The 144,179-nt window shown below is 35.5% G+C and overlaps 2 protein-coding genes and 3 pseudogenes across 2 annotated transcripts; 4 read left to right on the forward strand and 1 right to left on the reverse strand.

Moving 5' to 3' along the window:
- The first annotated feature begins 2,255 nt into the window (after positions 1–2,255).
- On the forward strand, positions 2,256–3,209 carry LOC141511872 (protein regulator of cytokinesis 1 pseudogene; annotated as a pseudogene).
- Positions 3,210–8,146: 4,937 nt separating this feature from the next.
- On the forward strand, positions 8,147–25,198 carry LOC141511873 (perilipin-3-like; annotated as a pseudogene).
- Positions 25,199–32,066: 6,868 nt separating this feature from the next.
- LOC141511874 (flavin-containing monooxygenase 5-like) lies at positions 32,067–53,982 on the forward strand. The gene is made up of 9 exons (XM_074220876.1): positions 32,067–32,201; positions 36,458–36,649; positions 37,694–37,856; positions 40,425–40,567; positions 44,336–44,535; positions 46,596–46,942; positions 47,821–47,893; positions 49,456–49,754; positions 53,927–53,982. The coding sequence occupies exons 1-9, from the start codon at positions 32,067–32,069 to the stop codon at positions 53,980–53,982; spliced, it is 1,608 nt and encodes a 535-aa protein (XP_074076977.1).
- Positions 53,983–66,892: 12,910 nt separating this feature from the next.
- Positions 66,893–108,093, forward strand: LOC141511018 (flavin-containing monooxygenase 5-like). Its single transcript, XM_074220358.1, has 9 exons — positions 66,893–67,014; positions 80,454–80,602; positions 90,922–91,110; positions 96,353–96,515; positions 97,321–97,463; positions 101,822–102,021; positions 105,121–105,473; positions 105,618–105,690; positions 107,727–108,093. Exons 2-9 carry the CDS (start codon positions 80,468–80,470, stop codon positions 108,091–108,093), a joined length of 1,623 nt encoding a protein of 540 aa, XP_074076459.1. The 5' UTR covers positions 66,893–67,014; positions 80,454–80,467.
- A 33,389-nt stretch (positions 108,094–141,482) lies between these two features.
- Positions 141,483–142,797, reverse strand: LOC141511019 (NEDD8-activating enzyme E1 catalytic subunit pseudogene; annotated as a pseudogene).
- Positions 142,798–144,179: the final 1,382 nt, after the last annotated feature.

Below are 144,179 nucleotides of genomic sequence, written 5' to 3' on the forward strand. Positions count from 1 at the left end.
AATAAAATGAGTTTATTTTGACAGAGAGGTTGTAGGTACAAGACAGGATTAAAACAATAAAAACATAAAAAGAATAATTAAACCAGAAGGCCTGGCATTAGAGGATTAAATGACACCACATAAAAAGGCACAAAGACTTATTATATAGAGGGAAAGAAGGGAGAGTGTAAAAACACTGAGAAAATTCTACTCTCAATAGTTTGGCACCAAAAAAGGGAATAACCTACATTCCCAACTGGGTTTTAAAAATCTATACTACACTGCAGGGAAGTAGAAGGGGAAGGGGAAAGATAGGAGAAGAAGGGATTGATAAAAGGGAAGGAGAAAATAAAAGTACAAGTAAAACTAAAGTTAAAATTAAAAAGAAAAGTTAAAGGGGAAAGGGAGAAAATCATTGATGAGGAGGGATAAAGGGAAAAGGAAAGACAAAAGTATAAATGGGGAGAGATAGCATGGAGGAAAATACAGTTAGTAATCTTAACTGAAAATGTGAATGGGATGAACTCTAACATAAAATGGAAGATAGCAGAATGAATTAAAAACCAGTGTCCTATAATATGTTGTTTGCAAGAAACATCTTTGAAGCAGAGAGGTTCACAGGGTAAAGATAAAAGGCTGGAAAAAATATATTATGCTTCAGCAAAGGTTTAAAAAATCAGGGGTATTAATCCTGACCTCAGGCAAAGTGAAAGCAAAAATATATCTCGTTAAAAGGGATAAGGAAGAAAACTACATCTTCATTGCACCATAGGCAATGAAATAATATCATTATTAAACATATATGCACAAAGTGGTATTTTTAGAGAAGTTTAACTGAATTACAGGGTGACATAGACAGCAAGACTATGAAGAGGGGACCTCAACCTCCCTCTCTCAGAATTAGATAAAACTAACCACAAAATAAACAAGAAAGAAGTTAAGGAGGTGAATAACCACAAAATAAACAAGAAAGAAGTTAAGGAAGTGAACAGAATCTTAGAAAATGGATATATTAGATCTTTGGAGAAAATTTAATGGGGATAGAAAGGAATATATTTTTTCTCTGCAGTACATGGCACCTATACCAAAAACTGACCATGTACTAGGGCATAAAAACCTTACAATTAAATACAGGAAGGCAGAAATATTAAAAGCATGCTTCTCCAATCATAATGCATATAATAAAGATCCATGGAAATACAAGCCAAAATTAATTGGAAATTAACTAGCCCAATTTTAAAGAATGAGTGAATCAAACAATAAATCATAGAAATAATAAACAATTTCACTCAAAACAATGACAACAATCGTACCAAAGTTTATAGAATGTAGTCAAAGCAGTTTTTAGGGGGGAAATGCTTATAAAGTAGAGAAATAGAAGAGCAAAGAAAAGTTGGGAAAAGAACAAATTTAAAATCCCCAATTAAATACAAGATTAAAAATTCTGAATATCAAAGGAGAAATTAGTAAAATTGAAAGCAAGAAAACCATTGATTTAATAAATAAAGCTAAGAGTTGGTTTTATGGAAAAAATAAAATAGTTAAACTTTTAGTTAATCTGATTTTAAAGAAAGAAGAAAACCAAATTACTAGTATCAAAAATGAAAAGGGTGAACTCACCACCAATGAAGATGAAAGTAAAGTGATAATTCAGAGCTATTTTGACAATTGTATGCCAATAAATTTGATAACCTGAGTGAAATAAATACTTACAAAAATATAAACTACTCAGATTAACAGGAGGAAACACTTATAACACTATTCCAGAAAAGAAATTGATAAAACTATCAATAAACGACGTAAGAAAAAATCACCAGGTCCAGATGGATTTACAAGAGAATTCTACCAAATGTTTAAGGAACAATTCCAATTCTATGTAAATCATTCTTTAAAAAAATAGGAGTTATGCCAAATTCCTTTTATAACACCAATGTGGTAATGATACCTAAGCCAGGAAAAACCAAAACAGACAGAACATTATAGATCAATTTCCCTAATCAACATTGATATGAAAATCTTAAATAAAATTTGAGCAAACTTATTACTAGATAATACACCATGTTCAGGTAAAATTTATACCAGGCAGGCAGGTGTAGTTCAATAGAAAAACAATCAAGTCGGTTGTGCCCGGCCTCGGCGCCTGAGCTCCGTCTGCCAAAGCCGGTCGGAGTGGCCTCGGGAGGGTCTGAGCCGTGCCTAGGCCGTCGGGACTGAGGCGGAGCCGGGGCAGGCTGCGGCAGGAAGCGGCCGCCAAGAGCAGACGTGAAGGGCTGGCAGAGGAATCAGCAGCATGTCTTCAAAAAGCCCTAAACCATCTTAAAGAAATCTGGGAAATAATTGGAATTCCAGAGGACCAGAAGCTCCAGAGGACGGAGCTTGTCAAAGAAGCACATAAAGGCTCTATTGGACATGATGATTGCAGAAGAAGAGAGTCTAAAGCAGAGGCTCTTAAAAAGTATCAGCTTTTGTCGAAAAGAGCTTGATGCCCTGTGCGGGGAATTAAGCCTGGAAGCCTTTGAAGAGAAAGAGAGCACCATCTTACAGCTAGAAAAGGGTTTGCGCACTCAGGCTGAAGTCATGCTCAGGAATAAGGAGGAGAGAATGCAAGAATTGAAGCTGCTTCAAGAACAAGACCAAGACTTTTGTGAGATTCTTTGTATGACGCCCTATAGCATTGATGCTCCTTGTGTCCCCAGCTTGGAGCAGCTGGACCAGTTCAGGCAGCACCTGAAGGCTCTGGCTGAAACGAAGGCAAGCAGACAGGAGGAACTGATCAGCACACAGAGGCAAATCATACTCTGCATGGAAGAACTGGACCACACCCCCGACCCCAGCTTTGAGAGAGATGTGGTGTGTGAAGAGGAAGATGCATTCTGCCCGTCACTGGAGAACATAGCTGTGCTCCAAACGCTACTCCGACAGCTGGAAATGCTGGAAATGCAGAAAGGTCAGAATGAAGCCCGTGTGAGGGCCTGCGATCTGGAATCAGAGAACTCTGGGACCAGTTCCAGATACCCCCTGAGGAGAGAGAAGCGCTGGCCATGTTCATGACCGTGTCAAAGGCTAATATAAGGAAAGCGCTGCAATCAGAAGTGGATCGATTGGACGAGCTAAAGAGGCAGAACATGAAAAAAGTGGTTGAAGCAATCGGCGTGGAACTGGCTCTCTATTGGGAAAAGTGCTTCTATAGTGCTTCTATAGCCAGGAAAAGCCTTTACTCCCTATTTTGATGGTTGGTATGGGGCACATAATTTTGTAGATAAGTATGAGAAACTTGGGTGCTCAGTATTTTTACAGTATTTTTAAAAATACCCTTTAAAAAGCATTAATCTTTTTTTAATTGCTACTTTTTGAAACTGCCTCTTCCATCTCCCTCTTCCAAAGAGTCATCCCATATGACAACTTTTTTTACAAAAGAGGAAAAGAAAAAAATCTACAAAATTGTTCAATGCATTCTTTTGGGGGGGGTTGCAAGGCAAATGGAGTTAAGTGACTTGCCCAAGGCCACCCAGCTAGGTAATTGTTAAGTGTCTGAGGCCAGATTTGAACTCAGGTGCTCCTAACTCCAGGGCCAGTGCTCTATCCATTGTGCCACCCAGCCACCCCTGTTCAATGCATTCTAAAAAAATAATCTGACTCTATGCAGGGTTCCATACCTGTAAGACCAGTCCACCACCACTGCTACAGAAGAATGCAGAGAGGTGACAAAAGTATTTTAAAAAATGTTTTGTTGGGGCATTGGAGTCAGGAGGACCCAAATTGAAATCCAGCCTCAGACATTTATTGGCTGTGGCCTTGGACATAACACTTGACCTTGATTGCCTCCAAAAAAATTTCAGATTAATCAAAAATAAGTTTTTATTTGATGCAATTTTGGGGGTTTTTTGCAGTCTTTCCTTGTCAGAGAGCTAACCTCCATAACAAATAACATTTTTGAAAGGGTTTCAAAAATATTCTTAAAGACAAAAATAGATACAATTAGAGTTTAAGGTTTTCTTTTCTTTTTTCTAAATTTAAGGCAGTGGGGTTAGGTGACTTGCCCAAGGCCCCACAGCTAGGTAATTGTTAAGTGTCTGAGGCCAGCTTTGAACTCAGGTACTCCTGACTCCAGGGCAGATGCTCTATCCACTGTGCCACCTAGCTGCCCCTACAATTAGAGTTTAAGACACAAATAAATATGACATAAGTAAGGCATATCCTGCTCTTAGTTTAGTAGGGAAGATGTAACATATTTACAATTAATAAATATATACATTTGTGTGTGTTATGGTACAGAGTGCTTTGTGAGGTCTGAGATGTGATAATACTACTATACAATATTATGTCTCTATTAGAGAGATCAAGAAAGATTTTCTTTAAAAAAGTGACAATTAATTGGACTTTTTTTCACTATTACAGTGAGTTTCTGGGAAATTCTAAGCACAGGGAATGAGGCAGGATAGACACACAGGGAATGAGCTAGGATACTAGTCCACTTTGTCTGGAACATAAAGTAGAAAGATGAGACTGGAATAGAGTGGTTGGTACCACATTGTAGAGAGCCTTTAAACACAGACCAAAGAGAACAAGCTCCTAAGAGGATGACAGGAGAGAGTTAAAGTGAAGGGTTTGGAGCAGAGTATTGATGGAATAACCAAATCTGGGTTGAAGAAGTTTGAAATGTTAGCAGTGTGAAGACTTGGCCATCTATTTCTCATCCATCTTTGCAGTCACTTTAAGCAGCCACTTTTCCTTATATCCTACCTTCCATCATCTCTGCCTCTGCATATGTGTCTTCATCCTCTTTCCTGTAAAGCTCGGAGCAGGTTCCACCTCTTCCCTAACATCTTCACTGGCTTTTTGAAATAGCTTCATGGTTATTTCTTTGTTTATACTTCCCTTTTTCCCATCCCCAGAATAACTTCAAAAACAAGCAACTTGTTCCCAGAGTTCACACAGGACATTGGCACAGTTTGAGGGTTGGCAGAAGGGTGGAAAATCAGGCAGGTCCTGAGTTATTTCATTCATTTCGGGGAGCTTCATGAACTAGAAAATTTTCCTTCTCCCCCCTTGCAATATTTTAGCCACTTAGTCAGAATTGCCTGGATTATCATCCAGTTTATGTCTGAAGAAGGACTTGTGAATCCAGGTCTTGTTGCCTCTGAATCTCTATGCCTCTTATAGTAGGAGGTCATGTTTTTTGCACATAGTAGGTTCTTGACAAACATTTGTTGAATTGTTGAACCTGCTTGGAAGCTGTTGTAGTTCAGATATTTTAAGTGAGGATTTGTACTAAGGAGATAGCAAGAGTGATGAATAGCGAGAAGAGATGACAGAGATGTGACAGGGTGCTCTCCAATAGGTTTTGCTAATTAGATAGGTGAGAACCTGTTAACCCTAATTCCAACATGAGATGGGGCAAATGGTGGTATCATTAATAGAAAAGATGGACCCAAAGAAAGGAGCAGGTTTTGGAGGAGAAAGTAAGTTAAAGCTGAAGGTATACATGTCCTCTAAGCCACTGAAGAGAAGATAGAGCTGAAAATAGGGAGTTAAGGTATGGAAGAGATTCCTGAAACTATCCATGTGAAGGGCAAGACCATAAAGGAAGGTACTTCCCTTCAGAGATTGAGAAGCTGGCAGCAGAGAATGAATATTTAGAGAAGGGAAAAGAAGAACCATGAAAACAATTTAAAATGTCTGGTACAGTGAGTTTCTGGGAAATTCTAAGCATAGGGAAGCTGAAAAGAGAGACAATTCCAAAAGATTTGGTAAGCACTGAGATGTCAAGGAAGATAAGACCTTCATAAGAGGAGAGGTGGGAAGTGTACCCTGAGTGAGTAGATAAGGAAAGGCATAGAAGGCTCTTTTAGGGTTTGGGAGGCCTTGGTGCATTTGTAGTGCAATACCAAAGAAATAGTGAAGGAGTGATTAAAGATGAATGAGAGACAAGGAATGATAAGAGCAAGATCTTAAAGAAAGATGTAGGAGTCATTGGCATCAAGGCTAAAGTTGGAAGGATTACCCATAACAAGGAGCAAAGCTATTGTCCTTGAAATGGAGGAAAGATGATGCAAAAATGCTGTTGAAGATTGTCAGATGTTCTGAATCTCCTTGGTGAAATGACCAGGTCATCATCTGCAAAGGAAAGGGGTGTGATTAGAGGTATGAAATGAGCATAGTTTCTGAGGAATGAAAAAGGAAATTGCCCACATTTTCTAGTTTTTAAAAATATTTTGTATTGATTATTTTTCCTTTTTTTACATTAATACATAGTTATTAAATAAAACATTTCCATAACAGTACGATAAGAAAGATGATTGTGTATGTATCTTCAGATCTACCAACAATTCGCTATTTCTTTCAAACATGAACACAATTATGTAAATTTTTCTATCTTCTCCCCTATCCTAGAAATTGGCAAATATGTATGTATGCATATAAAATTCTTTTTCTGCAGTTAGAATCTTTCTTCATATGTTCTTTATAGTTAATTTGGGTTTATATAAGTAATTAAAATAACTTAGTCAAAGTTATTCTTAAAACAATATTGCTCTTACTATAAAAAAAGAAAAAGAAAAACAATCAAATCATTGATAAGGAACAGAAATAATATAATTATTTCAAGAGATGCTGAAAAAACTTTTGACAAAATACAACACACATTCCTATTAAAAAACACTAGAGAATGTAGGAATAAATGGTGTTTTCCTTAAAATAAAAAGCTGTATATATCTCAAACCAGCAACAGGCATTATATATAATGAGGATAAACTAGGAGCATTTTTAATAGATTTGGGGTGAAACAAGGATGCCCATTAATACCACTACTATTCAATATAGTATTAGAAATATTAGGTTTAGCAACAAGAGAAATAAAAGAAATTGAAGGAATTATAACTGACAATGAAGAAGCAAAACATTCACTCTTTGCAGATGATATGATGGTATACTTAGAGAAGCCTGGAAAATTAACTAAAAAACTACTTGAAGCAATTGACAACTTCAGCAAAGTAGAAGGCTATAAAATAAACTCACATACAACATCAACATTTCTATATATGAACAATAAAGTCCCAGGGTAAGAAAGATTCCATTTCACATAACTGTAAACAATATCAAATACTTGGGAATCTGAATCCTAAGACAAACCCAGAAACTATATGAACACAATGACAAAATATTTTTCATAAAAATAAAGTCAGATCTAAATAATTGGAAAAACACCAATTGCTCATGATTAGTCTGAGTTAATATAATAAAAAAGGCAATTCTAATCAAATTAAATTGCATATTCAGTGTCATACAAATCAAACTAGCAAAAAGCTATTTTTAGGAGCTAGAAAAATAGTAAAAAAATTCATCTGAAGCAAAAAAAGATCAAGACTATCAAGAGAATTGATGAAAAAATGCAAAGGCAAGTGATCTAGCTATATAAGATCTAAAACTATTTTATAAAGTGCCAGTCATCAAAACTGCCTGGTACTGGTTAAAAATAGAGTAATGGAACAGTGGGTTAGGTTATGTACAAGAGAAACAATAGCAAAAATAATAGAAATGTACTGTTTGATTAATCCAAATACATAAATTTCTGGGATGTGAACTCACTATTTGACAAACACTGCTGAAAAAACTTGAAAATAATATGGTAATAACTAGTCATAGACCCACATCTTATACCTTATACAAAAATAAGGTCAAAACAGGTACAGGATTTAGACATAAAGGGAAATACCAAAGACGAATTAAGAGATCAAGAAATGATCTGTCAGACTGTTGGAAAGAGGAGAAATTTATTACTAAACAAGAAATACAAAACATTATAAATTACAAAATGGATGATTTTCACTATATTAAATTAAAAGGCTTTCCACTAATAAAATCAATGCAAGCAAGATTATAAGGAAAACAGAAAACTGGGAAACAATTTTCACAGTTAATGGTTCTGATAAAGATCTCATTTAGAATGAAATAAGAATACAAGTCATTCCTGGAAACCAAGATGGTGGCATGAAGGCAGGAATTCCTGGAAACTCCTTCTTCCCAAAACTCCAAAAGCTGTTGAATTATTACTTTAACCCAAAATTTACAGGGGCAGAACCCACTAAAAATACTGAATGATATGATTTCCCAGTCCAAGACATCTTAGAAGTTCCACAGGAAAAGTCTGTTTCACCAGGACCGGGAGATGGAAAGAGCTGCAGTGCAGGTGCAGCATGGTCATACTGTAGTAAACCAGCTCAAGCAGTCCAGGAACAGCCTATGGGGCACCTGGGACCCTGGGGGTGCCTTATTCCAGAGAGGGCAGTTCTCAGACCTCCTGACCCAGGGATCACCAGGGATAGCTTGAAGGGGTGGTAGAGAACTCAGTTGCACCAGAGTGAGTTTAGAACATAGCACTGGCCTCAGAGCAGGCCTGCAGTGAGAATCTACAGTAGGAATCAGGTAAGCCACCCAGCACTTCCAGAGCTCCCAGCCCACAGACAGTAAGGAGGACCAGGGAGACTACAGAGGTCTTTCCTGCCCTCTGGGGCAGGATTCTGCTGTTTGCCTACACTCAGATCCAGCTTGCATTTGGGCCCCCATACTACCGTAACTGAGCAGGGATCCTCCTCACAGCTCCAGGGCAGAGGGGAGAGTGTCTATGATCATCCACATACCAGAGCACAGGCAAGAGAGTAGTCAGAGACTCTCATAAGACCTTGGAGGAATTAAAGTCCCTCTGGGGTATCCCAAAAACCCTCAAAGCCTTGGAAGTGCATTCAATTAGTCATAGGCTGAGGAAATGAGCAAACAGAAAAAATAGAATATGACCATAGAAAATTACTTTGGTCCCATGGAGGATCAAAATACACACTCAGAAGATGATAAAGTCGAAGCTTCTATATCTAAAACCTCCAAGAGAAATAGAAAAGAAGCTCATGCTATGGATGAGCTCAAAAAAGACTTTGAAAAACAATTAAGGGAAAACTGGAAGAAGAAATGAGAGCGATGCAGATAAATCATGGAAAACCAATTCAGCAGCTTGGTGAAAGAAATACAGAAAAAATGAAGAAAATAACTTGTTAAAAACAGTTTAGGCCAAATGGAAAAAACAACCCAGAAGGCAAATGAGAAGAATGCCTTTAAAAGGCAGAATTGGCCAGCTGGAAAAGGAGCCAAAAAAAGCTCTCTGAAGAAAATAACACCTTCAAATGTAGAATGGAACTAAAGGAAGCTAAGGACTTTGTGAGAAATCAAGAAACAATAAAGCAATACCAAAGGAACCAAAAATTAGAAGAAAATGTGAAATATCTCACTGGAAAAACAACTGACCTCAAAAATAGATCCAGGGGAGATAATTTAAAAATTATTGGGCTACCTGAAAGTCACAAGAAAAAGAACCTAGACTTCATTTTTCAAGAAATACAAGTCATTCCCTAATTGAAAAATGGTCAAAGGATATAAGCAGTAAGTTTTCAAATGAAGAAAGTAAACCTATAAATAGTCATATAAAAACATGTTTCAAATCATAATTGATCATAGAAATATGCATTAAAGCAACTATGAGGTACCACTTGACACCTATCAGATTGGCTAAGGTAACAAAAAAGGAAAATAATCAATGTTGGAGAGAATGTGGGAAAATTGGAATATTAATGCACTTTTGGTGGATTTGTGTACTGATCCAACCATACTGGAGAGCAATCTGAAACTATGCCTAAAAAGCAATAAAACTGAACATACCCTTTGACACAACAATACCAATACTATCCCTATATCCAAATGAAATCATAAAAAAATGGTAGAGGTTCAACATGTTCAAAAATATTGGCAGGAGTTCTTTTTTGTAGTATCAAAGAATTGGAAATTGAGAGAATTTCCATCAACTGGGGAATGGCTGAATAAGTAATGATACATGAAGATTATGGAGTACTATTTCTCTATAAGAAATCATGAGAGGCATGGAAAGAATTACATGAACCGATGCTAAGTGAAAGGAGAAGAATCAAGAGAACATTGTAGGGGTGGCTAGGTGGCTCAGTGGATAGAGCACTGGCCCTGGAGTCAGGAGTACCTGAGTTCAAATCTGACCTCAGACACTTAATAATTACCTAGCCATGTGGCCTTGGGCAAGCCACTTAACCCGATTGCCTTGCAAAAACTTAAAAAAAAAAGAGCACATTGTGCTCATTAACAAGACTGTGAGATGATCAACTTTACAGGATGCAGCTCCTCTCAGCAGTTCAGAGATCAAAGACTACCTTGAGAAGCCTGCTAAGGTTTGTCCTTCATTCTAAAAAAAGATCATGACCTCAGGGAGGTGATGCCATGACAAGTACCTAAACTGGATTTGAGTGAGGGGCTGTGCTAAATCACAGCCTCACTTTCTCCCCCAGAGTTAATTGAGTACAATGGTCAAATATAAATCAGGATGACTGGAGGTAGCCCTGCATGGAAGGGAAGCAAACAGGTCACACATCTAGTAAGTATCAAATGTCTGAGGCCAGATTTGACCTCCCGTCCCCCTGACTCCAATGATGTCACTAATATTCTAGGCATGCTCTTTGTCAACTTAGATTAACAATTTTCTCTTCATTTATTGAATCTAAGCATTGCCAAGTCATCTAATCCAATCTCTCACCTTCAACAACATCACTGACAGGTGTTCATTAAACTTATATTCAAACAGTTCTTTCTTGAGGAGCTATAAACCTTCTGAAGCTATTCATTCTATTTTAAGACAGTGGGCTGGATAAAGAGCTGGCCTTGGAGCTTGGAAGATCTGGTTTCACTTACATCTCTAATACTGAACATCTGTATGGACTTGTGCAAATCACTTAACTTTCCTAGATTTCATTTTATTCATTTACAAAATAAATGAAGGAATTGGTCAACCAATCAATCAGAAAACATTTATTAAATGCCCACTATGTATTAGGCACTTCACTAAGCTCTGCAAATACAGAAAGAAACAAAAATAACCCCTGCCCTCAAGCAGATTACAATCTAGTTGGGAAAAAAACAAGCAATCTATATGAAGGATAAAGAGGAAATAATTTGACAGAGGGAAGGCAATAGAAAGAGGGATTGGGAAAGACATCCTGTAGAAGATGGGAAGTTAGTTGCAATTTAAAGGAAGCTGGGGAAGCCAGTAAGTAGAGATGAGAAGGGTGAACATTCCAGGAATGAGGGACAGTCAGAGAAAATGTACCAAGACAAGAGATGAAGTACCTTGTTCCTGAACAGCAGAGAGGCCAGTATCACTGGATCACAGACTATGTTGTAAGGACTAAAGGAAGAAAGGGGCTAGGTTATGAAGGTCTTTGTACACCAGAGGGTTTGTATACAGTGCATCACTGGAGTATACTGAATGAGAGCTAACCATGTTGTGCTTGTACCTTAGGAAAATTGATTTAGTGACTGATTAGACATGGATTAGAGGGGAGAGACCTGAGACAGTAGCCTAGACATGAGATGAGTCTTCACAGTCTCTGATATATGTTCCAGTTCCAGAGTTATGATCCTATCGAGATACTGACTGTGAAATCTCAGGCAAACCATTTAACTTTTCAGTGCTCTAGGTTGCTCTCTAGGAATATTAATTTACAGAATTGGTAAAGGGAGTTTCCTCTTCCCAGCATTTCTCTATCAGTAAAATCAAAGGTCCATCACTAAACTTATCCAATTATTCACCATTATATTCCACTAATTTTTGTGACTTTCAATCAGTGGAAGGTTTCTAGAAAATAGTCCTTCTAACAGTCACTAAAAGCTATTATATCCTACCGACATTTGCTCTTTTTGAGGCTAAACAATCCCAGTTCCGGGTCACTAAACATTCTAGTCACCCTCATCTGTACATATAATTTATCAATAAAATGACAAGATTAAGGAGAAATATTTGGAATACTATCTTATAACTTTAGTAGGGGGGAATTAAGTAGCTCAGTGGATAGAGCACCAACTGAATGTCAAGAAGAATTTTCTCCAAGTTCAAATTTGGCCTCAGATACTTCTCAGCCATGTGAGCCTGGGTAAGTTACTTAACCCAATTTGCCTCAGTTCCCCCATTGGTAAAATGAATTATAAAAAGAAATAGCAAACCACTCAAGTATCTCTGTCAAGAAAACTCCAAATGGGGTAATGAAGACTTAGATACAATTGAAATAACTGAATAACAACTTTATCCTGCATATCTTTTGATAAGATTCCATGGATTGCAACTCTGGATTTTGCCAATTCAAATTTACATGAATAGATTGTTTTAATTGGACCTCAAGTTAAGAAGACCCAAGTTCATTGTGAATGTAACTTCAGACACTCGGTATATGTATGTAGGAACTTGGGCAAGTAACTCAATCTCTGCCTTGGGTTTGATGAAAATAGCACCATTCCCCTAGGGTTACAATGGAGATCAAATCCATAAATGCTTATTCCATTGCCCTCCCTCTTTCCTTCATTAAATAGCAGTAGATTATGGATGAAGAATTTACTAACAACGGAATAAGGTTCTGAAAAAAGAAGATAAAGTTTGGGGGAAATTTTTTAGAAGAGAAATAATTTTGGGAAGAGTGTGATTCTTTTAAGTATGGATACAGCCTGGACCTGTGATTTCATTGTTATAAGGAATCCCAGGGAAATAAATTTCCTCTGCCAATGAGAGATGCCCCAAGCACAGAGAAGTTATAACCTGTCCAAGGTCATGAATAAGGACATATTAGATTCGGCATTTGAATCCAAGGACAGCTTGGATACATACACCGTGACATACTTCTTCTCAGTAGTTTGATAGCCATCTTCAAATATTTGGAGGACTATAATGTGAAAGAAGGTTCCGATTTGTTCAGCTTGGCCCTGAGAGCATAACTAGAAGATCTAGTAAAAACTGCAAAGAGGTCAGCTTAGACTTGATGCAAAGAAACAAAGAAGCAAAGAGAGAGAGAGGGAGGGAGGGAAAAAGGAGGGAGGAAGGAAGAGGGGAGGGAAGAAGGGAGGAAGGGAGGAAGGGAGGAAGGGAGGAAGGAAGGAAGGAAGGAAGGAAGGAAGGAAGGAAGGAAGGAAGGAAGGAAGGAAGGAAGGAAGGAAGGAAGGAAGGAAGGAAGGAAGGAAGGAAGGAAGGAAGGAAGGAAAGGAGGGAGAGAAAAAGGACCAGTTATGAACAATGCTATCCACATTCAGAGGAAAATATTTTGGAGTCTGAATGCAGAGCAAAGCATACTGTATTCACTTTTTTAAAACTTCCTGTTTTTCCTTTCTTTCCCCTTAGTTCTAATTCCTCTTTCACAACATGACTTATATGTAAATATATTAAAAACAAACATACATATACAACTATTACAACTGTTCCATGGGAAGTGCAGAGGGAAGGGAGGATGGCAGAAAATATGGAACTCATAAATTTTCAAATGGATGAATGTGAAACACTATCATTGCAAGTAGTGTAAAAATAAAATAAAATTCCAATAAGAAGAAAAAAGAAGATTCATCTTCATGAGTTCAAATCCAGCCTCAGATGCTTAATAATTTTGACCCTGGGCAAGTCACTTAACCCTCTTTGCCTCAATTCCTCATCTGTAAAATGAGCTGAAGAAGATGGCCAGTATCTTTGCCTCATAACTACAGTGCTTTCCTTCTCTATCATCTCATTTCATAGAAATTGCATAATTTGTCCAAATCAAAACATTTGTGGCCTCTCCTCCACAAAGCCTTAGCCAAATTCCAGGTGATGATCTCTCATGGCACTTTCTGTTTATTATATTACACTCTCTGTTATATTTATTTGTCTTTATGTCATATCAGTCAACAAGCATTTATTAAGCTCCTACTGTATAATAGACACTGGGGATTCAAGAACAAAAATGAAACTGTCCCTGACTTCAAGAAACTTACATTCTATCATATGATAAAATATTCATATATATATATATAATATATGCATATATATAAACAAAAATATGTTCAAAATAAATACAAAATATGAAACCAGGGGGCCCTGCAAGAGGATTTTATGTAACTTTTTTGTCTATGAAGCTACAGTTATCTACCATTTTCTGTAAACTTCAACAACAGCAATTCTTACCTGAACTCTCTGAGCAACTCCGATGTCCCACCAGGCAATGACTTGCCTCCTGGTTTCCTGCCAAAGATATCCCGGCTTTTTCCATTGGCAATTCTTAGCGATGTCCTCTCAGGTAGACTTTCAGGGAAGATACCTCTGATCTAAGTGGGAAGGCACAAGGTAGAAGTTAAAATGCATCTGTTATGCACCTAATATATCCCAGACACTGCAAAACAGTAAAGACACAAAGATACAAAAATTGTGCTTGCTCTAAAAGAACTCAAGTAAAAAGGAAAAGGTCAATGAAGGCATCCCTTTTGTTAATACTAGATGTGCCAAGCATATAGAACTATTTGGGGCTGTAGCTTCACTTCAAAGAGCTTCTGCTATTTGTTTTATTCATTCACATGCTCTTGTGGGACAGAAGAGGAATATAGCAAAAGACAGTCTCATTAACCCTCTTTTCATTCATGGTGCCAACCTGCCTCAAACTCTGATGTTTTCCTAGAGGACCTTCCATCTTCTAAGAGACTACTCCTTCCAGATCTGAAAACAAAGAAAACAGCTAATTTCCACTAATTTATTATTCTGAAACACTTGCTGACCTTAATCATGGCACCCAAAGTAATGATTAACTTCACCTCTTCAGGTCAGGGTTTTGCCTCTCAGCAGAAACCCCAACTGACTGCAATCTTCTTCAGTCAGCTTATGGAACAAGAAAAGAACCCAATGCTGTTTGTAATAAATCTGTCATGAGAAAATGGTATAATGCTGAATGGCAAATTTGTGTCTGTAGCAGAAATGATTGAATCATGCTTTAATGATTTCTAGATGCTTGTTAAAAACATAAACAAAAATAAATAATTTCCTTTTCGGGGGCAGCTAGGTGGCGCAGTGGATAGAGCACTGAGCCTGGAGTCAGGAGTACCTGAGTTCAAATGCAGCCTCAGACACTTTAATAATTGCCTAGCTGTATGACCTTGGGAAAGCCACTTAACCCCATTGCCTTGTAAAAAAAAATAGTAATTATTATAATAATAATTCCCTTTTCAGGGTACTTTAATGCTCCTCATTAGAACCCTCTGGGATAGATAGCATAATTATAATTTTTCTCATTTTACAGTTAAGGAAACAGAGATTCTGGGAGGTCTTAAATATTTGCTTGTCTATACAGCCAGTCAGTATAAGACATGAGATTTGAGGTCAGGCCTTCTGATTAACTTCTTTATGAAACCCACTAGCTTTCTTTTGGTTTCCTAAGTTGGGCTTTTGTCCTGGCTAAAGGAATTCATTGATCATCTCTTTGACAATTATAGTATTCAAGGTATTTTTAATGAATTGAAATTTTAGTTTATCAGCTTCTTTTGAGTTTATCTAGGGTGAAATAACCTGATCATCCCTGATTGAGATGATGGAAAAGTGTTCTTGAAAATTCAGAGCTAAGGACTGGACCTGTGTTTGGTAAGTAGAACAAGGCGCAGACCTACTGTGGTTCTCAGTCTGAGTTGACACAAGTGAGCAAAGGAAAAACTGACATGGCAAATTTCTATATGAATAATCCACTTATTAAAGCCAGAAGAAGGAGAGGAGGAGTTTTTATAGTTTAAGTATCATAGTCATAAGACATTGGTAGGTCAATCAAGGAGAGAACAGTGGAGGTAGAACATCCTCAGGTGACAAACATCCAGAACCACTTTCCTTTGTTGTATAAAGTTCTTGGTGTTCTTGGACACACCATTGCTCCAGATTACTTGGGTTACCTCTATTTCCTAAAAATATAAGAAGAATTCAGGTTAAATATTATTGTATGTCTACATCATTGCATTATTGCAAAAGAAATCTCTTATACCACAATCAATATTATTTGATCCAGTATGCAAATTCTTAGATGAAAGGAGTTTGGGAACTGAAAGGGACAAAAGCTCACCAAACATCAATGTATTTCTTTTTCTGTGGAACTGAAGACCAAGAAGGAAAGTGTTTCATTTTTTATTGCTCTTGCCCTGCAAATTACTTTCTATTTCCTTTGCACATGTTTTTCTTTTATTTAACTGAATAGCTATTGCTTTTCTCTAGTGGATTGCAATCTCTTTGAGGACGGGGGTTACTTCTTTTTGGTCTCATATGAGATGAAATAATTTTTATAAAGTAGCTCCCACAATGTCTTACACATAACCTGTCCTTAAAAACGCTTATTAGATTGAACTGCAGAAATTATGGGGATGGAATTTGCTTCTCCTTTTCTTCTTTTGCTAGAGAAATTAAAAGTCCAGAAGAGATTAGGACATAGAAGGAACCAAAGAGGGGAAGGCAAAGATAATTACATAGATATGTCTTAGCACTTTTAATAAATTGAATTAGTTTAAGATCACCACTCCCAATTAATAGCACTGAACCTCAAATTTATAGAATAAAATCTTTAAACACTTGAACTTTTAAATGCTGATTTTAAAAATTAATTCATGAAGCTAGAAGAATGTGTATTTCTGTTGGTTATTCTCATAACATTCTTTAAAAAAATCTCATCCAATATAACTAGTAAATGACAATGTGACCTGGGGCCAGGAACTTCACCTTTGATTCCACAGGGAGAAAGAGTTCCTTTGCAGAGAGCTGTAACTTCTTTATCTATTTCCTTTAGGTGCTTGCATTTTGTGATTATTCTTCGCTTTTCCCATTAATATAATTTCATACTATCAACTACAACCATTAACCATTTTTTACCACTGTGTGAAGAGGCAGATGTGGATTCCATAGTGTGCAAAGTACTGAACCTGGAGTCAGAAAAGCCTGAGTTCAAATTCAACCTAAGTAACTTACTAGCTATGTGATCCTGGGCAAGTCATTTTACTGTCATCTGCCTTGTTTTCCTCAACTGTAAAAGTGAGAATCATCATGGCAATACCTTCCAGAGATACTGTCAGGATCAAATGAAATCATAAAGTCTGTCACCTAGGAGATACTATTAGTGACATTGTAGCTATCATCATCATCATCATTATTATATATTATTGATATATATCTGTAGAATTTATGAGATCACAGGTATTATATGAAAATATATTGAATCAGGGGATCATACAGTAAGGACTGAAGATGGTGATTTAGGTTCTTGACCAATTCTACAGGTATACTAGCCGTAGTAATTGCCTGTAGCCTCTGAGTCTATTTTCAGTTCACAAAAGTCAGTGTAGAAGTGGGACAATTAAAGTAATGATCCATTAATCCATGACTGAGGTAGAAGGAAGACATAATTCCAAGATATTCTCAGAGAATTTTAGAGCTGAAAAGGATTTTGAACATCTTCTAGTCCCAAGTTCTAATTTTATAGATGGAGAAACTGAGACTTGGTCACTAACAGAATTTCCTAACTAGAGGGAGAGTCTTGACCACAAGATCAGTTTGTATCCCTTCCTATAATAATCTTTAAGGCACTAACATTCTGCTAGGAAAATACAATATGTAAAAAGTCTCACGGGATTTATGCTTTACCCAGAAATGCTGAACATTTTAAAAAGTAATTTGGATATAAGAACAGGCAGCATACTCTTCTATGTCACAGACACAAACTTTCAAACTGATGTAGAACCATTATTCTTCTTGGAGTTCAGTCATCTACTAAGTTTGAATCCATCTAATTGTTTTATTTCCTGACCTAGAATTTTTTCTATAGGAATAATATAAGATACTTTCTACATCCTCCCCACTCTCCCCTTTGTCTACCAGTTTAGGAACTTAAAAAGGAAAAATGAAGAAATGAATTTAATTCATTCATTCAACAAATATTTTGTGTGTCTATTTTATACCCAGTATGCAGAGTTCCATCCTGCTTCCATCATACTGAAAGGTAACATATCCCCTTGGGCCTTATATACTCCACAAAAATCCTTCTCTTATGCCTTGACAAAATATCAATGTGACACTTAAGTCTCACAGACCATGCTGTTTCCACCAACCTGGAATGACTTTTGAGTATGATTCCATCAATATATGGAGAAGTTCATCCTCAGTTTATACAAGACTTCCCAAATTTCTCCAAAAATAGTCTTTTTTGTTATTTCTTAACCATATAACAGTCTTTCATTATATCCATATACCATAATTTGGCAAGCCATTTCCCCTATTGATGCATACCCCAGTTCTTTGCTAAAATAAGTGTTGCTATAAATATATTTGTACATATAAGTCCTTTACCACTTTCTCTGACTTATCTGGGTTCCAAGTCTAGTAATGTTATTGTTGAGTCTGAAAAATACATAGTTCAATGATTTGGAGGGCATAGTTTCAAAATTGCTTTCCAAAATGGCTGGACAATTAACAATTCCACCAATGTAATGGAATTAGTGTGTCCATTTTCCTAAAACCCTCCAATAATTGTCAATTTAATTTTTTTCTCTATCTTTGCCAATCTGATGGGTGAGAGGTAGAACCTCAAAGCTGCTTGAATTTACAGATAGGAAAAATTTGGGGGGGCTAAATAGAATTGTATCATGCTATTTTACTAAAATTAGTCATTTTCTTTGAATTTCTAGGATCTTACAAAACTGTGACATGACTTGACATCTATTATTAATCCATTCAGTTCTACAAAGTGTGCTGACAGAGTAAGAAGCTCATAAGGAAGCCCTCAGACCTATTATGGACATTACCTGGTACCTTTAAGCCATACTGATAGCCATAAGGTTAGTTCATAATGTCAACCCAACATCACCTCAACTTGTAAATACACAATTAAGGATGACTCACTTTAGTTACTACACTGGATCACTTACTACCACCAAAAACACAAAGCAGTATTCTGATTAATCACCTGGTTTGTGCCCAGAATCAACTGTATTATATGCAATTGAAATTGCTAGTTTATTCATTGTCTTGGTTAGCACTACCCAACACCATTTAGCACTACCCCACACTATTTAGATGTGAATCATGTGACCAGAAAAGATAGGGCAGTTAATTTCTGGAAACATTTCCAACCCCAAAACTTCAAATGAAATGGAATAAATGGAATAAAAAGACAAAAAATTCACATACTAGGTAAAAATCACATCAATTAATATGAAAGAGTTTTAAAACTTAGATTTTTCATAGAACATCACAACTCCAACTGACTGTTGGAGTGCACAATACTCAAAACAATTAAACAAGCTGGTAATTCAAACCCCAGCTGTAAGAATCCCCCATAGTAGTCTCAGACTCCTTCCATATTCTTTTTTTTCAAAGTAGTACAAAGACTGCATTGTTTTTTGACTATTATTGGTAAAGTTATGACTCTTTCTGATCACTCATTTATTTCCTAAATTTTCACAAGCATTCCTTTAATAAACATCCTAAAATTTTTCCAGGAATTAAAATTAATTTAATAATTCATGAGGCATAGTTTTCAAATTATATTTTCTTTCCTTTTCTGAAAGAATTTGTTACTCCAGTCCTGTAGCATTGTTTGTATGCTTTATGGTTTTTCAAATATTACTATCAGTGGTTCAATAAATACATCTTTCAATTTTTTTGATATCCTGGGCCTGATGACTTGAATGTCTCAAGGACAGCTGGATATATACTTTTTTTTATCTCCTTGCTTATTTTGAACTTCAACTCATTATTGTTTTTTCTATTCTTTTCAAATAAATACTATATACAATGTTGAGCCTGGAATCAGGAGAGCCTGGATTCAAATCCTGCCTCACAAAGCAAGTCACTTAATTCCTGTCTACTTGTAACCAGACAGACTATCTTGTAATACTTACTTCAATTCTCCAAGAAAATACTGAAATACCAGAGAAAAAGAGCTTCATACCAACTTGGTTATTAATTGGTTTTAATAGGATTATTTAGGATAATTGGAGGAATTTGTTTACAAGAGATCAGTCCTCCTGGGTAACAGCAGGATAAATTTGGGGTGGATGCCCCCATATCAACCCTAGGCCAGTTAAAGGACTTTAAAGAAATAGAACAAAGAAGGAATAGTGCTAGAGATTGCCCTGGGTCATGAGCAAGTTTTTCCATGAGATAAAATATTTGGAGTTTCTTTGGCTGTTCACATTTCCTCAAGGTAGTTTGCATTTTTCTGTGGAGACATTGATCACATTCCCACTGTGGTTTGTTCCAATATACTACTTCGGTTTTTTCGACTGTAAAATGGGAATAATAATAGTACTTACCTCCCAGGCTTGTGGTGAGGATAAACTGAGATATTTATAAAGTATTTAATACAGTATCTGGTATGTAATAGGAGCTTCATAGATACTTGTTTCATTCCTTTTCTATTGCTTGTTATCTTTATTCCATTCTCACTGAATAGTAGTTCTATTTCTATTTCAATCTTCTTTTCTTCAATATAATTTAAAATCCAATTTTATTCTTCCAAAAAAATCTTTCAAAGCTCACTTTTCATCTGCTCTAATTCTTTCCATTATTCCTCTTTTTTAAAAAATGTTCCAGGCAAAATTCAAAATTACAACTTCCCATTCTGTACTCATTTAGCATTGTCACGTACTAAGGGTTCATGATTTCTCTTAAAATTTTCTCATAGGGAACAAACAGCTAGGTAAATAAAGCAGTGAATAAAGCACCAACTCTGGAGTAAGGAGGACCTGAGATCAAATCTGACCTCAGACACTTAATAATTACCTAGTTGTGTGACCTTGGGCAAATCACTTAACCCCATTGCCTTGCAAAAACCTAAAAAGAAAAAATCTTCTGAAATATTTTGTTCTTGCAGATGAATTTTGTTATTATTTTCTATATATGTAAAAACAACTAACAAACAAAAACCTTACAAGTTTGATTAGGATATTGTATTGGCATGGCCCAGTCATGAACAATTAATCTCTCCAATGCATCCATTCAGATCTTCTTGGCTCTGCAGTCATCTCTCTATGCACTAAATCATGCTATACCTTATATATGTTCCATCTGTAAATATAGGATAATTAGGAGGATTGGCTGGATCACCTTGAGCAATTAGTTTAATTTCCCGATGTTCCAGGGAACTTTCTGAGATTCCAAGTTGCAAACAGTTTCCTATCCCTATTTATTTCAGAAAGGGGAAAATGTTTTGTAGTTTATCCATAGAAGTGTTAGTGTTTGATAGAATTCACTTGTAAATTTTTTGACTCAGGGTATTATTTCTTTGGAAGTTTATGACTAGCTCAATTGCTTTAGCTGAAATTTGGTTAAATTCCCTTTTTCATATTCTGTTAATCTGCATTTTTTGCAATTTTATAAGATTCATTTTTTAAGTTCTAACACTTTTTGGCATATAAGTGCGCAAAATTTTTCTAACACTTTTATTGACTCTTCATCTATTGATATTTTCCCTTTTATGTCAAATAATGGTAACTAATATTTTTCTTTTTTTAAAATAAAATAAGAAAATGATTTGTCTTGCTTTTGGTCCTATTTATTAATTTGGTATTTTTATTTCAATTTATCAGCTATTTAATTTTCAGGATTTCAATTTTTATGCTAATTTGATTTACTAGTTGATTTACTAGTTTTTTCATTCAAATGCTGGTTCATTCCACACTAGCTCCATCTTGAAAATTCGATTATATTGTCTCATTGTTATGATTTTCCTTTATAAAATTGTATCGATTTATCATTCGACTCATACATTCTTTAGAATTCTATTTGGTCACTCTTTAAATGTAAATTTGTTTTTGTCACATAATTCTTATTAGTTATGAATTGATTTAACCAGGATCAGCAAAGAATTTGCTTAATATCTTTGCTTTTCCATATTTATATGTAAGGATTTATTTGTGTTCTAGCTGGTGGTCAACTTTTTTTAAAGGTGAGATCAAATCTGAATGTAATATGAAACAAGTATGATACTGAGAATAAACCAAGAAGAATAAAAACAGAAAATTAAATGAATTTCATAAAAATTCTAAATAAAATGCTTTTTAAAATATTACAATAATATGTTATAAATAATATACATTTGTGATAAACTGGGATTTATGGAGTGGTTTAACCTAACATAAACTATATGAATAGTTTATTACATCAATAATAAAAGTTTTAAAAATTATATGATTGCTTAGTAGATGAAAAAAGCTTTTGATAAAGTTCAAAACTCATTTCTATTAAAAGTACTTAAAAGTACTGGTCTTTAATGGAATTTTTTTTAATTGATTTTTTTAAGAAACATTTATCTAAAACCATCAGCAAACATTATTTGTATGAGGATGAACTACAAACTTTTCCTGTAAGATCAGAGATAAAAAAGGATGCTGTCACCAATATTATTCAATATTGTAATAGAAATCCTAGTAATAACAATAAAAGAAAAGGAAATAGAAGGACTCAGAATAGGTAACAAGGTAATAAAACTATCTTTTGTGATGATGATATACTTGAAAAAATTTAGACTCACCTAAAAAGGGAGATGAAACAAATAATTTTAGCAAACTAGAAGAATATAAAGTAAATCCACATAAATCATCATCATTACTATATATGACAGACAAAAATATAAAAAGATCTAGTTAAAAAATACCCCATTTAAAATAACTCTAGACACTTTAAAACACCTGGGATAACACCTGCCAAAACATACCCATGAACTAAGAAAAACAAAATTACAAAAAACTTTTTATGCAAATAAAATCAGATTTAAGTAATTGGAGAAATATTAACTATTCATGGGTAGACAGGGCCAATATAACAAAAAATGATGATTTTTACCCAAACTAATTTGTAAATTAAACACAAATCCAATTAAATTATGAAAATACTATTTTGCTGAATTAGGAAAATAACAAAAATAATTTGGACGAATAAAAAGTCAAGAATGTCAAAGGAAATAATGAAAAATGTGAAGGAAGGAGGGTTAACAGAAGCAGATCTCAAACTATATTATAAGCAATAATTATCAGAATTATCAGATATTAGCTAAGAAATATAAAAGTAGATCAATGGAATAAAGTAGACCTAAAATTTACCGAAGTAAATGAATGTTTAAAACCTTGTATTTGACAAGTATAAAGACAAGTTTTGGGGATAAGAACTCTTTATTTGGTTAAAAAAAATACATGTTGGGACTCATCCCTGAAGTTAGATTTATCATATGTATATTAGCTACTTTAAAGGATTATGATAAAACCCAAATGGGATAGTATATGAAAACTACCTTGCAAACTTTAAAATGCTAATTATTTATTAGAATAGAATTTATTCAGTTCAATTCAGTACTACTTCTATATATCAAAGAACTATAATGCCTAAAGTCATAAGCTCAAGGCTTATGTCCCACAAGGTGTTGTCCCGAGCTCCAATTAAATTCTGCTTGACCGTGTTTGGTAAAAAGATATCGTGCCAATATCTAATCACCAGTGCTTTGTTTCTTGAGTGAAAGGCAAGAAGAAAGAGGCAAAGGGAGGAGTTTTTCCATACCTGCATATCATAAAGGCAAACTTAATTGACTGGCTCAGAAGGGAGAAAGCAGATGAAACAACAACACGGCCACTTCTCAGACAGCAGGAATTAATTCAGAGGTTCATATCTTTTCCTCATCACCTGACTACAGCACGACCAAATCTGAATTTTCCTTTTTGTCACAGGTTAGTTTTATGAGCTTGCATTTCTAAAATCATTTGCGACACTAAGGCTAAATTGTGGGGAGGAGTGTGTGTGTGTGTGTGTGTACATGGTGGGTAACATATGCACTTATCTGTATATACATATATATAGGGAAGCATTTTATATTTATATAATTAAACATTTAAAGAAACACACTTTTCTTATCTGTCTCTAGTTATCCATAACAAAGAAGTAGTTTATCTACATTGAATGGAAAATTCATAAATGAGAGCTTAAAAGACGGGAATTCACAATATTTCTAAATCTAGTTCATATTCGAATAGCTTAGGAATTCACTAAGGAAAAGATTCTTTTGGAGGGATTTTTTTGACAAGTCAATGGGGTTAAGTGATTTGCCAAGGTCACACAGGTAGTTATTAAGTGTCTGAGGCCATATTTGAACTCAGGACCTCCTGACTCCAGGGCCGGTGCTCTATCCACTGTGCCACCTAGCTGCCCCTAGGAAAACTATTCTTGTGGCAAGTCTGTGGGTGGCCTTCCCTAATAAGGTGTAAAGACTTTTGCCACAGTTGCTATCAGTGGGGCTCAGCCTCTATCTAAACTCAAGCCTCAGATTGTATCAGCCAGCAAGTGTGATCATAAAGGATTGCACAAATTGGAAGAGAAGCTGCCAATTCTTCAACAATCAAGTGAGAAGGCTATAGCTGGAACGAAGGAACTTATCTTCCAAAGTAGCCGGCAACAAGGATACAATATCCTCTAGAGTTTTTGGTGGCAAGGATGCAGTCTCCAGTTCCAGATTCCTGTCTCCAGTACAGTGTTGGGTGCCAAAGATGCTATAGCCAGCAGAGTGGTCGATCCAGAATGCGGTAGACATGACCAAATCAATGATGACCAGTAGTGTCAACAGCATTGTGGACTGCAAAATAGGACAAATTGTCCTCAGTAATGTTAAGAAAATCTGAAGAATGACTTGACAACTCTTTGCCCATGACAGATGAAGATCTATGACTATTACCTCCCCTAGAAGGATTTGACATAACAATGTTATTGTGTTCACCTGGGTTTCCTGTCCTCCAAGCTCCACCTGTGGGTCTACCAGTACGCCTTGATTAAAGCAATACAGACCAAGCAGAAAACTGAAGAGGCCCTCCTATAACTCTCTCAAGCCATCAGCTTGATTGAAAATTTAAAGCAGGGTGGTGTTCAGAAATTTCTTAATGGCCAAGATAAACTCCACTAAATGTGAATAAACTGGAACTAACAGGAATTTAAGGACTCTAGTGATGCTGCCCTAGTTTCTGCTGAACCTGAGCAGGTTGAATCTCATACCCTCACCATTTTCCAGGACTTCACTCAACAGCTTCAGGGTAACTGCTTATAGCTTCTGTCCAGTATCCAAGACTTCCTAGCAACATATAAGACAATATACACCAGTTCTCACCCAAGTTAGAGAGCTTTGGGCTGCCTTCTTAGGACATCTCCAGTAGCTTCCTGATCCAGAGAAAAGAGAGGGTCCAAGTGACCCTGAATGAGATGACTGAATACATAGATTATAACCTTAAAGAGAACCTTTTCCCATTTTATCAGACCTCTAGTGAGTCAAAGAAAACTCCAGAGAAGATGGAGACCAACTTGAAAACCCAGCTGTGACACAGACAGGAGTTGATTAATTCAATTTCTGAGATTTTTGGACAGAAAGCTAGACTTATCTTTAAAACCTAACTCTTGGCAAATGGGTTTATAATACTTCCTGTTGATTCTTAAAGAAACTAATTAGTCACAACTACCCGCAGCTAATTCCAGTCTTAGTTCTATTTAATGGTGATAGGGGAAATGGACCTTCCCCCTCACATCTCAGGATCAGGATTTAAACAGAAAGTAGGAATATAGTCTCTCTGTACCCTATCCCTGAGTAATCTGGATGTGTCTAAACTCAAACCAATAACTCATGCTTGTCTTTCCATAAACCTTTCCTTACTCCTTATAGAAATTATGCTTTGCTAATTGAACCAGGTGCTATAAAGGCTAGTAAAATAGAAATAACCCTTCCATAGTACTAGAAAATAAGCTCCCCACTTTTTGGTGGGGATGAAATGGGAGATGTAACATTTTTTTTTCTTTCTCAGCCAACTCCTCCAAGCAATGGTGTAGATAAACTGTTTTTTGTACTAAACTCTATTACTCCAAATAAATCTTACCTGCATTAAAAAAAAAAGTACCCACGGGGGGGATAGGGTGAGATTTGGTCCTTTTTTAAAGTAGGAGATAAAAAGAGAAACAGATCAGAAAACACAAGAATTTTCACAAAAGCAACAGATCAGAAATATTAGATGATTTCAGAAATCTAGATGGCAAGGATCAATATATTTTCGTACTCCATTAAAAGTTCCACTGCAATGAAGAAAAGCAACAGAGTAGACATACTCCACCTTACAATGATTTTCTAAAATTACTTTGTAAAACCAGAAGACAGATTTTTTTTATTAGATTATACATTTCAGTTTGTTTCTATTTATACTGAGCAGGTATAATTATTTGACTAATAGCCATATGATCTTCAGTAAGTTACTTAACTTTAGTCCTCATTTGTAAATGAGACGAATATACTACATTGTCTCTAAAAATCAGCCCAAATTCTGTATTTCTATATCTATGATGTAGGGCTATATTTTTTACCATGAATATAACTTCATTTTTCTGGTGGATGGTGAAGGGTTTGGTTGCCTGACAAAAATGTTTGCTCCATGTTTAAAGAACTTGTGAAATAATGTAAGTATAAAGGGAGAGGCAATGTTTCCTCTTGTTCTTGTTCTTCTGATTTTTGATATTGTGGCTAATTAGCATTAGGTAATTTTCCTGCCACATAAATCAATGTAGCAGTGATAATGTAGTTATAATAGTCAATCTTTCATCCATGGTTTTTTAAAACCAAGAAAGTGTCATGGAATTTTTTTAAGAAGTTGGCTATTATTTATTTGATCATCTATTCTTATATTATCGGATCTTTTCATCTTCTAGATGAATAAATTGAAAAACTACACAACTTTCTTGACTTTACATCACAAGTTACTGGAAGAACTAGAGGTTTATCTAAGGTCTTCTAAATCTCAGTGTAATATGTGTGTGTGCCTTTATCATATTGTCATTGATATACAGTTTCATTAATTCTTTTGTCTTTCTCTCTGTCTCTGTATCTTTGTCTCTGTCACTATCTCTGTCTCTCTCTGTCAGTCTCTATTTGTCTGTGTGTGTGTATGTGTATGTGTATGTCTCTGTCTCCACTGTTTTTAGGAAATTCTCTATGTTTTCTGATCTGTATGTATTCTTTTTTTTTATTTCTACTTTAAAAAGAACTAAATTCCACCCAATCCTTGTAGCTATTAGTGTGTCGCTCTCTTTGTCTCTCTTTCTCTCTCTCTCTCTTTCCTCACTTTCTCATGTCCTCCTCTTTCTGATTTTCATGAGTGATTTTTCCCAGTTCTTTTCTTCTGATATTAGTTTAAAGAAAGCACAATAGGATATTGTCTCTTTTCTCCATTTTAAAAGATACTGGGGGTCGCTAGGTGGCACAGTGAATAGAGCACCGGCCCTGGAGTCAGGAGTACCTGAGTTCAAATCCAGCCTCAGACATTTAATAATTGTCTATTTGTGTGGCTTTGAGCAAGTCACTTAACCCCATTGCCTTAAATCAATCAATTAATTAATTAATTACTTTTTTAAAAAAAGATGCCGACTGAGGTTTCATTCTACAACAGTTGATGGAAAGCACTATGCTAAAGTAATAACTTTGTTAAATATAAAATCCAGTACAGAATGCCTTTATCTTCTCCCTGTAATACAGATAAGAGCAGAGGGAAATAATGATTGAGGTAATGAATTAATGACATAAACTACTAGCAAATATGTATAGAATTTTCTAATGAATCAATGAGGGCAAATCATGGAAGAGAACCATATTAACCCCTGAGTATTGGAGCTCAGGGGAATATTTATAGTTTGTTGTTTTTTTTTTTATTTTAGTGCTAATAATAAAACTAAGACTCAACCTTCCAAGAAGAGGTAAATTCTTCATCTTTATTACTTTTCAACAGACATTTTCTTTTTTGGTTTCATTGAGAGTGGGTTTCTTTTCCCCCTCACACCATGTCTCAATCCAAAATTTAAAAGCTTTTTTCAGATATGCTAAACATTTAGAGATCCTTTATTGTGGATTTCATTAATTTAGGATGATTCACATATTAAGCTCAAAAATCAAAAGATCTAACTACTTAAAATAAATTTCCACAAAAAAAAAATATATCCTTAAACTTCTGAATACTAATCATCTGAGAATTGGATTTTTCTTTAGTATTACCAGTCTCTATTCCATGAAGATTAGGACTCCACTTTAAACTTTTCAAAGAGCTTTCATATGATTTAGTATATCACGTTCTGACTATAACTATACAATGTATTTTCATTTCCATTTTATAAATTTAGAAACTGAGTCAAACAGGGATCCAATGCCAAGAAAATTAATCATCTTATGTAAAGTTTTTATTAAAAGGGTTATGTTTATAGTATTGTTAATTATTTTGTTTATTGTCCAATTACATGCAGAGATATTTTCACCATTCATCCTTTTACAAGCTTTTGAGTTCCACCTTTTTCTGTCACCTTCCTTTTCCTCCCCATGCTCCCTGATAGCAAACAATTTGATATAGGTTGTTCATGTGCAATCATTTTTAACATATTTCCATATAGGTATGCTGTAAAAAGAATTAGAACTAAGGGGAAAAACATGAGAACAAAAGAAAAAAACATAAAAGAAGTTTTAAAAAAGTGAATATAGTATGCTTTGCTCTGCATTCAGAATCCATGGTTTCTTCTCTGGATATGGATGGCATTTTGCTTACATCTCTCAGGATTGTCCTTGATCATTGAACTACTGAGAGAAGTTTCTTCCATCATAATTTATCATCTCCTAATATTGCTTTTATCACATACAATGTTCTCCTGGTTCTGCTCATTTCATTCAGCATTGTTTCATGCAAGTCTTTCCAAGCTTTTCTGAAATCATGTCACTCATGTTTTCTTATAGAACAATAGTATTCCATAATATTCATATAGCATAGCTTGTTCAGCCATTCACCAATTGATGGGCATTTGAGGAGTATTTCACAAAATTTCACAAATAATTTTGTTAGTTAACCTTAGTTTTTATGTCTTTCTCCTTCCTTATCTCTTTTAATGACATCTATTTTTCCTTTTGCTTTGTCTGTGATCAGGATCGCTACTCCTTCGTAGTCTTAACTTCAGCTGAAGCATAAGGTATTCTGTGACAACCCTTTACCCTGCTTCAGATATGTTTCTTGTAAACAACATATTGTAGGATTCTGACTTTTAATCCATTCTAATATCTATTTCTGTTTTATGGGAGAGTTAATCCCATTCACAATTAAGACTAATTCTGTACTTTCTTCCATTCTATCTTCCCCTTCTTTGTAGTTGTTTCCTCTCCTTTCCCTTTATCCCACCTCACCAATGTTTTGCTTCTAACTGCTATATCTCTCAATATACTCTACTTTCTACACACCTTCTTCCCTTTTCTTCTCCCTTTCTCCTTTTGCTTTACTTTTTTTTACCTTAACTTTAACTTTACTTTTATTTCTCCCTTCTCTTGCATCAGTCTCACCTTCTCCTTTCTTTCCCCTTCCCCCCCCCCAATTCCCTGTAGGGCAGAATAAATTTCTAAACCCATTTGAGAATGTATATTATTTCCTCTTTAAGACAAATCTATTGAGAATAAGATTTACTCAGTGCTCATACTCTGCCTTCTTTTCCTTCCTATAATACATCCTTTGTGCCTCATTATGTGCCATAATCACCTAATGTCTTCTTCTCCCAGTATAATCTCCTTCTTCAGTCTTAATTGTTTTATACCTGTCTTGTACCCACAAAGTATATTCCTTTCAAATGTCATGATAGAAGTGCTATTCTTGAGAGCCACAAGCATTCTTACATCATAATCAATTTAAATTCATGTGGTCTTTTCAAGAATAATCCCTCCAACAGTGAGTTTGATCACACCATAGTAAATTTATACCTATGTCCTATGTCTAAATGTGCTCCTTTCAACTATTCTAATAGAAATAGAGTTCTCAAGAGTTACAAATATTGCCTTTCCACCAAAGACAGTTTAGTCTTATTAACCAACATTGTTTGCCCCCTCCCATTTACCTTTTTATGCATCTCTTGAGTCTTGTATTTGAGGATTAAATTTTCTGTTCAGTTCTGTTCTTTTTATCAGATTAAGTTTGAAAATCTTCTAATTTGTTGAAAGTTCCATCTTTTCCCCAAAAGACTATGCTGAATTTTGCAGTGTAGTTCATTCTTGGTCGAAATCCAAGGTCCTTTGCACTCCAAAATATCATATTTCAGCCCCTCTAATCCTTTAAAATGTTGAAGCTGATAAATCCTATATAATCCTTGTAGTTTTTATTTTGCTATTTCTTTCGGGGGGGGGGCTATTTGATAGATTCTTTCAAGGATTATTTTATCTTCTTATATTAGACTATTAGGACAGTTTATCATGGTAATTTTCTGCATAATATTGTCCAGGCTCTTTTTCTGATTATGGCTTTCAGGCAGTCCAATAATTTATAAATTATCTCTTCTGGATCTGTTTTCCAGGTCCTTCATTTTTCCTAATAGGTGCTTTATATTTTCTTCTATTTTTTCAGGCTTTTGGTTTTGTTTGATGAAATCTTGGCATGTCACAGAGTCATTTGTTTCTATTTATCCAATTCTATTTTTTAAGGTTTTATTTTCTTCAGTTAGTTTTTTTGTTTCCTTTTTCAGTTGGTTAATTTTATTTTCTAGCTGGTCAATTTTACTTCTCTGCTCTTTCTCCCTTACTGATTGTATATTCTGATCTTAATGAGAATCACACTCTAAAAAGTCATCTCTTTATCCTGAATTTATCACAATCTGACCCATATTAAGCACTTAATATATGCTTATTTACTGGGAGTTCTATGGCTTTCATTAGCCAATGAATGGTCATTAGCACATTAGCAAACCCAAGGTCAAAGAAGAATTCATAGTTTTCCTTTGTTTAACTGTCTGCTCCAATAATCTCCTTTTTTTCAGATTATTATTCATAGGTCATAATTTTATCCCTTTCCACAGAAAAGTTACATATTGAAATTTCCTACTAATATTTATAATAGAAAAATACCCTATACATACAGTAATTGTTAATACATATATATATATATATATATATATATATATATATACCCATAGCTGTACCCATACATGTAATTTAATAATAATAATAGCAAGGTCATAATTACTTGTGGTATTAAGAAAATTGACTAGGTAGTTTTGCTGTCTGGCTTTTGGTCACTTTGTCAACAACCATATACTAAATGTCTGTTATATTTCAAACACTGTGCTAGGCATTGTAGATACAAGGACATGCTAGATAATAAATACATAGATACATAAAGATATACAAATAGGCAACTTTCTGGATGGATAGATAGATGGATGGATGGGAAGGAATACAAACAAATGACAGGATAGATAGAAAAATGGATGGATAAATAGATAGTAGATAGAGACATGAATAAATGAATAGATAAAACAATGAATAAGTGGTTGAATGAATAAATAATAATCTTTCTCTCAAATTGTCTAATTTAGGGGCAATAGCATGAAAACAACTCTGGGCAAGCAAAATATATATGGAAGATTGAACATAATTTTAGAACAGAGGCAATAAAATTAGAGGAGTAAAAGAAATCAATGTCAAACTCATGGTAAAGATTTAAAAAGTGGATGAGATATATAAAGTTGTGGGACAACAGGAATACAGAAAGATAATGAAACAAAAGAAACGTGTAATTTGTCACTTAACAAAGACTTAGAAAATTTGACAAATTTTAGAAAATAAAGAGTCAAATTAAATTGACCCCTTGAATGGGTCAGATTAAAAAAGAGAAAAATTAAAACAAAACAACAGTAGTCATTTTAGTTGGACAGAATGTTTTTGACCAAAGGGCCAAAAAAATAGTATGTGTGTTCATAAAAATATATGTATCAATCAAAACAAGCATTCTCTAGCAGCCCTATCAATAATTACAAAGCCATTGGTTAGGCCTCTGAGGACAGTGGTTATTCAAAAAGTTACCAATCATTTGTTTGAAGCGGATTGTTCAAAAACCTCAATAATTTCAGCTTTTCATGCCTCAATCTCCTCCTTTTGAAAATTTCCTTTTCTGCTTTTACCTCCCTAAGGCAGAAGTTAAAAGACTCAGAAGTAGAATTTTCAAATTCTCATAACTTGATGCCAAAGAGTTCATAAAAGAGTGTTTTGCAAAAATTGAAACTGAAATTAAGGGTTATCATCATCACAGCCTAGAAATGCAGTTAACTCCAAAAGAAATATTATAGTACATAAGATTAAAATCCTGTTTATCCTCAAAGGCAGAACTAAAAGTCCTCACTGACATTCTTCCAGATTCGAGAAATCATGCCAGTGGAAAAAATTGCAGTGATTGGAGCTGGGGTCAGTGGACTAGGTGCCATTAAGGTCTGTTTAGAGGAAGGGCTGGAACCCACTTGCTTTGAAGGAAGTCATGACATTGGAGGACTCTGGAGATATGAGGTAAGTTCAAATTTTCTGCTGATCTTAGTATCTACTGGGATTTGTAATATGATTCTGGGCAGAAAATAGTCACAACAAAGACATCATGGATCCTCAAAAGTATTGAAATGGTGATAAAGTTGGCACCAATTCTTCATCAGCCAGGACAACAATCAGACAGTTCTAGGGACATTGACAGAATGAGAAGAGAACTTAGAAATCATTCAGCATACATGATTTTACAAATGAGGAATTTAAGACTCAAGGAGGGTAAGTAACTTGCTTACTAAAGTATCGAGTCAAATGATGTTAAATCCAGCATCCTTTCCATACTACTATGCTTTTGGTGCTATCTAATAAAATTAAGAAAAATAATTCTCTGGGGTGGCTAGGTGGTGCAGTGGATAGAGCACCAGCCCTGAAGTCAGGAATACCTGAGTTTAAATCCAGCCTCATACACTTTCTTTATTTTTTAGGTTTTTCCAAGGCAAATGGGGTTAAGTGGCTTGCCCAATGCCACACAGCTAGGTAATTATTAAGTGTCTGAGGCCGAATTTGAACTCAGGTACTCCTGACTCCAGGGCTGGTGCTCTATCCACTGTTCCACCTAACCACCCCTCTCAGACACTTTCTAATTACCTAGCTGTGTGGCTTTGGACAAGCCACTTAACCTCATTGTCTTGCAAAAACCTAAAAAAAGAATTCTTTAAATTTTTGTGCTGTTTTGAAAATACTTCTAAACCTAAATCTCTCCCTAGATTTTCAAAAGCAATTATATTCTAATTAATGAAGCAGTACAAACACATTTTCAAGATTAATATGAATATATTGGGAAGGCAATGTGGCATAGCCTTAAAGTCAGAAAGACCCCAATTCAAGTTCTTCCAATGACATATTCTAGGTGAGCAAATCATAACCTCTCAATGCCTTCAGGCCACTATTAAAAACTAACAGAAATGACATTCATGAAAAGAATTTCTACACTAAAATATTTACATATCTGAACCAAAAAAGAAAAAGAGATGTGCTTACTATAATGCACTCTATGATAATTTTGAAGTAGAAAGTGTTCAAATCACCACAGGTTATGACAGAACAGAAAAAATTCATTGAGGATTTGGATTATGACTAGGAGAATAGAGATGGGTTTAACAGGAATAATAAAAGAGACATTCCAGATGGGAAAAATAAAAACAAAGGTTCTGATTCAGAATCTTATTTACATGTTATATGTGGAAGAAAGAATAATTTTATTAACATGAAAGGAGCTGTTAAAGTGGATCTCAATGGCATGGCATTGCCAACATCCAGAGAGGTTAGCTTAATCTTCCTGGAGAAAGACAATCACCATAAAATCACTGTACTGACAAGTAATCCATTGAGAGTCGGATTTGTATATACTATGCTGTTGCCAATTTGCCAACAGAAAATCCTTTACTTCTGTTTTGCCTGGCATCACTGGGGCATTACAGTGCCTTGTTAATACAGGAAGGAAATCATATTCATAAGATCAAAAAATATCTACAGCATTCCAGATCTTACCAGAAGTCCTAGTCCTACTAAATCATAGGATGAAACAGTTTTGAAAAAGTCAGGGAAAAGGACAACATTCCTATCATTATAATAAATAAAATGTTTATTTTGTATATGATGTATATGCATAATATGTATATGATGACATGATAGCTTCAATTAGGAAAGATGACTGCTATTCTCTAATATACACATGGGTAGAAAATCTCTTCAACATTCATAGAAAAGAGAGAATCTAACCTTGACTTGAGAACCACTAGTAAGGAAAATCTACTATATCTTTTGTCCACTTGTTCTAGAATATTAAGGGCAGTTTTTCATGACAATTTCCTGAAAGATAGTGTCCAGGTTCTTTTTCTGATCATCATTCAGGTAGACCTTTAATTTGTAAATTATCTCTTCTGGATCTATTTTCCAAGTGGGTCATTGTCCCAAAGATGTACATTACATTTTCTTCTGTTTTTTTTAAGTCTTTTGGTTTTGTTTGAAGTAATCTTGGTGTCTCATAGAGTCATTGTTTTCCATTTGTCCAATCCTAATTTTTAGAATTTTATTTTCTTCAGTTGACTTTTTTTTTCCTTTTTGAGTTGATTAATCTTACTTTTGGATAAGTTGTTTTCCTTTTACAGTGGGTTAATTTTAATTTTTGATGAGTTATTTCCTTTTCCATTTGTCCAATTTTACTTTTAAAGCTGTTGTTTTCTTTAGTCATTTTTTCATAACTCTCCTGCATGATTCTCTTTTTTTCTCAATTTTTCTTCTTCCTCTCTACAATCCTTTTTGAACTCTTTCAAGATATCTTTTTAGATTTAAGACCAATTCATAAATCCCTTTGAGGGTTCACATGAAGGTAGTTTATCACTGCTTTCTTCTGATATGGCATTTTACTTAGACTTCTTGTCTCTTCCTTAAGGTTATGATTTCTCTCTCATCATACTCAATTTGGATCAATGTACAACATGGAAACAAAGTTAAAGACTGACAGAATGCTTTCCGGGGGGAGGGAGTAAGATGGGGGAAAATTATAAAACTCAAATAATATCTGATATGGCATTTTATCATCCCTCTTAGAATAGTAGCTATCTATGGTTAATGTTTTTTGGAGGGGGTTTTGCTCATTTCAATAGTTGAGCTCTGCTCCTAGTGCATAGGGGACTATGTAGTTTCAAGCATTTTGTGCTGGGGCCAAGGGTCTGGTCCCTAGCTTTCCTCTCTGGTGTCTCAAGTGTTCACAGTTTGTTCCCTGTATTATTGTTGCTCAATCCAGTCCTGCTTACTACACTACCATTCTTGAACTTGAACTTTGCCTTCTGAGCTGGGTTAAGAATTCTTACTACTGGTCTGCTGTGCCACTGTCCTGATTTGCTGTATTGTGACTAAAACCCTCTCATTAGTCTCTCAGCTCTCCTGCCTATGCTGTTCTATACTCCCCTATAATTGATATAAGATTGACCTTTTTGAGTTCCTCCACTATATCTTGAGTTGAGAACTTGTTTAACCTTATTTTTTGTGGATTCCATTGCTTTGGGTAGAGAGTTTATTGAAAGTTTTTATGGGAAAAAGTTCTGGGAGTCTCTTAGCTTTGCGCCACTACTTTTGCTCCTCCCAGGAAGTCACTCCATCAATTAACTTTGTATTGTTTATTAGTTTTATTTATTTAAGGGATTAAGCAACTTGCCCAAGGTCACATAGCTAGGCAATTATTAAATATCTGAGGCCAGATTTGAACTCAGGTTCTCCTGACTCCAGGGCCAGTGCTCTATCCACTGTTCTACTTAGCTGCTCCCATCAATTACATTTTAAAGAATAGTCGTTTTGCCCTTTTTCTAGAACTTGTATTGATCCATTGTTTCAATCATGCCTAACTTTTTAGCACCTCATTTGGTGTTTTCTTGGCAAAGACATTGGAATGGTTTTTCATTTTCTTCTCCAGTTCATTTCATAGAAGAGGAAATTGATACAAACAGGAATCACACAGCTAATAAACATATGAGGCCAGATTTGAACTCAAGTAGATGAGTCTTTCTGACTTCAGAACTGGCACTCTTATCTACTGTACCATCTATATATTATACCTTTGGGGAAAAATGATTAACGTAATCCCTGAATTCATAAACTATTGTCTTCCTACCATGTGAAATAGATTCACAGTTCTGATCCATGAGGAAAATAAAAACCCCTATTGTCTAGATAGATAGGTAAGTTCATGGTGATAAAGCATATAAATCTGTGCCAGGGAAATCAAAGATGCTTCTTGAAACAATCTCTTTGCAATTTACAGTCACACCCTTTAGCAGTTTCTAGCTATTGTGATTTTGTCAAAGTTGCAAGTTTATGTGGAAGAAGTTCATTCCACCAGTACAAATCTACAACTTCTGTTTTTACTCTTAGAGAGATGCCCAGACTACTGTGAAATTAAGTAGTATGATGAGAGTCACACAGCCAGAATAGATCAAAGATTCCAAGGCAGGTTAAACTTACTTCAAGATTAGGCTTCTATCTACTGGGTCTCCCAAACTCTCCTGTGTGGCATTATTCCTTAGGATACATTTCTAATTAAGAGAAAATAGAGCCAAAACCTCAAATAAGTTAAGTGGATTACTTGCATATATTTCAATTGCTTTCCCTAAGGCCTCTACTCTTTTAGTAATAAATTTGGAAGCCTCACTTTTCCCATATCTGGACACTATTAGGCATGACTGCATTTTCTTGATTGATACAATGAACTCCTTTGCTATCTGTAGGAAAACAATGAATCTGGAAGGCTCTATAGTGTCTACAAATCAGCAACCTGCAACACCTCCAAGGAGATGACAGCATATAGTGATTATCCTTTTCCTGATCATTATCCCAATTACTTGCATAATTCCAAAATTATGAAGTATCTCCAGATGTATGTCAAACATTTTGATCTTTTGAAGTACATTCACTTCCAGGTAAGTAAGTAAAGAATGTGCAGATTTCATGCAGATTGCTTATGGACAAAGTCTATGCAATTGAGAGGAAACAGTTCATCCTTAAAAAAGGTTCAGTTCATCCCTGAAAAACAGGTTATTTTCTTTTTTTAATTGAAATTTTATTTTATTTTTCTAATTACTTACTATGTGGTTTTCCAACATTCATTCATTTGCAAATTTATGAATTACACATTTTTTCTACCCTCCCAGTTAGTGGTGAACAGTGTGGTAAAAGTTGTACATGTACATTTGTATTTAGCATATTTACACATTAGTCATTTTGTATAAGAGGAATTGGAACTAAGGAGAAAGGAGAAAGAAAGAAAGAAAGAAAGAAAGAAAGAAAGAAAGAAAGAAAGAAAGAAAGAAAGAAAGAAAGGAAGGAAGGAAGGAAGGAAGGAAGGAAGGAAGGAAGGAAGGAAGGAAGGAAGGAAGGAAGGAAGGAAGGAAGGAAGAAAGAAAACCATGAGACAGAAAAGAAAAACATAAGAGAAGTTTTTAAAATATGAACATAGTATGCATTCAGATGTCATAAGATTTTTTCTTTAGATGTGGATGGCATTATTCATAGCAGGTCTCTCAGGGCTGTCCTTGATTTCTGAACTGCTAAAAGGAGCTATATCCATTATAGTTGATCCTCTCACAATGTTGTTATTAATGAAACTTCTGGTTTTCTATAGAGAGTTATAGTTGGGCCTCTCCCATTATCATCTCACAAAGCCTGCAACTTGTTTTTCTTCTGCCTTTCTTGGGGAAAAATAGATATGTAATTAGAATTTTAGAAAGAAAACCTGAATTCAAATTCAAATTCACCATTCTCTCAATAAGATCTCAGAGAAACCATGGTTAACAACAAGCTAAACCCTTTTTCTAGGGAAACTTCAGTTTCTAGTAGAGAGTACAGTTATAGGAGCCTCATGTAAGGATTCAAGAATTGTGATCTACCAGATTGAGAACTAGCATTCTGCAAAAGTATAGAAAATGTTAGGGCAAAATGACCTCTATTTGTCCATTTCTTGCCAGACAAAGGTATGCAGTGTGAAGAAGCGCTCTGATTTCTCTTCCACTGGCCAATGGGATGTTGTGGTAGATGCCAATGGGAAGCAGGAATCCTATGTCTTTGATGCCATCATGGTTTGCAGTGGCTATTATAATGATCCCTATTTTCCAATAGAGAACTTTCCAGGTAAGTAACCCAGGACAGGAAAAGTTATATTTAAAGAGAAATATACTATATTGTCAAAAGATTGTTCAATAAATTAATTGGTTTTTCTTATTGATGATTTAAAATAATGAAATAATACATGGTATTTAAACATGTTTCTTTCAAAATTATTTTCTAGGGGAGGCTAGGTGGCATAGTGGATAAAGCACCAGCCCTGGAGTCAGGAGTACCTGGGTTCAAATCCAGTCTCAGACACTTAATAATTACCTAGCTGTGTGGCCTTGGGCAAGCCACTTAACCCCGTTTGCCTTGCAAAAACCTAAAAAAAAATATTTTCTAATTAAGAATGTACATATTTATATAGACATTTATAATCATTTGTAATCATTTCTTTAAATATTGTTAATCTTACATCTTAGACTCTCTTGTAGAGTTAGTGCTCATGAAGTCATATTTCTCAACCCCTCTAAAGTCAGCATATAATCTGATCGATTGATTTAGTGATTGATAAATGTTTGAGGTCTTCTTGTTTAGCTCTGAAGCTAGAGAATATCAGAAGGGCATTGGATTTTAGAACTGACCATCATAACTGATTCTGAATACTGCGTTCTTCTGACTATGCCACTTAACTGCACATTAGGTGGGTCCTCTGGGGTGATCTTATGGGAAAACATAGTCAAAAGAAAGTAAGGATGAATAAGCATAGATAAATTGTGATTATTAGGGGGAACACTCCCCCGATGAGATTATAGATCCCCCAAGTAGGTTTCTGAAATATAGTAGATACCTAACTTCTCCCCATCCCCTTAGTTTTTAAGGACACAAATAATTGAAAAGGAAAACAAAGTTTCCAATATGTCTGGACTTAATACCTAAGGAGTGATAATGATTCCAAACCTCCTACATAGGATTCTGAAAGGCAATCCACCCTTATGGGTTGATACCTAGAAATGTCATACCTAGAGATGCAATTCTCATCTCTCTATTGCAAAGAAAAAATCAGAGTTGAGTTTTTAGAACTGTTGAATTATAATTGATTTTGCCTTCAAATAAGTATTTTCTCTTCTAAGATCCTCCTGTGTTGGCAGAACTCATGTTTCATTATTATCCAAAATTCCAGGAAAAGCTATTTCTCCAATGTTACTTTATTAGTAAGAAAATGTACTCCGAAGACAACTGAAACACAACATAGCAACTCATTTGTCAATTGCCTTCTTAGGTATTTTAATGGAAATTCCTGATACTAGAACCTTCATGTTGAAATTTCCCTAAATATTAAATGATTTGTGAGTTGAAAACGAGAGAATTTTTAAGATTTTTTAAAAGAAATATTTATATTTTGTTTGGATGAAAGTTCTGTGATTGGGCTTTGACTGTGATAGGCTATTTTCTTGCTTTTTTCTGAATGAATTAACATTTATAAGCCTATTCTATGTGGCAATCACTATCATAAGCACTGGGGATACATATGCAAAAAAGTGAGAAAGCCCTAGTCATAAAGGAAATTACATTCTAATAAGGATAGATTGGACAATATAGAACAATGCTGACTAGGAGATGGTGAATTAATACATAGAACAGTCAGTTGGTACTCCCTTTCCAGAAGAAATATTATGGATTTGATTACTGAGGTCATAGCAAAAGTAAAACTAGTGGGGCGGCTAGGTGGCACAGTGGAGAGAGCACCAGCCCTGGAGTCAGGAGTACCTGAGTTCAAATCTGACCTCAGACACTTAATAATTACCTAGCTGTGTGGCCCTGGGCAAGCAACTTAACCCCATTTGCCTCACAAAAACCTAAAAAAAAAGTAAAACTAGATATATGGATGTATGTTGGCAGTTGTGGAGTTGGCAATTACAGTGGCAGGACAGAAAGCAAGATGTCCTGTTGGAGATTCTATGGGAGATAAAGCATGGTCTGATCTTGGACCAGCAAAATACAATGGAATGGTAAATTTATACTCAGTAACCAATCAAGACAACTCAGTTACAGAGCAGGACTCCAAAAGTCAAGAGTATTAATTTCCTCAAGAACTGGGAACCTGTTTCTGAATGTCTGGCCCAAAGATGACTAGTGAGAAAAGTGGAGCAATAATGGCAGGAAAGATGATGAAATTATTTGAGTGGAATCTAGTTGGAATATGAAACTAAAAGTGGGTATAAACTTGCATTAGTAATCAAAAATCAACAAGTTCTATTTAAATTTTTAGCTAAGAAATACATTTTGGAAAGTACACTGAAACACTTAGGTGGCACAATTCATAAAGATGGACTTGGAGACAGGCAGTATTGAGTTCAAATCTTGCTTCAGAGACTTAATAACTGTATGATTCTGCACAAATTGCTTAACTTCTCTGTGAATCCATTTTATCATTTGTAAATGAGAACATGGTTTCCAGAGTTTCAGTGAGGACAAAATTAGCAATATTTATTTATAAAACAAACCTTTGCAAATCATAAGATTTGCAGTATCTAAATCCCAACTATGAAAAGAAGAGAAAATATATACCAGGAGATTACAAAAAATAAAACCCTTCTGATTCTACTATTGAAGTTGGGTGCTAAGCAACTGGGTGTTCTTTCCTCACAGGCATCACGAGATTCAAAGGCCCTTATTTTCACAGTTGGGAGTATAAAAGTCCTGAGAAATTTTTAGGGAAGAGAATTCTTGTGGTCGGCATTGGAAATACTGGAGCAGATGTGGCCAGCGAACTTAGTCATGTGGCTAAAAAGGTTTGACTTTAAAAAATTACTCTTTCCTTCAGTACAACCCATCCATTACCATCCCTGGGATGCAAAATGTATGAAACGTTAGGAGAACTGAACTTCATTACTAAGTAATGAATGCCACTCAAGTTTGGGCTGCTAGAACATTCTCAACGATTTCCCTTATTTCCTTATATAAGATTTGGTCAACATGAGATGGGATTCCCAATGTCTTAAAGTAATAGCCATCTATATCATTTTCTTCCTTAATTTATTTGGAGAAGAGAAAAACATTAAATAAAATGTGAAGTGTAAGGTTTTTTTGAGATTTACTATAGTGGAATAACATCAGACATGTGTATAACTTTTGTGAATTCAACCATGTGTGTTTGAGGGGACAGGAGAGATACAGACAGAGACAAGAACAGAGATACAGAGAATTTAACAGTTTATCAAATATGTTAGAGTAATCATAAAAATCTGCCCTCCAACTCCTCAAACTCATGCGCATCACTCCTTCACTATCTAGCTCTCAACTCTAACCCAGGAACCATGAGGAACCCTGGGTTAGATGGAGGGCAGATGAAGGGGGAAGATGAAAGAAGGTTGGGAAAGGAATAAGGAGAGTACCCCATGCTCAACCCTGACAAGTACCTCATTCCGACTATTCAAACTTAAAGCAAATCTTTATCCCAAATATAGATATACCATGCCAATTTCCCTTCCCTATAATTAAAGTTTTATGAATGAAAAAGCGCCATCTTGACTTATCATTTTCGCTCTCCATTCTGGCTTTAGAACCTAGCTTCTGTGTAAGATGTGACTCTATATCCTGTCAGTCAGGAACCAACTGGCTAATTGAATCCAATCTCATTCCCTGCTCACTGGAAGAAAGATTTATCAAAAAGAATACTGAATTAGAGGAATAGTGAGAAAACATTGTTTGTAATTTTAGCAACTCCAATGACCTATTTGAATAAGTTATTAAGGGAAAATCATTCATTAAGCCCTTACTATATGCCAGACTGTTCTAGTGCCTTATAAATATTAGTATTGAAAATTTTAAAAGAGGGAGGAAAAATACATATTTTCAATATTTCCCATAGAAATTGCACAATATGAAGCAATAACCAACGAATGGACCAAAGAATTCCAACCAATAGACATGATCTTCCTGCCAAATACAGAAACCTGTTAGGCAAGGGAAACAATAAGTTTACAAAATGATAGGGAGGAGTTTGGTGGAAGATGATGAGCCATATTGTGTTACAAAATAATGGAAGAATGGGATAAAGGAAAAGGAGTTTAAGAGGCATGAGACACATCTCAAGAAACTGTGTAGATGAAACCAGAAAAAGAAAAACAGATGAGCAAAATAGAACAGATTTGGCAGTGCTTGTGCAAGCTCATCATCACAGATCATCAGTGAGAGGAGACTCAATACATTTGGATTCAGACAAGCTTTCCCAGTTTTGACTGTAGATCATTTGTCAGAAACATGTGAAGTAGTTATTTTTGTTGATTATTTTAAAAGCGTTATACTCAGTAGAAAGACAAAATAAAGAGGTGGCTAGGTGGCACAGTGGATAGAGCACCAGCCCTGGAGTCAGGAGTACCTGAGTTCAAATTCAGCCTCAGACACTTAATAATTGTGCAAGCCATTTAACCCCATTGCCTTGCAAAAAAAACTAAAAAAAAAAAGAATGACAAAATAACATTAAATTTTTTTCTTGTAAAGTATCTCCCAGGAATATAATTTTATATAATATTCCTTGATAGGTATAAACATACAATTTACCACCTTTTAATGAACTTCTATTTATCAATATCATTTAAAGCCTTAAAAAACAAACATCAAATAAAATACATGCAACCAGAAGAATAACCAGAAGAAAAGTAAAAGTTTAAAAAAAACTATAGACCTACATTATGTACTGTTTGTCTTTTTTTAATTATCTAAAATAAATTGTAGCTTTCAAAACTGCCTTTCTTATATGTTTCCTTCTGCTTTCTCATGTGCATTTTTAAAAGATATGTCCAAGACTCTCATTTTCTTTTTTTTCTTTCTCAATAAAATTCATTGATGCCCATCACAGAATGACCTCATAATACTTATAGTAAAAACAAATTGTCAAAGAACATCCATTGTCCAAGCTATATGTCTTTGGCTAGGTATCCCTTTGAGATAGTCCATCAGCAAATGCATCTTGGACAGGCAACAGCAAGGGATGATGAACTGGATCCAAAACTGAAAAGAGGAGATTGGATTGGATCCCATTGGAGAATTACAAATAATCCCAAATCACCTCTTTGAACCCCAAATCCATCTTTTTAAACACCAATATTCTCCAGGTGGTACTAAACTGTGAATCATAAAATGTCTATGTCTGAAGAGTCAAAACTTCATGTACCAAAAGGCACAGGATGAATGGTAGATATGAGTGGACTGTCACATATTTGATAAATATCTGCTACTAAATATGCATGTATGGATGTATAAGCATATGTGTGTGTCTAAGTACATATAAAATCACATAAAATCAATATGCTTATACAATTTAACATATAATTATGTTACATAGAGATAAATATAGCACCATATAATCACATATTTTATTTAAAAACACATTATTCAGCAATAATTATTTATACATAGAAAGTAACATAAAAGATATGATTCATGAAATGTATATTCAAAAAAAAAAAGGAAGTAGACTCCTTATTTAAGGAGGGCAAATGCTAATGAATGGAAATTCTGAGCTTGCATGAAAGGTCAAAGACCTGAAGGAAGGCATCCAGGGGAGGACAAGCACAAGGATCACATGGTTTAAAAATATATATATGGGTTACAATTTACACACACACACACACACACACACACACACACACACACACACACAGAGAGAGAGAGAGAGAGAAAATTCCCACACCATTAAATCAAAACCTATTAAAGTACCTTCAAATCTTTTAACTAGAGAGACTTCTTGGGAAGCATATAACCTAAGAGGGATACTAACTGAGTAATGATTCATTATGATTTTTCTTAAACTAAATGAATAAAGTTTTCCAATAATCTCTTACTCTTGTTGGAGCTACCCCTGATGAAACTAGATGACCCAACATATAGAGTGCTGAATCTGAACTCAGGAAATTTTTGACATATTTCAGTAATGTTTGTACCTCCATTTGGGGTTTTATGGCAGAGATACTGGAATGGTTTGCCATTTCCATATCCAGCTCATTTTACAGATGAAAATACTAAGACAAACAGTTAAGTGATTTGTTCAGGATCACTTAACTAATAAATATCTGAGGCCAAATTCAAACTCAGGTCTTCCTGACTCCAAGCCCAGGGCTAAACCCCCTTTGCCACTTAGTTGATCCTAGGAGTTAGGAATACTGGAGTTCAGATCTAGCCCTAAACACTTACTGGTTATATGACCCCAGGCAAGTCACTCAATCTTAATTTCTTCATCTATAAAATGGAAGTAATAATAGCATTTACCTGCCAAGGTTGTTATAAGACTAAAATAAGATAATATTTGTAAATGTTAGCTAACATCACTATTATTATTATTATTATTATTTTCTTATTTTTATTATTAAATTGGGAGATGGGGCAAACTAAGGAAATGTATGAAGTTTAAATAAATTTTTCTGAAAGAAGCTAGTGGAAAATTTGAGAATGAGGTAGTGAAATAAGAGCTATTTCTCTCCATCAACTGAATAAAATGTCTGAAATGGTGATATAACATTGAAACTAAAATATTTTATAATCCTATCTCTGTCTTCCAGGTTTACCTCAGTACAAGGAGAGGTGCATGGATATGGAATCGTGTTTGGGATAATGGAAATCCCATGGACACTGTACTCTTCACTCGATTTAACAGTTTCATCAATAGGCTACTAACAACTTCCATGATCAACAAGTGGGCAGAGAATAAATTGAATGCAAAGTTTAACCATGAAATTTATGGTCTAAAATCTGAACACAGGTATGATTACAAAGTTGTCTGCTTTGGATTTGTTTTTTTTTTAAAGATATCCCTTTGGTTACTGGAATCAGAATGTCCAATAACAACCTTAAAGTTGGATTAAAGCTAGACAATCTACCAGAGATCATGGTAAGAATATTTTATTAATTTTACAATCTTTAATGACAAAGGAAACCCATACTGTTTGGGAATGCCCACAACATGTTCTTCCCTCATTTTCTTCCTAGGCCATTACACTTAATTGCTACCAAAGAAGAAGAAGAAATTAATTTTTTAAAAGATGACACCTATTGCCCATGTCACATATGCTTTCTTATTGTTAAATAACTTAGAAGCATGTGTAGCAGAAATAAAAATAACCTCCTATTTTTACACTTAGGAATGTTGCTTTTCAGAAAAAAAATAGTGCAGACTAAAAAGAGACATTTGATTAATTAAAGACTCACAGTATCTCAAAGTTAGAGGGAAGATATATTAGACATATCTGTTATTGATTGATATAGAAACTATTCATAGATATAATAAATACACCCAGAATCTAGTAACCCATATTTGAACCAAAATGCTTTATAAAATATAGCTATGTAGACAGTCTCTAAAGCACTCTAGTGAGAGAGAAGTCAATACTTCCCTGGTCAAGTCATTCCAATTTTGGGTAGCTTTAACTATTAATTTTTTCCTTTTACCAAGTCTAAATTTGTCTCTACAACAGCCAAACATGGCTTCCAGTTTTTCTCTTTGACATCTGCTTTTTTTAATTAAAAAAAAAGCTTTGTCAAATCCATAGATATTACAATCCTATTACTCCTATATCTCAATTAGTATAAATAAAGAAGATATACAGGAGTGGGGAGAAACTTGAGGCTGAAAGATCAATCAGCAGGCTATTTGAAATAGTGCAAGCATGAAATAATGAGGAGCTAAATCAATGTGATGGCAGTGCCAGAGGAGAAAAAGGAGTTTGGATGAGAGACAGATAGGATACTGGAGCTGTGAGAGGGAGGAATTGAAGATGTTTTAGTTACCAACTTGAGTGACTGAGAAGATGGTTGTGCCCTCAACAGTAAAAGATAAATTAGAAAAAGGGAAGGTTGAGGGAGGGTAATATAAATTTAGTTTGGACATATCTATGAAAAACATCTTATTTAAGATATCCAAAAAGCAGATGAAAATGTGATACTGGAAGCCAGAAGAGAGTAAGACTGGATTTTTTTTCTTTTGTGCTATAATTCATATAGTGTTTTAAGGTTTGCAAATCACTGTACAAATATTATCTCATCTAATCTCCATATTAACTCTGGGAAGTAGGTGCTCTTATTATCCTCATCTTACAGATTAGGAAACTGAAGTTGAGGGAGGTTGAGTGTCCAACAAATTTCTGAGACTGGACTTAATTCAGTTCTCCTTGACTCCACTCAACACTCTATCCATGCCCTCCCCATCCCCGCTCCCTACTTCCTCTAGTTAAGCAGATCTCCATCAGAATGGAGATGATAAAAGAAGTCGATGAGATCACCAAGCACAACAGTACAGGAGCCAAATAAAGTCTTGGGGGACACCCATAGTAAGTGGATGTAACCTGGATAAAGATTCAGCAAAATAACTGAGAAGGGATAGTCAGGTTGGAGGAGATGTTCTGGTTTAGCCCAGTTTCAAGATTATAAAATTCTTCTGACTGAAACATTGTCAAAATGAAACAAGTATAGAATGTAGAGTATTCTTCTTGATTCCCATTAGAAACAATCACTCCAAATTTTTTCATGTCTACTCAAATGTTATCATATCTGTACAAATAATCCTAGGACATTAGGTACACACCTTTGTGTTATATAATTCAAACTAATGGAATCTATTTTCTTTGCACAATATTACCTGAGGAAATGGATTGACAAGTCTGTACATAGTATTACATGTATGTGGTTATTCTAAGAGTGAAGACCTACCTCTGTTCCCTATGTAAGGGCTGACAACTGCTAAACAGTATCCAACAATATTTTTTCTTTTAATATGTAATTATCCCAACCTGCTTGGATTTTCTTCTTCATCTCTTTATCTCCTAGGTTTCTAAGTCATCAAGCTACCCTGAGTGATGAACTGCCCCATCAAATCATTTCTGGAAGGTTACAGGTCAAATCAAATGTGAAGGAATTCACTGAAAATGCTGTTATCTTTGAGGATGGTTCTCAAGTGCATGTTGATATTGTTATCTTTGCCACGGGATATACTTTCAATTTCCATTTCTTGGAAGACAACTCAGTTCTTGATAGCCAGTGTTCCATGTATAAATTTGTATTTTCTCCTCAACTTGAGAAACCAACTCTAGCTTTCATTGGTATTGTCCAACCAATGGGAGCTATCCTTCCTGTATCAGAACTCCAGAGCCGGTGGGCTACACGCGTATTCAAGGGTATGTAAAGGGTTGGTTTTTATTTATAGAAAAAAGAGTCAAATATATAATGTGATATGAGGGGAGGACAGCCATGCCAAAAAATATCTTTGCTATCAGTTCATCAAAATGCCCCAAGTTAAACTGTTAGAAAAAAATATTATAAAGATTTTTACTTCCCAATATCCCTTAATGAAAAATGAGTATCTGTTGGAGAGGTAACATTATCAGATTACTCAGTAGCATCACTGTCTTGGAGACAAAGTGAACACTGAATTGCCCTAAGAACTATGGAAAGTTGTTTATATTTGGAGTTTGTTTGGTTGGTTGGTTATTTGCATAAAGAAGGTTGATGTTTTTTCAAAGTGAAGCCAATGGTGGGTCTCTTGACATCACAGGATCCCTTAGAAGTAGACTACTCAATTTCATAAGAACTGCTACTCTTAAAATTTCAGGGGAAGGAGGAATGACCTTCAGGAATAAAAGGAAATGCCAGAGTGAAGATTTTACATTCCAAAGATATCCTGTCAAAATAATGGAGAGATATTTAGGAGCCAAAGACTCTTCAAGTCAAAGAACTATATACCTTGAGCAAACTTCACTTTCATTTTCAATTGAATAAGATATATCAAACTAGCTGAAATGCAAAGACACTTCCAATTCACAGATTCATTTTCTGGGGGAAAAAAAACAATCCGAATGACCTGCCAGATAATATGAAGCAAGAAGGCTCTCTTTCTGATAACTAGGGGAAAATAGAACTCACAGTTCATCAAGAATTCCCATCTTAGAGTTTTAGCTTCAAATTTTAGGAAGTAACTGAGGACCCAACATTATCTTCTTAAAAATCAGTGTTTTTTTCAGGCAGTCCTGCTCAAATTCTGGATTTTCTTTCCTAGGACTGAACAAATTACCTTCAGCAAGTGATATGATGATTGAAATCAAACAGATACAAGACAAAATGGAAAATCAGTAAGAAACTTGACTGTCGGCGAAAGATAATTTAGCTTGTTTAGGTTGAACTATTAGCCCATAAAGTATCATTTATAGTTTTCTCAGCGTGGAATCTAGGCCTAGATAATAGTGCCTTGCTCTTCATAACACATGTTTAATGAATTAAATTGAATTAAATTTGACCTTACTTTCTGCATTATCACCAGTCTTTCTCTATTAAACAATGGTGGGGGAGGGGGCCTTCTGGTGATCTGGATGTTATTTGCCCTTTTTAAAGACAAGGCTATGCTCCTATTCCCTGGGTATACTGGGCATTATGGATGAAAAGGCAATGAAATGATAGCAGGTCTACCCCAATCATTCATCCTATAAAAGACAAAAGAATCAGAGAAATAATTAACAAAATTCTTGGAGTGAGGTCAAAAGGTAGCAACTGGATTCATTCTCAATGAAGAACAATTCTCAAAAATCAGAATAAGGAATGATTCAGAATTATACTGAATGAGATGGGTCATAGACTATCATTGTCAACAAAGGACTTTGACCTTAAGGATAGAGATTAATAATAATGAATATGATGATGATAAGAGTGATATTGAAGATTATACTAATAAATATAATGATACTGGGATATTCTATAATATATTCCTATATTTTCTATAGTGATCATTCCTATAATACTTTAAAGTTTACAATGCACTATACAAAAATCTCACATTAATGCTTACAACTCCATGAGATAAATGCTTTAATTATCTCTGCTTTATAGATGAGGAAAATGTGGCAGTGGTTGAGTGATTCACCCTAGTTCACATGATTCTTAAGTATCTGAGGCAGGCCCAACATTTTCTTCTTTGCAAGACTTTAATGCCTTTTTTTGCTACTGTTTTCCTACTACTTATATTGTACATTCAATACAGATGTATTGAAATTTATTATTTCAATACATTGATGGAAGTATAATCTCCTCAAACTATTAATTTCCTCTAATAATGCAAATCACAAATTATCTATGCTTGTGCATTCTGTGTGACTATTGTGTGACTTTATCAATTTTCTCTTTTAAATCTGCCATGGATGGTCCATGGGGGCAGGTCTTCCTCAAAATCTCTTGACCTTGCATGAAACAAATGCAACATCAAATAAATTACATGCATACACTGAGTTGGGTATAAGAAAATGCATTTATGTTAACTTTTCTTGATAATACTTTCATTATTACGCTTAACACCTAGATTTCCAAGCAACTTTTGTAGTGACCACCAATTATAAGACACAATAAAACTTTCTATAAAATAAGACAAAAAATATGTTGAAAATAATTTGCCTAAACCTGCCTACAATTTTGATCTAGCTCTAGCAAAGAAATAAAGGAGGAAATGGTCACTGGGAAGAGATGGCACACTCTAAATGGAAGGAAAGCCTTAAAATCATGCAGCCTAGAATCTATCATGAATTTGATTTATATTAGTTCTTATTTGAAACCTTCCCAAATAACCAACATTATGTGCTAAGAAATTATCCTTGAATAGAGCATAAATTCTGACTTAGATTATCTGCTTTTTCCCTTTTGGCTTCAGGTTTCTGAAAAACCGACGGGATGCACGGCGAGTGCCATTTGTTGATTACATGGATGAAATTGCCTCTGAAATAAAAGTGAAACCCAACCTCCTGTCACTCTTTCTCCGGGATCCCAAGCTGGCCTTTGAAGTTTTCTTTGGTCCTTGCACTCCATATCAGTACCGATTACAGGGACCTGGGAAATGGAATGGGGCCAGGAGAGCCATTTTGAGCCAAAGAGAACGCATCATCAAACCCTTGAGAACTCGAGTGCTCAAGAATGGCCATCCTCTATCCTATAGATCTTTTTGGTGTATAGGTATCTGTGTTGGTATTCTCTTCTTTCTTATTTTTATGACAAGATATAATTATTTTGTCATCTAAATCAGGGGTTCTTAACTATTTTTGTGCTATTACCCCCTTTGACAATCTGGTGAAGCCTATAGACCATTTCTCAGGAGACAGTTATTAAATATAGAAAATACAAATAAATAAAATTACCAAGGAAAGGAATTATATTAAAATTTGTTTCAATTTTTTAAATTCATGGACCTGAGGTTATAATGTCTTGATCTAGACCAATAATGCTCTCCCTTAGGATTTCCTTTTTCCAGACTAAGTATCTTCAGTTCATTTAATCAACCCTCAGGTGGAATAAAATTAATCAGAAGGAATATCATCTGCTAGCTCTGCTCTTTCTAAAATGTGTCACCCACAATTGAACATAACACATTACATATAATCTGACCAGGTCAGAGTATAGTGAGATTCTTAAATTCCCTTGTCCTGGATGCTCTTTCTTAATAAAGCATAATATCACATTTGATTTTTTTACAGGAAGCTCATCTGTCTATTTCTATATATCCTTGAGAATATGGCCACAAGGGATAAGAAATTCTTAAGAAGGTACATGGTTGGGTAGCTAGGTGGTACAGTGGATAGAGCACCAGCCCTGGAGTCAGGAGTACCTGAGTTCAAATCCAGCCTCAGTCACTTAATAATTACCTAGCTGTGTGGCCTTGGGCAAGCCACTCAACCTCATTGCCTTGCAAAAGAAAAAAAGGTATATAGCTAATGGAAAAAGAAATAAATGAAACTATTTTATGAGGCCCCCTCATTGGTCTTGCCTTTTAAAAGCAAAATTTAAATTTAGTGTGCTACAAACAAACAATTGGTGATTTGGGTTTTTAGTGAAAAGTTCAGCCCAATAAAGCTGAACACCTTTTAGCATACAGATTTTATCTGAAATATATATGCTTCCTCTTGTTGGGGAGAGAGCAAAGAAAAGGTCTACTTTTCTATTGAATGTCACAAACACTAACAAACAATATTCACTTGTGTTGGACATTTTCACTCAGTTTTTGTTGTTATGATGAAGGGTATTTTGGGGGGTATATCAGAAATTAGTCAAATGTAAACAACAAAAGGCATCAGCAAAATCAAAATACATTATTTTCAAGACCTACCCACCAAATAATTCTGTTTTTAAAAAAATATGATGAGATTAATTGGACATGGTCTAATCTCATTTAAGCTATGCTGACTCTCTGTGAACACTACTTACTATTTGAGATTATAGGATTATTCATAGATTTAGCCATGGAGAGAACTGAGGCTAGTTTTGTCCATTTAGTACAATTCCTTTCTTTTCTTTTCTGTTGAAGACCAGAAATATTCTGAAAAGTTAGAACTAATTACAATGAATGTTAAGTAGAAGACAACATCACATGCTGTTATTAAGCTGGTGGGTTGTTATCATATTACAGTTATAAAATTTAAAATATTTGAATCACAAATATGACTTTCTATATTTCTCCCCAAAGACCTGAGACAGTAAAAATACCTTTAATGAATAAAGTTATATATTTTGTAAATCTATTCAAAGTTCAAGAGAAAGTAGATTATTTTCATTGATTCCATTTCTTGGCATTCACTCCTCGATTCTGTAATTTGGTTTCCATTCCCACTAATCTACTATCACCATAGAATCTCAGAGTTATTCATCCACACTTAAATAACAATCATCTCTACAATATTCATTAGAAGACATACGGTCTTCCCTGGAAGATATTCTTCATTCTGAAAAAAACCAATTCTATTTTTGATTATCTCTCATGGATTCCTCTGCAACTTCTACACACTGCTTCTAGAATGAATATCTTCTAGATCCCAACGGAACAAGTCTAATCCTTTCATACAAAAAGGAAACAATCAAATTCCTTTTATGGTTTCTCTTCTCTGCCAAATATCCTATATTTCAATGGAACTTTATAAGTCATACTTCCAAGGCCTTTCACCATCTTGGATGCTCTCTCTTGGATGTGCTATGTCTTATCCATATGCTACCAAAAAGATGTCTCACAAAACCAAACAAAATGTACTAGATATGATCTGACTAGGGCAGACTATAACAGGGATACCACCTCTATTTTTTTTTCAATTAACAAGTATTTATTTGTTTTTCCTTGCCATCACCTCCACTGGAAAAATAAAAGAATTAAAAACCTTTGTAACACATGCATGGGAAGTAAAACAAATTCCCATATTGATCATGTTCAAAAATGTGTGCCTTATTCTGCATCTTGAGTCCTTTATCTCTCTCTCTCTCTCTCTCTCTCTCTCTCTCTCTCAGGACTATCACTTCATGTGCTCATAAGAGACATTGACTCTCTTAAGAAATCCTTAAATTTTTTTGACTGCCATGTCACAAAAAGAGATTTACTCTCTCAAATACGGTAAAAGCAGGTAACAGAAATATGAGCAAGCACTGGTCCCAAATATATCTTCTTTTTATTTTGTTTATATGTCATTAACTATATGTATTTATGCAAAAGCTATTTAAACACCCTGAGAGCAAGAACTATTTCATTTGTATCTTCCTATCATGGTTTAATCCAGTGTCTGGCACATAGTAGATTTTGAATAAATGCTTGCTGATTGATTGATGACAGAACCTGAAAAACTATATTATCCAAAATGTAGTAAGGAATATGGGAAATAAAGTTGAAAAGCAGGCTAGGGAGAAACTATGGATGATGTTTAATAGTAGTCTAACAAGTTTTTTGAAACCACAATTGCATTTGTACAACAAACTAGGAATATCAATTAATTATGCTGTTTAATCTTCCTTTGATTTCAGGAAGTATTAATAACCCTTCATCTTAGAGAAACAGGTATTAGTCAGAAAGACCTGAGTTACTTTGAAATAAATTCCTTGGCACATCCAGGGAACCTGAAAGCCAAAAAGCAATGCCCCACTCCAAAAGCAATGAATCTTCAATAACACTCAAGTCATACCCAATGGGCATTAAGTAGCTATATTTCTTGTGCTCTAAGAATTACCTAGGGCAACTATTTCATTAAGCTACCCACATATCTAGAATGATTACTAACTTTTATGATGCTACTATACATATTACAAAAGGTCCCAAGGAGCAGAGACCTCTTCAAGAAGCAGTAGAACTGATAAATAAACCTTACCTTTGTTGTTCTTGAATAGAGGTTGATAATTTCACCAACAAACCTTGGATTCCAGAGTCTTTGGGAATTCCTCTATTATATGGTTGATAGGAAATCAGGATATAGAAATGTCCACACAGAGATACCTTGACCTATAGTCTAGAAGTTTTCTTTCTACAAAGCATAAAAGCTATTATGGCAAAAGTATATTTGGAACTATATTCTTTACACACATTCTTGAAGAAACAAACTGCAGTATATTTTAATGGTGGTCTTATGTAAGTGCAGATATCCTCAATTTGCTAAGATAGCTTCTTCCAAGTAGAAGAATCTGAGGATCTATTTCTAGGAGACTGGAGGACTGCAGCATACATTCAGCATTGGCCTATGATTGTAGTTGGGAACAACCACATTTTCACTGACTGCACAGTTGTATTACCATTTTTAATTAATAGATTCAGTACCTGCAGAACTTTTGCCACATTAATTCTCAAGGTGAAGGATTTCTTCATGAACACCATCAAGAAGAGAGAAAATTTGAGTACTACCTCCTTTCTCCCACATCCTCACCCTACCTCTTGCCATATCTTAGGCCATATAACCTGAGATATGGGTCTGGGTCTTGGGCTTTTTTATTTACTCTTTTACATTTCAGATATAGGATATGGATCTCCAATCTGACCCAGGAATACAACTCATGGGAATATGAAAGGTCAGATATACTCACTAAATGTGGCAACAGCAGCATCCTGAGGAACATAGGACTAGGGGGGGTCAGTCCAGTAAAAACTATCCCTGCTAGCTTCAAAATTTAACTTGGTAGGACAAATGGTCTCTAAGAACTAAGCTAAACCATGTCTAGTTGACCTTCATCTCCCAATCACAATACCCTACATCCACGGGCTCAAATAATTTCCATAAGCTATGTATAATATATTGGATATAAGGAAAATGAAAGGCAAAACTTCACATTCAATGTGGAGCCATTACCCTTATGATATCTCCTAAAACTCTTCCTATTTTCTCTCCCAGATCTTCAGGATGGCAAATCCCAAGATATCTACACCTTCAGATCTAGGAAAGACTAAGAGCAGAGAGCTTAATGAGTGTCTGGAAACTGATCTCAAAATAACTAGTATAACAGATTAAAACAAAGAAAAAGCAGTGAGAGAAAAAATAGTCTTCCTGTTCTAAGACACAAAATCAATGGGAGTCATGAAAGCTTCTCTATGTATTTGGCCTCCATCTCTCAAATATCTAGGCAACTTCCATAGCATGACTTAGTCTTTGTCAAATGCATGAGATTTAGGTTACAACAGTAAATGGTTACAGTGGCTCTAGTTTACATCCTGAAAATCTAAAAGTTCAAACACAAAGGCACTGACCATCCCTACCATGTTGTCAACATAATAAAGAGTTCTAAAAGGGGAGAAGCAAGAAGAGGCAATGAGAATATGTCCCTCCATCCTATAATGTAACTCTGACCCAAAGCATGCTTAAGGTGATAAGGATTGCCTATTCTCTCTCTAATCTAAAGAAAATCTGGTCATGATTTACCAGTGCCTTACAAATTGTACTGTGCTCTATAGAAATTCCTAGTACTCTCAGAGCTTCCAGAGAGAGGAAGAGATGATTCACAACATTAACCTCAGTGAGAACTCTTGCTCAAAATACAACTGTGGCACTGATAATGGAGTAGCTGAAAGTTGTAAGGGATGAACCCATATTTTGTATGGGCATTGATATTGTCATATCAAATTAAAATTAAAATAATAGCTATTACCTTTATAATGCTCTAACATTTATAAAGAGCGTTATATGTTATCTCATTTGATTTTTGCAATAAACGTGAGGATTGGATACAATTATGAACCCTATTTTACAGATGTAAAAACTGAGATTGAGAGAGTCTATGCGACATGTCCAGGGTCACCTAGTTAATAAATATCCAAGGCAGGATTTGAACTCAGGTCTTCCTGACTAATACTACTCCTACTCTATAACTTAGCTCTAGTTTGAATTTTAAAAAACCTGTGTATTAAAATTATTTGATTAAATATTTCAAAATTTGTTGAATTGAGTTCTCTTAAAATGAATGCTGTTTATAACTAAAAAAAAATAACACATAATTTAAAAAATCCTAGTTTCTAAAGGAGTAAAAATCCAAGAACTTGGAAATTAAGTTGAATTTTTTTCAAGTTGTAAACTATATTGCATGCTATTTATACAAATTCAATAAAGTATTTAAAATACATCAAAGATAAAAACAAATTGTATAAGTTGCTATAATCTTTTAAACTCAAAAGTCATGTGATGCTACAAATGTCAAAGTAATCACTTCTAATTAGATACAAACATGGAATATGGTCAGTTTCATCCTTATGGGGGGAAAATTTCAATTTATAATAAATCATAATAATAATAATAATCTCCTCAAGGTATCCAGATGATGCACTGACTAGAAAAGTAGTCCTGAATCAGGAAGACAAGTTTAAATTCAGTTTCAGACACTTAACTAGTTGTATGATTTTAAGCAAGCTATTTAAGCTCTGTCTCACTTTTTTCATCTGAAATATGAAACTTAGCAACTATCTCCTATTATTATTATGGAAATCAAATGAAAAAATATGGAAATGCTTAGCAAAGTGTCTATCACAGAACAGGTGCTATATAAATGCTAATTGTTATTGGCATTATTATCATGGTATTTTTGCAACTCACTTTGCAGTAATATATTCCCATCTAATTCCTTTTTTTATGAAAAACATCTGATATAGATGTTATTCAGATGTTTTAGACCTCTCATCTTCATATTCTAAAACTCATAAGATATTTTCTTGCAACCTGGCATCATCATCTGAGGATCCCTTTTACCTGACTGAACACTCAGCAGCAAATGGTTCATTCTTTCATGGTTTATGTTGTAATAAGAGTTGAATTTTACCTAATGTGCCCTCATAAAATGATTGATTTGGAGTTGAAAAAGATCTTGGAGAACAAAAGTCTAATCCCCTCACTTTGCAAGTGACAAAACTGAGTCACTAGCAGATTACATGACTCACACAGAGTCATATGGCTAGTAGGGTCTAAGGTCGAATTTGAAACTATATCTTCCAGTGTCCTATCCATTACTCCATATGCTAAATTATTTGAAATAATAGGGTTGAGGCAGCTAGGTGGCACAGTGGATAGAGCACCAGCCCTGGAGTCAGGAGTACCTGAGTTCAAATCCAGCCTCAGACACTTAATAATTACCTAGCTGTGTGGCCTTGGGCAAGCCACTTAACCCCACTGCCTTGCAAAAGAAAAAAAATAATATAATAGGGTAAAAGAAAAGACAATAGGGGCAACTAGGTGGCACAGTAGATAAGCGCTGAAACTAGAGTCAAAATCCATCCCTAGATACTTAATACTTAACTTAGCTGTGTGACCTTTGGCAAATCACTTAACCCTATTGCCTTGCTGAGAGAGAGAGAGAGAGAGAGAGAGAGAGAGAGAGAGAGAGAGAGAAGACAATGTCCTTCACTAAAACATAAACTTGTACAAAGCCTATCTGATAGATATCCCAGTCAGTAAGGAGAATGATAATGAAAATCACTGGGTAGTTGAGCAGACACGTTCAAGTGGGATGTCCCAGAGTTTTTTATTTATAGGACACAAGGAGTCTTAACTATCATAGAAAAAATGGCATTATAGCAGGTACCAACATTGATGGACATATTTTCTCCTTAAGGAAACCATTGTTTCTGTGACTCACTTTACAATCTTACAGCAACTTTTGGAATCTAAACACCACCCCCAGGGTCCTTGGACCATAACTTCTCAGTAGATTAAGGGTTGGAATGCTCTATCTTCTGTTAACCCACAATTAGACTAATCTCTGCACTACTGCTGTCCTTCCTGGACTGCTTATTGACTTAAAAAAAGCCCAGTTATACCTGTAATAGGACTTAGGCATGGAGACCTGGCAGCATTTTGAATTTAAGTAGAGTCAGTTCTGATCTGACTCTAACAGACAGCTGGATAATGACAGATGGAAGAAACAAGAAGGGAGGAAGTGTACCATAATATTAAAAAAAAAAGTATTTTGGTAGTTAGGTGACAGTTAGGGCACAATGTACTGAGTGCCAGGCCTAGAAGATTCATCTTAATATGCTTAAATATGGCCTCAGACATTGACTTGGGTGACCCTGGCCAAGTCATTTAATCCTGTTTGCTCTGTTTCCTCATCTGTAAAGTGAACTGGAGAAGGAAATAACAAACCATTTCAAACATCTTTGCCAAAAAAAATCCCAAATGAGGTTATGAAGAGTTAAATGTGACTGAGAATGATTGAATAACAAATAAAAAGTACCTAGTAATACAGTAGATGTTCTTGGAACATGTTTCAATGAGTACTACTGTGCCCTGGTGGTAGCATACTCAATTGCAGGAATGTTTCTAAAAATCATGAAAAAACTGAAGCTTTAGAACGACAGCTTTCATTGTTAGAATGTTTCAAGACTGATTCAATGTTTTACACCTCTGAAGTATTTTTTTCTCTCCAATCTCCTCTAGGAACTCCTCTAGGAATCATCTAAAATATTTGATATTTTTATGACAAGGATCTATTTGGCAGTCTGATGAATCCCTGTGAAAATAATGTCTATAAATAATTGAAAGAAATTAGAGAAAATAAAGATATCATTTTCCCATTCTCAGACTTCAGAAACACTTCCACAGATCCCTTAGGTGTCAGTATATCTTAGATTAAAAACCCCTAATGAAGAAGAAAAGAAGGAAAAAAGGAGGAAGAGGAGGAGGAGGAGGCAGAGAAGAAAAGTAATGACTTGTGCTCTTGAGTTAAAAGAAAAGATAAAGATAGGGACAGAGGCAGAACTATACATAGAGCTAGAGACAGAAATAAAGATATAGATAAATGTAAAATAGAGATTAAAGAGATAGAAATAAAGATATAGTGTTGAACAGAAGTTGACAGTTGAAACACATGATAGAGAAAAAGATAGATATAGATATAAAATGGAAAGAAATATATGAGACTCAATTATTTAGGGATTTTTAATGGTTCCAAACTACAGACTCCTGTTAAATAGAACTTGCATAGTGTGCCATCTAGGCCTAGTACAATGCTATGAAGCTGAAGATTCTGTAATTTTCTCATCTACAAATTATGTATACTCATGAGGTAAGTTGTTGCAGTATTTTTTAGGTCTCGAAACATCATAGAAACAAAAACAATGCATATCTTGAGAAACTGAGGCAAAGTAAGTTTAAAAGGGCTTGCTAATAAGTGGCACAGTCAAGACAGGTCACTGGTTTTCATTTCTACCAATGATGATGACATTCCTCAAGCACTTTGTTGCTCTTCAGGTATAATTCATCAATAATGATTTGTATTTCTATAGTACCTTCAGGTCTGTAAAATACCTTATATGCAAGACATCCCCAAGGTCTTGTGAATTATTCAACTTTAATAATTCATTTTCTCACTTGAACCTTTTACAAATGAAGAAACATGCTAGGAGATATTTAGCAATTTTCCCATAGCCAATACTAATTATCAGGGATAGGATCCAAATTCAGGTGCCTCCTGACTTCAAGTTCAACCCTCTATCTTTGACATCACACTTTGACCCCTATCCTTAAATTTCTATTGGAGTGTCTTTTTTTTCTTAACTAAGGGGTATTAATGAGATAAAAGACAAGGTTATAAAAAACACTTTTGAAGGCTAGAGGAGTTTGTGGAGCATTTTGCATTGTCCTTGACCTTGTGTGAAATGTGGATTTTACTTTAACTGTTTTGGACATCAAGTTCTAGCTGATGTCCTAGGCAATATGGACAACTAAGTTGCTAGATCAGCACCACTAATTATTTGTCCTTGGATGTTGAGAAATTATTCAAATATATTTAATCTTTTTGGCAAATCATAGCTTCGTGTTAATGCTCCATTTTCAGAGGATTATACCCATTACCTTCCAAATATTTTCCTCAGGCACCTTGAGGACTGAGAGTTTCCATGGCAGGAAGCAGGGCATGGCAAGGAATGAAAGCTCTTTTTTCCCCTATTACTTTTTACAAGGAACTCAATCAAATTAGGAGAATATGAAATAATATTATTACTACTTCCATTAAATGCTGAAGAAAAGAAGAGGATCTGATCAAGGGAATGAAGATAATAGAAAAGGAAAAAAAAGGAAGAGCTACTCATTGATCAACCAAATTGTGCTCAGGTTTGGAGCTCACTATGCAACATCAATTGAAATTCAAAAACAAAACAAATTTACATGGTATAGTTCTCTAGAATTATCTTGATCTGGGCCACTTTCAGAAACTGTCTGTCAGAGGATTCTTTCTAATATCAAAATATAGCTTTTTTTCAAAATTTATAAAAAAAAAAGGAATCAAAGTCTAGGTGCGGTCAGATATCTTCATCTAGAAAGTTCACTCATGGCAGAGTGGACTACTTGGAAAACAGTATAAATCACCACACTCTTCAGGCTTCTAGCTTTTAGAATGTTTTTGTACATTTATGTAATTATGACCTGAGATCTCTGTTAGACTAGCTGCTCAGAAGTGTTAGGTTCCTGGCATCCTTACCCAGGGGAACATTGAAGGGGCAAGAAACAAGGGAGACAAGTTCTCCTTAAAGTTCTCCTAGATCTCCAAGATTCCCATTCATTAAACCAAATGCAAGTGCTTATACTCCCCAGTCCCTTGTCCACTCCCACTCCCGTGGCACTCTACAATCAACCAGTAAAACAAGGCTCTGGTGCTCAAGGACACCAGATAATGAAAGTTTGCAGTACTTCCACACACAACAGTCCCTTACACTTAGTTTGAAACCTTCCAGCTAGGGAAATTTAAACTCCAACTTTGGGTTTAGCCCAGAGTCAGACCCTGGGTTCAATCTAACTTCTAGGTAAAAGAAATTCACAAAACCTATCAATTCATTGCCCAAGTGGTTCAATATTAAATCTGTCTTGGGATTGATAACTTTTTGAATATTTATTCTGCTTCTAACATCAACATAATTCTCCTTGTATCTTGTCTCTCAGGCCCAATCTGTCTTGTTCTGTCATCCTTCCTGCTGCTGTATACATATCTTAACAATTTCTATAATACTTAACTGTTACAAGAGTTCTACCTTGTTTTTATCAATCTTCTTAGAATGGAAACCCATCCTAAAGCCCAGATACTATGAACGGGACTTAATTTAAGTGATAGAGGTGCAACTAAGTGTTGTAGTAGATAGAGCCCAGCCTTGGATTCAAAAGAACAGGAGTTCAAATCTGGTCTCAGACACTTGACACATCCTAGTTGTGTGACCTTGGACAAGTCACTTAACCCTGCGAAAGTGAGACTGGTGACTTAGCACAGCCCCCCTCACTCAAATTCAATGCATGTACTTGCCATTGCATCACCTCTCTGATGTCATGGTCTTCTTCAAAAATGAAGGCCAAACCTTATTAGAGTTGTAGCAATCACAAAAGTAGTGATTGCTACACTTCAGTCACTTACCTGGTTACTGTCAAAGTTCCAACTATATAAGTTCCTATATAACTTATAAGATGTGTATATCATATATGCATATTTATACACATATATGTATAACATAATCCAACTTATAATTCTATCAAACTTCTAAGTATGTTTGTATGTATATGTATACATGTGTATAACATACTTACATTCATTCTTGCTCTCCATACTTGAAAAGGATCAAAATGATATCACAATATCTGGATCAATTTATAGTGTGTTTGATTATAGCTGATCAAACCAATATGAGCCCAAAAGCCCGTACCATATATTGAGCACAAAACATACCTAGAAATTTACATGTTTTTTCCCATTAGAATAATCATTTCTTGAGAATAGGAACTGTGTTTTACCTTTCTTGAATCCCCAGTACATAGTAAAATGCTTTGCACATGGTAAGCACTTAAGAAATTACTTTTTCATTCATTTGTTCACTGAGTGAAATGCCTTATCTAAATCTAAACTACTATATCTGTGACATTCATCTGTTTGCCAATCCAGTAACACTATAGGAAAAAAATAATGTTAGGCTGTCATGGTTTGTTTTTAATAAACCTAATCTTATTCCTAGTAACCACCATTTCCCTTAATAAGTGCTTTCAAGTCATCCATCAAATAATCCTTCCCAAAATTCTTTTACGAATGGACATTAAGTTCAGGGTCTATGTTTTCTGAAAATTTGAAATTAGAGTCTTTCTAATCTCTCACCAAGAGATTAGCAATAGCCTCTGACAGTCCTTATTTTTCTGTAATTTAAAGAGAAGAAACAAAAATTAGACATTAAATTGTTCAAAGTGCTCTTTTCCCAAAGCAGAAATTGCATGGTCTTTTCTCTAATCCTGGCATTAGACATAGAATAGCTCATCTGAATAAATAAATTTAACATTGTTGCGATCAAAAAATAAACTGAGAGTGCTTTTAGATGGTTAAAAATTGTTATAGTGCATTTGAAGAGTGTACAAGAATTGTAAAGCTTAGAGGGTAGAGGAGGATGGAAACTTGGAATGTGGATTCTAAGTTAGAAGGGATTTCAAGGTTATTTAGTCCAAGATCATAATATTGCAAGTGAAGAAACTTGGGTCTAAAAAGTTAAAGTGATTAGTCTGAAGTTTAACAAGTAGTAGGAGCTAGTCAAAATTGAAATATAAGTACGTTGTTTTCTTATTTATATTCAATGCCTAGGAACCTCTAAGAAGAGAGCAATAGAGGGAAATGGGAGGTCATGGCTAAAGCATAGGTTCTAGGACTACAACAGCAACAACAGCAACATATCATCATTATTTCTACAGACTCAAAGAAGACATAGATTCATGTCTTTCTTCCCATATTAGTTGTCTGGCTCTGAACCAGCATTTATCCTCTCAATACTCTAGGTAATAAGTATTGGAGTTAGCATTTTAGTCTATTTCCAGACCAAAAATTCCAGTACTCTTACTACTTCAACCTGATTCGAGTTTTCAAAATGGGAATATGAAAAAGAACCCAAATATTTGGATGTATTCTAATTAAGACTGATACATTTTTAAACTATGTGGGTTATTTATGAATATTGAGTATACTTCCCATATGGTACATGGGAAGAAAACTTGCAATTTTTCAAATCCATCTACACTTTCAAATTTCGGCATTTCTCTTCTCCACAGTCATCTGCTGTGTTGATTCATTATTGGCTCATCTTATTCCTGTCCTGTTGTAGAATGATGCTACTAAAAAAAAAAACATCAATGAGTTTTCTCTGTGATTAAAGGTTAATCTCCTGGACTATTAATGAATATAATCATAATCCTTTGAAATCTTCCAGAAGAGTTTGCCAATTCCTACTCAATGAGGCATCACTTAATGGCCCATGATATACCTGCCATGAAAATTGGATTACTACAAAGTGATTTTAAAAAACAGATTCAAGGAAGACTTAGTCAACTACAGAGGTAAACAACATTTAGAGATTAAAGTTAGAAATAATTATCATTGAATAATTAAAGTTATGAATGACAGTTAATAATAGAGTTGAATATTAATGTGTTTAAAACTCAATTGAAATAATTAACTACATTTAAATCTCAGTGGCCTTCAGATTTTAAGTATTGTTTAATCCAGCAGGATGATAGTACTTACATACTAATCTTGCTGAATTGTCATAAGGAGAATACTTTGTAACTTCTACCATATTTTATTGTTATTATCCACTAAAGTCCTACTCTGATGCCTCAGCATATCATGGAAATGACCCTGAACTCTCAAGATCATCGTAACAGAGTTTAACCTCTGGCAGGTTGTACCATGTTGGAGAGGCTTAGTGGAGTGACAAGAAAATATGTTAACTGCTTTCCTGAGACAAGTCTTGCTATGTATGGTTTCATCATCACTAGACCAGCCACTTAGGGAGGATTACTTTGGCCATTATGGAACTACAAAAAATATAAAATGACTTTTAATATTGCATAGACTCTGCCATTTCTGTATGGACAGAGGAATAGAAAAGGAAACCAAATATGCTAAGAATCCTATCATTTGAGATTACAAATAATAACAATTTAACAAATGGATACCTGAATGTGATATAATTACTACTAAGAAAATAGCATTTATGTAGTGCCTTGAAGTTTGAAAAATTCTACAAATATTTTCTAATTTCATCTTCATATCAGTCCTGGGAGACTATAATATTAAAAAATGAAAATAAATTGTTCAAATGTTTCAGTTTGGAAATTCAATTGAGTTGATTCCAGAGTATTATTATTATTATTATTATTATTATTATTAATTTATTACTCCTATTTCCCAAAGGAGGAAACTGATGTAGACAGAGGTCAAGTGACTTGCCATAGATCACTTGACCCATAGTTAATGGGTCAATATGAATTCAGGTTTTCATGATTCCAGACCCAGCACTCTAGAACTGAATTATGCCAATCTGATGTGGTATTTTCCCTGCAGAGTAAGAATACTCTACATCTCTCCTCATCTTGTCTTCTACTATCTCCATACTTATACCCATGCCGCTCCTGACCTATACCAGTTCTGTAAGTTGAAATCAGTCACTTCCTTCAAGGCCCAACACAGTCACCTTTATCTTCTGGAAACCTTCCTTCATTCTCCTAGGTGAAAGCTGTCTTACTCAGCTCAAATTTCTCCCAGCACTTTGCCTAAATCTCTTAATGCCAATTATCTCACTCTTGTTCAAATCCTACTTATGGGCTAACAGATCTTTGTTCAGTAAGACTGAGAACTTTGACAATAAGACGGATAGTTCTATCCCCAGTGCTTAGCACAATGTTTTATGCTTGGTAAGTAGGGAGTAAGTGTTTGTTGAATTAAAGTAATCTGGAATCAACTGAATTGAGTTTCCAAATTGAAACATTTGAACAATTCTTTTTCATTTTATAGAGCCTGCTATGAATCAAACTTACCATAGTGTTGGTGTTTCCCTGCATTGTCATACCCTGGGCAGCCATTAGTAGTGAACTTTGGCCACCCATAGAAAGGGAGGCAGCGTATGTGTCTAAATCACCTCCTTCCTTGCAAGACATTTCTATCACTTTGAAATTAAACTTCTCTTTGATTCTTGACTCTCCTGTCTCTAGCCTGCTATTTGGCTCTGGACATCCTCAGGTTAGAGATCAGTTCAGTTTTATCGACAATTCTTAAAACTAAAAAGTACTTTTGAGATTTTTTGTTCCTGTCTCCTCATTTACAGTTAAAACCTGTTTTTTTTTTCATTTAAATTTTATTTTATTTTTCAAATTACATGCAATGGGAGTTTTTCAACATTTACCCATTTATAAATTTATGCATTACACATTTTTCTACCACCCTTCCTTCCCTCCCCTGTCCCCAAGGAAGTGAGAAGTCTGGTAAAGGTTTTACATGTACATTTCTGTTTTATTATTTACATATTTGTCATATTGTGAAAAAGGAATTATAACTAAGGTGAGTGGAAAAAACCATGAGAGAGAAAGGAAAAACATAAAAGAGGTTTTGGATTTTTTTTTAAATGTTCAGAAAATGCTCTGCTCTACATTCAGACTCCATAGTGTTTTTCTCTGGATATGGATGTATTGTCCACTATAGCTCTCTCAGGGTTGTCCTTGATTTCTGAAATGCTGAGAGGAGCTTCATTCATCGCACTCCGTCATCTCACAATGTTGTTAATGTGAATGATGTTCTTCTAGTTCTCTTCACTTCACTCAGTCTTGGTTCTTGCAAGTCTTTCCAGACTTCTCTGAAGTCCAATCACTCATGATATTTCTTATTGAACGATAACATTCATATACCATAACTTATTCAACCATTCCCCCATTAACGAGTATCCCCTCAATTTCCAATTATTTTCCACTACGAGAAGAGCTGCTATAAATATTTTTTGAACATGTGAACCTTTTCCCAAAAAAACCTTTTTTTAAATATTTAAAATTAAAGCCTCTTCAGAACTTAGCTTCCTTGGCTTCCCAGGTTTCTCATGCTTTATTTCCACTCAATAATTGAAACCTACTGGTCTACTCACTCTACTACTTTTGAGGGCAAGGACTGACTTTTACTTTTATTTTGTATCTCCCCAACTTAGTGTAATGTCTAGTATGCAATGTCCAGTATCCAGAAAATAAATGCTTATTGCCCTGACTTTCCCCCATGTCTAGAATGTAAACATTTCCTTCTGAAATCCCTGATTTCCCCTCAAGACTCAACCTTCTACATGAAAACATTCCCTGATCCCTCCTAGCTGCTGGTGCAGCTATATCCACCTTAAATGTATCACATGTCTACTTTTGTGTGTACATTTTGTCTTTTCCATTAAAATGTAAGTTCCTTGAAGGCAGGCATTGTTTGACTTTTCTCTTTATACCTTCAGCACTTAACATATGGTATAGCCCATAATAAGTACTTAAGAAATGCTTATTACTTGATTGCCAAGGAAAATGAAGCTCAGAGAAATGATTTGCTTCTCACCACTAGTTAATGTCAAAGTCAGAACTTTGGGCTAAATTTGCTGAGTTTTGTTCCAATGCTCCTTCCATTATGTTTTTGTTTTCTTTTGGGGAGGGGGGACTATCTACCTTCAGCTTTATTGTGTGAGCTACACAATAAATTTATTGATGTAATTCCACATCATTGGAGAAGATGGCAAACCACTCCAGTATCCCTACCAAGAAAATCCCAATGGGGTCAAAAAGAATAAGACATGACTGAAAAACAATTGAACTGAAACAGTCCCACATCACCAATTACTGGACATAGTTGACTGAATTTCACAGAAACATCTCAAACTCAACATGTTCAAAAGAGAACCCATTTCCTTTCTCCCTTAGACTTTTCCCTCTTTCAAACTTTCTTCTTTCTATCAGAGGCAAAGTCATCCTTCCAGTTATTTGGGTTCACAAGCTCAATGCCATCTTTGATTTCTCCCTTGTCCTCACCCCATCCATCTAATCAGTTTCTAGAGTTTATCATTTCTATCTCCACAGCATTTCTCCTATTGTTCCCTTCTTTTTACTCACATAGCTTCCATCCTCACTCAAACTGTCATTTCTTTCTCATGACCTACAGCACAAGTCTTCCAGTCCCAAACATCTTTTTACTGCAATTTTTCTTCCATAGAACTGCCAAACAATCATTTCACATTTATGTGAAATGTACATGTACAACCTTTACCAGACTTCTCACTGCCTTGGGGACAGGGGAGGGAAGGAAGGGTGGTAGAAAAATGTGTAATGCATAGATTTATAAATTTAATAAATATTTTATAAATTCCTGTGATCGCCTTTTGTCTCTAAGATCAGATATAAACATTTCTGTCTGAAATATTTCCAACCTTTTCAACCTAAACCCACTTTACATTTTCCAGTATTATGGCACAACACTCTTTTTCCAAACAATCTATGATCTATGCAAAATGGTCTTTCTGCTGTCTCATAAAATGTTTCCATTTCCTTTTCTCTGTATTTGTTTTCCCAATGGCTAACCCCTATTTCCAAAATGTACTCCTTTCTTTGATCTATTTCTTGATATTCCTTATTGTTTTCAAAATCTTACTCAACTTTGACTTCTAACATGAGGCTTTTCCTTCCCCCCTACTTTCCATTTCAAGTAACCTTATATCTGAGCTATATTTATCCTCTATTACGATGTAAACTTCTTGAGGGCATGGATTGTTTGGTTTTTGTCTTCATATCCCCAATGTCTATTAAGCGAATAGTAGTTGAGAAATAAATACTTATTCATTGATTGATTTGAACTGTTGCCTTCCAACTTACCACAATCAAAAATAGTTCATGATAAATATTCCAAATGAAGTCTGCACCAAGTCCTAAAATAGATTTCCTGTTTTATTTCTAACACTCTGACAGCTATCATTTGGCTGTTGGTAGGTGATGTTGATGCTAACAGCATAGTCAGTGAATATTTCCTTATATTAGACCAGGTACAGGAAACCTTGGGTCTCCCTAAGGACATATACCAAAAGTCCTGGTGTTGTCATGCTACTTTGTCAAGAATCAGAAAACTGAAGTTATAAGGAATAGCAACAATGACAAATGTGTTTGCAAAATGTCCAGCACTGGATGAAGGTACAGATAATGAATCTGTGAGTAAACTTTTGAAACTTGTTTCTGTAATAATAAAAATAGTAATAGTAATAAAATCAAACTAGTTTCTGTAATAATAAAATAGTAATAGTAGTTGCAGCAGCCACAGTACTGTTAGTTGTAGCAGCCGTGGCCGCAGTAGTATTAGTCATAGCAGCAGCAGCAGCAGCAGCAGCAGCAGCAGCAGCAATAACAGTAGTAACATTGGTGATATCACATCAGCAGTAGGAGTAGTAATAGCAGTGGCAACAATAATAATCTAGTCATCTTAATCAGTAGCAGCAGCAGCAGCAGTAATAACTACAGCAGCTGGGCAGCTAGCTGATGCAGTGAACAGTGGAGTCAGGAGGACCTGGGTTCAAATCCGGCCTCAGACACTTACTAATGACCTAGCTGTGTGGCCTTGGGCAAGCCACTTAACTCCATTTGCCTTGCAATAATCTAAATAATACTAATAATAACTACAACAGCAGCAGGAGCAAAAGCTATAATATAATAAAATAGCAGTAGCAGGACAGGGTGAGAAGAGAGAATAGGATAGATGGGGAAATACAATAGTAATCCTAATTGTGAAAAAAAATATAGCAAGTTTCTCTGGTTAAGCATTCATTTCTCAAATATTAGAGAAGTGAGTCAAATTTATAGAAATTAGAGCCATTCCCCAATTGAAAAATGATCAAAGGATATGAACAGACAGTTTTCAAATGAAGTTAACAAAGCTATCTATAGATATATGAAAAAATGCTCTAAATCACTATTGATTAGAGAAATATAAATTAAAATAACTCTGACCTTCCACCCCATGTCTATAAGATTGACTAATATAATAGAAAAGGAAAATTATAAATGTTGGAGATGAAGTATGAAAATTGAGAAACAAATAAACTGTTGGTGAACTGAGTCAACCATTCTGAAAAATTATTTGGAACTATGCTCAAAGGACTATTATAACCCTGTATATCCTTTGAGCCAGAATACCTCCATTAGGTTTATATCTCAAAGAGATAAAAAAATGATCTATGTGTTCAAAAATATTTATAGCAGCTCTTTCAGTGGTAGCAAAGAATTGGAATGTGAGGGGATATCAATCAATTGGGGAATGGATGAACAAGCTGTGATTTGTGAATGCAATGGAATACTCTTATCCTATAAGAAAGGAAGAGCAGGATCCTCTCAGAAAAATCTGGAAAAATTTACAAGAACTGATGCAAAGTTAAATTGGAAGATCCAGAAGAACCTTGTATACCCTAACAGGAATATTATATGATGATGATGATGAATTGATTTTTTTAACTATTCTCAGCTATTCAATGATCCTAGATAATTCTGAAGAATTTATGATGAAAAATGCTATTTCCAGAGAAAGATCTAATGGATTTTGAATGTATATCAGAGTATACTTATGGTTTACTTTATTTTTCTTGGAGCTTTTGTTTCTGTTTTATTTCACAACATGACTAACATAAAACTAATTAGACTATGGCTAAAGATGTAAAACCTATATCATATTGCTTGCTTTCTTAATGGGAGGGGGCAGGTAGGGAGAAAGGAAAGAATTTGGAGCTCAGAATTTTTTTGAAAAACAAATTTTAAACAATGTTTCCATGTAATTGGAGGAGGGGGGATAAACTTTTAAGTAAAATGAGAGGAATAAAAATATCTTTTCCATCCCAGAGCTGAGGCTGCCTTCTCCCACTTTCAATCCCTCCCTTTGTCATCTCATCTACTACAGAGAGACTACTGGAATTATTTGTTATTTACTATTGACTTGATTAAAATAATCACACATTCTTCTGTATTCTTCTACCTCCCACCTCAGCTTTTATAAATCCTTCCTTTTAACCATTTTGAAACACAAAATTGTTGTCATTGTTTTACAATAGGAGGACTAATGACATCACAGGGTGATGTCTTGACTTAAATTGGATTTAAATAACAAACTGCACAACTGTCAGTCTTATTCCCTATTCCAGAGTCATCAAAGTCCAGTGGCAGGAAAAAAGTCAAGAATATTGACAATGGCCTGGAATTTCCATTGTCACTTCTCCTATTACTCTGTCATTTTTAACTTTTTCCCTTTAGTACTTTGGGAAATAAATATCTTTATGGTCTCTCTGTTGTTCCTTTTTTTAACCCCATAGATGTCTTTATTTCTATTTTTTCTTTTTTAATAGTCTTTAAATATGGGGCATTTTACTTCATTAGTTATGCTTTCCCTGATAATTGTTTTTATAGGTCAGCTGACAAACATTTATTAAAAGTCTGCTTTCTATAGGTACTGTTTTAAGAGTAGAGGATACAAATGTAAAAGAGACATAATCCTTGCCTTCAAGTAGCTTATAGTCAAAAGGGACAGCAACACACAAAAGCAAAATGAAAAGCCTGGGAGGGAAGGGAAAGGTAATAGTACAGTGGATGGGTATGGGTATAGAGTATGATATAGAAGGGCAAAAGGTAGGCAGTCAGGAGGAAAGAATGAATTTTGAACTAATTTCTTACCTTTCTTCTGTTTCTATTATTTGATATGTTTGCAAGTCAAATAATTCGCCTGTCGCTATTTTTTGTAGGAAAATTTCAAGTTTCTGTTTTATTCATCTCTTTTAATAATTAGGCACAGGATTTGCAGAGATTGGTATTTAGGGATACATCTTAAGCTCCTTTTGCTTTTGTTGTTATTTAATAATTTTCAGTTATATCTGACCCTTCATGACTTCATATGAGATTTTCTTGCCAAAGGTACTGGAGTGGTTTGCCATGTCTTTCTCCAACTCATTTTAGATAAGGAAACTGAGGCAAACAGGGTTAAGTGACTTGCCCAGGATTACAGTCTTAGGCAGTATTTGAACTAAGGTCTTCTTGACTAAATCTGGCATTCAGTCCACTGCCACCTAGCAGCCTACTTTTTGAAATACATAATTTGATTCCTGTCTGCATTTTCTGCTGGCTGCAGAATAGTTTTTTTTCTGATTTGAATTTCCTTTTTTGAAAAAAAAGGTCTTTCTCTTGGTGGCTTACAGAATTTGATACTTATCATTGAAAATGATAAAAGTAACCATTGTCTTGTTGAATCATAGCTTGTGGTTTTGTTACGTTTTCCCTTGTTTTCATTTTTATCTATAGGCAATTTGTGGATCCTTTCCATTAGGGTTTTGTTCTCTATATTTCTGAATTTTTGGCATTTTTCTTCTATCATTTCTTGCATTATGGTGTTCAGGTTGTTTTTTTTTTATTTTTAATTGTCATATTCTCCTGGAGGCCTATGATCCTTAAATCACCTCTATAATCCTGTTTTTTGTGTGTTTTGCTTATATGGAGATCAAGTTATTTTTAACATGATTGTTTTTGCTTCTCTTCCTCCAGATTGAACTCTACTTTTGTGTATGTGATTTCCCAATCAATTGTTCTTTCTTTTGCTTCTTTAGAAAGGCTTACTATTATGGATTCAGGTTTTTCTTTTCTGTAGTTATTTCTATTATATTAATTATAAAACCTGCATTTGTTTCCTTTTAACTTCTTAAAAGATTTTAATTTCTTCCTTGAACTGTTTGGAAATATTCTTCTGCAATCTCATGCTCTCTTGGAGATCCATAGAGTTTTCTATTTTATCAGGTATTGTTTCAATTTCTTTGTCTTGTACTATTTATTTGGAGACATTTGCAGACATTCAGCTGTTTCAGTAGCCATCTTCCCTTATGTTTTAATTTTCTTCCCTATTCTTTTCTCTGCTTATGCTCTAAATAGTTTAACTGAATTTTCTTCCTCCTGAATTATTTGGTGGTATTTTTTCTCTTTTTCTTTTCATTGCTCACTTTCTGACTCCTTTTCCTTTGAAGGCAAGTTTACTTCTAGGTACTGGATCTCAACTGTCACAGCTTCCTCCCACTTTGAGGAATTTTTTTTTCTTCTGGCCTAGATCCTTGCCCCAGATGACTTTTGGGAGGAGTAAGAGGACTAAACTGGGTCCAGTTGTATGATGCCTTTTTCCTTCAGATTTGGTATATTCCCACACTCCGGTACCCTTTCCAATTTCTCTTAGCTCTAAAGTCTCTTGCTGAGTGAGGTTGCCCAAGGTAGTTTGGTGCTTTCTATTCTTTTCCTTCTTCATGAGTGACTAGGCAGAGTTCAGGTCTGTTGAATGTTTTCATAGAAGGATGGAATTGCAGAGTAGATCTCAATGCACAAAGCAATAGGTTGAATTTTATACCTTTCCAGAGCTTAGAGGCTAGTGGGGAGCAGGGATGCTGGTTAAGCAACTTGCAATTATTATGATATGCAGCTAATTTATAAAATTTAGTTATTTTGTTAGATTTCCTAGTGTCTTGACCAGTGAAAACAACTATGCTTCCTCTACCACTGGCACATAATTCTTCTTTGAAGGGATTTATGAAAATTAGTTGGGATTGAGAACAAATTTAATCTTCTAGATTATTGGCCACATAACCCAAAAGATGATGAGTATTTAAAACAAGGACCACTGATGATAGAAAAACATTTGTTGTTAATTTGCTGTAACTCATAATGGAGATTTCATAGATTTTTAAGAGAACTTCGATCAGGATTATGTAGCTATATTAGATTTCCAGAGTTATATAGTTTAGTTTAAGAAGTTTGAAAATCTATGAAAAATGATTTAGCAATCCATCATTGTATAAATTCCAAATTTTCATTGAAAGGGAAGAGAAGCAAAATGTTTGCCTAGATTTTTATTCTTAAAATTTCTTTCCTTCTATAATATGTTTCCACCTGTTTCCTTCTGTATTTATATTTTATATTTAATGTTTCAAACTCTGAGGTTTGAATTAATCATTTTTAAAAGGGGACCTTATGGGGCGGCTAGGTGGTATAGTGCATAAAGCACTGGCCCTGGAGTCAGGAGTACCTGGGTTCAAATCCGGTCTCAGACACTTAATAATTACCTAGCTGTGTGGCCCTCAGCAAGCCACTTAACCCTATTTGCCTTGCAAAAACCTAAAACAATAAAATAAAAGGGAGCCTTAAACATTATAAAGTTCCTTTCATATCCTTTATGACTTCTGAATTTTAGTTACCTGCTCATATTAATTTATTTCTAAATATAACTTTAAAGGTACACCACCCAAAAATATGTATACTTATACTAGTTACTCCTTAAAATGCTACTTCAAGCAAATATTTCCAACACTTTTCACCACATTTCCATTTTGTTCTGCTTTCCTAAGCTAATTAAAAGGATTTTGTTTTAATGAATCCAATAGTGTGCCAATTGATTATTATCTTTATTAAAAAATGATTGTGCACCCATAGCAGTGGCATTATATAGAATATCCTATTAGACACAGTTCCTGACTAAAGAACTCATGACCATTTATTGAAAATAAGTCCAAAGAGTCATGGTGAGGAGTTGCTTATTAACCATCTCTCCACACTACCAGTGTCCAGAAGCTGACTGAGACAGTGATAATCCACTTTCCTTTTCAGGCTAGCATTAAATACAACATCTCTTCTTCCAGTATAAGGTTGGTTTTTACTTTTTAAACAGTTTCATTTTTGTGGGGGTGGGTACTTTATAGAGCATTTTATGTGAATAGAGCAGAATATCTCAAATAGTGTTCTCATGATCCAAATTTGTTCATCAAATTTTGTTCATAAGTTAAATGATTGGCTTAATAAATATTTGATGATAAACTCTGCAAGGAAACCTGAAACAGAAAGGAAAAAAATAGAGGACAGAAAGGATATATATAAAAAAAAGGAACTAAAATATAGAAATTCCACTTATGGAAGATTGAAACTGTGATTAATTTTCCTTATCTATTCATAGTTAAATGCAATGTTTCTATCAAAAGGTGATAATGATTCTTGGGAAGGAGACCACTGTGGGTTTGAATGAACATATGATATCAAACTTAAAAAGGAAGAGCTTTTTAACCTCCCCAAAAGATTGTCTACACAGCTTAAACTACTGAAGCTTGAATTGCTCACACTGATAAAGGCAGCTGACTTTCTTTTGAGATAACAATAGGAAACCTATTGAGCAAAGAGGTAGCCTGGGACCATGAACTTAAGAAAGGGGGAGTCAAAAAAATAGGTTTAAATGGAGAAAAATTTTAATTTGAAAGTAAAACTAGGGTGAGAGAAAGAAATACATGTCTCCAGTTAGTGTTCCCAGCTGATAAAGAACTGTATTGAAGTCACTATGTGAGGAAAAAAGCATGGCCTGTCACCATAGATGAAGTCAAAATGGAACCGCTATAGGTCCTATGACATGTCTTATAAATAACTTTGATCAATGTAATCTTTATTGCTTAATAAAATTATTATGAATTTACTACATTAAAAAACTAGTATGGGGGGCAGCTAGTTGGTTCAGTGGATAGAGCACCAGTCCTTAAATAATTAATTTTTTTTAAAAAACTAGTTAGAGTATATCCTGGCTTTCAAACAAATTTTGGTCAAGGAAAAAAGAATTTAAGACGTGATGAATCCTAATAACCAATAAAGGCATTCCAAATATTTAACTAGGTTAGTTCTACTACCAAAATAATTGAAAACTCTTTTAAAAGTCTCATTTCTGTAAGCAGTGAATGTACTATCATAACCTTTTCACCTCTGGTGTAGCTTTCATGGGAATATCTTTGTTTCCATGAATCTCATGCCTTTTTTATTTACAATTTTAAAAATTTATATTTAAAGAAATCACACTGTATGGAGTTTTTTGTTTTGTTACTTCAATTATATAATTATGATAATTAGTCACTTTTACATCTCATTTTAAGAGATTAATTGACTGTAATTGTATATTTTGTTATTTGAATTACTTCAATTTATGCAAGGAAAATGCTTATAGAAAGTTACATGTCAATTCAATCATGTTAAATGCAGAAGCAGCTTTTTTTTAAAGGAATGTTCAAATAAAGCTTCTTTTTTTGGCAAGGCAATGAGGCTAAGTGACTTGCCCAAGTTCATACAACTAGATAATTAAGTGTCTGAGGCTGGTGCTTCTGAGGACTCAGGTCCTCCTGACTCCAAGGCCTATTCAATATACCCCTCAAACAAAGTTTCTTGCACTTAATTTGTGTTAAATCTTTCCCTTTTTACAATCAAATGCCTAGCAAAAGCTGTCTATATCATCACTTCCCACTCATTTTTCCTGCTATCATTCAATTCTCAACTCTTTGTACTCTGGTTTCTGTCCCTACCACTGGACTCAAACTACTTTCTCTGAGGTCATTAATGATCCCATCTCCTTAAGCCCAAATCCAATGACCTTCAAAGTCTTCAAACTTCTCAACTTCTTTTCAAGGTTTGACATTCTCTGGTTACTTTCTCTTGGGTTTTAGTAGCACTGCTGCACAGTATTTTTTTCTACCTATGTGTCTGATCCTCATCAAACTGCATTGGTAGAAAAAGTTTCCCACTAGGACCTTCCAGGACAGACAGGTTAAAATTAATTAATTAATTAACTGGCCCACTGAAAACTGTTAATTATAGTCATGATGAGGATACTTGTCTTTTGTTCTCAAAGAAGGTCATGATGTTAGAGAAGTGATGACATGACCGGCAAGTGAATTAGATTTGACTGAGAGGGAGTTGTGCTAAGTCACCAGCTTCACCTTCTCTAGAGTCATTTGAGTCTGTGATCAGATATGGATCAAGATGACTAGAGATAGCCCTAGATGCCAGGCAATCAGGGCAAGGGATTTGTCCAAGATCACATGGCTAATAAGTGTCAAATGTCTGGGACCAGATTTTAACCCAGGTCTTTATGGCTCCAAGTTTAGTACACTAGCCATTGCACCAAGTGCTTTTCTCATAATGATACCAAGAGGCAGATAATACAACCCAAGGTTCTATGAGATCCTCTTGTTTTCTCTCTATATACAATCTCCCTCAATGATCTCATCAGCTCTCAGGGGTCCAATTATTATATCTCTGCAGATGACCTATATATTCAGATCTAATATCTCTCATGAATCCCCATCCTATATTAGCAATTTCCTATTAGACAATTGCCTATTTGTAATATAAGCATCTCAAACTCAATATATTCAAATTGTGACTCATTATATTTTGCCTCAAATCCTTCTCTATAACTTTCAAGGATACCCCCATCTTTCTAGTCATCCAAACTTGCAAACTGAGTGTCATCCTCAACTTCTCACTCTCACTCCACACAACCAATCCATTCTCATTTCTACCTTCATTATATGTTTTGTATTAATCTCCTCTCTAGTCATACAGTTAAGCCCCTCAGTACCTCTTCCCTGAACTTTACTATAACCTTCCAACTGGAATCCTTGCTTTAAATACATCCTCTGTTCCAATTCATCCTCCACTCAGTTGAAAATATGATTTTTCTAAAGTGGAGGTCTGACCATGTCACTCCCATACTCAATGAATTTCAGTGCTTCCCTACCATTTCTAGGATCAAATAAATAAAGCTTTTTTGTAAATTGAATATCTCATGACTTGACAGTTTTTTCCATTCTTTCTTCTCTAAATACATGAATTCTATGATCCATCTAAATGAAATCCTTACAGCCCCTCAATCACCAAACTCTATCTTCTATCTCTTCCCATTAACTATATCCTTGCCTGGAATATCCTCCCTATTACCTCTGCCTTTCAGTTTCCCTAGCTTCCTTCAAGATTTAGCTCAGTTTCCTTTTAAAGAGGAATTTCCCTGCCCCCACAAGCACTAGTGCCTTCTTCTTCTCTCATATTACCTGTTTTATTATATATATATATATATATATATATATATATAGTTATTTAAATTTAGTCTCTCCTATTAAAATGCAATCTCCTTGAGAACTCAGGGTCTGGAAAACAGTAAACACTTAATAAATGTTTGTTGATTCATATAGAGGCAACATTTTATAGTGGAAAGGGCTCAGTTTGGAGGCATATAATCTATATTTGATCCTGTATCTATTACTTATAATGTATGTGGCCTGGAGTAAGTCACTTTTCAAAGTCTCAATTTCTAATCTATAAAAATAAGATGGGACTGGGGGGAGGGGGAGGGCTGGACTAGATTATTTCTAAGGTCCCTTCAAATCTTAAATTTTGACAATTAAGTCCTCTGTAAGCATTACTTAAAGTTGAGATTGTGGCAAAAGTTACTAATATTTCTATCTGAGTCAGCACTAAAAGTCAGGTTCTTACTTCTACTGCACACCTGCAACACCCTCACTAGTCTAGGCAAATGCTAACCAGATGCAACCAGCTGCAGGCAACTCTATTCAGTCAGTTCTAAGAATGTACTATCTTAGCCAACCTTGTCCAGCCCAAGGCAAACTGTGAAAGAAGCAGAGCCATAAACTACAGAAAATTATTCTTTTATGTCTGTTCCCCATCCCACCCATTCTCACTCTCCAAGGTGACTCCATATCCATTCTCCTTAGAATACCCTGTAATATCATTGACTCTCTCTTTTCCGCCTTATAAAAGCTTATCTGAAAAGTCTTCATTTATGCTAAGATGCAAATGACCAAAAAACATTAAAATTTTTTTCCTTCAAAGTGTTGGCACTTTAATGGGAAACCATGCTAACACGAGAGGAAAGTTCTGAAGTGGAATTTCAGGCTCATACCCCCTTTAATATCAGAATATTACTTAATATCAATCCTAGCACTTTGACCTATTTAAAAATCATAGGATCCCAGATTTTGAGTTCAAAGAATCCTCAGGGGTCACCTACTTCCAACAGTCTCACTTTATAAATGAAGAAACAAAGGCTAAAGGAAGTTAAAGGACTTGTACATGGTCAGCATCAGAGGCTTATACCCAGCTTATATGTTTTTAAAGACAGTGGTCTTTCCTTATGGGCATAGGGTGGAGGTGGGTAATTACTGTACACTTTACCTCATGAGTCCCCACCAGTGTAGTACTCATAAAATACCAAGCAATAGATTCAATTATCTCTTAGAAAAGACATTCATTCAAATAGAATAACAAGTATAAAAGTATAAGTATAAAACATACTGGGGGCAATCCCCTAGAATAGATTTCCTAATCATATCACATAGATATCTGCATAGTCACTACCCAGCATTAGAGGTTAAACTAAAGGAACATTTAGAAATTGTTCTGACTTGAAAGAATCAGCCAATATCCATTCATTTTTTCTGAATATCCATTAAAAATTGATTTCATTTACCACTTTCTTTTCTTGTCATGTCACCTCAGATAAAGCAATCTGACTTAAGGTAACTACCTTAAAAATTCAAATAATTCTGATATATAACTGATTTTAACTAAGAAATTGAGGCAAAGGTAGATTTGATGATGCATTTATAACACCTGCATAATTTACACTGGCTTTAAAACTTGAGGCAAGTCATTTGCACTCTATGAGCCTTAGTTTTTTTATGGCTAAAAATGGCAAATCATATCCTCCTTACCCACTTTCCAAATGTGTTACCAAAAAAATTCTCCAAATCTCAAAGCATGATATGATGACGTTATTTAATTATATTTTCTTGTTCTCATCTATTTCAATGGCATTTAGATGGAAATAGTCCTGAGACAAGTCAGTATACTTCTTTTATTTTTATATTTTGTAAGTTGTACACTACTGAACATGTAGATTAGAAAAACATTAATTTTTGCAATTTAAGGAAATATTTGGATACAGTTCAGCTTAAATAAACTCATCAAAATATTTGGTACAACTATTAAGAGCAAACAAGATGATTATAGGTGATAGTTACTTCACATGATTTTGATTTCTTCAGCTAATGTTTCATTCTGCATAATTTGGAAATTATCAGCATTTGGTATAATGATATCTATTAAATTTTTTCTTAAATTTTTTATAAATGTTATACTTCATGCCTTGTGAGCTATTGTTCTATCCTTGATAATTATCTGGTTCCAGGATAGTTTATTTAAAGAGATCTCCAGAATAGTTTTAAGTTGGTATTTGTAGCATGGGGATTGAATGTAGGTTTATGAAGGATAATAAGCTTGTGAATAATCCTTGCCACCAGGTTGTGTTTTGTTTGTACCATACCCCACCTCTAGTCTCACTCTCTTGACTCATACTTTCATTGGCAGATTGACTCTCCAGAGGAACAACTGCTACCCCAGGTTCTTAAATGAGAGTATCTCATCAGTCCTACCAGTATGATTCTCATCACACTCAGTCAGGAGACTGATTACCTCTTAGAAAAGACATTTACTCATGCAAGATGAATAGGTATAAAAAATTTATCAAAAAAAAATCTAAAGTGGTCTCAGACACTTAACAATTACCTAGCTGTGTGGCCTTGGGCAAGCCACTTTAACCCCATTTGCCTTTCACAAGCCTAAAAAAAAAATTTTGAGTGCACTCTTCCATAAGGATACCAAGAGTCCATACAGTGGGTGGGAAAGTGGACATAACTTCAGATATAATTATGGTAAGATACACAGTAGACAACACATGTGGCTAAGGTAGCTTATGATTCCAGAACCGCAGGGATTTACTGTCATTCCTCTCTTCATAGTCCTTGCCAAAGTTTAGTGTCAGTCAGTGATAGCTAAGCTAGGGAAGATCCCCACAGGGCATAGTGCCTCCACTGGATATATTTGGACAGGCAAATCTCTTGGCTTCTGACATCTTTGTTGGGTGAGGCACCTGTGCTAAGTAAATCAATCTGCTGAACTACCTGGGTTCACTCTTTGATGGACAGCTATGGTATCCCCTCCAGAGTCAGCTAAATTCTACTGTTCTCTTTCAGAAAAGGAAAAAAACTCTAGCCTAGGATTGGCAGGAGCCTCTCCAAGTCTACTCCCTAAAGACTTAAGCAATGATATGTTATCTCCCAGGCAAAAGATCAACAATCTGTTTTTAAGCAATTATTTTTATTCAGAACTAGGCTCCCTAAGTGGGAGATCATTCAGGTGCATTTCCCAGATTCCTGTTGAGTTTGTGAACAATGATTAGCTAGGTACAGAGGTTCTAAGACAATCATATTCTGGGATAGAATTTTTGCTGGTCTTTTCACGTGAAAGTGAGATAATCAAAGCCTTAAAATCCTTTCCAAGAGTAGAATGCCTCATTTATACCAGAAGGGACCTTGCCCTTACTTGTCCTTGTCTCTTCTCCCTTACAACTTTCAGTTTGGCTGGTCTAAATGGATCAAATCCTCACACTAGGTATTTGTAGGTGCTAAATTTTGCTGCCAACAGTGATGTATTAAACATAGTTTCTTCATTTCTTTGAATAATCTGCATTTATCAGTGAAGTCTGGCACTTAAATGTTACCCATGATTTTCTGATGTCCATGACACTGGTTCTAAATTGCCATTGTAAACTATTGTGTTTCTATAAACATATTCATAAGATTGAGTTGTTGATGCTCTCTACCCCAGTCCCATAAAAATTATTTTATATTTATTTGCATATCTTTTATATTGAATAGAGAGAGCATAAGCTAGAACATTGTGGGTCCTACATCAGGCTAGACAGGCAGACAGACAGACAGACAGACAAATAGTAAGATAGATGCTAAGCTTTTATAATTCTGGGAAAGTTTCAGTACCTGAGGCAATTCTCTAATTACAAACCATTTTCCAATCTGTATCATTAGAGCAGAAGTTCCTAATCAGAGGTTTATGCACAGATATTAGCGAGTTCATGAATTGAAATGGGAAAAAATTTACATCTTTATTTTCAGTGACATCTCATTGAAATTTAGCATGTCTTTGAATTGTTTTAAATTATTTGAATTATTAAATTATTTTAAAATTATTTTGAATTAATTTAAATAATTAATTAAATTATTTAAAAGACACATATTGAACATAATTAAGAACTCTTATAGTAAAGGTATTTTCTCCCAGAGATCAAATACATTGATGAAATAAAATTCAATTCAATAAACTTTTATTAAGTAATTACTGTTTCAGTCACTGTGCAAAAGGGGATCCAAATGAGAAAAAAAATTCCCATCCTCAAGGAGCTCAAATCTAACAGAAGACTACACATAAAAGAAAGCTGAAAAGGCAGTGGTGGGGAAGGTTAGTTATTCCACCAAGTCAAAGCCAAGAAGAACTGTTTTTAAAAGTATTTTTTTCAATTATACGTAAAGATAATTTTTGACATTCATTTTTACAAAATTTTGAATTCAGTTTTTCTCCCTCCCTTCTTTCCCTTCCTTCTTCCTAAAATAGTAAGGATTTTGATATAGGTTATAGAGGTGCAATTGTATAAAACATATTTACATATTGGTCATATAGTGAAAGAAGAAATGGAACAAAAGAAAAAAATGAAAAAATAAAGAGAATGAAAATAGTATTTGATCTGCTTTCAGACTCTACCAGCACTTTCTCTAGATGTGGATAGCATTTCCCATCATTAATCCTTAGGAATTTTCTTCAATTGTATTTCCAGTAAAAATTGTCATTCATAACTGATCATCACACAGTGTTTTAAAGGTCAATTCTGCTTTCAACTCTTTCTTTCATTTAGTAAAGTAAGCAACCATGGCCAAGAAGAGAATTGCTGTGATTGGAGCAGGAGTTTGTGGCCTAGGTGCCATCAAGTGCTGCTTGGATGAAGATCTGGAGCCCACCTGCTTTGAAAGGAATGATGACATTGGAGGACTTTGGAAATTCCAAGTGAGTTTGATTTCCCAAGATTTTTTAAAGTGCAGCTTGACAAGGGAGAAAATCTTTGCTATTTCTAGTCATTTTTAAGTTTTGACTTGCCGGGCTAGTGTGGTGTAGTGAAAAGAGTATTTGATTTAGAAGGAAAGGAACAGTTCAAATCCCATCTCTCCAGCTTGTTACCTGAATGACTGTAGACAAGTCTCTTCATCTCTCTAGATTTGAGTTTCCTAATCTTAAAACAAAGAAAGTTACATGACCTCTAAAATCCATTCAAGACTAAAATCTATAACTTTAAGAGCTTCACGAAACTGTCTCTTTACTATAAGTCATTTGTCCACTATAGGGTCAGCTGTCATAGGTAGGGATTTGAACAGTCAGATTTTCCTAACCATGTGTAGGAGTCCATAATATCAGATATATACCTCAAAGTCTATATATGAAAAAATCAAGGTGGAGGTGATCAGAGGTCATTAATGAGGAGGTTAAAAAAAGAAGCAAGACAAAGCAACATATTACAAATGAGAAGAAGATTTTGAATCAGGAGATTAGATCCAAATTTCTGGCTCTGCTAGTATCTATAAGAACTTGGACAAGTCAGTCTCTCTGAGCTTTAATTTCTTAATCTCTTTAAAATGGGTATCAAAACTGGATGACCACTAAGATACCTTCCAACTCTAAATCTATATTCCTATGAAAGAAAGAAAGAATAAAGTCCAATGGGAAAAGCCAGAACCAAAGTGACCTTAAAGTCTGGAGTTTTTAACTTGTTTGCATCATGGACCCCTCTAGTGCAAGTCTTCTCATAATAGTGTTTTTAAAATGCATAAAATAAAAAAACATAGATTTACAAAGGAAACATTATATTGAAAAAATTATTTTAAAAAATGTTAGGTTCTCAGATCTCAGGTTAATATTGGATATGAGCAAAATAGAGATTCAAATTCAAGGTCTGGAAAAAAAGAAATGAGGTACTTATCTAGAGAATCTTCCTGCAATCAGGAAAAAAAGAACAAATTTTGCATCAAAGGCATAAAAAGAGTTGTTTCTTCTTGACATTGAGAACTTATTCTGGGATTTATTTATTCATACCTTGCAAGGCACAGCCTAGATGTGTGCAAATAAAGACTGTTATGAGAAGGGCATGAGTGGAAATTGATTTTGCTTTCAGAGTCTTAAGAGCTATTACCTGATCAGAGTCCCACTGTACGGGGACTCGAGGTCTTGAATAACATTACAAAGGGACTTTGCTATAATTCCAAAATTAGGGATCCAGATTGGAAAAAAGTCAACCGTGCCTAAAACAATGTTGCTTCTTAGTTGCTTGGGTGGGAACAAACAAAATCGCCCTTTTTCTTTTCCCAGTCAGAGAGTAAAAAATTGGAGTAAGTTTGTGGCCTAAATATTTCACAGTTTGACAAGCAATTTGGTCTTTCTTTATGGAGACTCTATAGTCCTGGATACCTAGAAAATTAAAGATTTGAATAATAACTGTTAAAGAACCTCTTGGATTGGACTACAAGGATATCATCCACATACAAAATGAAATTGCTGTCAGTTAACTCCAAGTCTTACAAATCTTTTCCCAGAGCCTGACTGAATATGGGGATTATCCTGAAACCCTTGAGGCAAAACTGTTCATGATAACTGGCATGAATTTGATTTACCAGAAAGTGTCCATTCAAAGGCAAAAATAGAGTTCTCATTCAGAGGAATACCAAAGAAAAGATCTTTGAGGTCCAAGTTAGAGAACCACTGGATATTCTCTGGATTTTGAGCAAAAATAGTGTGAAGATTGGGAACAATAGATGAATGGGGATAACAACTTTGTTCACAAACCTTGGAACTTGAACTTTCTGGGAAGTTGGCTTCCTTCAATAAAAATGGGAGTGTTGCAGGGGGACTGACGAGGAACTAAGAACCATTCTTAAGGAAATTGTCAGTCAGTAACTGCAGGTCTTTCCCAGCTTCAGGTTTGATAGAATGTTGCTGCCAATGTGGGAAGATAATAGGATCCCTGAGACAAATGGAAGCTGGGATAGTATGTTTAGCTCATCCAGAAATTCCCTAATCCCAGACAATAGGCTCAACTGAATCCCATACTTCTTTTATTTTTTTTAGGCTTTTTTTTCCAAGGCAAATGAGGTTAAAGTGGCTTGCTCAAGGCCACACAGCTAGGTAATTATTAAGTGTCTGAGACCGGATTTGAACTCAGGTACTCCTAACTCCAGGACCAGTGCTCTATCCACTGTGCCACCTAGCCACCCCCCTGAATCCCATACTTCTAAGGGATCATGAAAAGGTTTAACAAGCAGGGACAAAAGAGGACTAGGAGGCTTAACAAGAAAGAATCGGGCACCCAGTTTCATCACCAGGTCACTTCCCAATGAGGGGACAAGAGAGGAGGAGGAGAGGATAAGAAAGGAGTGTTCAAACAATAGATCCTCAGAATGGCAAGGTAGAGTATAAGTTTCCTGACACTTCCTTAGTTTCCTTTCAATGTCCATAACCAAATGATTAGAGGACAGTTTTGACCAGAATATTCGGGCAAAACAAAGAGGCTCACATATAAATTAGAAAGTTAATGGGCTTACCTGTCACATACATAGTTATCCTGGGTTTGACCATAGTGATTAAAAGGGAAGGAGCCAGGCCAGATTCCAAACTCTATCAGTCACCTTGCTGAGGAGACTGGAAGGTGGGGCACTGGTGAAAGGTGGCTTGACCACCCTGCTTGCCCCGGGACTTTCCTTTTCATATGTCCAAACTACTTACAGACTAGATAGACATGGTCCTGGAGGTCTCCTCCTGGAAGTGTTCCAGAAAGGACATTCATAGGACCAATGACCTATCATATTGCAGTAGAAACAGGTAGTCCCATCATGAGATTTACTGGGAACATTGGCAGGGGCACCAGTCATGGCAGCAACCCAAAATAGCCTTTGTCCTTGCCCTACATTCTTCTACAAAAGCTCAAATCTATTATTGAACACCCTGGAATCTATCTCCAAAAGTTGGGTGTCTGGTGTTTGGGGTGCCATGTTCAATTTTGCAGTTTCCTTCTGATATATGGGATGGACTGGCTGATAAAATACATACCACAAATGATAACTGTTTCAGGAGAGGAAGGATGAAAATTGGTATCTTTCTTAAAACCTTTCACTAGCCGGCTTTGAGAAAGTACAAGATTTTCCTCATATACCCCTGAGTAATTTCCCTGAGCTTAACATAATTCATTTGTTTCTTCATTCCCCTTCTCATGCCATCTATCAAGCAGATCAACATAGTATTTTTTTCTCCATATCACTATTGTCCTAATAATCCCATCGGGGATCACCTGTCAGGACAGCCTTTCCCAGAGGGGAATCTAATTCTTACTCAGCAAAGCTATCCCCAAACCTCCTCACTTCCTCCTCATCTGAGTGGTAAGTAGAAATTAGAATGTTTACATCACCCTGTGAGAAATGAAATTGCAGGGCTGTCTGTTTAAACCTGTCAATAAATTTGGCAGGATCTTCAAAGTAATGGTCAAATTTTTCTTTGATCTATTGAAGGTCAATTATTGAAAAAGAAATATGGGAGGGGTGGAGCCAAGATGGTGGCAGGAGAAGAGTCTTTCTTAGGTGCTCTCTCCAAAATATTTCAATAACCTTAAAATTATGATTCTAACTAAATATTCAAGAGACAGAAACCACAGAAAGATCCAGTGAGGAAATTCTCCAGTCCAAGTTAACCTGGAAAATAGTGGGAAAACTCTGTTCCATGGGGTTAGAAGGGCGGCCCTGCCAAAGCAAAGGAACTTCAGCCTCCCAGGAACAGTCTTGGGGCACCGGAGCCACGGCTCCCAGCAGCAGAAGCAGTTTCCTGACCCACACCCTAGGGAACATCAAGCACAACTTGGAAGATCAACAGGGAGACCTCTGTCAGAGCGAGCACAAAGCCCAGGCCCTCAGTGCAAACACAGCACTCTGAAGCCCAGGTCCTCAGCATGGTCATGGCACTCAGTGTAGCCAAGGCAGTCCAAATGCAGGAAAAAGAAGCAGGCCTGCAAAGTAGCCTGGCAGGAGCCTCCAGGCAGCTATGCCCTGAGTGCTCAGCCCACTGAAGGTAAGAGAGTGGAGGGAGACTTCTGAGGTCTGTCCTCTGGTACCCCCTTGGCAGAGGGGTGCTCTTGTGGTCATTCACAGACCAGGAGAACAGTGAGAGCTACACACACACACTGAGGTCCTTGTGGGAGTGTCCCAATAAAACTCAAAAGCTCAGGAAGCACCCCAAAACCAGGCACTGGGGAAATGAGTAAACAGGGGGAAAAAAGGAACCAGACCATTGACAATTATTTTGTCTATGATACCATGGAGAATCAAAATACTCAATCTGAAGATGAGAAAATCCAAGCTTCTGCATCTAAAGACTCCAAGAAATATAAAAGCTGGGCTCAGGCTATGACAGAGCTCAAAAAAGATTTTGAAAATCAAGTAAGGAAGATAGAAGAAAAATTGGGAAAAGAAATGAGAGAGATGCCAGAAAAACTTGAAAATGAAGTCAGGAGCTTAGTCAAGGAGATCCAAAAAAATGATGAAGAAGATAACATGTTAAAAACCAGCATAGATCATATGGATAAAACAATTCAAAACATTATTGAGGAGAAGAATGCTTTAAAAAGCAGAATTGGTCCAAAAAATTACTTTAATGAGTTAGAAAAAATTGTAAGTAAATTCATATGGAGAAATAAAGAGTCAAGAATTTCCAGAGATTTAATGAAAAAACTACAAAAGAAGGTGGCTTAATCCTACCTGATCTAAAATTATATTATAAAGCATCAGTCATCAAAACTGTCTGATACTGTCTAAGAAATAGAGTGGTGGATCAATGGAATAGACTAGGTGCAATAGCAGGAAATGACTATAGTAATCTGTTGTTTGATAAACCCAAAGAGTCCAGCTATTGTGATAAAAACTCTCTCTTTGATAAAAAGTGCTGGGAAAAGTGGAAGTTAGTATGGAAGAAACTTAAATTAGACCAACACCTCACACCCTATACCAAGATAAGATCCAAATGGATACAGGATTTAGACATAAGAAACAATACTATAAGCAAACTAGAAGATCAAGGACTAGTTTACCTTTCAGATCTATGGAAAGGGGAGCAGTTTATGACTAAAGAAGAGTTGGAGAACATCACCAAAAACAAACTAGATGATTTCAATTACATTAAATTAAAAAGCTTTTGCACAGACAAAACCACTTTAACCAAGATCAAAAGAAATGTAGTAAATGAGGAAATAATCTTTACAACTAATGTTTCTGACAAAGGACTCATTTCTAAAATATACAGAGAAATGAGTCAAATTTAAAAAAAAGCCATTCCCCAATTGACAAATGGTCAAAGGATATGCAAAGGCAATTTACAGATGAGGAGATCAAAGCAATCCATAGTCATATGAAAAATTGCTCTACATCATTAGAGAAATTCAAATTAAAGCTTCTCTGAGGTACCACCTCACACCTATCAAACTGGCCAATATGACCAGAAAAGGATAGTGATCATTGTTGGAAGAGTTGTGGGAAATCTGGGACACTATTACATTGTTGGTGGAGCTGTGAACTCATCCAACCTTTCTGGAGAGAAATGTGGAACTACTCCCAAAGGGCAACAAAAATGTGCATGATCTTTCATCCAGCAGTACCACTACATGGTCTATACCCTGAAGAGATGATGAAAAAAGTTAAAAACATCACTTGTACAAAAAATACTCATAGCAGCCCTGTTTGTGGTGGCAAAGAATTGGAAATCAAGTAAATGTCCTTCAATTGGGGAAGTGCTTAGCAAACTGTGATGTGTGTGTGTGTGTGTGTGTGTGTGTGTGTGTGTGTGTGCGTGTGTGTGTGTGTGTGTGTGATGGAACACTATTGTTCTATTAGAAACCAGGAGGGATGGGAATTCAGGGAAGCCTGGAGGGATTTTCCTGAGCTGATGCTGAGTGAGATGAGCAGAACTAGAAAAACATTGTACACCCTAACAGCAACATGGGGGCAATGATCAACTTTTATGGACTCACTTGTTCCATCAGTGCAACAATTTGTGACAATTTGGGGCTCTCTGCAATGTAGAATACCATCTGTATCCATAGAAAGAACTGTGTAGTTTGAACAAAGACCAAGAACTATTTAATTTAGGGAAAAACCTGATATCTTATTGTCTGATCTTGCTATCTCTTATACTTTATGTTTCTTTCTTAAAGGATATGATTTCTCTCTCATCACATTCAATTTGGATCAATGTATACCATGGCAACAATGTAAAGACTGGCATATTGCCTTCTGTTCGGGGTGGGAGGAGAGAGTAAGATTATGCAAAAAAGTGTAAAACTCAAAAATAAATAGAATCTGTATGAAAAGAAGAAATGGTCAGATGGAAAAGGAGATAAGAAAGCTCTCTGAGAAAAACAAATCCTTCAGATGTAGAATGGAACTAAAGGAAGCTAATGACTTTATGAGAAGTCAAGATACAATAGTTCAACACCAAAAGAATGAAAAATTATAAGAAAATGTGAAACATCTCATTGAAAAAGCAACTGATCTGGAAAACAGATTCAGGAAAGATAATTTAAAAATTATTGGGATACCTGAAAGTCATGATCAAGAAAAGAGCCTTGACATCATTTTTAATGAATTCCTACAAGAAAATTGCCCTGATATGCTAGAAGCAGATGGCAAAATATAAATTGAGAGAATCCACCGATCTCCCCCAGAAAGAGATCCAAAAAACAACCCCCCAGGAATATTATAGCCAAGTTCCAGAACTCCCAAATGAAAGAGAAAATATTATAAGCAGCCAGAAGGGCACAATTCACGTATCATGAAGCTGCAGTCAGGATCACACAGGACTTAGCAGCAACTACATTAAAGGCTTATAGGACTTGGAATATAATATTCCAGAAGGCAAAAGAGCTTGGAATGCAACTGAGAATCAACTACCCAGCAAAACTGAACATCCTCTTCAAGAGAAAAGATGGACTTTCAATGAAACAGGGGGATTTCAAATGTTCTTGTTGAAATGACCAGAATTGAACAGAAAATTTGACCTTCAAATACAGGACTCAGGTGAAGTATAGTGTGGAGGAGAAGGGTAAAATATGAGGGACTTAATGATGATTAACTACATGTATTCCTACATAGAAAAATGATACTGATAATACTCATATGAACCTTCTCATTTAATTGGGCAGGTAGAAGGAGCTTTTATAGATGAAGCACAGGAGAGAGAGCTGAATTTGAAAATAAAATATATTGTAAAAATGGAGTCAATGGCTAAAAGGGAAATGTACTGGGAGTAAGAGAAAGGAGAGGTGGAATAGGTTAAGATATTTCATATAAAAGATATTTTTTTTTGCAATGAGCTTTTGCAATGATATGGAAGGGGGAAAGGTGAGGGGGAATGAGGGAACCTTCACTCTCATCAGAAATGGCTCAGAGAGGAAACAGCATATACACTCAATAGAGTATAGACATCTAGAGAAAAAAGAGAGGAGGACAGGGAGAAGGTGGGATGTAGGTGATAGAGGAGAGGGTAGATCATAGGAGAGAATAGTCAGATATAACACATTTTCTTTTTTATTTTTTGCAAGGTGCTGGGAGTAGGTGGCCTGTCTGGGACCACAGGTCCAGGTGGTTGCTGGGTCTCTGGGGTGGTATGTGGGCTTGGGGTCTCAGCCCCAGGGCCTATGTTCTGCTACTGTACCACTTAGCTACCCTACAGCACATTTTAGAAGAGGGACAGTGTGAAAGGAGAGAGAAAAATATAATAAATGGTAATGGGGAGGAATGGATGGAAGGAATTACAATCAGCAACAGCAATTGTGGAAAAATATGGAAGTAACTTCTGTGATGAACTTATGATAAAGAATGTGATCCACCCGAGACAGAGCTGATAGTATCAGAACACAGACTGAAACATATTTTTTTCTCTTTTACTTTATTTCTCATGAGGTTTTATATTTTTGTGGGAGAGGGGGTATTATGTTTACTCTTAAACAAGAATATTTTAGTAATGGTAAAGAAAAAATAAAGAAAAAAGTAAAAAGAAAAAGGAACATGAACTTTAGTTGTTCTCCCTTGGGATCCAGCACTTCCTTCAAGGGACAGATCTTAACAGGAGTAGTGGAATCTGGGATTTCAGACTCAGAAGGAAGAAAATGGGTCCCACTCCTTATTGGAGAAGGGCTAAGAGACAGGAGTGGCCAGGAGGTTGTGGAACCCTGTTCATGGTGCAAGACCAGGGGGTTAGTAAGAAGAGAGTTAGATGGATAAGAGGAAGGATTCCCCAAGAAATTTCAATTTTCCTAGTAGATATCATTCTGAAGGTGAGAGCATAAAGCTCTGGTGAATTGGGAACCAAAGTTGTAAAGGCATAGATCAAGATGATCAGATTGAATGAACTGTTAACCATTTCCCTTGACCTGAATATATCTTTGCAGATAACCTAAAGGGGAGAAAAGGAATAATGAAGTACTAAGGAAGTTTTTCCATTATATTATAACCTTAATTAGTGGTACAAACTTCCTACTATAAAATCACACCTCCACCAGCATACCAGGGAGGGAGAGAAGTTGGCTACTGCCAATACCCAGCAGTAGTTTCTATTCAGTCATCCTTGTCTGAAGAGAATCTGTACAAAAAAAAATGTTCCCAAACCTATTAGGGTTTATTTATTTATTTGTTTATATATTTTCATGTAAGAGAAAGTCCAAGAGTAAAAAAATGCATCTTTTTTCCTTACTGGTAGCCTTAGTATTAATCTAGAAAAATAAAGACATAAGAAAGTGTTTTTTTTATTTACAATTCACTGAAATGCTCAGAATTCTCAGGCAAATTTGAAAATATTCTCATTGGATGATAAGATTGATCTATGCAATAGCTTAGCTATCATTGAACTATATGACTTCAGTGGTCACTTCCAATATTGAAATGCTAATTAACCAATAACTTTAAACTATACTTCCTATAATTCTGGGAAGCAGTAACATTTACAGACTTCAAGTACTAACCTGGAACTTCCTGGTTAACCTTCAACTTTAGTGCCTTTCTTTTAGGGGACAGTTGGATGAGCCTCTCATGAGAAACACTGAATCTGTATTATAGTCTTCAATTCACCAAAAACAGGGAACAAATTGGAGGATGACAGAAATTATCCAGGAATATCTGGATACGATTTGGAACAAATTGGAAAATACCAATACTAACTCCATATCCTCAAGTAAGAGAAAGGGTGAAGATCTTTGCACTTTGAACCCACAATTTTTCTTCCTTGTGCTTATGGAGGGAAAATACAAGCAAGACAGATGTATGTGGAAGATTGAAGGGACAGACACTTAACATTTCTGACTCATTTCCCTCATCTGCTAAATGGAGATAATTATAATCAGAGAGTTTTGTAAGGATCAAATGCAACAACATATGTAAAATACTTGGCAACTCATGATATATGAATGTTAGTAGTAATGCTAGCAGCAGTAGTGGCAATAATAATACAGCTAAGTGACAAATGAGTTAGAACACTAGGTCTGAAGTCAAGAACTCTCTGAAATTCCATTTGGACTTTCCTTGGCAAAGAAAGTGAAGTGATTTATCCTTTTCTTCTCCAAGTCATTTTACAGATAAAGAAACTGAAACAAACAGAATTAAGTGAATCGTTCAGGGTACTACAACTAGAAAATGTTTGAGTCCAGTTTTGAACTCAGCAAGAGAAGTCTTCTTGACTCCAGATCTGACTTCCCTACCACTGTGCCAGCTAAGTGCCCAGTCAAGTCCAAAAGACCGAAGTTTAAATCAAACTCAGACACTTACTAGTTATATGACCCTGAGCAAGTCACTTAGCTCCTGTTTGCCTCAGTTTCCTCATCTATACAATAAGTATCAGAATAGCATCTACCTCCCAGGACTGCTGTGAAAATCTATTGAAATAATTTCTAGGGGTGGCTAGGTGGCGCAGTGGATGGAGCACCAGCCCTGAAATCAGGAGTACTTGAGTTCAAATCTGACCTCAGATGCTTAATAATTACCTAGCTGTGTGGCCTTGGGCAAGCCACTTAACCCCATTGCCTTTCAAAAAAAACTTTAAAAAAAGATTTTAAAAAAAGAAATACTTGCTAAACATTTAGTTTAGATTCTGGCACATAGTAAGCACCATATAAATGTTAACTATTAGTAGTAATAATATCATTATTATTAAAATGAGAAGAGGATGCTACTCCAATTATTACTTATGTTTCTTATATATAAGCTATTTGATTTTGCTTCTATATTTATAATAAGAGATCTTTTCTTTCCTAGAAAAATACTGCAGAAAAACTGCCCAGTATCTACAGATCTTTGACAATCAATACATCCAAAGAGATGATGTGTTACAGTGATTATCCTATCCCAGACCATTTTCCCAACTACATGCACAACTCCAAAATCATGGAATACTTCAGGATGTATGCCAAACACTTCAACCTCCTGAAATATATCCGCTTTAAGGTAAAATAGAAATGAAAAGAATTTATAATATATAAGTATGCACTTAAGAGTTTTGTTGGATAGCCTTGGGGAGGATCAGTGAATTTGATGAGGTTGTACAAACTTTGTTTCTCAAACCCTCCCTTCTGTTGGAGCCAGCTAGGATTGTAGAGCAATGAAACCTGGATTTCACTAAGTACTTCTACCTCAAAGCAGCCTTAAAAAGGGAAAGAATCCAAATTTGGATATTTGAAGTCCCCTGTCAATCAATGTCAAACTAAGATTTATTTACCAACTCTATACCCATTTTCTCTTTCTGCCCAGGAGTTCTTTGGCACATTCCATTGATAATATCATTTCTTCTTTTGCCTTTGTTTTTCTTCATTCAAATGTACTTCATTATTTTCCCTTCTGCCAGTCTAATCTACATTTTTGATTCCTGAATTTCTCCCTATGAGTATATTTGCTTGATTTTTTTAATTTGATACTTTAGTACAAAATAAAATGAACCTTTCCATATATAAAGCAGAACATAAATATAAAACCATTAATCTCTATTATATGTAGAATACTTTTATTTTTGTCTATAATAAATGCAACAAATTATTTTCAGAGCTGTCCTGTTTCTATCAGTTTCTAACTGCTTTCCTTCAGTTCTTTTCTGTACATTTCTTTAAAATGCTCTACTTATCCTTTTTTCTTTCTCCTAAGTTTTTTAGCAACCCTGTTAATAGAACATCTCTTTATTAACTCCACACACTTCAAATTGAAAAGAAAAAGGGAAAAGAAATGTTTGTAACAAATATGCACAGCCAAGCAAAACAAATTCCCATTGTCTCTGTTTTGTCTCTACACCTTGAATCCAGCATCTCTTTCTCTTTCAGTGTAAGAGAATATTCTTCATTAGTTCCCTGATTCCACATTGGTCATTTCATGAAACTCAGTTCTTAAGTCTTTCAAAACTACTTTTCTTTAGAATGTGCAGTTTTTGAATAAATGTTCTTTTAGTTCTTCTCACTTCCCTTAGAATCAGTTCATAGAAGTCTTCCTTGGTTTATCTGAAACCATCCCTTTAGTCATTTCTTATGGCATAATAATATTCAAGTACATTCATATACCACAACTTGTTCAGGGACTCTCCAATTTGTGACTTACCCCGCCCTTAGTTTCCAATTCTTTGCTATAACAATGACAAAAAAGGTACACATATTTTTGTACATATAGGTTTGTTCATAGGTCACTATATCTAAATTTAATGACATTTGGAGCATAAATCCAAATTGTTATTCAGAAAAAAAGACCATTTCACAACTCTATTAACAGTTCATCAGTATTTTTGGTTTCCCACAACCCCTCCAATAATTATAATTTTCATTTCTTATCATCTTCACCAGTTGAGATGGAACCTTAGACTTGTTTTAATTTGCATTTATAATTATTTGTCAATTAAAACATTTTTCTACTATGTATATTGATTGATTGGATTTCCTCCTTTGAAAATTGCTTAATCATATCCATTAACTATCTATTTGGTTAATGGCTCTTGTTTTTAAATATTTGAATCATTTTCTTTTTAACTTCAATATGAAATCTCTATTAGAAAATTTATTGTCACAAACAAAACAAATGTAACCAAGATTAAAAGGAAAGAAGAAAACTGGAGAACAATTTTTATAGTCAGTGTTTTTGATAAAGGTCTTATTTCTCAAATATTTAGAGCAAATCAAGTCAAATTTATAATAATACAAATTATTCCTCAATTGACAAATAATCAAGTTATCAAAGGAAGTTATCAAATGAAGACACTAAAGCTATCTATAGTCATAAGAAAAATGTTCTAAATCACTATTGATTAGAAAAATGAAAACTGGGGCGGCTAGGTGGCACAGTGGATAGAGCACCAATCCTGGAGTCAGGCGTACCTGAATTCAAATCCAGCCTCAGACATAATAATTACCTAGCTGTGTAGACCTGGGCAAGCCACTTAACCCCATTGCCTTGCAAAAACTAAAACAAAACAAAAAAAAAAAAAAAACTAAAACAACTCTTGAGATACCACTTCTGCCTATCAAATCAACTAATATGACAGAAAAAGAAAATGATAAATGTTAGTAAAGATAAGGTAAAATTGGAACATTAATGCATTGTTGGTGGAGTGGTGAACAGATCTAACCATTCTGGAGAACAATTTGTAACTATTCCCATTGGTCTATAAAATTCCAGCAATACCAGTACTAGGTCTGTATTCCAAAAAGATCATAGTGGGGGAGGGGAAAAAAGGACTTACTCTTTTTTGTGGTAGGAAAGAATTAGAAATTTTATGGATACCCCTCAGTTGGAGGATGACTGAAGAAGTTGTGGTATATGAATGTAATAGAATACTATTGTTCTATAAGAAACAAAGAGCAGGCAGGCTTCAGAAAAACCTGGACTTACATGAACTGATGCTGAGTGAAGTGAGCAGAACCAGGTGAACACTGTACACAGAAACAGCAGCATTATGCAATGTGCATGATTAACTCTGATTGACTTTACTCTTCTCAGCAATATAATGATCCAATTCATTTCCTCTCATGATGGAAAATGCTTTCCACATCCAAAGAAAGAACTTAAGAGTATGAATGTAGATTAAAGCATATCATTTTCCCTTTTCTTGTTTTTCTTTTTTTCTCATGATTTTTCTCTTTTATTCTGATTCTTTTATAACATGACTAATATGGAAGTATGTTTAACATGACTATATATCTATAACCTATATAAGATTGCTAGCTGTATGAAGAGAGAGGAAGAAAGGAGAAAGGAAAAAGTTTGGAATTCAAAATCTTACAAAAATAAATGTTGAAGGGCAGCTAGGTGGCTCAGTGGATAGATCACTGGCCCTGGAGTCAGGAGTACCTGAGTTCAAATCCAGCCTTAGACATTTAATTATTACCCAACTGTGGGGCCTTGGGCAAGCCACTTAATCCCATTCGCCTTGCAAAAAACCTTAAAAAAAATGAATGTTGAAAACTCTCTCTACAAATAATTGAAAAAATACTATTAAGAAAAAAAGATAAATTGAAAAGTTTAAAAAAAAGAAAAACTTACTGTAAAGGTTTTCCCCAGTTAGCTATCTTCTAAATTTAGTAGTCAACTTTGTGAAAAAAATCAAAATTGTTATATAATCAAAACTGTTCATTTTATTTTATGTGATCCTTTCATATGTAAATATATCTTTTTGAATATATCATTATATATATTAAATTCCATACCAATCCTTTGTTTATCTATCTTGTTTCCTTTGATTAAAGTATTCCAATAAAGTATGACATTCAGGGGACCTATTCCACCAAGCATTAATGCTACCTGTGAAATCGCATTTCCTCATTTCCTACATTGAGTATTTGTAAACATTTGAAGTCAGTGGTTTTATTATGAGCTTCTGTCTTAGACTTTTTCCTTCAGTGAGTTATGGGTCATCTCTATGACTATCCATCCTACAGGGTAAGTAATCTCAGTATTCTCTCTCCATCTTCCTTTTCAGATGTAATTGGATTTACAAGACTCTAGGCATTTATACTCTTGCTATCTCTTGTAAGGGGCACTCTATTTCTGTCAATTCTTTTAAACAAAAGACCAGAAATTCTTTAAACACTCTCACCCTCAGTTTCTCCAACTATAAAACAGAATTGAAAATGCTTGCCCTCATAATGCCTCCCAGAGCTGGTATGAGGAGTGAGTGTTATAAACTTTAAAACCCTAGAAATGAGAATTATTATTATCAGCAGCAACTGTTCCTATAACTCAATTGATTCATCAAGGACTTCACATGAATATCTTCTCATAAACATTAGTTTTCAGTTAACTCAAATTTTGTGAGATGTGTTAATCTTATGTCTGTCTCTCTTCTCTCTCTCTCTCTCTCTCTCTCTCTCTCTCTCTCTCTCTCTCTCTCTCTCTCTCTCTCTCTCTCCCTGATTCTTAACACCATGGGTGGTACATGGTAAGTACTTAAAACTGCCTTTTCATTCATTTATTCTTAAGATTATTTACATTTAAACACTTAACCATTCAAATGATCCTAGAATATGGAAAAAATGCCTTAAAAATAAACCCACTTGGGCGGCTAGGTGGCGCAGTGGATAGAGCACTGGCCTTGGAGTCAGGAGTACCTGAGTTCAAATCCGGCCTCAGACACTTAATAATTACCTAGCCATGTGGCCTTGGGCAAGCCACTTGACCCCATTGCCTTGCAAAAACTAAAAATAAATAAATAAATGAATGAATAAATAAATAAATGAATAAAATAAACCCACTGAAAGTCTATATTGGGAACATGAACTAAAGTGTATCTCAGATATGAGCCATGAGTTACTGGAGATATTCTATATTCCAAATTTATGTTTCTGAATATGGGGATTTTACTTGGCTTATCTTTATTAGACCTACAACTCCAGCATAAACATAGCAGAAACTTATATGTAGTAAAACAAAGTTAAATTATTTGTACTTCATCTCTACTTGCTTCCTCAAGGATGTTTTCCCCCTTTTTAATTCAATTATTTTCAGTTCTGAATTTTTTCCCCACATTCTACCATTGAGAAAACAAGAAAAATAAAACCCATTACAAAAATGCTTAATCAAGTAAAATAAATTCTCACATAGTGTATATGTGTATTTATGTGTATTCTTCAGTCTGTACCTCTCTGTCAGAAGGTGAATACAATAAGTAAGTGTCCAAGAGAAACAGTAAAGTGGACAAATGACAGGGGAATAAAGTAAGGACATATCCAGTCTGAAAATACAAAGTCAGATTCTGAACAAATAAGATATATTTGGGAAGAACAACATTAAAAAGAGATGTATCTGTGCAGGGTTTTTTCTTAATTCAATTGTAAAAACATTTAGCAAACCGTATGGAATGGGCAACTAGGTGGAGCATTGGATAGAGTACTGGGTCTGGGAGTTCAAATCCAGCCTGCAATACTTTGTAGCTGTGTGACCCTGAGCAACTTCACCTGTTTATCTCAGTTTCCTTGTCCATAAAATGGAGAAGGAAATGTGGTAAGTCACTCCAGTATCTTTGCCAAGAAAACCCCAAATAGGTTATGAAGCATTGGGAATGATTGAATAAACAATGGCAGAGAAGAATGTGCTAATTTTGAAATCAGAGAGCAAAACTATGTTTAAAGTCTCATCTCTCTCATAAGTTTTACCCTTCGATCTTAGGCAATTCATAACTCCCTGAGTTCTTTCAACTGTGCACTTATTCCTTTACTCTCAGACCAAGGTGCAAAGTGTGAAGAAGCGTCCAGATTTTTCTTCATCTGGACAATGGGACGTAGTGGTGGAGGCTGGTGAGAAACAGGAATCCTTAGTCTTCGATGGAATCTTGGTTTGCAATGGCCATCATACTGACCCCAACTTCCCACTTCAGTCCTTCCCAGGTGTGTCATTAAGAAAGTAAAAGGTAAAAAGAGTATTTTCCAACCATCTATAAGCATATAGGATAGTGGATAGAGTGTTGAATTTGAAGTCAGGAAGACTTCTTGTGTTAATTGTGTATTCTCCTGAGGATATGGCATGTACACAAATAATACATAAGTGAGTAGAAAAAGGGGAAAGGGAAAGAGCAAAGTGGTATAGAAATACTTGAGAGAGTAAACTCATGCCTATTTACTCTAAGGAATTTTCAACCCTCCAGAGATCCTTTCCCTCTCTATCCCCAAATACAGACACCAGCTCTGTTTCCTTCCACAAAATCTCATCTCTCTCTCCCTCTTATTCACATCTTCATCCTCTCAAAGCAGTCACTCCACAATAAATACCCAGGTGTCAGTTTTACAGTCCTACCTACTCTAGATATGAAGTAAAGCAAGTGACAGAGTGGAATATGACATTATGTAGGAAGAAAGGGGAGGATCCACACTGATAACATCTTAGATATCATCACACTCCTATTTCCATAATTAATATACTTGGATCTAAGCAGTCTAAGAAACTTCTGTGTTTGACTGAATTCCTCAAACACAGTCTGTGTTAGATATGAACTCTCAACTCCTCCACTCTCTATCCCCCCTTGCCCAGATGAGGCATCTTTCACCTCCTAGGACAAGGAATGCTGGTGAAGGTCCTCCCCCACCCCTTGTCCTTTCCCTACCTCAAATCACTTTGAACAAGAGTGTCTTTCCTCCAATGAATCAACAATGTGAAAATGAGCCCACAACTCTGTTCTCTGTTCTCTCCTCTTAGGCATTGAAAATTTCAAAGGTGACTATTTCCACAGCCGGGAGTACAAAACTCCAGAAGAATTTTTAGGAAAGAGAATCATCGTGATTGGTATTGGAAACTCTGGAGCAGACATTGCTGTAGAACTCAGTCGTGGTGCAAAACAGGTTTGTACGTAGGAAAACTAGATTCGAATGTTCCTGATATTTTTACAAAAGGGGCATCACTGTTTATTAGACAGAACAATGTTTCCCCTGAATCAAATAACTGAATAAAAGCCCAAAACATCAGTACGCCAGATTTTCCAAATATTAGGACTTTTCTAGCTTTCCTTCCAATTTATTTTTTGCATTATATGCAAAGCACAGCCTGTGTTTCAGGTGTGAAAAAAAATATTGCAAGAGTTCTTAACCATTTTTATGTCATTATCCCTTTGCAATCTGATGAAGTCTGTGCACCCCTTTTCAATTTAATGTTTTTAATAAATGAAATAAAATACAGAGGATTACAAAGGAAATTGATTTTTTTGAAATATAGTTATCCAAATACAGGATGTTCCAGTAGTCTTAGTATGGTTTCATTGTACTAAGATTTTGGGGGAATCCCCTTTATTTAAAAAAAAGCAAACATACAGAGTTTGAGGACCTCTAGTTAAGAACTTCTTATCTATTGTTACTATGCCTTCTATTGTCCCTTATCAGTTGCACTTACTGGACATCTAAAGTTAACTAGAATGCCAGAATTAAAATAAGAATGGGATGCTCTGAATAAGTCTAATAACTGGTTAATAACATCATCAACAGAAACTTTTTCCCTTAAGTTTCTAACCTTGTTGAAATCTTGCTCCCCCCAAAAAAAAAATCTATTACTTCATTCTTCTTCCTTAGTAACTTAAGTATATGGTGAGCAGAACAAATCTTCTGGTGACTTTCTACTTTGTGGGGTCATCATTCTGAACATCAGTTTCAATTGTATTCCAGATCTTTATTTTCTATTCTGAATTTTCTAGATTGAAAAAAAAAAATAAATCCTATTCTCATTTTTTGCTTTTTGTTTAAGAAAAAACAGAAAAGGCAAAATGTGGTTCTACTTATTTGAGTTTTTGCTAAGTGAGATCTCACTGTTTTTGTTTGACACTCTTGAGAACAAGAATCTATTTTATCAGGGCAGCTGGTGATGCAGTGGATAGAGCACTGACCCTGGAGTCAGGACAATCTGAGTTCAAATCCGACCTCAGACACTTAATAATTACCTAGCTGTGTGACCTTAGGCAAGTCATTTAACCCCATTCCCTTGCAAAAAAAAAGAATCTATTTTGATTATCTGTCATTATTCCTTGGAAATACAAATATTAAATCTTAGAACACAAATTTAGACAAAATTTCCAGAGATATGTATTATTGCTTTACTTTGGATAAGCTTTTGGTGGTTTGTATGCTAGATCCAAACTAATGTGAATAATTCATTCTTTGAAGTTGTCACATTATTTGAATTCTCAATGCTGATTTCCAGTGAACTGGAACCAATTACTACAATTTACATAGCTATAACTTCAAATTGTATGAATTTAAATACATGCAACCTTACTCATGGGATTTATTAGTAGTATGTACTTTGCCATTAGGGTCCTTAGAGGACTGCAATGTCCTAATCAGTGACATGTAGCTAATTTGGAATTTTCTGAAGCTATATCCCAGGAAGTCAAAATCTGGCAAGTCTTATGAAAAGGAAAATAGATGTAATATGGAAATAATATTTCTTTTTAACTGAATCAAAAGTCAAATCTAGATCTGGCAAGTCTAAATCTCTAAATGACCTTTTAGCTCTAAAAGACCGTCACTTTTGATGTCCTGCTTCAGAGGATGTAGTTTCTACAATAGGAGTATTGGTATTAGCACATAGTAGACACTTGATTCATGTTTATGGACTGAATGATTGATTAAAATGTTCTATTGGCATATCTAATATTTGATGACCAGCCTAGTGAAATTCTGAAAGGCTCATTAACAGAAATCAGTATTTGGGAGTTTTTTTAAAACCAATTATGAAGACCTCTACAAGGGCAGAGAATATTCTCAATTCTTATCAGTGGAAGTGGCAGCCACAAAGAAGAAATTCCAGGTCCTTCAAGTGCAAATGTACAACTTCATAAATCAACTTAAAAAAATGCTCTCCATTATTGCTGGTACTCAGCGGATCTTGTGGTTGGCATTGTATTCAGCATTCATTGTATTTGTAATTGGTAAGGTTACCAATTCCTTTGTAACTTTCTACAGAAAATCTGAGAGAGGTCCTTCCGTATATCAGCACCTTTTTCCCTCTTCTTTCCATCTATAGTAAGTGTCAAGACTGATATGACACAATTCTCCCAGGAATATGTCATCTTGTTACCCCTGAATAAAGGGCTTTATAGTTAGCCAAAATTTGTTAATTCTCATGTTACGTAAAAATTTTGTTATTCTTGTCTTCTGCCATCTTTTCTAACACTCTACTATTGGTGCCACAGAAGGAATACACAAGATCAAGGAATGCTTTGTATTTTTATTTGTTTCATGCTTTGCTATGGTCAAAAAATTCAGCACCTAGTGACCAATGTACTAATAATGAACTACTCCATATTTAGAAAAAACAAGATACTCATATTGTGATTCATCTATAAGTACATCCTGTGTTAAACTTTTACATGTTCCTAGAAAAAAACATAGATGTCATATTTATCAACCTTACAAAAAACTCAAAGTTGTAAAGAAATCAAAAAATGCTTGACAATAGAATCAGAATCTCTTTTACCTTGACAGGCTAGAGAATTAGATTGAAGCTAATAAAATGACATCCAACAGGGATAAAGGTAAAGTCTTGCCATTGGTATAGAAAAATTCAACATCATGTAGATTAAAATGATGGAGGATAATAGCTGAATTGAAAAAGATTTAAAGAATTTATTGGACTGCAATGGGTCACCACTGTGCTATAGTAGCCCCCAAAAAAGTTAATTTAATCTTGGGATACATTGAAAAGCAAAATTTCTTAAAGAGAGGTAAAAGTTCTACTCTCCTCTGCCCATATCAGTCTTCATCTGGATTATTGTGTCCAGTTCTGGGTAACATAATTTAAGGAATTCATTGATGAGCTGAAAAGTGTCCAGAGAAGGGGGTCCCTGGATTGTGCAGAGTCTTGAGTTCTTATGGTATAAGGAATTATGTGTTTTTAGTTAGCTTTTATGTTAGTTATGTGCTTTTAGTTTTAGTTAAAGGAAATATGTATTTTTAACCTAAAAGAGAAGAGAAGAATTAATTGGGGGTTAAGCAAGGGAAGGGGGGGGTATATAATGACTGAATTCAGGTATTTGAAGGATTAATCTTGTTCTGTTTGGTCCTAGAGGGTAGAACCAGAAATAACATATGGAATTTGTAAGAAGAAAATTTAGGCAAGATGCCAGGAAAGCCTTTCTAAGAATCAGGCATATTCCAATGTATAATGAACCTTCTTGAGAGGTGGTAGGTTCTTCCTCCTTAGAGAACTTTATTTTTTTTATTTTTGACTTTTGCAAGGCAACAAATTAGGTAATTATTAAGGGTCTGAGGCCAGATGTGAACTTAGGTCCTCCTGACTCTAGAGCTAGTGCTCTATCCACTGTGCCACCTAGCTGCCCCTTAGAGGATTTTAAAAAGAAGTCTTTATTCAAGCTCTTGTCCAGTATATATTATAGTTGGAATTCCTTGTATGTATATGGGTCAGACTAAATGCTCATTGAGGTCACTTCCAGCTCTGAGATTCTTGATTTTTATGGTTCCTCCCATAATTCTCCACATTGGGTCTTCCAACACACCACCTTTCCACAACTCCTCTGATCATCTTTTTTGTTCATGCATTTCTTTGATATCTTCTTTTATGCCATTTCTTTATGATTTTCTATATTGCCATCTAATCAAACTTTCCTTGCACCTTCCCATTGTCCTCTAAGTAATTTCTATTTTTCTTTGAAGTTTAAAATGTACTATACATTCTAGCCACTCAACAATCCCAAAAGAATACTAGTATTAAAAATATCAATCTTTTTTTTTTAGGGGAAAAACTTGGGAGTCACAAAAATAAATCTTCAGTTTTCCAGAGTCAATCTAGCTACTTTTCCTCTTCTGTTCACTTCTATGACCAACTCATTGTCCATTTGCAGTGACTGTCTAAATTATATATGTATGTACATATGTACATATGTATATTATGTATGTGCATACTTATACAAGTGATTTCCTGAAAGAACAGCTCTAAAGGTTGTCCATACATCTCCTCAATATCATAGTCTCAGCAATAATATTTTTCTCTATGGTTTTTCCTAGATGAATAATTAAGCCAAATTTTTTGAATGGTAATGGAAATTATTATGGATTTCATTCAGTATGGTGATAGATCATATGAAGGATTTGGGGCAAGGGCTCAATAAGAATAGTATATTTACAAATGAAAGCAAGATATGAATAAAAAATCCCTCAGTTTTCTCATTCACCCACTGCTCTCTCTCTCTTAGGTCTTCCTTAGCACTAGACACGGATCATGGATATTACACCGTGTTTGGGACAACGGGTATCCCATGGACAGTTCATTCTTCACTCGATTCAACAGTTTGCTCCGGAAAATAGCAAGTCTCAGAATAGTTAACAATCAGTTGGAGAAGACATTGAATTCACGGTTTAACCATTCCCACTATGGCCTACAACCTCAGCACAGGTACACAGGATTTAAGTGTATATGAAAATGGGTATATGTGATTATGTTCATATCCATGTGTTCCCTCTTGCTTCCTTTCCTTTCTTCTTTTCTAGTTTACTTCTGTGCCTTTCCTTCCTTTTCCTTTTCCTTCCAACAGAACTAGAAGCTTTTAGGTAAATAAGAGAATCAGGAAATGTAGGACATATGCTCACATTTAAGGGTCAGGAATTAGATTAATCAGCAATAGAGAGAGGGGAAAAAGCAACCAACTTGTGATCTAATGTCTATGGGTAAATCTGTGATAATTTTGGGGAGGGGAAGATTTCTGAAACAAACATCTCCAGATCAATTTCTTTAAAAAGTCAAAGATTTTTTCAAAGATATTTTAAATTATAAATTTCTTCATTTTTGATTGGTTGCAACTAAATTAGGCAGATTTAGAAAGATAACATGAACTTTGTTCAGTATAGTATGCTATTACATCATATTAAATTAATTTTAATGACTGGCTGTGGCTTATTCAATTTATATACAAATAGGAAAGCTGTATAAAGACATATAAATTCTAACTGATAAAATGTGGTGGTCAATCATTTCTTCCAAAAGTGGAGTATCCAGCATTTGATCAGATACATAACCTGTGACAAAACAAACTATATGACAACATTGTTGCTATGGGAAAATCCAATTTAATGACATCATTTTAATTCACTGAATCATAGAATGTCAGACTAGAAGAGAATTCAGTTGTTATCTTCTTCAACCAAATTATTTTATAAATTTTTTATATTTTTATAAATATAAATATAAATTTTATCAATATAAATATAAATTTTTATAAATATAAGCCAAATTACCATAACAGCATATTCAACAACTGGTCATTCAGCCTTTTCTTGAACAGCTGCAATGAAAGGGAAACTGCAGCCCATTCCATTTTTTATGACTCTTATTGTTAGGAAAGTTTCCTTTAGATTAAGCCTAAATCTGTTTCTTTGAAACTTTCACCCTGGTTCCATCCTCTTGGGCCAAGCAAAGCACATCTAATCACTCTTTTACATGAGAATCTTGCAAGTGCTCAAAAAAAAGCTTTCATGTCCCTCTTGAACCTTTTCTTCTCCTCACTTTCCTCAAATACTCTTTGTATGGCATGAACTCAAGACTGTTCATTATTCTAGAAAAGTTTGCTAGATTCCTTACTAAATTGTAATGCCCAAAAGTGAACATAACATTATGAAATGTAGATTGACCAGAGCAGAATATAATGAGAATAATTCCTTCCTGGGAACTATGCCTCTCAATATAGATCAAGGTAACATAAATTTTTTGACTGCTGTTTCACATTGCAGACTCAGATTGAATTGGAAGTCCATTAAAAGTCTTTTTCAGGGAAACTAGCATCTATACCTGCCTTTTATGTCTTGCATTTGAAAAGTTGGTTTCTTAAATGCAAAAGTAAGACTTTGTGAGGGGCAATAAAGTAGTATAGTGGAACTGAAGTCAGGAGAGCTTGAGTTCAAATCCAACCTCAGACATTTAATACTTACTTAGCTGTCTGACCCCAATTGGGCAAGTCACTTAACCCCACTGCCTTGCAAAAAAATCCAAAACTAAAAAAATATAGGGCTTTATATTCCCTATTAAATTTTATCCTATTTGATTCAATTCAATATCAGTACCTGTCAAGATCTTTTTGTATCTTGACCTTATAATCCCAATGTGTTAGCAATCTTTCCTAGATTTGCATAAGCAAATTTTGTAAGAATTCTATCTGAATAATATGGAAATGTTTAAATGATTGCATATGTATAACCTATATCAGATAACTTATCATCTCAGGGAGGGTGGGAAGAAGGAGAGATAGAATTTGGAACTCAAAAAATTTTAAATGTCAAAACTTATTTTAACATGTAATTGAAGGAAAATAAAATATTATTTTAAAAAAAGAATTCTGTCTATTCATTGCTCACATAAGTTTAGAGGTGTGAGGCAATTCTCTTAGCGTTCTCTAAGTCCAATCATTTTATAGCTAAGGAAATTGAGGCTCATTGAGGTTAAGTGACTTGCCTGGGGTCACATAACTAACAAATGTTTATCCAAAGTACATCTTGATTCCCATAATCATGTCACCAATTACAATATCAAATAGTAAAGGACCAAAGGGCACAATTCCCTAAATAGCACATTACTAAAGCAATCTTTCTATATTGATATAGATTCATTAATGACTATGCTTTTGGTCTGACCATTCAACCAATTCAGAATCTATTGAATTGTACTATTGTCTATCCCACATCTCTGATTCCACAAAAAAATAATATGAGATAATTAACAGAAATTTTTTTATAAATATAAACCTCTGAGGGTGTGCTTTCTAGATATTTATTGCACATATACCCATATAAATGCATATACATTACATATATGTGTAAATGTGTGTATGTATGTATGTATTATGTATATAAAAGCTAGATGACCTGGTGCATAGAACCTGTACTTGGGAAAACTTGAATTCGAGTTTCATCTAAGATACTACCCAACCTAACCTAAGTCTGCCTCAGTTTTCTGATTCATAAAGTGGGAGTAAAATAGCACCTACCTCCTAGGGTTGTTGTGAAGATAGAATGAGATAATGTTTGTCAAACATTTTACAAACTTTAAAGTACAATATAAATGCTAGGTATTATTACTATCACTATTATATTGTTTTCCACTTGGTTGTTAAATAGAAGAAAATACGCATAAACATTTCATATAAAAGAATAAAATTAATTTCTTGCATATTCAAGGGAAGATTTGAGGGACAATAGAAGGCAGATGTAGCCATTACATTCTTTCAAAATTTATATTTAAAAAGAAACCAAAACAAATGAATTCAACAAGTATGATGCCTAATTATGTTCACATCTAATTTTATTAAAGCTGTGTTTGTATAATCTGGAAATTGTTGGCATGTGACCAATATATGTACAATAATATGTTAAGAGGAGATGGAAAGGGATACAAATTATAGCTTAGAGAAAAATAACGACAATTTCTACATTCCTTAAGTATTCCCTTATATACTGTGTTTTGATACTTAAGTACACTTTTTTTAAACTTTTATTTTATCTACAGACCTTTAAGCCAGCATCCAACTGTCAATGACGACCTGCCAAATCACATAATTTCTGGTAAAGTCTTAGTGAAACCAAACATAAAGGAATTCACTGAAACAGGTGCCATTTTTGAGGATGACACCATAGAAGAAGATATCGATGTGGTTATCTTTGCTACAGGATACAATATCAGTTTTCCTTTTCTTGAAGATATCATCAAAGTTACCAATAACGAGGTGTCTCTCTACAAGCTTATGTTCCCTCCTGACCTGGAGCAGCCAACTCTAGCCGTCATTGGCCTCATTCAACCTCTGGGCATTGTCTTACCCATTGCAGAGCTCCAGAGTCGCTGGGCTGCACGAGTATTCAAGGGTATGTGGATGAAACTTGGAGAAAGTCCTTCTATGTATGTCATAGTAAATCATCAGGTTCTCTCGGGAGCATTTTGTCCTCTTCATTAAGATATAATCCATCAACTCCTTGGCCACCTGATAAAATCTGGTTTTTCTTTCTTAGGGCTGAACAAATTACCTTCAATGAAAAATATGATGGCTGACATTACACAGAGAAAAATAGCTATGGCAAAACGGTAGGAAACTTCATCCTAAGAAATAAAAATAGATATGGTAATGGGTTCCTGAGAATACAAAATATTTTTCTTTACAAATTAGACACTTTATTTTTTAGGTTATTCATATATAATCATGTTAAACATATTTCCATATTAGCCATGATACGAAAGAATAATCAAAAGAGAAAAACCACAAGAATGAAAAAAAAAGAAATAAAACAGTGAAAACAGTAGGCTTTGATCTGCATTTTCTCTGGATGTGGATGTCATTTTCCATCATAAGTCTTTTAGAATTGTTTTTTGAACACTGTATTGCTGAGAAGAGCTAAGATTATCACAGTTGATCATCACACATTGTTGCTGTTTTTGTATGCAATGTTCTCCTGGATTTGCTCACTTACACTCTGTATCAATTCTTTTAAGTCTTTCCAGGCTTTTCTGAAATCCATCTATTCATCATTTCTTATAGCACTTTCTTTTTCCTATCTCTTTCTCTTCAACTCCCTCATATCTCTCTCTCTCCCTCCCTCTTTCTCACCATTACTCTATCTCTCTGTCTCTGTCTATGTTATAAACATTAATTATATGCAAGGGATTGTGGAAAGTGTTCATTCTTTGATTTTGAAGAAGACCTATAACATTAAAATTTGAGGGTCAGGGAATAATGTGCTCAGTTATGTCTGATCAAACCAATACCAGATCAGATGGCATTGTCATACATTGGGCACAGGTTTAAAACATTGAGAATGAAAGTTCCCTTGGATTTGTACAGTTCACATTTCCTTTTTACTTCTATGATTTTGATTTGTTCATAGAATACAGTGCCTTCTTTGATTCAGGCATGCCGTGCTGAATAGTCCTGTGCCAGCTTTTCCTATGTCTCACTAAAGTTCTTCAGAGAGATCTTGAGAGTATCTTTATTTCACTTCTTCATACTCTTGTGAGGCAAGTACTAATATGGTGATATTAGTACTTGCCTCACAAGAGGTCTACATAAAATAATCTTTTGGGTAAGCATCTATTATAAGCACTCTATGGCCAGCCCATTGGAGTTTTGCTCTCTGTAAAAGAGTTTGAATACTTGGTAGTTCAGCACCAGAGAGGACCTCTGTGTCTGGTACCTTATCTTGCCAGATAAGCTTCAAACGGTGGAAAATATGGCACCATCTAAAATATATTACTTGTCCTCAAGAACCTTATAGTTGAGCTACATATTTTAATATGTGCTGTATTTTTCATGCATATCTATTTGCTATTTATTAGTTATGTAATCTTGAGCAAGATACTTCTTGTTTCTTAGTCACAGTGTCTTTATGTTTAAAATCAAAGTGTTGGATTAGATATTCTTCAATATCCTTTCCAGTTAAAGCATTCTACTATTCTATTATATATAATTACCTATAGAATATTTTTATGTCATAAACCTGGATAATTCTCCATTTGTAAAATTCTTTTGCTTATGCAAAGTGCAGGTTGCAACCCACCTATGACTTAGTTTATAGTTCTACAGAACTAGTTTCCATATATAGAGAGTAAGGGACTTGCCCAGGATCACACAGTGCTTTTATGCTCAAATATGTCATTCCATCTCCATACTTTTGCGGCCATCTTCAAATCCTGAGTGCTTGGCATACCCCCTTATCTCCGTCTCTGACTTCCTTCAGCTCAAATTTTGTGTTATTCAAGAAGCTTTTACTGATCCATCTAGCTATGGGGTTTTTAAATACATCTTCTTTTATCATTTCTACACAGATCTGCATTTACTTAGGTTTTTTTTACAGGTTACCTCACCCATTGGTACTTCAAATCCCTAATGGCAGGGACCGTTTTTGTCTAGATTGGCATCTTCAACACTTAGTATAGTAAGTGTACACAGAATTCTATCCCACATTCTTAGACTGTCCAAATTATCATGACATAGTCAATGAGTAACAGAATTGATTCCAAAAACAAAAAGATTCTAGGTTATTTCTTACTCAAACCAAACCTTGGAGAAGTTGGACGATGGAAATCAGAACAGATTATGATTAGCTCACACTTTTGCTTCATTGCAGGTATGTGAAGAGTCCTCGTCACACCATCCAAGTAGATCACATCGAGTACATGGATGAAATTGCTACCCAAATTGGTGTGAAACCCAACCTTCTCTGGCTTTTCCTCTGGGATCCCAAGTTGGCCTGGAAGGTTTTCTTTGGCCCCTGCACCCCATATCAGTACCGCTTGCATGGACCCAGGAAATGGAATGGAGCCAGGAGAGCTATCCTGACTCAAACAGAAAGGATACTCAAACCCATGAAAACCCGTACTGTCCATAATCCATCTTCAGAAAATTCTTGGATTAAGATGGCACCTGTGGGCTTTGTAGTTTTAGCCGGTATCTTATCTTATTATCGTTATATCTATCATCCTAAAAGGAAGTAAATTAATGCATTAACGAGTAGTAAAAACATAAAATGTTTACTATACTAATTTTTTGAACTTTTTTTTAATCATCCTTATGTCAGTTTTATTTACTGGCATCACAAATGTCATGGAATGATATATAGCATTGATTTATTTTCTGTGGTGGATTTTTCCAGAAAGAGTGTGTGAAAATATAATTTGAGTATATCAAAGTCTAACATCAAGTGGTAAGGCTAATTTTTCTGTTTGAAGATCTCCTACAGTGAATCTCTTTTAAAAATGAATAATTATCCCCTAATTAGTTCTGGCAAAGTATGCTTTAATAATTATTTTAGCTTTTCTATAACCCTTTCTCCAATTCTATTCATTTAGTGATGTTCCTATTTAGGAAAAAAAGTTTCCATTTACCAGATGGGAAATGGGAGGTATGAGGGAAAAATCTTTTAGTCACTTAAATTTGTCAGAAAAAAAGAAAATTGTTTATTTATTAAATACATTTTAATAGCAAAACCTTTTAAAAGGCAAATGATTTTTGAAGTTTAAAAATATGTATAAATCACAAGTTCTAAGTAATTTTTTCATTTATTTTTAAAATATGCAATCACATGACTTTCAAATAAAGTTTTATATATATCCTAACTTTGGGAGGAGCATGTGACTTTAGGTATAGCCAATAAAACATAATGTCTTCTAAAAAACACACTCCATCTAATAACTGATGCTTCAAATTCCACCACAAGGGTGGACCAAACAAGACAGTATATTTAAAGTGCTTGGCATATACCTAAATGTTTGTTTCCTTTCCTCCTTTCATTTCTTATTTAAGTATTTGATCCTCATTCCAAGGCAAATAGCCCTTAACCATTCAACATATTAAGACCTTACTACCTTGGTATTGTAACCCCTCATGATTTATTTTCTCTATTCTGTTCTCAAATAAATGAGTATTGCTGGAGTGTTACAGCAATATTTTTCTTTTTCTCTAATTGATCCTCACACTTCACATAAAAGGATAAGGAAGTCTTTCAAAGGTATTACCAAATAAAAATCTGTCACTGCTTTTGTTATTCAAAGTTAATGTCCCTTTTATGTAGCTAAAACCATAAGCAGAATAAAGCCCAACACAAAAAACCCTAATGAGTCACACTGGTGGCTCAAAACACTCTCACAACAATTATAAGAGATTATATCTATGATACAACTGACAAGTCAATGGCACTGTCTCTCCTATCTGTCCTATCCTCCTCTACCTTCCTGATAATAAATTAAGAGCAATAAAGAATGAGCCCAATTAGAAAGCTGTTGCGATGGTCCAAACAAGAGATGATGAGAGCAGTAGAGGTTATGTGAATGAAGAGTAGGGATGTGTAGGAGATATGTTATGAAGCTAGAAATGCAAGATTTTGCAAAGAATTAAATATGTGAGGTGAGTGAAAGAGAGGGATTAAGGATGACCAAGGTTATAATTCTGGGTGACTGAGAGGATAGTATTGCTCTTGGCTGTAATAGGAAAGTTCAGAAAATGGAAAAGTTTGGAAGAAAAGACAAGTTCTTTTACAGACATGTGGAATTTGAGATTCCTATAACTGGAACATCCAATCCCAGCTATCCAAAAGACAGTTTGTAGTATAGAAAAAATTTAATTCAGGAGAAAAACTAGGGCTAGATATGCAAATCTGGAAATCATGTCTGTAGAGATGGTAATTGAAATGCAGTGATGAGCAGTGGGGTCAAACTCAAAAAGAAATGGGAGCCACTAAACCATACCTAAAAATCCCTGAAGTTGTACATTGACTGAGAAAATTCATATATAAATATCGAATATATACATTTTATTTATATTCCTTTTGTTGAATAATTTCCAATTGCAATTTAACACAGCCTGCATTTGATAACTCTGATCCAGAAAAAATAGAATAGAATAGGACCCAAAAGAGAGGTATAAGTTACAACCACAATAAGTGGACATGACATGGATGAAGGTCGAACAAAGAGGCCAAGAAATCAGGCAAGTAGAATAGAATGCAGAAAAAAGAAGTACTAAGAAAACTAAAAGGAATAATCTCTTTCCTTTTCCAGGAGAAAAGGGGGATTAACAATGTCAAATACAAAGACATCAAGAAGGATGAGGATTGAGAAAAGATCATCAGATTTTATAATTAAGAGATCATCAATGACTCTGGAAATTGCTGTTTCAATTGAATAAGATTAGGAGTCAGATTATAGTAATTCTCTCTCAGGTCTATACTTCTCTTACATTCTAGGAAATGAATAAGCTTTTTCTTGGACTGTCCTGGGAACTTAGCCAGCCTGTCTGATGCTATTGGTGTTGAAATATTTATTTTATGTAACAAATATACAGTTTAACTCATAGGCTTTTAAAAGAGAGTCAGATAGTAAACTTAGAGTCTCCTAGAGTGGTCATCATGGTAGATAGAGAGTAGATGACTGAAGCAGTTTTGAGTTGGGGTATCTCGTATCCTTAAATCCAGTAGTGAACATTCATCCAAATAGAGTTTACTATTCAGACACTCAAATGGATCTATGAAAATTCTCCCTATTGAAATTGGTTGAAACTCACCCTTGACCTGGTGCTGTTGTGCTCCCATAATTCTGCCATAGGAAGTCCACCCAACTTCCTAGAGGCCTCTCTCAATTTCTTTTTTTTTTTTTAGATTTTTCAAGGCAACAGGGTTAAGTGGCTTACCCAAGGCCACATGGCTAGGTAATTATTAAGTGTCTGAGGTTGGATTTGAACCCAGGTACTCCTGACTCCAAGGCCGGTGCTCTATCCACTGAGCCACCTAGCCACCCCTCTCAATTTCTTTTGACACAACAAAGATACTGGGTAAGCTATCTGACTTACCTTTCTATTGTCTCTGGAACATTATTCACTTTTAAACCTATTAGGTCAAAAAAAAAGCCTTAATGCTTACTTTCTGGCGCATAATTTGAAAGGTATCAATACCCTTTCAGTTTTACTAAAACCCCTCTTGCTATAATCAATGATTACGGATTATGTCTTTAAAACTTTGGAAGCATATGGTATCTATATGGGTTATAAAAAGCTAAACAAAAAGCTTAATGAGCACACTTTGGTTCATACTTTTTTCATACTTTTTTTGATGTTGAAATTTATATAGTAAAGAATTCACTTCAGAGCGAATACTGGTATTCTTGTCAGTCCTCCTAAATTATAAACAAATGGTTAAAAAATTAGATTGAGCATGAAGATATCTAAATCATGTGTGGAAACTAAAATTATCTGACCACTGTTACATTCTAGTTAATTGATTTCAATAAATTTCAACAAAAGTTTAAATTTAACATAGCCTATATGAGTTTGCTGATAATGTAAAATTTATGCTCCTTTGACCCAGTAATTGTTGGTCTTCCCCTTCTCCTCTCTCTCTCTCTCTCCATCAGTCTCTTATATGACCTTTCCTCTTATTTCCTCTGTCTCTGTGTCTCTGTCTGTCTCTATCTATCTGTCTGTGTGTGTCTCTCTGTCTCTCTGTCTCTGTCAGTCTCTATATCGCTGTGTGTATCTCTCTATCTCTCTCTTTGTGTGTGTGTGCTTCTATCTCTCTGTCTCTGTCTAGTCTCTGTGTCTATCTGTCTCCCTCTCTCTGTGTGTGTCTCTGTATGTGTGTATCTCTCTCTGTGTCTCTCTGTCTTCATCTCTCTGTCTCTGTCTATCTGTCTTTCTGTGCCTCTCTGGTCTTCATCTCTCTGTCTCTGTCTATCTGTCTTTCTGTGCCTCTCTGGTCTTCATCTCTCTGTCTCTGTCTCTGTCTGTCTCTCTGTCTCTCTCTGTGTGTCTCTCTCTCCTCTAACCTTCATCTTTAAAAGTATTGGAAATAAACCATAAAGTTGTCAGAGACCTTAGGGATCATTTAGTCCAGTACTCTCTGTTTATAGATGAGGAATCCCCAGTAGGAAAATGACTTTCCCAAAGTTGAGGCAACACAGTGGTAAGTAGGAAGAGCCAAGATTCAGTGTCTGAATCCAGGTCCAGGACTCTTTTTCCAATGAACTTCCTAGCAAAAGTCTGAGCTTGTAGCGTTACTGGGAAGAGGCTGAGGTAAAGAAACCTTTTGTCTCAAGTGGAACCTGGCTTCCTCATATTCTCTGAAAAGGAAAACTATATGCCTGGGCTACTCCTATCCTCTGTGCTACTACTTCAGAACTTATACCTTTAATCAAATCAACCAACAAGAAATTATTAAGTTCTAACTCTGTTCCTATAACTATGCCAAGTGCTAGGGTTAAAGTTGAAAATCTCAAACAAAAAGTCCCTGTCCTTACATTGCTTATATACTGTATATTAATGAAGGAGCTCATACACTAACTAGCAAAAGGAGATATTTTTTGAAAGTATATACAAGAATACATTAACATAATAAGAAGATAAGACTACAGGGGAAGAGTTAGTGGGCTACAAAAGAGATCATTTGTTCCAATATGCCACCCCTACACCCAAACACTCACCACGACCACCACCTTCTGAATCTTCCCAGGAACATGCCCAGAATACATTGATACTGCTTTATAGGTAATTAAGGAAGTCTAGGACTTTTAAGCAGTCAAGGAGAAGACCTGGGATAAGGAGGAGGTACAAGAAGGGAAGGATCTCAAAATTAGTGGGGTCAACAGATGGATGAGCTCATCAGTTTGGTTCCAAAGTCATCTGAAGAACATTCAGATTGCTAAAATTTGATCAGGTTGGTTAGAGAACTAAGCCTTGGGGACTGAATTCAGCTGCTCGCACCCCTGCTCCAAACCTATCCGTCTTCTCTCCATTTTTTCTACAAAAATACATGAGATGTTTTTATCAAATGCTTTGCTTAAATCCAGTTAAGTGACAGATAGCATTCACATTGTTCCTCCAGTTTAATAATCCCAACAGCAAAGGAAGTGAGGTTAGTCTAGCATAGCCTGCTTTTAGAGCTTTGTGAAAAGATCTTTCCTACATACTTATTCACCATCTCTTTAATAAACTGTTTTCAAACCTTTCTAAGAATTAAAGTGAAATTCATTCTTACATGGTTTTTAGATTGCATTCTTTTCTCCTATTTGGAGATCAGGATGGTATTTGCCATTCTCCAGACCTAAGACATCTCTCCAAAAACAGATTATAATCATGTTTGTCCTCCATTTTCGAAGACCATGACATCAGGGAGGTAATGTCACGACAAGCAAGTGAATTGGATCGGGGGGGGGGGGGGGTCGCTGTGCTAAGTCACCAGTCTCACTTTCTCCTCCAGAGTCATCTGGGTCCAGTGGCCAGATATGAATCAGGACAACTGGAAACAGCCCTGGATGCTGGGCAATCAGGATTAAGTGACTTGCCCAAGGTCACACAGCTAGTAAATGGCAAGAGTCTGAGGTCAGACTCCCATCCTTCTGACTCCAAGGCCAGTGCTCTGTTACACTACCTAGCTGAAACACAGAGGATGGAGTGTTGGCTGCAGAATCAGGAAAACCCAAGAGCAATGCTGCTTTAAGCCCTCGCTAGCTTTGTGATCCTGGAAAAGTCATTTATTCTCTCAGTCTCAGTTTCCTCATCTGGGAAATCATAATAGTACCTACATCAGAGGGCTGCTGTGAAGATTAAATGAGGAAACACATGTCATGTTTGTAAATTTAAAATCATTTTATAAAAGCTAGTTATTATTATCATTATTATTATTATATCTCATTAACAGCGGATGATCAATTAAATTTGTCAGTAGTAGGATAGCTTGGCGGCACAATAGAGTACCAGCCATGGAGTCAGGAGACCTGAGTTCAAATCCAACCTCAAACACTTAATAGTTACTTATCTGTGTGACCCTGGGCAAGTTACTTAACTCCACTTAAGCCTTGCAAAAAAGAAAAATTGTCAATAGTTTCAATAAAAAGTATGGTTCATCTTTGCCAAGTGACTTGAATTAATCACATGCAGCTAGATTATATAAATACATACCTGTGTGCATGCATACACATGTACACATACACACATCTCTAGAATAACCTTATGAAATAAGCAGAACCTGAATGAACCTTGAAAAAAACTAGATTTTCCAAGAGGTGAAGGTGAAGAGGGAAAGCAGTGCAGACATGAGACAGAGAGATGGGAGATAGAATGACAAAGAGACTAGTTTGGAGGAGATATCAAGTACTTAAGAATAGGTAATATGAATAAATCTAGAAAGATATTTAGAGGCAGATGGGGAAGAGCTTAAAACAGAGAGCAGGATAAAATGTTCGTATTATACTTTAGAGGCAAGAGTAACCACTGATACTACTTCATCAGGGGAATGAGATAGTCAGACCAAAATATTAATATGGAGAGAAGATAAACTGCACATAAAAGAAGCAAAGGGGAGGCTCTTGCAATATTCTGGAGGAGAAATAGTAAAGACCTAAATAAGGGTGGGAACTAGGTGAGTAGGCAGAAGACAATGAGAGTATGAGGTGTCATGAAGATATAATCAACAGTACTTCAAAACTGATTGGAAATGGGAATAGGAGGTTGTGTTGAAGAAAGTTGAATATAATTCTGACCTTAGAATAGTCTGGTGTAGGGGCAGCTAGGTAGTGCAGTGGATAAATTAGCCCTGGAGTCAGGAGGACCTGAGTTCAAATGTGACCTCAGATACTTAATAATCACTTAGCTGTGTGACCTTGGTCAAGTCACTTAACCCCATTGCCTTGCAAAAACAAAAACCAAAAACAGAATTATCAGGTGTACAATTATAGCCTGGATAGATGATGGGGAGAGAGAGAGAGAGAGAGAGAGAGAGAGAGAGAGAGAGAGAGAGAGGCAGGGCAGGGTGGGGGGGGAGGGAGAAACACTGCAACCTTGGCATATGTGATTCTTTAGCATCTCATAACTGAATCTTGAGCTTTTGCCTCAAGCTATTATCTTGTAAAGTTGTTCTTTCTGCTACTATTGCTCTCTGCTACCATCACCTGGTCAATTAGAGAATTGATTTGCCTGCTCTTTTGTGATGTAAACTCCAACCAGCATCACCAAAACCTATCCAGCCCCACACTTTTTGTCCATTTGCAAATTGTTTGAAATCCCCAGTAAGCAGGGGAGTAAGAATAATAGAGGGCTGGGAAGAAGCCTCCAGGAAAAGAGCCTGCCTGCCCAATTGCTGCTACATTAATAACTCAAAAGGAACTAATTAGAAAGTCTAATATAATACATAAACCTTTGGACTTGGAATTAACACCTTAATTTACATTCTGCCTTGACTATTTACTAGTTTTGTGACAAGTAAGTGAACCAGTAAATTGGGCTCGATTGCTTCTGGTATCCCCTACAACACTTTATGTATGATTTTATGATTCCCAAATCATGATTCAAATGAGGAAGAAACTGTTTGCTGACACTCACCAGAATGTCATGAGAGGGACTGTGGCCTAGATGTGGGAGAGGCTGATTTTAGAGGCAATTTTTTTTCCTGTTTAAATTCCAGATCCTGAGGAACCTAGACACAACAGTAGTCAGTCTGGACCATTCCCAGTAATGTATGATGCTCAAGGTATAAAAGAAGAAATGATAACCCCTCTCATTAAACCATGTTCATCATTAGAGTGCATATAATGTATGTTTTCTATTAAAACAATTAAAAGTGATATTGTTTTTTGTTGTTTTATTAATTTATGTATTTATTTTCATCCATATGTACACGCATATTTCCAAGCTACAAAATTTCCCTCCACCCCCCCCTCCCACCCCCCTCCCCTCAGCAGGAAACAATCAGGTTAGCATATTACATACATTTTGTTAAATATGTTTACAAATTAGTAATTTTTAGCATGAGGAATTGGGATTGAGGGAAAGAGATACATAAGAGATCATTTTTATAAAATGTTCATCAGATTCGGTAGGGGTGTTTTGTATTCTGTGTTTTGTTTTGTTTTGTTTTTCTTCCTCTGTTAGGGGGTAATATGCACACCTCTCAGATACAGTTGTCCTTGCTCTCTGGAATGCCGGGAGCAGCTGCTTCCTTCAAGGCTATTCATTTCATTGTTTTCTTGGTTCTACTCCCTTCACTCAGCATCAGATCCTATATGTCATTTCATTCTTCTCTAGAGTCCTCCCATTTATGGTTTCCTACAGAACAATAGTATTCCATGGTATTCATGTACCATAATTTGTTTAGCCATTCCCCAATTGATGAGCATCCCCTCAATTTCCAATTCTTTGCCACTACAATAAAAACTACTATGAATATTCTGGAACATGTAGAACTTTTACCATTTTTTATAATTTCTTCTGGATATAGACCTAGAGGGGGGCGACTAGGTGGTGCAGTGGATAGAGCACTAGCCCTGGAGTCAGGATTACCTGAGTTCAAATCCAGCCTCAGACACTTAATAATTGCCTAGCTGTGTGACCTTGGGCAAGCCAATTAACCCCATTGCCTTGCAAAAACTTTAAAAAAAAAAGGAAATAGACCTAGAATTGGAATTACTGGGTCAAACGATATGAATAGTTTTATTGCTCTTTGGGCATAGTTCCACATTGCTGTTCAGAAAAGTTGGATCCATTCACAACTCCACCAGCAATGCATCAATGTCCAAACCTCCCACAACCTCTCCAAAATTGATCATCTTCCCTTTTTCTTATCTTGGCTAATCTAATAGGTGTGAGATTGATACCTCATTGTTATTTTAACTTGCATTTCTCTAATCAATAGTGATTTGGAGCATTTTTTCATATGATTATATATAGCTTTAATTTCTTCAATTGAAAACTGTTCATATCCTTTGACCATTTATTAATTAGGGAATGACTTGTGATTTTATAAATTTGATGTAATTCTCTTTATAATTTAGAAATAAGATCTATATCAGAACTCCTGATTGTGAAGATTGTTTTCCAACTTTCTGTTTTCCTTCTAATTTTGGCAGCATTGATTTTATTAGTGCAAAACCTTTTTAATTTAATATAATCAAAATCATTCATTTTGCAGTTTATAATCAGCTCTAATTCTTGTTTGGTCATAAAATTATCCTTTTTTTCCATAGACCAGGTAGGAAATTTTTTTGGTCTATTGATTTATCTATGGTATCACTCCTTATATCTAATTCCTGTACCCATTTTGACCTTATAGGGTATGAGGTGTTGATCTATGCCTAGTTTTTGCCATACTGTTTTCCAGTTTTCCCAACAATTTTTGTCAGATAGTAAGTTCTTATCCCAGAAGCTAATGTCCTTGTGTTTGTCAAATAGTACATTACTATATTCAGTAACCACTGTTTCTTTTGAACCTATCCTAATCCACTCAACCATTACACTAATCCTTAACCAGTACCAGGCAGTTTTGCGTAATAGTATAGCTTTAGTTCTGGTAGAGCTAGGCCACCTTCCTTTATATTTTATTTCCATTGGTTCCTTTGCTATTCTTGCCCTTTTGTTGCTCCAGATGAATTTTGTTACTATTTTTTCTGACTCAGTGAAGTAGTTATTAGGTAGTTTGATTGGTATGGCACTGAATAATTAATTTTGGTGGAATTGTCATTTTTATTATATTAGCTCAACCTAACCATGAGGATTTGATATTTTTCCGATTATTTAGATCTGACTTTATTTGGGTGAGGAGTGTTTTATAATTGTGTTCATATAGTTTCTGAGTTTGTCTTGGGAGGTAGATTCCCAAGTATTACAGTTATTTTAAATGGAATTTCTCCTTCAATCTTTTGCTCTTGGGCTTTGTTGTTCATATATAGAAATGCAGATGATTTATGTGGTTTTATTTTATATCCTGCTACTTTGCTGAATTTGTTAATTGTTTCAAGGATTTTTTTAGATAATTTTCTCAGGTTCTCTAGGATACCATCATATCATTCGCAAAGAGTAAAAATTTTGCTTCTTCATTGTCAATTCTGATTCCTTCAATTTCTTTTCCTTCTCTTACTGCTACTGCTAGCATTTCTAATATTATATTGAATGTTTTAGATAAAATCCAATAAAATTTAGATAAAATTCCAATAAAATCAAGGGTGAAACAAGGAAAACTCCATTTATTCCTAAACTTTCTAGTATTTTTAAAAAGAATGGATGTTGTATTTTATCAAAAGCTTTCTCAGCATCTAGTCAAATAATCATATGATTTCATTTTGTTTTGATTGTTTAATTGATATGTTGAGTATTTTCCTAATTTAATTATGTTAAGTATTTTCCTAATGTTGAATCATGCCTGCCTGCCTGGCATAAATCCAACCTGATCCTGGTGTATTATCCTGGTAATAACTTGCAGTAGCCTCATTGCTAAAATTTTATTTAAGATTTTTGCATCAATATTCATTAAGGAGATTGGTCTATAATTTTCTTTGTTTTAGTTCTTCCTGGTTTAGGTATCAGTACCATATTGATGTCATAAAAGGAGTTTGGCAAAACTCCTTCCTCTCCTATTTTTTTAAATAGTTTATGTAGAATAGAAATTAATTGTTTCTTAAATGTTTGGTAGAATTCACATGTAAATCCATCTGAACCTGAAGCCTTTTTCTTAGGGAGTGTATATTGATGGTTTCTTCAATTTCTTTTTTCTGAAATGGAGCTATTTAAGTAATTTATTTCCTCTTCTATTATTCTGGGCAGTTTGTATTTTTGTAAATATTCATCCATTTCACTCAAGTTATCCAATTTATTGGCATACAGTTTAGCAAGAGCTCCAAATTATCTCTTTAATTTCCTCCTCATTTGTGGTTAGTTCACCCTTTTCATTTTTGATACTGGTAATTTGGTTATCTTCTTTCTTTTTTTAACCAGATTAACCAAAGGTTTGTCTATTTTGTTGGTTTTTTCATAAAACCAACTCCTAGTTTTATTTATGAGATCAATGATTTTCTTGCTTTCAATTTTATTAATTTCTCCCTTGATTTTCAGAATTTCCAAATTGGTATTTAATTGGGGATGTTTAATTTATTCTTTATCTAGTTTTCTTAGTTGCATACTTAATTCATTAATCTTCTCTTTCTCTATTTTATTCATATATAGGCATTTAAAGATATAAAGTTTCCCCTCAAAACTGCCTTGACTGCATACTATAAATTTTCGTATGGTGTCTCACTATTATCTTTTTCTTGGACATAATTATTGAATATTTCTATTATTTGCTATTTGATCCACCCATTATTTAAGATAAAGTTATTTAATTTCCAATTAGTTCTTGATTTACCTTCCCTGACCCTTTATTACATGTAATTTTCATTGCATCATGGTCTGAGAAGTGTGTATTTATTATTTCTGCCTTTCTGCATTTTATTATAAGGTTTTTGCACCCTAGTACAAGGTCAATTTTGGTGAAGGTGCCATGTACTGCTGGAGAAAAAGATATATTCTTTTCTATCCCCATTAAGTTTTCTCCAGCGGTCTATCCTATCTAAGTTTTCTAAGATTTCATTCACCTTCTTAACTTCCTTCTTGTTTCTTTTGTTGTTAGATTTATCTAGCTCTAAGAGAGGGAGATTGAGGTCTCCCATTATTAAAGTTTTGTTGTCTATGTCTCCCTGTAATTCACTCAGCTTTTCCTCTAGGAATCTGGATGCTATATCACTAGTTGCATACATATTTAGTAATGATAGAGCTTCATTTCCAATGATGACTTTTATGAAGATGAAATTTCCTTCCTTATCCCTTTTAATGAGTTTGATTTTTGCTTTTACTTTCCTTAGATTAGGATCACTACTCCAGATTTTTTACTTTAGCTGAGGTATAATATATTTTGCTCCAAACTTTTACCTTTACCCTGTGTGTACCTCTCTGCTTCAAATGTGTTTTTTGTAAACAGCATATTATAGGATTCTGGTTTTTAATCTATTCTGCTACCTACTTCTGTTTTTTGGGACATTTAATCCCTTTCACATTTACAGTTAAGATTACTAATTCTGTATTTCCATTCTTGCTATCTTTCTCCATTTATATTTATCTCTTCCCTTTTCTCTTAGTCCTCCTCCTCACCAAAATTTTACTACCTTTCCCCTTTGACTTTTCTTTTAAAAATTTAACTTTGTGGGGGCGGCTAGGTGGCATAGTGGATAAAGCACCGGCCCTGGAGTCAGGAGTACCTAGGTTCAAATCTGGTCTCAGACACTTAATAATTACCTAGCTGTGTGGCCTTGGGCAAGCCACTTAACCTCCTTTGCCTTGCCAAAACCAAAAAAAAATTAACTTTGTTTATTTTCACTTATATATTTCCTTCCTTTCCTTTTATCAGTCCCTTCTTCCCTTATCTTTCCCTTTCCCCTGTAGATTGCTAGATTTTTAAACCCAGGTGGGAATGTATCTTATTCCCTCACTGACCTAAATCTATTGAATAAAATTTACTCAGCATTCACATTCTCCCTCTTTCCCTCTAAAATTATAAATCTTTGTACCTCTTCCCTGGGTGTTATTTATCATCTAATCTTATTAATCAGGTATCATCAATCACAGTTTGATTATTTGATTGCTTGATAAACTCCTATTGTTATCAAGATATCATCACAGATTGTTAACTTGATTGCTTGATGAGCAGCATTAGCTCAAATTGCATTAAATTATAATTATAAGCATTTTTTACTTTACCCTCTTTTCAAGTATCTTTCAATTACACACAATCCTCCTCTCAAGCCAAAGTATAATCCGAAGCCATATCATTTCTTGAACTATTTGTTCCCCTCTCCCTATGCCAATTTTCTTGCACACTTTACCTCCACTCCCCACCTAGGGTATTTAACACCTTGTTAAATGAAGCAAGGCCTTTTCTCCAAAATGGGAACTTTACCCCCTCCTCTCCACCCAGAGTACTTGACCCCTGTTAAGTGATGCACCCTTAAGTCAAACCCTGATCTAATTAACTGTAAAAATCTCTAAGTCCTGGTAGGTTCTGGAGGTCTTACCTGAGAACTTTACAAATGATTATAAGTTACAGAGTCAGGTCCTCCCAGTTCATGATGCCCTCACTAGACAAGGTCCTAAGGACCATGTGATTAAAGTGAGTCAAAGAATAATGAAACACTTAGATTAAAATTAACACCCCTACTTTTCTTCAGCGTTTTTTGTCTCAAACATAGTGATGTGATCTGGGACCTGTCCAATTGTTTTGTTTTGTTTTGTTTCCCCCCCCCCATTTACTTTTTTTTTAATGGAACTCTTGTATTATGTATTTGGCAATTGAATTCTCTGTTCAGTTCTGGTCTTTGTGTCACAAAATTCAGGAAGTACTCTATTTCACTGAACATCCATCTTTTTTCCTTGACAATATATGTTGAATTTTGCAAGATAGTACATTCTGGATTGTAATCCCTGGTCCTTTGCTCTCCAAAATATGCTATTTCTGTTCTTTAGTTCATCAGTGTTGAATCTGATAGGTCTCGTGTGAGCCTGATTGTGTTTCCTTTATATTTGAATTGTTTTCTTTTTGCTGCTTGTAATATTCTCTCCTTTATTTGAGGGTTCTAGAATTTGGCTGTAGCAGCCCTTGAAGTTTTTATCCTGGAGTTTCTTTCTGGAGGGATTCTATGGATTCCTTCAGGTTATATTATAGTCTTGTTCTAGATTTTGGCAGTTTTCCCTTATAATTTCCTGCATGATGTTTTCCAGGTTCTTTTTTTGGTCCAGGTTTTCTGGTAGTCCAATGATTCATAGATTGTCTCTTCTTGATCTATTTTTCCAGGTCATTTGTTTTCCCTAAGAGGTACTTTACATTTTCTTCAATTTTTTCTACCTTTTTATTTGGTTTGATGGAATCTTATAGTCTTGTAAATTCATTGGTTTCTAATTGTTCAATTCTAATTTTTAGGATTTTATTTTCTTCAGTTAGCTTTTGTGTTTCCTTTTCCAATCGATTATTTTTATTTTTAACAGATTTGATTTCTTTGGTCAACTTTTCATAATTTTCCTGTATGACTTTCATTTCTTTTTTCTATTTTTCTTCTTCCTCTCATCTTTGGTTTTTAAATTCTTTTTTAAGCTCTTCGATGAGCTTTTGTATTTGAGTCTTAGAGTTTTGCTCATTCCCCGATGGGTGATTTTTCACTGCTTTCTTTTTCAAACATGACAATACTGTAATCTTTGTCTATAAAGTAGTTTTCTGTAGTGAGTGCTTTTTTAGCTTTTTGGTTCATCTTTGCTGTTTTAGTTTAGTTTAGTTTTTTTTTTCCTTTTGGCAAGGCAAATGGGGTTAAGTGACTTGCCCAAGGCCACACAGCTAGGTAATTATTAAATGTCTGAAGCTGGATTTGAACTCAGGTACTCCTGACTCCAGGGCTGGTGCTCTATCTTCTGCCACCTAGCTGCCCTGAGAGTATTCTTTTTGTACCTTTAATACTTGCCACATGTAGTAAAGGACAAGGTGCAACGTCTAAGACATTTAATAAATGCTTTTTAATTGATCCTACTGATCTAACAGGACTTCTAATCATCTATAGAATCCTGCCAGTACTTGGATTTATTGTGGAGATAATATTTAGATTGTACCCCCCATCTAATGAATTCTCCAACAGGTAAAATAAGACTGGGCAAAAATATAAATCAAATAGCAGACTATTTAATTGGGGATAGGATAGTCAGGTAAACACTGTGCCACCTAGCCACCCCCATCTTTGTTGTTTTAGTTCTGCTCCTGGTGTGTAGGGAGTATAAACCCAAGTTTTTATTTTGCTGGGGCTAGGGTCAGATCCCTTGCTTGCTATTGACCAAGATGTTGCTTATGCAGTTCAGGCCTTGCCTTTGCAGAGATTTTTATCCTCCTTTATGTTCAGGTTCTGACTTACTAGTGGTTTATTCCCAACCCTGCCCTGTCTTTTACCCAGTGTTTACAGGGTTCAGACTTTGTTTGGGAGCTGAAGTCCTCCCTGCTGGCTTGCTATCTAGCTGCCAGGACCTCTCCTATTGTTAAGCTGACAGAACCTAGATTTCACTGTGGCTAAAAGCTTCCTGCTGGCTTTTTCCCACTCTCCCACTTCCTGGGCTTTACTTCCCCTTTTCTCCCAAAGAGTCAGACCTTCACTGAAGAACCTCCATGATGTCTACAGTTGAAAACATCTTTGAATCTTTTCTTTTTCTTGGTGGAATCTGTAGTGCGAATGTCATAGTAGAGGCTTCATTTATCTTTGATAGGAGAAAGCTCTGGGAGCATGTTAGCTTCAAGCTGCCATCTTGGCTCCACTTTGGAAGTCCTGTATGGAGAACAATTTATTCCAATGGCCATGAAGTCAGCTGAAGCAGATGCTGTGGAGTGCCACTGTATCTAAAGTCATCACTAGTTGTCTTGACTCTGTCCTGCTATGCTGGATCATTATGACTTTGGAAGAAAGAGTGAATCAGATGACTTCGTGCAGCTCTACCTCACTTAAATCCAATTTACTCATTCAACAAAAGACATCACTCATGACCCTTCCTCAGAGTACTGTGGTAACAGACAAGTGATAAAGCAGCAGATGCAGATACACTGGGAGCTGCAGTCACAACCCTGAACACAGGTGACCTAAGCCATAGGGTCATTTCTCTACTGAAAGCATCAGTGGGATTCAGCAGCCACCTGGGTGATTGAGGAGCCCTTTTTTTGTTTTTATTTTTTAGAGTGTTTTTTGCAAGGCAATGGGGTTAAGTGGCTTGCCCAAGGCCACACAGCTAGGTAATTATTAAGTGTCTGTGACAGGATTTGAACCCAGGTACTCCTGACTCCAGGGCCGGGGCTTTATCCGCTGCGCCACCTAGCTGCCCCCTGAGGAGCCCTTTTAAGGATTGCACTGCTCACCTCCTGATGTGAGGAAGGAGATACAAAAAGTGTCCTAAAAATTATCTGCTTTCCCAATCCTGTCTTGATCACTTCGGGAGGTGGGAATCCCACAGTGTGGTCAAAACACAAAAAAACTACAGAAACTTCTTCAAAGAAGATTCCATTCATCATCGGTGATAGAATGTGTGTACACTCATAGATAACACAAGATCCAATAGACCTGAAAAGCAAATAACTCTTCTTGTAAGAGAACTAAGCAGATATCATATCCAAATAGCAGCCCTGAGTGAAACAAGGCTGGGAAATGAAAACTAGCTTACTGACATCAGAGCTGGATACCTGTATTTTTGGAGGGGCTGTAGCGAAACTGAATGAGGTGAATCTGGGGGTAGGTTTTGCAGTCAAACTAATCTAGTCGACATTCTTGACTCTCTACCAAAAGGTTCATGACAATGAGATTGCCACTTCCAGGAAAACACCATGTCACCCTCATCAGTGCCTATGCTCCCACCATGATGAACACTAATTAAGTTAAAGAAATATTTTATGAAGACCTGGAGAGCCTTATCATCAATGAACCAAGAGAGGACAAACTTATAATTCTGTGTGACTTTAATGCTAGAGTGGACTCAGATTCCCAGACTTGTCAGGGAGTCCTTGGGAGGAATGGAGTTGGAAATAGCAACAGCATTAGTCACCTACTACTGAAGACTTGCCCATCTCATGACCTTCTCATCACAAACACAGTCTTCTCTTTATCTAAATGCAATAAAACTTCCTTGATACAGCCTCATAAAAAACATTGGCATCTATATTAGATTATGCAATCATAAGGAGAAGAGATAGACAGGATGTGAGAGTGACAAAGGCAATGTGTGGTGCAGAGTGCTGGACTGATCACAAACTCATCCTAACCTAACCTAAATATTCACATTCAACCAAAGCAATGGCCCCAAGGGATTAGAGTGTCTCTCTGAGTGGGAACAATATTACATTTGTTCATCTGGGCCAGAACACTCACATACACCTCGGCTGGTTTGATGAAAATGATGGGGAAGTACAGAAGCTGTTAAATGAAAAACAAAAACTCCACAGGGTTTACCAGCAGGATAGTTCATCCATTTCTAAGAAGGCAGCACTTAATTTCATCAAAAGTAAGGTACATACTTATTAGAGAAATGCAAATTAAAGCATCTCTGGGGTACCACTTCACACCTCTCAGATTGACCAATATGACAAGAAAGGACAATGATCAATGTTGGAAGGGATATGGGAAATCTGGGACATTAATATATTGTTGGTGGAGCTGTGAACTCATCCAACCTTTCTGGAGAGCAATTTGGAATTATGCCCAAAGGACAATAAAAATGTGCATACCCCTTTGATCCAGTAATATCATTACTGGGTCTATACCCTGAAGAGATCATGGAAAAAGGCTAAAAATATCACTTGTACAAAAATATTCATAGCAGCCCTGTTTGTGGTGGCAAAGAATTGGAGATCAAGTGAATGTCCATCATTTGGGGAATGGTATATGTATGTTATGGAACACTAATGTTCTATTAGAAACTGAGTGAGATGAGCAGAACCAGAACATTGTACAACCTAACAGCATCACAGGGGTGATGATCAATCTTATTGGACCTGCTCATTCCATCAGTGCAACAATCAGGGATAATTTTAGAGCACCTGTACCCAGAGAAAGAACTGTGAGTTTAAACAAAGACCAAAGTCTATTACCTTCAATTTTTATATAAAAAAATGTCTTATGTGCTACATAATTTTGCTATCTCTAATATTTTATTTTCTCCTCAAGGATATGATTTCTCTCCCAATTCAATTCTCCCATTCAATTTCAATCAATGTATAGCATGGAAACAATGTAAAGATTACTAGACTGCCTTCTGTGGGGGGATGGGGGAGGAAAGGGAGGGGAAAGAAAGATTGTAAAATTCAAAACCTTACAGAAAATGATGGATAGAAACTAGTATTGTATAAAATTGGAAAATAAATAAAATATTAATTAAAAAAGAATTTGATTCAAATTATCAGGATAGAAAAAAGCAGCAAAATTTCTAATGGCAGAGGTAATCATACTCAATTTCATAGAATCCTTAAATAAATAGCAAAGAACATTTTGTTATTTCATGTTAATGACCACTATTAGGCCTTCAATATCACAAAAAGTAAATACAAAAATTTTTAATGGTGCTCCTAACTACTTTGAGAAACCAAATATACTGTAATAGTAGTCTAATTTTTTGAATCTTAAAGGTCAAATGCTTTTGTGATGCCCTAAAGGCTATTTATGGGCCAAAGACATATGGTGTATCTCAACTACTCAGTGCTGATGAATCGACATCGATTAATGATAGTGCCATGATCCTAGACTGATTGATGGAACACTTAGTATTCTTAACATACCATCAACAATCAATGCAGAAGTCATCAACTTTACCTGAAGTTGAAGTCAATCCAGTCCTAGCTGAAGTTCCAACTGAAGAAGAGGCTTTGAATGCCATTAGATTCCTTTCAAGTGGCAAAGCACCTGGTGCTGATTCCATTTACTGAGATCTACAAGGTGGGGGGGGGGTGTACATTGCTCATCCAAAAACTGACTGAAATTCCAGGTTATATAATTTGAAGAGTCATATAAGAATTCAAAGATGCCTCCACTGTCCATCTCTATAAAGGAAAAGGGAATTGATTGTCCTGTGACAATCACAGGGATATTTCTCTTTAGTCACTGCTGGTATAAGATTCTTGCCAGAGTCCTTCTCAATAGGCTGATTACACCTGGAAGATGGTCATCTCCTTGAGAGCCAGTGTGACTTCAGGAAAGGATAGAGGAACAGTTAATATAGTGTTTTCTGCCTGACAACTCCAGGAAAAATGCCAGGAACAGAACAGAGATCTACATATAACATTTGTAGATTTGACCAAAGTCTTTGATACCATCACTCATCCAGGCTTATGGAAAATTATGTCAAAATTTGATTGTACAGAGAAGTTCATCAGTATTGTACATCAATTTCATGATGGCATGCTTGCCCAGATTCTGGATAGTGGATGGTACTCTCCAGATTTTCCAGTCTCCAATGGAGTGAATCAAGGATGCGTCTTTGCTCCCATACTTTTTAGCATATTTTCAGTCATGTTATCAAATGCCTTCACTGAAGATGGTCAGCTACTGTATTGATGGCAAATTCTTCAACTTGAAAAGGCTTCAAGCCAAGACCAAAGTGGAGGGAGTATTGGTGTAAGATTTTTTTGTTTGCAAATGATTATGCACTCAATGCTGCCTCTGAAGCAGTTGCAACAAAGTATGGTTTAATTTTCGGCTGCTTGTGCTAATTTTATTCTAACAATTAACATCAAGAAAATACATGTGCTCTATCAGCCAGCACCACACCATCCTTATGTGAAGACATTGATTACAGCAAATGGAGAAGTTTTGAGAACTGTGGACAAGTTTATTTACCTTTACAGTATCCTTTGCAAGGAGGTACACATTAACAATGAGGTTGACTGAGCTAGCTCAGTATTAGGGAGACTCCGAAAGAAAGGGTGGGAGATAAGAGGTATTGGACTAATTACCAAATTTGAAGGTCTACAAAGCCAATGTGCTGACCTCATTGTTGTATGCCTGTAAAACCTAGACAGTCAGGAAACTGAATCACTTCCATTTAAATTGTCTTAAGAAGATTCTGAAGATCAGCAAACTAAAGATATCAGACACTGAGGTCCTTTCTTGAGCTAAACTACCAAATATTCAAATGCAACTATGATGGACTGGACACATTGTTAGAATGCCAGATGTACACTTGCCAAAAAAACTATTTTGTGGAGAACTCCTCAGGTCAAGTGCTCACAAGGGGGTCAGAAGAAGCGATAGTGAGACACCCTGAAGGTCTCATTGAAGACTTTAGAATTGATTGTACAGTATGGGAGACACTGACATGGGACTGCCCAGCATGGCATGCCTCCATCAGTGAGGATGCCTCCAAGAGGAAGGCTGAGTTGAAACAGCTAAAAGAAAATGTGACATCCATAAGTTTAGAGTAACATCCCCCCAGGTGTTCACATGGAGTATTTGTGCCTCACCTGTGGTAGAGCATTCCAAGCTCATATTGCCTGATCAGCCACTGTCAGATACACTGTAAATTGTCTCTAACATAGTGATTTTGTTTTGGTCTTCTTCAGTAACAAAGGATAAGAACCAACCAACCAACCAGCCAACCAACCAACCAAGGGGTTAGATATTGATTTTCTTTAAATGATTATTTGCTATGTTTAATTTTTATTGTACTTTTAAAGGTAGAATGATAAATAATAGTATGTTAATTTATGGTGCTTATGATATATCTTCACAGAGGACCAATGTATCTCATGTCATTTGAAGGGGATTTCAAATTTCTTATAGATGGAACTGTTTTTATTCTTGTTGTTTGCCCTTCATCTCGAAAAGGACCATACTATCAGGGAGGAGATGCATAGACATGCAATCGAATTAGATTTAAATGAAAAAAGCTAGGCTACCAGCCTCCCTTCTCCCCCTCCCCCCCAAGCCATCAGGATCCAGTGACCACATAAATAAAAGAATAGCCTCTTTTTCATAGTTAAAAAAGAATTCCATTTGAGATTTCTAACCAATCAAAAAAATGCTATTTGCATTCTCTCTAAGCCAGTGAGGGCCCAAACAATGACCAAATGTAGTTGGCCTGGAATCTTTTGTTGGTCGATTTATGAACCAGAGTGATTTGGGACTGGTAATCCTCAAGACATCTTGCTAGGTTTCAGCAATCAAAATTTGTATTCTTTGAGGAGAGTATTCACAACTAAGGGTATGATATTTGGGAGACTGAAGGATGAAGAGGAAAGGAGGAGGATTATAACAATGATGACTACAATGACTACTGAAAATGACCAATAATGATTAAGAAAAAAAAAATGGACTCCAACCTAAGAGGGGGTTTTTTGGTATTCATGCCTCCTTTCTACAATTACATTTTATTATTTAAATCAAAGGCCTGATCTTTAGACCAAGAATGAAGACACTGCATCCTGGAGCAATTGTATGCTGTGTGATAATTTCAGCTTTTGAATTACTTTTTTTTTTTAGGTTTTTGCAAGGCAAATACTGTTAAGTAGCTTGCCCAAGGCCACACAGCTAAGTAATTATTAAGTGTCTGAGACCGGATTTGAACCCAGGTACTCCTGACTCCAGGGCCGGTGCTCTATCCACTGCGCCACCTAATCGCCCCTTGAATTACTTTTAATATTTATTTTGATACTTATTCATTTATTCTAAGTTCAAAGTCCCATAATAGAAATACACTAAGTTCCATATGCTCTTCTTTTTTTTTATTTTTTTTTTTCACAAAAATCAAGGGAGAGAGGAAAGGGAAAGTCTTGCTTTTTTTTTCAAAGTTCCATTTGGTTTTCTTCCAGAGATGAAATATTTATGTTACTTTAGAAACTATGACTCTGATGTTCCATTACTTTGACCCAAGTTGTCATTAGTGTAAATTGGCATAGTACTGAAATACAGTTAAGTCTCTCCTGAAGCTGAGTAACAGATGGCATCAGGAGTTCTGTTATGAGTCGGGTTAAAGTTCCTCAAAATTCTAAAATTGTGGAATTCTATACATGTTTTTGGTGGATGGTGAGAGCAAAATTAGAATATATGCAATGCTAATTTTGTTTTAACCTTTGCACTTCTAATGTCACAATTTAGAAATATAAAGAATTACATCTAAACCTTGCATATAAAATAATCTCATTCAGTATATCTAAAGTTGAGCAGTCTCAGAAAAGTTAGATGTTTCCCCCAGGGTGGCTAGGTGGCACAGTGGATAGAGCACCGGCCCTGGAGTCAGGAGTACCTGAGTTCAAATCCGGCCTCAGACACTTAATAATTACCTAGCTGTGTGGCCTTGGGCAAGACACTTAACCCCATTTGCCTTGCAAAAAAAAAAAATACCTAAAAAAAAAAACAAGGAGCCGAGGCCAAATTACTTCAGTAGCTTTGCCAAGAAAATCCTAAATGAGGTCATGAAGGGTTAAACACAACTGAACAACAATATTTTGGGGAGTAATTGTTCTATACCTCCCTCCCATAGAATACAGAAACATATGGCAGAATTATGTACTTGTCTATATCACAACAGACTAGTTCATGGACAATGTTTGTTACCCTCATTTGTTCTTGGGTTATTCTGTCTTGCTATGCTCCTAGTTAGTGTGGTGTAACCTACTTGGAGAACAAAGTTTATTGGAATAGCAAGGATTTGAGAAGGGGTTTGTTGTTTGTTTATCCTTCCATAGGAAGGAGTATGGTTTAACAATATGATTCTATCTTGAAGTGGCTACATAGGACTCTGTAGAAAAATGGAATTCACCAGAACGACAAAAGATTGCTCCTTTAGCAACTCCAGCTTCTATTCCTAAAATACTTCCAGTAGAGGAAACACTCATTATTATTCAAATTGATAATAAACTTCAGGATTGACTCGAATCTTTTAGCTTCCCCAAATTAAAACAGCCAACTTGAAAGAATGTCAAGCATTGGGGGAAAATCTTCATGAGACTGCTCAACTGGCTAGAATCCTTTAGGCTCCCCAAATTAAAACAAACAACTTTAAAGAATGGCATGCAATGGAGAGACCACTGCACCACCTAGCTGCCCCTCTCCAGCTCGTTTTGCTGAACTCTATCCACTGTGTCACCTACCTGCCCTGCATCTGATGCACTGAGAAAAGACAAAGGCAGGATCCTGAAGACAAGAGAGGAAAAAAGAGATCAAGTCTTATCTCACAAATTACATCTGTAGACTGCAGAAATAGTTAGCTGATTCTTAGGCAATCAATAGTAGACAGATTCAGACTCTGAAACCTAATCAGTACAGCATAAGAGAAAATATTTACATTCATCAGGAGGTGCCATTGAATTTCTCTGTGTTTTCTTTTGCAACATGGCTAATATGGAAGTAGGATTAGCATGACTTCACATGTATGATCAATATTATATTACCTGGCTTCTCGAGGTCAGGGGAGGGAAGAAGAAAATTTGGAAATCAAAAAAATTTAATGAATGTTTAAATTTTACATGTAATTGGGAAATATTTAACAATATAAAATATACTTTAAAAATGATCAAGTATGAAAGACATAGCTACTCTGATTAATATAAAGATCTATGTCAATTCTAAGGCCTCATAATAAAAAATGCTATCCACATTCAGAGAGAACTGATACATTGAGTGCATCATTTCATTTTCTTTATTTTTCTTTCATTTTTACAACATCACTAATGTGAAAATATAAATTGCATGGTTATCATATTGATGAGTATCATATTGCTTGCCTTCTCAATGAGTGGAGGAGAGGCTGAAGGAAAAGAAATTTGGAACTCAGAATAAAATAAAATATTAAAAATAGAATAGTGAAAATAGAGAAGTCAAGGAAATACTGTTTTTCTTGCTCTTTATATATTCAAGTATGACATAAAGGAAGTAGGGTTTTTTTTCATTAAACTTGCTGTCACCTATAATCATTTTTTTTAAATAGTGGGTTGTTAATTTGTTGGATGTGATCTCTCCATCCTAACTTTCACAGAAGGCCAAGTCTTAAATTGATATGCCTATAAAATCAAACATGACTTTTTGGACACTGAGAATTAAATACTTAATGACTAAAAATTAAAAGGTCTATAATTTTTACTTTTTAATATTATAATGAAGGTAGTAGGAATTACCTGAGATTCTAATTATGCATACAAAGTTCCTTGAAGTTATGGGGAACTTTTTCACTTCTGTATTATGATCAAAGAGCCTTTTGAATCCCAAGCCATTTTGGATGACAAACTAAGGATTCCATCCAAGAATAGTGAAAACATATCAAAAGAGAGCTGTCTGACCTCACTTAGAGGAAATGCTATTTATGCAAAGCCTCTAAGTCCTGGCAGTGATGATCACTAACATACTAGACATGCTCTCCCTCAACATAGATTAGCAACTCTCAAAGTTATTTATTGAATCATGAACTCTAAGCATTGACAGTTGAACTTTTCACCTTTTTTCAACATCCCTCACAGGGGCTCATTAAATTTATATTCAAACAGTTCTGTTCCTGGGGAATGATTAACCTTCTGAAGCTATTCCCTCCATCTGGCAACATGATCTAGATACAGAGCTGACCTTGGAGCTTGCAAAAATCTGAGTTCTAGTTGCATCTCTGATACTGAATACCTGTGTGGGCTTGGCAAATCACTTAACCTCCCTAGATTTCAGTTTTCCTCATTAGCAAAATAAATGAAGGGGTTGGTCAAGCAATCATTCAGAAAACATTTATTAAGTGCTTACTATGTGTTAGGCACTGCACAATTCTGCAGATAAAGAAGCAAAAATTGTCTCTGCCCTCAAGGAGTTTATAATCTAATGGAGGAGGCAACAAACAAGTTATATGCAGCATAAAGAGGAAATAATTTGACAGAGAAATGGCATTAGAAAGAGGGGATTGGGGCGGCGCAGTGGAGTCAGGAGTACCTGAGTTCAAATCTGGCCTCAGATACTTAATAATTACCTAGCTGTGTGATCTTGGGCAAGCCACCTAACCCCATTGCCTTGCCAAAAAATCCTTTAAAAAGGTGGGGTGGGGGGGATTGAGAAAGACTTCCTGTAGAAGATGGGATGGTAGCTGTGATTTAAAGGATGCCAGGGAAGCCAGCAAATTGAGCTGAGAGGAATGGACATTCTAAACATGAGGGACAATCAGGGAAAACGTACAGAACCAAGAGATGAAGCATCTTTTCCTGAACAGCAAAAGCCAGGGTCACTGGATCATAGGCTTTGTTGTAAGGAATAAGGGAGTAAGAGATCAAGTTATGAAGATTTTGAACACCAAACTGGGGGCTAGGGGCTAGGTTATGATGGCTTTTGGACGCCAAACAGTGGGTTTTGTATATTGAATGAGAGGGAACCAGGTTGAACTTGTACTTTGGGAAAATTGTTTTAATAACTGATTGGACATGGATTAGAGGGGAGAGACCTGAGGAAGCCAGAGCCACCAGCAGCCTATTGCAATAGTCTTCACATGAGGTGAGTCTTCATGGTCTCTGATGTACATTCCAACTCCAGAATTATGATCTATTTATTAAGATATTGGCTGTGAAATCCCAGGCCTTCTCAGTGCCCTAGGCAACTCTCTATGAATTTTAAATTGCAGAATAGGTGTTGACATACTGGTAAAGGGAGTTTCCTCTTCCCATCATTCCCCTATCAATAAAATCATAGATTCAGTCACTAAATCTATACAATTAATTAGCAATGCTTCCATTTTATTCCACTGAAATCTTTGTGACTTTCAGTAAGTGGGAGATTTCTAGAAAACAGTCCTTCTAACAGTCAGAGAGCTATTATACTCTAGCCACATTTTCTCTTTTTGAGATTAAACAATCCCAGTTCCTTCAATAATTCCTAAGGATAGGGTCACTAACCTTCCTGGTTATCCCCTCTGAACACATAATAATTTGTCTATAAATGGACAAGACTAAAGAGAGAAATTTGAAACATTATCTTATAACTTTAGTGGGGGTAGCTAGGTGTCTCATTGGATAGAGCAGTAGTCCCATTGCTAGGAAGAATTATCTTCCTGAGTTCAAATCTGGCCTCAGACATTTTCTAGCTGTGTGACCCCAGCAAGTTACTTAACCCAATTTTCCTCAATTCCCTCATCGATAAAATGAACTGGAAAAAGAAATGGCAAACCACTCCAGCATCTTTGACAAGAAAACTTCAAATGGGGTCATGATGAGTCAGATACAACTGAAACAACAGAACAACAACTTTATCCTTCATATCGGTCAATAGGATTCCGTGAGCTGCATCTCTGGTTTTACCGATGCAAATTCACATGAAAATATTGTTTTAATTTCTGTATCTATAATCCTTGAATTAAATTGTCTGCTAAGTTAGAACAGGCAGAAAAATCTAAATGTTAAATATTTACTCATGTGCATTTTAGGCAAAATATTATTTTTACAGTAGTTAATGTCTGATTAAGCATATCACATTTTATTTCTTAAACATGTTATTTTTGATCACCCGTCAAACAATACAGAGGATTATAGAATTGGGAGTTAGAAAGGGCCATACATATTGTCTTCATTTTATAGCTGAAGAAACCGAAGGAGAGAAAGGGGAACTTTCTACTTTAGTATTGAAACCGAAACATTTAAGTCATAACAAAAACTGCCTGCCACATATAAGCCCTATGGATCTCAGAGAGGACCCCTATTAGTCAAGAGAAGAGAAATGTAAAAAATGTAAAAAAAAAAAATTAAGACCATCAATAACATATTATAAAGTTCATAGATTAGAATATAGGGACATAAATGAGACTTTTTTTCTATGAACTTGTTCAATTTAATATTCACTTAATAAATTAAACATATTTTAAGAAAAGCCCACAGATTTATCTACCATTTTTCTTTTGTTCTACTATTTGTTGAAGAGTGATTATTAAGATCATAATGACAAAAGAAACAAATTTTTTAAAAGATGCATGAACATAAGAACTCTGTCTTCAACGAAGAATTTTTTATTTCCTTCTGCACCCAAAACAGGACACAGCAGATAATAAGAGTTTAATAAATGTGTTTCCAATTATATTTTGTTGGATGAATGCTCAAAAGATCACAGAAGTAGAAAATGATTCTTCCAGGCATGACTGAAGGAGAAAAGGTTTTTTCAAAAGATTAGAACTAGGTGACAGAATCATGGCAAAAGAGTCCATAAAAGAGAAAAGAAATGAAGAGGGAGGGATTGGCATCTGTTAGACGTTGTGTATTTGTTGCATGAATTTCAAGGAAAGAAATGGGGCCAAAAGAATTTGGATATGGCTGTGGAGAACAAGGCATATTCTAATTTTGTCTTAAAACTCTGAGAGTGGTAATAAACGATCAAAGCAATGATTAGTATAGAATGTCCTGTTAGAAAAGATGAGTCTTCAGGGAAAAAATTCAATTTCATTTCATTTGGCAGCTAAGTGGAACAATGGGAGTCAGGTTAAGAAGACATGAGTTCAAATTTGAATTTGACTTTGGATACTTAGTGTATATGGAACCCTAGGCAAGAAACTTAATCTCTGCCTCAATTTTGGCAACTGTAAAATAATAACACCTTCCTTACAGGGTTATTATGGAGATCAAATCTATAAATGCTTATTCCCATTACCCTTCCTCTTCCCTTCATTAAACAGTAGTAGATTAAAAAAAAGTTATATTATTATATAATCTGGCTATCTCATTTTATTTTTTCTTAAAGATATGATTTCTCTCTCAACACATTCAATTTAGATCAATGTATAGCATGGAAACAATGTAAAGATTAACAGACTGCCTTCTGTGGAGGGTGGGGGAGGGAAGTGAGATTTGGGGAAAAATTATAAAATTCAAAAATAAATAAATAAAAGCTATATTAAAACATGGTATAGGGTTCAATAGGACACTGAGAAAAAAAAGAGAGGATAAAGTTTGGGGGAAATATTTTAGAACAGATGTGTTTTTTAGGACAATATGATTTTTTAAAGCAGGGATAAAGCCTGGATCTATGATTTCATTGTTATGGGGGAAATCCAAGTGAAGAAATTCCCTCTACCAATGAGAGATGCCTCAAGCACAGAGAAACTGTAACTTGCCAAAGTACTAAATTCAGAATTTGAATCCTGGTCATAACAGTTTCAAGGTCAGTTCATCACACACAGTATGGCACACTGCTTCTCAGAGGTATAATAGCCATCTTCAAATATTTGAAGAACTGTAATATGAAAGAGGATACAGAATTGTTCAGCTTGGCCCTGAGGATAAAATTAGAAAACATAGGTGAAAATTGCAAAGAGAGAAACATAGGTTTGGTGCAAGGAAAAACTTTTTTAAAATTTAATTCCTTCCCCAATTCCATGTTTAAATTATTTTTTAACATTCAAGTGTTTTTTTTAAGTTTTGAGTTTCAAATTCTGTCTCCCCTACAAGATATAGGTTATATGTGTGAAATTATGCAAAATATTTCCTTTTTAGTCATTTGTGTAAGAGGAAAAAAAGAAGGAAGGAAGGGAGGGAGGGAAGGAGGGAGGGAAGGAAGGGGGGGAGGAAGGGAGGAAAGAAAAATAGTATGCTTCAGTCTGTATTCAGACAATATCAGTTCTTTCTCTGGAAATGGAAAGCATTTTTGTTTGGAAAGCATTTTTTATCATGAGTCCTTTGGGATTTTCTTATATCAATGTATTGTTGAGAATAGCTAAATCATTCACTGTTGATCATCATACAATATTGCTGTTACTGTGTACAATGTTCTCCTGGGTCTGCTAACTTCACTTTGCATGAATTTATTTAAGTCTTTCCAGATTTTAAGGAAGATTTTCTTAACAAAGGTATTCCAGAGTGGAATGGAGAGTGGACTCAGTCTCAGATGAAACATTGATAGAGGATGTAGAAGAGACCCTTGGTTAGGCATAGGTGACCTCTATGATCTCCCCCACCTTTGAGATTCTCATTGGTTGGTTGATCAATTGATTGGAGATTAGAACTAGAATGAATAGTTAGAAGAAAACAGAAAAAAGTAGCAAAAAAATGGAGCTGTTTTGACTGAGTGATAGATATTATGGGAGTAGGAAGTTTGGAGGTAAACTAGAGACATGTATTAACCATGGAATAAATGAAACAATAAAAGGGAAAAAAACATCTCAGTGGAAAATTTGTGGGGATAAAGATATTCAAAGTTCTGTTAAAGACACTGGTACAGTCAGAGCTTTCAGCTAAATTCTCACCTACAAGAAACCTTTTCTAATCCCTCTTAATGCTACTAGTGCCTTTCTTCTATTGATTATCTCCGACTTATTCTTGTACACACCTTGTTTTTATATAGTTGTTTTTATGCTGTTTCTCCCCTGAGACTGTAAATTCTTTAAGTGCAGGAATTCACTTTTTCCTTTCTTGGTCACCAGGGTCTAGAACATGATAGGCACTTAATAAATGTTTAACCACCGACCCCTGCGGATGTCTTAAATTATTTTACTGAAGTCTGGGAAAAGAATAGAGGTAGATGATGTTGCTACCTCTGTAGATATAGTATCTCTTTTCACAAGAAACAGTTGAGAAGATAGTTCAAGCATCTGAAACTCCTATTGCTATACTACTGTGTACCTAGAGGTAGGAGATTAGAGGGGTTAGGTGTGGCAATTAATCTATTGTTGCCCCACCTAGGGTGGGAAAGAAGGAGGCTCCAGTCTGAATAAGAACTCAGGGGTTCTTAACTTTTTTGTACATGTGTCACAGATCCCTTTCTCAGTTTGAGGAAGTCTACACACTCCTTATCAGAATAATCTTTGTTAACTACTTTCATAATTAAAAGTGCTTTCCATTAAAGATTTGTGAAAAGAAAGATATCTCTGCTTCTTACCCAAGATCATCACTTGAAAGCTAACTACCCATCCCCAGATTATAAATTCCTGCCCTATAGGGTACAGAAGTAAGAGTAGAGAGTGGGTAGACTAGCAGAGAATACTCAAGACTAAAAAGATCAGGGAGTATAATTGCAGAGCCAGCATTGAGGGAAAGAAAAGGAAAGAGCTTTGTACCACATATTAGTTTTGTGGATTAGCCAGTTTGTACTTGACACTGGTCTTTGTTTGAACTCCACAATTCCTTTTTCTGGATATGGATGGTATTCTCCATCACAGGTACTCTAAAATTGTCCCTGATTATTGCATTGATGGAATGAGCAAGTCCATTAAGACTGATCATCATCCCATGTTGCTGTTAGGGTGTACAATATTCCTCAGAGAGATAAATTAAGGGACTTAGCCATGGTCTTCTGAATAGCTAGTAGTAGAATAGTAGTAGAAAAATGGGAACACAAATCATTTGACTTTACCCTTAATATCTATTTCATAATACATCTTTTTTAATTTATTTTTATTAAAGATATTATTTGAGTTTTACAATTTTCCCCACAATCTTACTTCCCTCCCCCCACCCCACCCCCCACGGAAAGCAATCTGTCACTCTTTACTTTGTTTCCATGTTGTACCTTGATCCAAATCGGGTGTGATCAGAGAGAAATCATATCCTTAAAGAAGAGACCAGAAGTCTAAGAGGTAAGAAGATCAGACAATAAGATATCTGTTTTTTCCTAAATTAAAGGGAATAGTCCTTGAACTTTGTTCAAACTCCAAGGCTCTTTATCTGGATACAGATGGCACTCTCCTTTGTTCTCCTTTGTTGCACTGATGGAATGAGCAAGTCCTTCAAGGTTGATCATCACTCCCATGTTGCTGTTAGGGTGTACAGTGTTTTTCTGGTTCTGCTCATCTCACTCAGCATCAGTTCATGCAAATCCTTCCAGGCTTCCCTGAAATCCCATCCCTCCTGGTTTCTAATAGAACAATAGTGTTCCATGACATACATATACCACAGTTTGCTAAACCATTCCCCAATTGAAGGACATTTACTTGATTTCCAATTCTTTGCCACCACAAACAGGGCTGCTATAAATATTTTTGTACAAGTAATGTTTTTACCCTTTTTCATCATCTCTTCAGGGTATAGACCCAGTAGTGGTATTGCTGGGTCAAAGGGTATGCACATTTTTGTTGCCCTTTGGGCATAGTTTAAATAGCTCTCCAGAAGGGTTGGATGAGTTCAAAGCTCACCAACAGTGTAATAGTGTCCCAGATTTCCCACAGCCCTTCCAACAATGATCATTATCCTTCCTGGTCATACTGGCCAATCTGAGAGGTGTGAGGTGGTACCTCAGAGAAGCTTCAATTTCATTTCTCTAATAATTAATGATTTAGAGCATTTTTTCATATGGCTATGGATTGCTTTGATCTCCTCTGCAAATTGCCTTTGCATATCCTTTGACCATTTGTCAATTGGGGAATGGCTTTTTGTTTTAAAAATATGACTCAGTTCTCGGTATATTTTAGAAATGAGTCCTTTGTCAGAATCATTAGTTGTAAAGATTGTTTCCCAATTTACTACATTTCTTTTGATCTTGGTTACAGTGGTTTTATCTGTGCAAAAGCTTTTTAATTTAATATAATCAAAATCATCTAATTAGTTTTTGGTGATGTTCTCCAACTCTTCCTTAGTCATAAACTGCTCCCCTTTCCATAGATCTGACAGGTAAACTAGTCCTTGATCTTCTAATTTGCTTATAGTATTGTTTTTTTATGTCTAAATCCTGTAACCATTTGGATCTTATCTTGGTAAAGGGTGTGAGGTGTTGGTCTAATCTAAGTTTCTTCCATACTAACTTCCAATTATCCCAGCAGTTTTTATCAAAGAGGGAGTTTTTATCCCAATGGCTGGACTCTTTAGGATTATCAAACAGCAGATTACTATATAGAATCGTCTCGTGCTTTTACACCTAGTCTATTCCACTGGTCCACCACTCTATTTCTTAGCCAATACCAAACAGTTTTGATGACTGACACTTTATAATATAATTTTAGATCAAGTAGGGCTAAGCCACCTTCTTTTGCACTTTTTTCATTAAGCTCCTGGAAATTCTTGACTTTTTATTTCTACATATGAATTTACTTACAATTTTTTCTAACTCATTAAAGTAATTTTTTGGAATTTTGATTGGTAGGGCACTAAACAGATAGTTCAGTTTTGATAGAATTGTCATTTTTATTATATTAGCTCTCCCTATCCATGAGCAGTTGATATTTGCCCAGTTATTTAAATCTGATTTAATTTGTGTGAGAAGCGTTTTATAATTGTTTTCAAAAAGATTCTGAGTCTGTCTTGGCAAATAGACTCCCAAGTATTTTATATTGTCTGAGGTTACTTTGAATGGGATTTCTCTTTCTAGCTCTTCCTGCTGTATCTTGTTAGACATATATAGAAAAGTTGAGGATTTATGAGGTTTTATTTTATAACCTGCAACTTTGCTAACATTGCTAATTGTTTCCAGTAGTGTTTTAGATTATTTCTTGGGATTCTCTAGGTAGACCATCATGTCATCTGCAAAGAGTGAGAGTTTTGTCTCTTCCTTCCCAATTCTAATTCCTTCATTTTTTTTCTTCTCTAATTGCTGACGCTAACATTTCTAATACAATATTGAATAGTAGTGGTGATAATGGGCACCCTTGTTTCACCCCTGATCTTATTGGGAATGTCTCTAGCCTCTCCCCATTGAATATAATGCTTGTTGATGGTTTCAGATAGATACTGCTAATTATTTTAAGGAACAGTCCATTTATTCCTACACTCTCTAGTGTTTTTAATAGGAATGGATGCTGTATTTCGTCAAAAGCTTTTTCAGCATCTATTGATATGATCATATGATTTCTGATAGGTTTGTTGTTATGATTGAGTATACTCACAGTTTTCCTAATATTGAACCAACCCTGCATTCCTGGAATAAATCCTACTTGATCAGAATTATTATCCTAGTGATAACTGGTTGTAATCATTTTGCTAAGATTTTATTTAAGATTTTTGCATCTATATTCATCAGGGAAATAGGTCTATAATTTTTTCTCTGTTTTAACTCTTCCTGGTTTAGGTAACAGCACCATATTGGTTTCATAGAAAGAGTTAGGCAGAGTTCCATCTTTCCCTATTTTTCCAAAGAGTTTATATAGAATTGGAACCAGTTGTTCCTTAAATGTTTGGTAGAATTCACTTGTGAATCCATCAGACCCTGGAGATTTTTTTTTAGGGAGTTCAATGATTGCTTGTTGAATTTCTTTTTTCTGAGATAGGGTTGTTTAGGTATTTAATCTCTTCTTCATTTAACCTGGGCAACTTATATTTTTGTAAATATTCATCCATTTCACTTAGATTATCAAATTTATTTGCATAGAGCTGGGCAAAATAATTTCAAATTATTACTTTAATTTCCTCCTCATTGGTGGTGAGTTCACCTTTTCATTTATGATACTAGCAATTTGGTTTTCTTCTTTCTTTTTTTAATCAAATTGACCAGAGGTTTATCAATTTTATTGGTTTTTTTCATAATACCAACTTTTGGTTTTATTTATTAATTCAATAGTTTTTTTGCTTTCAATTTTATTAATTTCTCCTTTAATTTTTAGAATTTCTAATTTGGTATTTAATTGAGGATTTTTTTATTTGTTCTTTCTCTGATTTTTTTAGTTGCATGTTTAGTTCATTGATTTCCTCTTTCTCCAATTTATTCATGTAAGCATTTAGAACTATAATATATCCCCTGAGAGTTGCTTTGAATTAATCCCATAGATTTTGGTATGTTGTTTCATTATTATCATTATCTAGGATAAATGGTTAATTCTTTCTATAATTTGTTTTTTGGTCCACTCATTTTTTTTTTCTTTTGCATACACGTTTATTCAACCGAAAGCTCCAGGCGCACCATGCGACATCCCAGACCCCGCACAAGGTGGCCTCGGCCTCAGCCTCCCACACCAGTCAGTCTCTGGGCAGCCGCTCCGGCCCCCTCTAAATGACAACTCTCACTCCCCATGCCCAGGCGGGCTTGCGGGGCAGTTCTGAAGTAACAAAGCGATCCGTTATAAAAGTCAAATTCTATGGAGACTAACGCTAAAAGGGACATCGATTGGGTTATTCTGAGGATCCACAGAGCACAATATTGCAGAAGATTTTCATCTTCTTTGAGATGCATATTTATTGTTCTTAAGTAGTGAAGTGAAGTTTGAACAGTAAGGTCTGTGGCGTGATCACATCAGCAACGGCCAGCTCTTGTCCATCCATTCTTTTAATGTCTTAGAGAGATTTGGCCTTGCTCGTTCTTCAATGGAAGTTATTGTAAGTAAAGCCTTCTGTTTTTTCCCTCTAATGTGGCTGTGATTGCCAGAGACTTCATCTGTAAGGAGGCATTATTAATTAGATAATCCAAAACTTGATGCAGTTTAGCTGATGGAGGAAACTGGATATTTTGGGGAAGCTGGCTGCAAGCTGGGCAATTGTCCTTTCTTTCTGCTTCAAATGTATATGTGTACAGCCCATCTACATCATTAAATACCAAGTAATTATTAAGGGGAATATACGCACTTGTGGCTATTTTAAAAACCTCAGTGGCACACACAGCTGCAATGACAGCATTTGTGGAAGCTACAGCTGGAATGATTCTTTTTACAACTTCTTGGGTTAGCCTATATGTAACACCTCTAATATTAAATTGTGATGCTCTCTCTAGCGATTTTTGGAAAATCCACTGAATGTGATCAGGATCATCTCCATCCAATGTAACTCCCTCTCCAAAAGGCTGTTCCTTGGGCCACTGCAATATTCTTGCATACTCAATACAATGTTCTTGGAGCCTGGGCATAGATGCAATGGTACACATGGGAAAATTAACCTGTGGTGGATAAAGTTCCAATGTGCATTCAATGCAAGCTGTCATTCCAGGTAGAATTACCCTAGCATTTCCTTTAAAACCTTCTGTTCCCCCATCTATCAAAGGAATAATGGAACTTGGATCTAATACACCATCTTCATAATTTAGAAGTGATATCAGCATGCCATTTATCCATCTTCTGGCAATAATCGAGTCCAGACCACATACAATGATATGAAATTGTCTATAGAAAGTGTCATCAAAATTTTGAATCTTGTTGAACTGTGGGACTACAGAGCAATTAGGGATCCTGTCATTTAAGAATTCTGCAGCAACTTCAGCTTTGTATCTTCCAACATTCTTAGGCCTAAATAAAAACTGTCTATTTAGGTTGGAAATATCTATGGTGTCCATGTCTATGACATGAATTTGTCTAAAACCAGACAGTGCCAGGTTTTTCAGGAGCTCACATCCTAATCCTCCTGCTCCACTGACTAGCACTTTACAAGTATCTAACAAAAACTGAAGAGATTCAGTACTTGGTTCAAAATCAGGGTGTGTGAATGGTCCAGATTGCTCGAGGAACTTCTTTACATGGTTCCAGCGACCATGCCAGTCTCCAGTGTCCCCACACCCACCATCAACAGCCATTATGAACCCTTCAGAATCCGCTCCTCCGGGCTGCTGGGCCCTGCCGCCCGGCCCGGCCCCCCGCGCCTCCGCGCGGGCTCCCGAGGTGCTGGGGTGGGGCCAGGTCCAGGCGGCCCGCTAGGCCACGCCCCGCCCCCCGCGCGGTTCCTGGGGGCTCCACGCAGGGACCAGCGGGCCGGGCCCCCTCCCTCCCGCAGCCCCTCGGGGTGGGGGCTCCGCGTGCCGGGAAGAGCGGGGGGGGGTGGGCCCACTCATTTTTTAAAATGAGGTTATTCAGTTTCCAATTTGTTCTGGGTCTATATCTCCTTGGCCCAGTATTGCATATGACTTTTATTGCATTGTGATCTGAGAAAGATGTATTCCTATTTCTGCCTTTCTGCAGTTGATCATTAGGTTTTTATGTGCTAGTACATGGTCAATTTTTGTATAAGTTCCATGTACTGCAGAGAAAAAGGTATATTCCTTTCTATCCCTGTTCAGTTTCCTCCATAAGTCTACCATATCTAATTTTTCTATCTATTTACCTCCTTAACTTCTTTCTTATTTTATGATTCAGTTTATCTAGATCTGATCGTGGGAGGTTGAGGTATCCCACTAGTAGAGTTTTGCAGTCTATGTCTTCCTGTAGTTCTTTCAGATTCTCCTCTAAGAATTTGGGTGCTGTCACACTGGGTGCATATATATTCAGTATTGAAATGACTTTATTGTCTATGGTACCTTTTAGGAGGATAAAGTTTCCTTCCTTATCTCTTTTAATGCTATCTATTTTTGCTGCTGCTTTGTCTGAGATAAGGATTGCTACCCCTGCTTTTTTTACTTCAGATGAAGCAAAATATATTTTGCTCCAACCTTTTACCTTTACTCTATATGTATCTCTCTGCTTCAAATGAGTTTCTTGTAAGTAACATATTGTAGGATTCTGGCTTTTAATCCATTCTGCTATTTGCTTACGTTTTAAGGGAGAGTTCATCCCATTCACATTCAAAGGTATGATTACTAATTCTTTATTGCCCTCTGTGTTATCTTCCTTCTGTTTGTATTTTTCACCCTTGCCCCCCTTTATCCATATTCCCCAGTATTTTGTTTCTGAATACCACTCCCTTCAGTGTGTTTGCCCTCCTATATCACACCCTCCCCTTTCTTTCCCCTTTCCCTTTTTCCCTTTTCCTTCCCTTCCTTTTGTTATTTCCCCTTTCCCCCCTCACTCCTCTTCCCTTTCTCCATCCCCCCCTCCCCTTTTCCCCTTTTAATACTTGAAAGGTTAGATGTTTTATAAGTTAACTGAGTATTTGTAGGTTGACTTTAACCCAAGTCTGATGAGAAGAAGATTCAGGTGTTTCTCCTCTGCTCCCTTCTTCCCCTCTATTACCACAGGTTTTTTT

This window comes from Macrotis lagotis, chromosome 2 (assembly GCF_037893015.1).
Source record: "Macrotis lagotis isolate mMagLag1 chromosome 2, bilby.v1.9.chrom.fasta, whole genome shotgun sequence".
NCBI lineage: Eukaryota > Metazoa > Chordata > Mammalia > Peramelemorphia > Peramelidae > Macrotis > Macrotis lagotis.

Coding starts and splice junctions, on each gene's coding strand:
- LOC141511018 (XM_074220358.1), top strand. CDS start 80,468: ATGGCCAAGAAGAGAATTGCTGTGATTGGAGCAGGAGTTTGTGGCCTA. Junction 91,111..96,352: donor TGAAATATATCCGCTTTAAG/GTAAAATAGAAA, acceptor CTTTACTCTCAG/ACCAAGGTGCAAAGTGTGAA. Junction 102,022..105,120: donor GGCCTACAACCTCAGCACAG/GTACACAGGATT, acceptor TTTTATCTACAG/ACCTTTAAGCCAGCATCCAA.
- LOC141511874 (XM_074220876.1), top strand. CDS start 32,067: ATGCCAGTGGAAAAAATTGCAGTGATTGGAGCTGGGGTCAGTGGACTA. Junction 32,202..36,457: donor GAGGACTCTGGAGATATGAG/GTAAGTTCAAAT, acceptor TGCTATCTGTAG/GAAAACAATGAATCTGGAAG. Junction 44,536..46,595: donor GGTCTAAAATCTGAACACAG/GTATGATTACAA, acceptor TTTATCTCCTAG/GTTTCTAAGTCATCAAGCTA.